Genomic DNA, 140,229 nt, shown 5'->3' on the forward strand with positions numbered 1-140,229 from the left:
AATGTTGAGGCTTACATTCAGGAGTTTAGGACTTACCCAACAGCACTAAGTTTGGACAAATTTGTCATTTAGTTTACTTTTTGAAAGTATCTGAACCCAATATGTCGCATTAGAAAAATTCTAATAGACAAGCACCACTGAGGATGGTGAGAAATGAGTCTGGAGAAAGGTTTTGAAAGTGGAAACATGCTGTCATTTGTGAAATAGTTGGGTAATAACTGAACTTAAAACACAAACATCGATGTTTATGTACCAGAAACGGAACTAAGGGTTTTCTCTTTAGATTTCTGCTAATCATTAGGCATCATTTAAAAACATAAATGAGTTCCCCTGAAGGAGGGATTCGGTGGGTGTGAATTTCTGATTCTCTGGGTGAAGCCACATGCAAGGTCGTCGGATTCATGAGTTCCCGTTATGCCAGCGTGCAGTTGTCGGACAACACTGTGCTGTGTTTTTGTCGAGCCATGTGGTGCTGCCACCACAACAACAGCCCCCCCTCTCTCACTCACACACCAGCGCTTTTTTTTTGTGTAGGTGGGGTGGGGGGTGGTGGACTAACCTACATTTGTTCCCAGACAAAAACCCAGAGGGATAAAGGAAAATAAATGCTCCCGTGTATGCTAAAAATAAGTCTGGTGGGTTTTTGTTTTGATTGTTTAATACAGCAATATAGTTAACCCGATGTCCTTCTCCAATACATTAAAAGCATCTGTCAAGAAAATAATCTGAATCTGAATTCATAATACATTCATATATATATATACTTAAATACAAAATGAAAATATATCATTAGAGGATTTAAAAAAGCAGCTTTTCTTTACAGTTAGCAATTTAACATACTTAATTCTAAATCAAAACACCAGAAAATGAGTCAATGTCCAAAGAAGCGTGAAGAAGAAAACAAAAACTGTAAAACTGGACTGGACAGAGCATGCTCACTGGACCACTTTTAATCCAACAGTTGTTGAGTATTTGTAGCATGGAGGGAAAAGATCCTTCAAGCACCTCAAAATTACAGTTATACAAGGTAAAGATCCATAAAAAGAAGATATAACAGCTGCTTTGTGCAAATACACAGTGGTCCACAGACTGGGACTTTTTCCAGTGTTGTTACAACAAAACATGGATAGTCGTGGGACAACAAGTTACACAAGAAATAAATAAGTTGTCTGCTTTACCATCTTCAAATATACTTTTTAAAATATATTTATGCATGTATACTGACAGTAAAGTACAAAAAGGCTTAGGTAAGGGATTACAATACCCTGTCAAACACAGCTGGGTTTCATCACAATCAGACATTAGGTTCACAAGGATTTCTGTAATAACATTGTGGTGTTATCATAACAGCGTGTTCGCGATTTGAAATTTGGAATTGTAATGTTTATGTAGGAGTGAATCAAATCTAGAGCTATGACTAATCAAGTAATGTCAACTGAAAAGAATTATTCAATTTGATACCGTTTTTAATTACATATTTCCACAAAACAGACAAAATGTAAATCAAATAAAAACATTTACATGTAAAAAACTAATTGATACTAAACAATACAGTGGACTCAGTAACTTAAGCTACAAGTTAGTTTAAAAAAATGCTTCCCATTTTCTCCTTTTTGACTCCTTCCCGTTATTGTCTAAAATAAAATTATTTTATTTCTCCTCACCAAAATATCCTGGAACAGCCAAATTAAGCCAGTTTAAGTAACATTGGTGGGTTTTTTACGCCAGCTTTTTCTTTAGCTGTTACCTAGCTAAAGCTAACATTTGCCATTAAAAAAAAAAAGTCTGTTTTTCTGGTAACAGCAGCAAAAAAAATTCAAACAAAGTTAACTGGTTAACTTTGTTTGAATGGTCACATCAAACCAACATTTCTCTTTGTAACATTAGTGTCTTATGGTCATGTTAATAGTGTTCACGTATTAGTTCCTACATTTGCAAAGATTTTAAAGATTTAAAGGTCCATAAACTTTAAGTCATAAACACAATGTTGTTATCACAACGACTTAGAAGTCTGAAGTTCCATCTGAAAGGAAAGAAATCTGAAATTTAATTTTACATTTACAATTACATTTTTTAACTTGTAAGCTAGTTGAAAAGTAAAGTAACATTAGCCAATTTTCTTGTGTGTTTTAGTTTTGGGGGGGGGGGGGGGGACTTTTGCTTAAAAAAAATGTTAGACTCATCTTATTAAATTCTTCTCTTTTTAAAAACAATATTCAAAAAAAATGTCAATCATTATAACTGCATGTTTTCTAGGAAAGCTTGTTTCTGACTTTTTTACTATCCATAAATTAAAATTTCAGGTTAGCTTCTAGAGAGGAGTCAACATTTGAAGTTGGGTATCTAATAATTTTAACTTAAAAGTAAATCAAAATTTTTAAATAATACAGAAATTTTAACTTACTTTTCATTGGCTATGTTTGTTTGGTGTTTGTTTGTTTGTTATTTGTTTAAAAAAAAAAAATCAAGCAATCAATAATGTTCCTTATAATATTCTTTTTCTCAAGCTAGCTAAAAAGTAGCATTAGCTTGCTAAATTTGATGATGTTAGCGACTATTATAAAGAAGTTTTTGTTTTGATTTTTTCATTTAAAATCAGTCCTGTTAAATTAAAAACGATAATTCTGATTCATTACCACTTGATTTGCTGTTTTAAGTGATACGTTATATTTCACGCTGTTACTGCATTAACCACAATGTTACCACAGGGGACTGGTAAACGGGATCCAGACTGCATTTAAAATGTGTACCATTAAAACTTTCAAGGGACCACAGATCATGCTTTTCCATTCAATGCTGTGACTTATGTTTTCTATATATATTTTACTTAATGTCATTTCTCAGCAAAATAGTCACCTTTTTAGACAAACTGTATAAATATGCAGCACAGAGTGAACACTGCAAACTCCAGAACAGCATCTCTAGTGTCTCACAGGAAAGCATCCAGCAATACAAACGGCAGCAGTGAGAAAGAGGCGGTCAGACATAATAATGCAACCTGCTGAATTTTCTGGCTTTGATCAAAAGCAGTGGCAGTCTCTGCCTCACAGTGGTTATGGACTGTACAGGTAACACAAAGGCAGTGTCTGCCTCCTTGTTTGGGATGCGCCCCGCAAATATGATGCTGGAAAAAAGTGCCAGAAACACCAACTTATGGCTGTATATTTCAGATGGCTCTCATTTGATTTTGAATAGAGATTTACTATCCTTCATGAAACTAGCGCTCACTCTGTCGGCCCCCAAGCTTCACAATCAGAGGATGACACAGAAACAGAGTCAATGAGGATTTCCGGGGGTGTCAGTTGTCACGGTTTGACTGCAGTGGCAGGTTCAGGACAGGCTGATGTGGATGCTGGTGCCGGCTGAGCCAATGTGGAGAACCAGGTGGACATGGCCGTCTTGGCGCTGGTCAATGCTCCTCCCACTGACTGACCTGAGAGTGGAAAATAGAGAATTTCACTTTACTTTTTTGTTTTTCCTACAGTGACACAGAACGATTTCTTACAGTAGACATTTGATTACTTAATAAGGGCAAAGTCATGGTTACAGCTAGGTCTGTAAGTGTTTCTACAGTCTTTTATAAAACTTCATTCAGTTTGGTATTTAAACACTTAAAAGCATGCTGTGTTTGACAGAGATCAGGTAACTAAGTCTCTGAAGAATACTCAATTTCTTTACCCTTTAGAAACTCTTGGGTTGCTTTTGCGGTTTGCTTTGGTTCATTATCACTTTGTACTTTACTGCTTGGTGTTTACCTTACAATATAAATTCCCTTGAGAGCTACTCTTGTGGTAATTTGGCAATACATAAATAAAAGCAAGCTGAAATTGAAGTGAAGGTTCCATTTCCTGGTTCCATGCCATAAGTCAGGGGTGGGGGAACTCCAGGCCTCAAGGGCCGCAGGTTTTAGATGTGTGTTTGATCCAACACAGCTGATTTAAATGGCTAAACTACCTCCTTAACATGTCGTGAAGTTCTCCAGAGGCCTGTTGATGAACTAATCATTTGATTCAGGTGTGTTGACCCAGGGTGATATCTAAAGGACACTGGCCCTTGAAAGCCTGGAGCTCCCCATTCCTGCCATAAGTCTTTCAAGTCTTATGTGGCGTTCCTGTTTTTGAGTGTAACTGGTGTTTTTTGCCCCTTGTTGTCAACTTTCTGTATTTATATTTGCCTTTGACAATGATATGCATACCTCCTCAAAAATGCTTCATTTGGTTGTATTTTGTAAAAGGTTTTTCTGAACCATGGAATTCTGTGATCATCCACTTCAGTGGTTTTCCAGGCCTTTTGGTGATGCTGAGCCAGCCCGTCTGCTTTTTAGGAATGTGCCACATTGTTGGATCTCTCTAATAGATTTATTTTTCAGCCTAATGATGGCCTACTTCACTTGTACTGTCATCTCTTTGGGGCTCAAACTGAAAGCTGAATTAAAGCTCAAAGTTTGCACTTTAATGACATGTTGACTGGTAACAGTTTGATCTGGGTTTAACTGAGCAGCTGCCTTACCGACTGCCTTCCCAGTCTGGACTACACTGCGACTGGTTGTCATCATGGCGTTTCCGATCTTCTTCCCTCGCTCGCTGTTCTGCACCGAGCTGCAAAGAGAAAACAAAAGGTTCACAAACGCCCAGAACAAGCAGTCTCTTTTCATCTCCCTGTCTACAATCTGACACTAAAGGAATTCTTCCTCCTTTCCAGGAAAGAAACCACATAAACGTGCTGTTGCTCAATGTTGCACAAACCTGTTATAGAGGATTATGTAACAGCAAAGAGGCTGAGCATCAGTCACAGGTGGTGAATGTGATGATCGGAGCTGACCCAACAGCGGAAACAAGACGACTAAGTTTCACAACAAATGTAGGGCTAAATGCGGCCGCGCCTAGCTTTATCTGAACAGCAGCTTGGCGCGAATCCAGCACACAACCTTTCACGTAGATCCCCGCTGACCTGACATTCAGCAGGAATCTCACTCCTGCATCATCTGGGCAAACAGCGGCGTAGTTAAAAAAGACGATGGGGATATATGTCAGCAGCTGCAGAGAGCAGACGTCTGTCACTCAAGCCTCTAATCAGCCGTTTCATCTGAACATAAACTCACTGTCAAGTTTACTACACGTGAAAATCAAACCAGAGGCCCGCAACGCCGAGGTTTGGGATGCACTTACAGGTGATGTGATTACGTCACTGGATTTCAACACACTCACATATGTTCTGTGAGCCAACAAGTCTCAATTTGTCTTATTTATGTTTATGTTATGTTAAATAAAATGCTTGAGGAAAACAAGAAAATCTTTAAGACAGAATTTAATGAATATGAAGGCAGGCTCTCGCTTTTATTCTCCATATTTATGGCCATATTTAACCTAAAAGACTGCGATTCAGACTACAAGTCTGCAGGGACTTATTAAAAAAGGTTTTTATAAAACTTTTCATCCTCATATAACTGATTTTTTCCCCCCTAAATGTGTGACTTCTTTCCCGTCACAAAATCGTGACTTTCTTCCTCAATAACTTGTTACTTTTTTATGCTTCACTTGACTTCTTTCTCTTCTAAAGTTTGACAATTTAAAAAAACTTAAAAAAACCCCTCAATTTATGTCTTAATAATGATAAATTTGCAGTCTGGGAATTTTTCTTGTCCATCTTTGGTTTATTTATTAACTCATTTTTAAAAAAGTTCAAATATGTGAGTTTCTTTTCCTCATAAATTTGTGACATTTCTGTAATATAACCCATCCTCTCCTGGGAGCTTCCTCCCTTTTTGGCCCTATTATGTCAAGTGTAATACACATCAAAAGGCAGAGAAAATAAACTAAATCAATGCAATAACTGTGAATATTAAAGCAAACATTCAAGATTTCCACTAAGAAAAACTGCTGCCAAGATTCAGAGTGGCTCTGAGAGGCCTGCAGGATGTAAAGTCTACATATGAAACCTAAAACCAAACAGAAAATGAGACGTGTGCGTAGTGCCATCATTCCTTCAAACCACACAGAGCCAGAGTAGCATCGACGTGACACCGCTCTCCGCAGAAGCAGAGCAGAGCGTCAACTTTGCGGCATCTTGGAGTCAGACGGCAGCGCCCTGCAGCGCCGTCGCCTGCAAGTGGATCTGCCAAACAAGCTGCGGTTGCTAAGCCCATGTTGCTAGGATCAATAATCCAGCTTTGTGGCTGCTCATTTCCTCGGCAGGAACCTCTCCTCGCTGTGCTTCTTTTTGGCTAAAGTAGAGGATCTGCTGACAGACAATCCCAGCAGGGCAGTTGGGTCACGCAAGTTAAAGCAACGGAATATAAGTGAGAGTAGAAGTTTCCTAAATGAACAAAATAAAATAAAATCTGTTTGTTTTATATTTTCAGCACCCCATTTGTTACCATCACCGACTCAACAGTGCCACCAGTAGTCAAATTAAAAAAATTTAAATAAAAAAAATCTGCAAAGCTTGCAAAATTAGCAGCTGTCTTTAATGTTTGGATGATTGTTGTTGTTTAATCATCTTTTGTATATGACTGTATTGCAGCACATTGTTCCCAGGGTTTCTTGGAGACCATATTTAGTATAAATCTAGAAAAATAAAATATATCAGTAAGAGTAAAATATATGAGTAAGGGACAAAAGCACCATTAATTTATTTATTTTGGTCTTGCAAACGTCCCTGTTAACAAAGCTTATCCTGATGCAAGTGTCTAACGTCCATTAGCACTGCTAACAATTCCTGTCATGTTGGATTTGAGACTATTTTAAACATTCTGACACTAAACAAAGCTTTTTTTAAACTTAATCCATATAATCTCCTTTATATGAATGTGGGTTAATTTACCATCACAGTCGTCTGTTGACATGTGCTGTTATGACAATTTCTTATGGTCAAAATGTGTCCGAACAATAATTTCACAACTTTTACATTCGTTTCATGTAGAGAAATTGTGGAAATATGCGGTTCCTTTGTTTTGATATTATCGGCTTTCATATTAACAAGAAAGTATTCCTGTAGAAAATATGATGTAAAATTTAAAAAAACTTTTTAAAGCCTTAACCATGAAATAATTGCCAAAAGAAACATTTTTTGAGAACTGAGTGTTTATTGAACCTTCCGATTGGTCTTTAAAATAAATGAAATATTAATTTGCATATATGAGTGTTCATTTGTATCATATTTGCTACAGTGGGCATTTTTTGTAAGTTAATAATTACAAAATATATTGTGGAATTTATTTTGGTTTTTCAGTGGGGAAAAAGAAAAGCCAGAACACGATTTGCTTTAAAGGGCTCGTTTTGAATTTGTCACTTTTTCCTTATAAAATTCGTTACTTCTTTCTCACAAATTTTAAAACAAAAGAAGAAACCTGTGATTTCTTTCCTCGTAAGTCTGTGGCTTTCACCTTGAGAATTTCTGGCATTTTCTTTTTTTTTTTTTTTTCCCCCCTTCCAGGAAAATGTTGCAATTTTTCAGTTAAAAAAAACAAAACAAACAAAACACTTTTTTTTTTCTTTTTTAATTTGAGAATTTGTTACTTTTTCCTTGCAAATTCGTCTTTTTTTGTTAATTTGTTCCTTGTTTGGTACATGAACAACTGAATTCCTGATAAGTCACAAGTGATCCCATCTGGATATTCTTAGCCTGGTTGCTTGAGGGTTAAGGATGGCTCTTGACACTGGTTTAGTGGTTTATGTTTATTCATTACACATGATTAAGGAAACCTACTTAAGATCTTAAAGCTCACATATGATCAGAAATACATCAAAATTAGAGTATTAGTTTAATACTAATGAATACTAATGAACGAGATCCAGAATCACGGTTTTAAATGTTTTGCTCAAGATGAACTGCAGCACTGGAAAAAAATCTTAACTTTGAATGTGTTCAGGGGAAATCTGGGTGAAATAATGGAAACTTTGTGGCTCACATGTAAACCTGCCACCCAGTTTCACACTGGTTTCCAGAAAGCCCAGAGCGTCTGTGTGCACTCTCCATCGAGCTGAGTGACCCAAAAAAACAGCTCCTTATATAGCAGAGCGCGGTACGCCAACAGTAAAGAATCAGTGTGTGTGTGCGTGTCTCTGCAGCCGTGCAGCTCATCACATGACTCTGTTTTCTGAGAGCATCTCTGCCACCGGCTGCTTTTTGTCCAATGCTGATGACAAGGGGACATGAAAAGAGTTGGCCTTTAGTAGCCCCCTCCTGGCGCTTCAATAATACACATGCAACACAGCACATTCACAAGGAAGTCAAGCGTGGCACTGAGTCTTTCTCTTTCTTTAATCCAGTGATGAGCTGAGTGGAGTGCACAGACTCAGCCTTCTTTTAAACTTTCCCAAGCAGTGGGATACATCAGGCTCGTCACCGTCTGCCCCACTAACCCCAGTCCCCCCCTCTTCCCCAGCCGTGATGTCTCAAGTTGCAGTAAAACAGCTCTGTGTTTACCGATGCAGGGAAACACAGGGGGAGAGCTTTCTGCTGATTCTCCAGCTGATGAGAAGCACCAAGGCAGCTCTTTGGGGTCAGGAGAATGTCCCGAGACTGACGGACACCAAATAAATAAATAAAAGGTCACCGATGACACATGTTACTAAAGAAAACACAACAAGCTTTCTTGGTATGATAGAACATTTTAATATGCTGTTTTATTGGCTGGTGTGACTCATAGCTGTCTTGGCCGATACAACGCAGCAGGTTGCAAAACACTTGTGACTTCTAATCTACTGATTCATGTTTCTCAATACAAATTGTCCTCCTGTTTTTTTGTTTGTTTTTTTTAAATCTTTTATGCCTGCACATGAATTTCCACTCCTTATTTTTCTGACTGAGCACAATTTTTCAGCTGCACAGTCTCATATGTACTGATATATCTACACAAAATGAATATTTTCTACAATTAAAAGGAGAAACAGGAAGTTGGGGGGATTGGGTGGTGAAGTGTTCACACGGTTCACACCAAAGACCAGAGTTTGCGTCATTTATGTCAGAGGTTTTTGCATTTCTACTTGAAGTTTCCAAGTTAAAATACTAAAACTTATTAAACATCATCATAATGCTACGTTTTCTGTGGAAAAAAGATGATTTTGAAGACTTGGTTATGTTTAGGAAAAAGTACAGCGCATACTACTCATTTTAAAGCTCTGTTTTCTTGGTTGCCATGGTGATACTAAAGCATCTGGACAACATGTGTCCTGCAGACACTAAATATACTTCCTATTGGAAGTTTTTATTTCACAATAAATAAATAAATAAATAACTGAATAAATAAAATGACACAATATGTTCTCACAAAAACAAATAATCATCCTGTTTTTTTGTGACTATTTTAATTTTTTGCTTTGGCTTCTTTATACTTAATATTTTATATTGCATGTGTAAAAATACTCGTTCAGTGTTTCTATTGTATTTGTTTTTATTTATTTTCTACTAAAAGACAACTCTCGCGCGTTCTTGATTCAATAACTGTAATACATCGGTGACCTTTCTCATCCTATTTAGTGCCACTTGATATTTGATTCTGATGTCTTTACGGAAATAAACAGTTGCAAAGATTTTGTTCATAGTAAACGGAGATGTTCACAAATCTAAATATAGCAGCCGTACTGGAAGCGCTCCAGAGGTTAACGGGGACGTGATCCTAATCGGGACACCTGCCAAATTTAAATCAAGTCATTTCTATGGGCCGATTACCAGAAAATCTTCCTGCGCAGTCTGCAGAGTCACTGCTCCGATTCTCAAAAAGTATTTTATATATTATTCAATAATTTATGATTTTTTTAAACTGCAAAATATGTTTTATTATATTTAATGAATTTTAATTTGAAATTTTGCTAATTTTACATTATTTTCAATTTATACGTTTTATAATTTTTCAAAGTAAATGTGCTAAAAGTGCGCAGGGGTGTCTGTTGATCTAGTAGAAGTCTCCTGATTGGACGCTGTGCAGTTACACTAATCTAACCCTGTGCTGTTTGTCTGTGTGTTTGTTTACTGAAGCATTACGACAAATTTCTCAGGGGCCATGTCACCGAACACCAGAGGGTAAAGCGAGAACTTTGGGTATGACAGCCAAGCAGATCCTACCATGAAGCTAAGTTAGGGACCTAGACACTCTCCACTGTGTGTGTGTGTTTGTGGTGGGAAGGCATTTATCTGAAGCGTAACACTAGACGCGGCACTCCAGCTGTGGACGGAGTCGCCTTTCATCCACACTTCCTGGAATGAAACTGGAGCTGAGGCTGAAGAAGTCTCTGGCTCCGTTTTTGAGAATGAAACTCACTCATAATTAATGACTCCGGCTGATATGAGACCCTCGCTGCCACTGCAACCCCCGACCCGAGACGACTCTGACCGCTGAGCTGCTATATCCATCCAAGCGACGCGCTGCCTGCTGCTCCTTGTCATATACTGTATTCATAAAGTATTCACAGCTGGGGTGTTTGGGTGCACTGAGCCTGACAGCCATTGGAAATTTAATCATCAGTGGGTCTAAAAACAGACGCTAAAATTTTAAAAACACATTCTTCAGAGCTGGGACTCTCAATCTCCCATATTTTGACTTATTTTTACTTCATTTGGCATTTTAAGCAAACACTGTTTTACCATTTCCAGCTCCATATTTTCATCCTTGGACTTTTTTTAGAGTAACAATTGCATGATTCAAAGTTCAAAATAAACTATTTATATTTTACTGGGCCTTGGTGCAGACTCTCATATTATTGCCCGTCTGAAAAAAAAACTGATAACCCCTCATTGTGACATTACAGAGCCAACAGTAGGAAAACACTGAAACTGCGTTTAGAGGAATCTGAAGCCTGAACCTTTGGCTCATAGGGTTTACCTACACAAACGCTGGCATCATTATTTGTAACTTTGGCCCTTTTTAAAAATAAACTGTCAAGATCTTTACGGTACAAATATATCAACTTTTGCATGTGTTAAAAATTAGACAGCTCCTTCAAAGTAAAAGCTAGAGGATTCAGCAAAAGTGGGAAGGATACCTAAAGTGTTACTTTAAGAAGAAAAAAAAAAAAAACGTCTGGCAGGGGGAACAAACAAGGAGAACTTATCTTAAAAATGCTCAGAATGTGCCTGGGGGGGTGATCTTGTATCACGTCGTTGAGAAGACAAGTGGAAGAAGACCTGAAGCAGGCACAGAAGAGAACCACTCCTAGGCAGACCCTGATACACCCGCCCAGTATCTCAGCACGTATGCATAATGTAACGGTCAACAGTATTGAATGCAGAGTTTAGTACTAACAAAACATGTCTGAAGGTTCTCAGTCATTAAGGTCATCGTAGTCTTAGTAGCTTGGAAAGAAAAGCGTCTGGACTTGTTCAAGTTTCTTTTCACCTCTCATCCAAGAAGCTTCTTCAGTTCAGAGAGGAACTGGTGGAGAGTCCCAGATTTGTAAGCCCTATTGGGAGTGTCCCTCAGAGGGTCATCAGAATCAGAATATTTTATTGATCCTTAGGGGAAATTATTTTGGTTACAGTGGGTTCAGTGGTGCTTTTTGGTACTCAGTCTCTCACTGAACGTGCTCCTGTGACTGACCAGCATGTCATGGAGTGGGTGGGAGGTCTATTACACCTTAAGGGAGTCCAGCTATGGACCCCCTATTGATCTTGTACCTAATAACACAAGCCAAGGTGTGAAAATGGGAGTGCGTCACAATCAGCCAAGGTTTCGTGGGACCACTTGACAACTAAGGTCAAGGCGGGGCAAGGTCTCACGATGAGTACTCCTGCATCCTGCAGGTGTCACTTTACAAACTCTGTATTTGGTTTAATAAAGAGGGAAAGTTCTGCAGATAGTCTTTAAGCAAGGCTTTAAAGACAGGAGCCCCATACTCTCTTGCTCCCTCTGCTGCTGCAGCTTTGACTTCTTCTAACCACCACTAGAGGGCAGCAACATACACGCTCTGAGCTGCAGAAAACAAGCGATGGGGTGAAGCTTCACCCTGCATCTTATCTGCTATTAAAACTAGATACAAATCCCTGATTTTTAGAAGAAAAAGAAAATAATAATAAGATAACATGAAATTGCACTCACTGTGAGAGTCGTAGCTTTACGTCGGCTACGCTGTACTGACCCTGGAACGGATGTCTACAACGGAGAAGATGGGATCATGAAAAACAAATAAGAAACATTCAAAAGCTGCAGGTAACAGAAGTCAGTCGCTCTCCTGTCCACCTACCCTGGGGTGACGGCGGTCATGCCGGGGTGCTTGTTGCTGTACCACACCCGGTAGTTGTGGGTGATCTTCCACGCTGTGACGAAAGGTGCCCCGTAATCTGCCAGCAGCCGCTCGCTATCTGAAAGGAAGAGATGGGAAACAAAGACATCAGTTACATGCAATATGGCAGCGCCAATCCTGACTAGTAAGGCATCTAAACAGGATGAGAGCTTTATGAGGTTTTTTTTAAGTTGTACTAGTTGGAAATAAAGTTAAAACCAACTATCAGATGTGGAAACAGCTAGAAATGCAGGATAGATTTATTTATCCCGCTCGTCTTGTCTGTTTTTCACACATTATTCTGTCTGTTGTGATTTAGTTGAAGACATTAAACCTAATATAAACGCCCCGTCCATTTCTAAATGCGTACAAGCTCCCACATGTGTTTTATGGAAGCATGTGATTGCTTGTAAGAGCCTTTCTATGTGTTTATTTTACACATTTATTGTGAACAGTTTTGATTGTCTTACCTTGCTGTAATGCAGAAGACAGTAAGGAGTGAAGGTAGAGGGTGAACTGGGCTCTGATCCACTCGTCTCCACCCTCCCAGCCCGTCCCGTCCAGGAAGACATCGTCGCGGTTCTCCGTCACGTGTTTGACCAAGTAGTCGGCGAAGCGCAGGTCTGCAGTGGTCAGACTCAACATCTTTCTGAGCTCGGGGTCTTGGATCTGGATACGAGCTTCTTCCACCTGAAGCAGTGAAGTATTAAAAAAAAAAAAAATTAAATACTTACATTTTAAAAAGTTAACACAACAGTTTCACACACACGGGACTTACTTCGACGATGGCGTCACTGAGGTGCCTCTGCTGACGGAAGAGGATGTTGGTTGCTCCGGCGACAAAGCCTCGCACCGTCACGTCTGACAGGAGGTGATGCTGCTGCAGCGCCATGTAGGGCAGGCACAGGTAACCCTGGAAACAAGAAAAGACAAAGGCCGCTGTGTTTATGACAGCCGTACACCTGCTTATCTCCACCCAGCTGTCTGAGCTGAGATTTTAATGGTTAATTATTAAACAATATTGATAAATTATAAAGTTGTGTCAAGAAGACATTTCTAATCAAAAAGGTGAAACAGGAACAGGTGCAATCAGGGTCACGCAGAAAACTTCAGAAAAGACTCACAAGAAGACGGCAATCGGCAAAAGTCCTCTCAGATTTAGGTCTGAGGGTTGCACCAATTCAAAGGAAACAGAATTTTTAACAGAAGTATTAATCGCTGCTGTTACCTTAGTGAAGATGGCGAGTGGCAGGCCGTACTGATCCTCCTCCAGACCTGACACCAGGCCCTGGGTGACCCCTCCCTGACCGGTGACTGCCTGCGGCTGCACTGTGATCGGCGTTCCGGGTTTGGAGTCAAATGTTTCCGGGAGCTCTGGCTCAGTCTCAGAAGGTGCCTCTTGCGGTCCACCTTCGTCCAGCACGCTGGGGTCCAGAGTCTCCCACTCGCTCTCGGAGGACTCAGGAGAGATGCGTGAGGGCGGCTTGAGGTGGTGATTGTCGCCCTCTGAGCTATTCCCAGAGGATTCTGTGGCAGGCTGGGCCGTCTCCACCCCGAGGTCAAGGGCGGAGCTATCGATGTCGGTGACAGACACAGAGACGAACTCTTCGGCACCCGAGACACTCTCCACTAAACTCTGGTCCTCTGACACGCTGCTCTTAGGTCTGTAGTGGGACGAGTCCACCAGGCCGTGTTCGATCATGCCTGCACGAATGTCACAGCAAACACGTTCTATCAGTCTACTACTACAATTGCACCACAGGCTGCAAAGCCTTTCACACTGGAAGAGCACAAAGATATTTGCAGGACAGGTTTGCATAACATGAATGTGTCATATGCCTAACAGTTAGCCAAAAACGAAAATAATCACTAGAATGAGCATAAAGTCAAAACTGGAACAAAATAATCAATAAAATGAAACAAGAATCCAAAACACAAAAACAACACAAACAGTTTTATTAGAGAACTCCTGTGCCGGGTGTCACAAAGCCCTGATTCAAAAGATCAGTGCCAGATCTGTCTTCCTCTTGGAGTTACTGACCTGGAAACAGCGATAACACTGTCATCAGAGCTCCTACTAGTCTGTTGACAGGAGACACATAGAACAGGACCTGCAAACATGAGCAAGAAGAAAGAAAGAAAAGAGGAACAAAATGGATGAGCAGACAGAATAAGAAGTGAGACATGAAGGCAAAACAGCAGAAAAACGTTTTTAAAAACACAACTAACACACACACACACGAGTAAATCGCATTCACAGATCAACAATTTAACAGGACTTAAATGGCAGTAATGGAATCAGCCTTAAAAATGTATTAAGTCAAATAATGGAGGGTGGACTTCACAGCAACTAAGATCATTAAATATTTAAAAATGGACGAGACACACAGAATTTAACAGGATCTATAAGTGTATAAAAGACTAATACAATTAATAAAGGAGCCAAAGGGTCATCCCATGCCAATTCACAGTGGCTAAAAGCTTCCAGTAGACATTTCTTAATAGAAACTGTGCAAAACTTCAGGTCCCTGCTGTCAAGGCAAACTGGAAAACTACCTGAGCTCGATCCTTTAAACGTTTTAGGATAAATATCCGGTGTGATGGGTCTATGAATATGGATGCCTAAAAAGATTTGTATGTCTGATCTTGGACATCAGGTTTGGAGACTTTTAGAAAGAAAAATGTTGCAAGTTTAAAGTAACTTGGGCAGATTTGCCTGCAAGGAAGAGGGAAGGCGTGGGTAAGACTAAGTTTAAAATATACAAATTTTTTTGGAAACATTTTTCAGTGTATAAAAAGGCACAGGAACTTTTTTCAAAAGTCTAAAAATAGAAATAACTACAAATCAGAGACATCAGAGATGCAGCAAGCTTTATCCAATGTGAATCTGTCTCTGTGGTTATCTGCCAATACTGAGCACCACTCAACTTAAAAAGCATACTGATCAATATCTGAATCCCAAGTATACATTAACATTATATGGTTATATTTAGAGCAAATATGGTGGAAATGTTTGTCTAGAAAAACTGGGTCAGGACTCTCTTATACCTGAAAGGGACTGAAAGGAGTCATCGGGAAGATGAGCTAAAAGAGCCACATCATAGAGGCCTCGTCTTCTCTTAGAGCCAGGACTGACAGAACCTCAAAATTACCAGATTATATGAAGAAAAGGGGAAGGATGCATCAAAGTTTGAATTCTCACCTTCTTTTCCAGCAAAATGAGCTTAAAGATGATGAGAGCCTGCAAAGATTTAAAAATAAAAAATGTAAATAAACAGGATATTTTGGGTGGATTTTAGTGCTTAAAGTAATCAGATTTTCCCCACCTTGTGTCTGAAGTGCAGGATTAGATCTCTCGGCGACATCCCTGATGGGAGAAAAACAAAATGTTTATGAAAAGGATAAATAAAAGCTGAGATTTGTTGTTAAACCCTCCTGTTATCCGACAGATCTGGCACGTACCTAGATAAACCTGTGATCCGTCCAGAGCTGAGCCCCTCAGAGAGCTGTTCATGTGGTCGTACAGTTCCTGCAGCGAAAACAGGAGGTGAGCAAGCAGCTGACCGGAAGGTACAAATACTACTACCTCACTCAAACAGGTTTAGTCTGACTGTTTTCTCACCTTCAAGATTGAGATCTGTGAGAAGTCTTTCTCCTCGAAGTAGGCGTGTGTGATGAGCTGAAGTTTGGCTTGGAGCAGACCGTAGAGAGGCTGCGAGGAAATTCAAACACACCGTACGTGAGTGAGTCATTTACAGTGTGACCCATAAAAATCCTGTCAGGCTAATTTCTGCTTTATATTTATTTAGCATGGGTGGCGACATCCTTTGTCTTGATGCTTTTCCTCCTACCTCTGTTTTTCTCCCCCACTCTACAGTTGGCACTGCTAAAACAGGGCCTGTGGTCCCCTCCCTAAAATTGTATTGTCATAGCAACATAACCATGTGTGGAAATCCCAACAGGGACAAGGGAATGCTGATATGATTTTTCTGGGAAAAACAGTGTTTTGCCCCCTCAATGAATCCCTGTAAATGATGTTCAATTATTTATTCCTATGTATGGGGGGAAAAAAGGAATACCCTGGTTTGCCTCTGAATATTACCTCATAAGAAACTGAAGTTTCTTATAAAGCCAAAAGATTTAAGGGTAAAACATAAAACATTATGAATTAATTCTCAATGGTGACACATATAGATCAGCAGACAGTGAGGAGGCCACAGTGCCGGGAAATAAAAACATCCTCTCTACACGATTTCCTTCCACTTCTCCATGTGAGCTCACTGCAACATTTTACGGCCCACTGACTTAATTTAATTTTTAGACTGAAATTAAAGCTTATTAAATTAAGTCATCCAGTGACTGACTCACCACTCGACTGAGGACACAGACGCTCTTCTGAACAGTCTCCCTGGTGACATCAGCCTGCCGGACCTTTAGGGCCTGAAAGACGAGCAAGAAAAAACAATCGTGAAATAAACTTCCCTCTGCAAGCTCTGCTTTAAATTGATGCTGCAGTTACAGCGCAAAAGGTTTGGGTCAGTTTCACTAGACTCAATGCAAACAACAGACACAGCTTTGGGTCTGAAAAGTGAAGCAAATGCAGAAACCTAATAATGCACATTTACATCCTATAATGACAATAATAGCCAACAGGCGGCTAGGGTTAAGGTACCATGGCTACCATTTTTAGGAAGTACGGCTTAGAGCAGAAAGGGAAATTGAGAAGAGAGTGTGACATGATCTGGGATGGTCCACAGCTCTACCATGTGAGATGCAAGGGTCCCAAATGTTTGAAGTTATTAAATGTGAAACTACAGACCTCACTTACAGTGGTGATCATCACACTTCACGTCACCCTTTTCCTGCAAACATAGCAGCTCTGTCTCTAGTTTTAGCCACTTGATCACAATGGCATCTTTTTCTCCTGGAACTAAAACACCTCTTTCTTTCAGGAACTACTCTTGCTTTTGGGACGAGGCAATTCAATTCTATTCAATTGTATTTGTATTGTGCCAAATCACAACAACAGTGGCCTCAAGGTGCTTTATACTGTAAGGTAAAACCCTTCAATAATACAAAGAAAACAGAAATAATCAACCTCGGTGGCTATTAAAGAAATGAGGAAGTTTAAGGCACATTTCAAACCTTTTAGCAGTAGCTGCAAATGACATCCTACCAGGCTCTTACAAAATCAGTAAAATTAAAAAATATATTTACATAAACTGCCTGGTTCCCCACCCATGTCATGGGCGTAGCTTTCTGTCACAGAGCTGCTGCACATAGGTGCCTGCTCATTAAAGTGTGCCTATTGCCGTTCATAAACTGACCTTTGCTTCTATTTGACGATAACAGGACACTCCATAGACACACTTTGTGTCTCCACTGAGAGGCGGCAGGTGAAAATACACCGTGTCTGCAAACCAACAAAAAGACACAATCACATTATTATACTACGTGCTAAAGGGCAGAAAGAAAAGAATAAACAGCATGAGAAAAATCACTTGTGTGCAGTTAGATGAGACTGATATGCATTTTCTGTGGTAAAACAGCAGATTCAGCAAAGACCATCAATACAATAAAAACCAGTAAGTTTAGATAAAGAGTGTTTGTGGAACTGCAGTGACTGACGGCAGGTTTTCAGACCAGTTGCCAAACTGGATAAACTTGAAGGCAGAAGCAAACATTTACAAGTTGCTTGATGATAGCTGGAAAAAAGAAAAGAAAAAAAAAAGCCGTTCTTCATGTTCAGATTAACTACAGCTCACAAGTCACGAGTAAGAGTTTGTGCAGTTTACACTCTGTTTAAAAATGTTTGCTTTAAGTTTTACTTTTAGTTCATCAGAAGCAACGTTTAAGAAATTCAGAACCGGCTTTACAAGACAGACACCTGCACATATCCCATCAGCCAATCACATGGAAGCATGAGGACACAGTTGAGACAACCAGCAGAAGTTCAAACTGAACATCGGAAAGAGGAAGAAAGAAAGGCGATTCGAGTGGCAATGAATGTGGTATTGTATGCAAAAGAGCATCTCTGATGATGTACACACAAAAAAACAGCAGCAGAAGCCCACAGTGGGTGTGACTCCTGTCAGCTAACAACAGGAAACTGAAGCTACGAAAGCTCACAAAAACTCGACCCTAAGAGACTGGAAAAACATGGCTGCATCTGATGAGTCTCAATTTCTGCTCCAAGATTCAGGGAGTCGTATCAGAGGGTACAACAGTCATTTTAATATTTCAATAATCAGTTAACGCCAGAAAAAAAAGCATATTAGACAGAAATGCTTATTCATTGTGCTGCGTTTTGTGTTGTTTTCTTCAAACACAATTTTTGTTGCAGTATTTTGCAGAGTACATTGTACATTGGATGGATTTCCTGCCATCTAATTGGACACCACAGAATGAAACAGATTAAGTGTTCCAGCTGATAGAGAGGCACGGCTCTAACACTGAATATTACATCTATTTTACATTGAGAGTTCTTTGATAATTGTTTTATTAAACAACAATCAATAAACATTTTAGGGCTACTGAGAGAGCTGAGTATCAACAGTTTTGGAATCAGCAATTTTTTAATGGCCAGAAACAATAAATGAAGGATGACTGCATTTGAGAGTCATGTTGAACTATTTCGGTGCATTCAGGGACACTCTGGACATTTGAACAAATAAAATCTTTGCTGCACTAGACGTCCAAATTCCCATCATCCTTTTAAGCATTTTAAAACTTGTTTACGGAGGCATCTCAAGCGTTTTGCTTCCCAAAAAACACATTTTAAAAAATGCTTTTCAAAATTAGCAGAAGAGAACTTCAAAAACACATAAATTCACCCAACAAAAACCCCCCAAGATAAATCATTATGATTATGGTTTATGTACAGTGAAGAATAAGGAATTCAAAAGGAGAAATTCTCATTACTGAGAGGTTTGGACTGGGAGTCCAAAAATCATGTGCTTTACAACCTGATTCCTCTTCTACACTCACTGGGAGATATTTACCAATATAGAAACAACGTCAGTCATCAATCAAAAGCACAAAGATTAGAAACTGCGGCGACACGACAGCTGTCCTCTGTCATTACTTCAGGGCTCAACCGTTCATTCAGTCTGAGGAGGGGGGCTGAGGAGGATTTCACAACGTGACTAGTATTTCCTCTGAACAAGACGACAGTGGGGTCACAAAGGTTAGACTGTGGACGTCACAGATTAAAGAAGAGGCAACGGCGGGGGCATCTGGGCAGAGGCCACACTCTCCGTACGTCAAACCCAACCAAGCAGCCCTGATATGCCAGGATCCAGCTCTCATGTCTCTGCTCAACACAGCACACAGATTCTGCTCCACTAGATCACCATCTTTCTTTTTTACTGACTGGATCACCTGTGCGAGGATGCGATAGCTTAAGAAAACTGCTTTGAAATAGTTTAATGAGACTGGTGATTTTCCAGTGCCAAACATGTGCAGGAGACTCCCTGTTTGCTTTTAGTGTTTCACAGAAGCAGCCGCTGTTGTTTCTTAATCAGTTCGCAACACGCTGGAGGCAACAAAGGAACCGATCCACAGAGATTTCTCTACAGTGAAAACTGTGCGAGTGGAGCTCAGGCTGATATGTATTCAAGGGAGACTTTTTAGACTCGGGGGGACAGCAGGGGGGCTCACAGGAAGTCAGCATAATTGATCAGACATAGCACCAGTGTAAACTCTCAAGGCTCATGCAGCAATGAGCCCTCCTGCATTATTTACTCATTTTGCAGCTCCATGTACATTATTACTGGATAATACTTATTGATTCATTAAAGCTGCAGCTGGAGATGATTGTAATTACTTTAGATACTGCTGGCCAGTTTAGGAAAGCCAAATTTAATCATACATTCATCCATTATTTATTACACGCCTTTGGACTGCAGGAGGACGTCAGAGTATCTGGAGAAAACATTCAGGGTTCCAGCCTCCTGGCTGTGATGCATCAGTGCTGACTACTGACCACTACACCACTGTGCCAAATTACAGTATTTGCTTCCAAAAATGTAGTAGAAAAAAGTAGAAGATGAAAGTATAATAAGAAAGAAAAACATCAAAAGTATATTAAAGCTGTACTTCAGTAAAGCAGAAAGCAACACCCGCATGTTTGATGAAGTACAAATGCCTTTCTGATACAACTCACCCATTTATTTGGGCTTGGGCCTGGCACCAACTTTTGAGCCCTGAGGTTGTGTTTATGTCTCCTCCCAGTCGCAAACTGGGGATTTTTCACATGTGAGTCACGTGTGTAATACGCTGCATGACAAATCTGAGTAAATACACCCAGTTATGTTGCAGCAATGGTCCTAGCCCAGTGACATTTGCTGGGGATAGGCCGGTGGCACTCTGCAGATATCTGCATACTACTTAAAATTTTATTTTATTAAATATATTTCAAAGAGGATGCACCTCCCCAGGCCCTGCTCTTCTGGACACAGCCCTCGACTTGGGAAAAAATAACAATTCTATTTTTATCCAGACCATATTTCAATAAACCTAACAAAGCAGTTTCTAATGATATTTAATATAAAGTAAAGCAAGTGACCCCAGAATCCAAATCTGGGTTTTTCAGCCCTTAAAAAGTGATGAAAACTGAAGTCCAGAAACATGACTCACTAAATTAAATGGTGTATTATTGCAAGCTGTTCCTTAATATCCTGGATACTTTTACTAATCAGTCTCTTGGTGTAACAGCAGTCTCTGTTACATGAAGCCCTCGTTTTTTCACTGCTGAATCACCGAGCTGACCAACAAACAGCTGACAGCTCTGAGCAGGAAGTGAGAACTGTCCTCTCCATGCTGATGAGTGTAGTTTTTGAAGTTGAAACTACAGATATGAACCTTGGCTCGGTTCCTGCTATTTGCCTTCACAGGTCAGCGTGAAGCACGGGCCCGTCACATGACCGCAGCCACAACAGGCGAGTCACTCACTATCGCTCACACCCACCTCTCTGTTTACAGAAGTGACACCAGCCTTTTAAAATCACCGGAGGACAATCATGATTTTATCACCTGTGTGAGAAGCACCTGCTGACTCATTCCCACACTTTGAAAACTCAATAAAAAAACTTCAATAACAGTGATTTAAACCCTGTTTTATCGGCATAATAACCAGCCAGGTATCTGAGGCCTCCAATTATCTTGTCAGTAATTTGATGCCTTTTGATGAATATTACGGCCTGCTTCGTGGTACAGCCCGTCCAACAAACAGAGGACTGACACAAAGAGATAAACAACTATTCGTGTTCACATTCACATAACCAGTGACTGTAACACACGTCTTTGGGCTGTGCTAGGAAGCTCGAGTACCTGGAGACAAGTGGAGAACATGAAAACTCTACACGGGCCCATAAGCAAAACTTCAAGCTTCAAAAGCACATTTGAAGTCTCAGCAGAAAAATGCTCCATTTGTAAACAATCTGTCAGCACTCTGCAAATGAAGTAACACTGGGATCTTTGTAAGACTTCATAAGACTTAATTACAAAGTGAGTTTGTGCCGTACCCTCCTGGTAGTTGTGAGCTCCGTCAGGAAGAGCCAGGAACGGGAGGTACTTCCACTCTTCTGGGAGCAGGTTGCTGTCATGACCCTCGTCTGGCATCAGCGGCGGGTAAGAAAATTCGACCTGAGGAAAGAACGGAGAAAGAATAACACCTCATTTAGGCTGTTTTAGCTCACACGGGTCATCTGCGAACAGACTGAATACAAATGAGGACGTTTGTCAGTTTGAAGTCATGGAAAATTTCCATCACTTGCACTGAATGACCTCACATGTGTTTTCCTAATCATTTTACCCTCACCTCAAATGAAAACTTAATGAGGTGCAGGAGGTGCAGTTTGCCACGTCTTCTTACTGTGATGTTTTGTGCCGGACGTTTAGCTTCACTGAGGTATTTTAGTGGATGTAATCATAATAAATTTATACAGGGATGCTTCTCTAACGGCTCTAATTGTGTTTATCATAGTTATACTGTTTCCTGTATCTGGGACACATATTCTAAAATCTAATATCACTAATTATGAGCCGTTTGTGTATTAAGTACCCGCTTTAAGGCCTCTAAAGTAATAAATCTTCCTACGCGACATCTGTTTGGAAGGGTAAAGGTAGACAATGTGGTAAAAAACATCACTTTACTACAGCAGTTGGAGTTAAAAAGAAAGACGTGGCTTGCAAAGTGCTTCACAAAATGAAAGTAATTTATAGAAACCAGATTTTATTGTCATAGTGTAACATCTGTAGTTTGTATGTGGGCTTAAAATGAAAATCTAAAGTTACAAATGCATCTGCCTATTAGAAAGTTATGGTATGCAGTGGAAGACACAGCAGCAGCAATTTACATCATGTTGATCATTAATTTTCCTGTTTAGTTGGACGGTGCATGCTATTACCGTCTTTCCGTTAATAAAAGACACTTCAGTGTCCCTTCTGCCATAGGAGTTATTAGTAATGTGAGAATTCAGCCAGCTCCTATAATGGCTCGATCATTTCACTCAGACAGGAAACCGTCCGAAGCAAAACTCAACCACAACTGTAGTGTCAAAGGCCGCCTAGAACATCATCCCAATGAAACTGATGGTGCAGAGGAATAGCCTAGAAACAGGCCTGCAAAGCAAATACCATGCACATCCTGGAAGCAGAGGATTTATGAGCAATCACTCTCCTCAAGCCAACTTGGTGTCACTGGAGTGGCAAAAAGAGATCCAACTAAATCAGAGAAGGCTTTGGATTAAGAGTAGACTCATGGGGGCAGTCAATAACAAAACAACAACAACATCTCAATGTGAAGAACACTGAAGACCCAATAAATGTAAAAAAAAAGTTCGAAACAGATGTTTCCCACACCTTTTCAAATATTTTTGTCCAAACTTTTTGTCCAATTATTCCAAAACCTGGCCAAATGTGTTATTCAGGATAATTGAGTTTATCCCAACAACACTTTCCAGGTGATTTACTGGTCGGCCAACATTCACACCCTCACCAGCAGCCACAAGCTGTGGGTAGAGACCGAAAGAGTGTAGAGCTGTTCCTCCACATCAGGAGGATATATGACATTCAGGCATTTGACCCAGATGCCTCCAAGGTGAGCTGTTTCAGGTATGTGAGGAGACCTCGGGGGAGGAGCTCAAAACCAGCTCCTAGCATCACTTCGCACTGCCGCACACAGAAACAGCAGTACTATCAGGTAATCAAACTTAATTCTAATGACAAGAGAAAGAGAACGGCATGTCTGCAGCTCGTTTAATCAGCTTTGCTCCTTTCTCTACTGCCATTGATCCTTTCTCTACTGAGTCGGGTCCTAATTGAGGTTCCCATATGTGAAAGCACTTGAAATAATTACTAACGCTCAGCAACAGTGACTTAAGTGTACCTTAGAAAGTTTAATATACACATCACATTTCCTTACTCATGAAGTAATGAGAGAGAAGTAAAGTAATTTAACTACAAAGAATGAGTTAATTCAAATGCAATTGAAAAACAAAAACAGCGGACCCGCACAAGTGGAAGAGACAACTGCTTAAAGATTAAAGTTAGATTACAGTTTTCACACAGCTGAATAAACGACACACAGAAAACTGATTGAACAGAAGTGTGAGATGGTCGAGAATTTACTCCAATGTCCTGTTATATCTTAGATAGCAAGGAGCAGACGGCTGAGTTTATTATTAAACTTCACTGAGACAATCTGCAAATTTCATTAACAGTTTAATAAACTATCATCTTGTCTTTATTTTTAGTTAGCACAGACCTTAAACACTTCAAGCTGTAAGCTAATGATAGTTATATAAGAGCAGACGCTGGTGCAATAAGATGCATGTTTTACGTCCAATGGATGATGATCTGATTAGTCGACTAATCGCAAAAATAATCAGTGACTAGTCGACTATCAAAATAATAGTTTGTGTCTATGGATGAAATGTCTAATTTGGACCGAGCTCCACATTTTGTGGCATTTTCATGCAAATCTGTCCATGAATTACTATGTAATCCTCCAAACAAACAAACTAAGCCAACTGCAAAACATGTTAGGGTGCAGATTTTTAATGTATGTGCCAATGTTTCTTAATGTACTGTTAAAAATAAACTTTGCAGATGCAAGGAATTAAAAAACTTTCAATGCCTTTATCAGGCTCATTTGTGCATTTTTATTTGTGTTTACATGCTTAAAAGTAAGTGGGAAAACATAAGTAAACATATTTCTGTGTGATGGATGTTCCTGCTGCATCACTGATTAAGGTTTCCAATAAAAAATACATGTAAAAGGCCTCGAAATCCTGCCAGGCAAGCAGATGGACAGCAGGTGAATAAGAGGAGGAGGGCGGTTGTGAAAGAGAGGCAGAGAAACGGATTAAAGAGCCAGGAACCCAATCTTGTGCCGCCCAGCAGGAGATCGCTGACCCTTATCCGATAACCTCCACCACCTCCATCCCCGAGTGCAGGCCCATTAAAGGCAACAAAGACTGCACACTGGGTGCTTTATCGGGGCTCTGGTCTCATCTTTACATCAGGAGAACTGCTGTTTTATCTTTGTGCTTGAGCAGCAGCTGTTTGCAAAACCGCAGAAAGAAAAACAGATGGAGAGCGGAGACAACAACACCACCACTGAGGAGGAGGAGGAGGAGGAAGTTCAGTGTGTAACTGCACATTTAATGAAATTTGAATCAGCAGCAGAAGAAGAAGAACAAAACAACAATGTGAGAGAAAATTAGAATGAGTAAAGCAGGGTGTTAAGCTCACTTTACATTAACGGCCACACAGAGTTTGGTCTTAGGTGATGATTTGTCAGACAAATTATTTTCACAATTAAACAACTGCTACAAATGTGAAATCTTGTAAACCTCCCCGTTGGAGGGCCAAAGTTTCATATGTAGTAAAAATCCTTAAAAAGATAAAAAAATAAAATAAAAAGGTAAACACTGAGTGCTACTGCCCCTCAGCAAGCTTCTAGAAGTTAGCCAATCAAGAAACAGCAGACTTAAACGGAAGGGGCTCTTTAAAGAGAGACTTTGTTTCAGACAGAGGATAAACTAACCAGTCCTGTAAAGGGCCAGTGCAAGATCGAGCAGGAGTTTTTAAAACTTTTTAGCATGCAAATCTGCTCAAGTGCTGTCCTAGAATAATGAGTCAGTAATGCCTTCTGTCTGTCTTGTCAGCTGGGCACAAAACATATTTTTCACTTTTAAACAACAACTCCTATAATAGTGACAGTTTCAAGTGTCTTCTTTTGACCAAAAGACCCTAAATATTAAGTAAACAATGACATGAGACCAAGAAAATGTTTCTAAACAGCTCAAAGAAAACCTGAACTGATTGATTAATCGGCTTGTTGCTCCATTTTTGTGCATACCCAGATACAAGCAGGGTCCAGGAGCAGTGATGATGAGTATGCTGCAGCCTGTGATGAAAACACTGAACTGTTGGCAGCAGGGCTGGTGTTATATAACCATGTGAGCCCACAGCAAACAGCTGATCTTAACCCCTCTTACCTGACAGGGAAGCCAGGCAGTGAGAAGTCTGTAGTTTTTACTGTTTTTATGTTTAGAAATGTCCGCATTACTGCAGGACTGTGCATGCGCTGTTTAAAAAAACAAGAGCATAATAGACACGTAAGCTGACACTCGTACTGTACAGAAGTTTAGTGAAAATGCACCTTTATGTCAACTCGATGTGAGGACTCGGTTAGCAGTTAGCCGATGTTAGCTGGAAGCAGGGGTTCACGTACCTGGCAGCCTTTTTTGTGGTGAAATCCAACCACCACGATGTGCAGCACCGGCCCCTTCCCTTCGTCTCTGCCCTGAGGCTCCATCCCCGCTCCTGTACCCGCAGTCTAGCGTTGTTTTAGCTCCGGAATGGGATGTAAACACAGCTAACCGAGGCCGACTGTTCTGTCTATATCTCCCTGAATATGTGACAGCAGCACAGCAGAGATGATTTTCTCTTCCGCTTAGTCCCCACTGGCCAAATGGGCAAGAGCATTCCCCGCAGCGCACTTCCGTTTTCGCTTAGCGAAATTTAAGTTTACAGTTAATGAGATAAATGTCAATCTAGACTTTAAAGCTAGCTTAACCAAAAATACATTAATTTTACTAAAATCGAGACTTGTAAAGTATAATTATTTAGCTAAGTTGTGCTTACTAGCTTTTAACTGATTAACTGTTTTGTTGCCTATCTTATTAAATTACTTTTTAGCTAAGGTTTCCAATTGTATAATGTTATTAATATAACGTAATAAAAACATTAAAATGACAGATTAAAGTTTTAATTCGCTGTTGACCAATATAACATAATATAATTAGATAACAGTTAACAATTATATTGAGTGTATTTTTTTTTCTTAAGCAGGACAGAATGAGTTTAAAGGCTTTAAATGCAATCAGGCTGAAGTTCTTGTGGAAAAAGTAATGAGTTGACTAACATTTCCTTCATATTTTCCTTCATTTCGATCTGGAATTTCATTGATATTATCAGACAGCTTGCCCTAGAATAAAGTCCGGATAATCTGCATCTAAAAAATAGATAGTTAGCTTAGCTCTTGTGTTTCCCGCTCAATAGACAACGTGCATGTCACCTTAAATTCCACCTGTCAAGGAGAGATGAAGCATAAATATCCGCGGTCAGATTTTACAGGGGTGAATTATCTTGATCTCTGTTCTGTTCTCTTTTTTAAACACAAAAATGATGTCATGTGTTCCTCGACACAACTTGCGCCATCGTGTGGAGACATACAGAATAATTTAATATCACCCTCAGGTGTGTGTGTGTGTGTGTGTGTGTGTGTGTGTGTGTGTGTGTGTGTGTGTGTGTGTGTTTTGTTTGAATTTTTAAAAAGTGTATTATATTTGGTTGCAACCATGAATGTTTGAATTTCTTAAAAAGGAGACTCTTTTGTTTCCCCAGAGACGAAATTCTTCTGGATTGATTGATCTTGTCTGGCTGGCCCACTACTGTTCGTCTGTCGATTACTTCTGGCTTTGTGGAGGGAAGTCTCTTGATTGAACATGTCGGCTACAAACCCGTCGCAGCTGCTCCCGCTCGGTTTGTAAAAGCTCTATGATGCTGTTTTTTGTTCCTGACGTCTGTGGGTTTAAATTGGGCTGTTCCGAGTCTGCGTGCGACGGCCGCAGTTTGAGCCGCGGCTCACTGAAAATCATTTTGTAGGCAGATGTTTGCTAGTTAGCATTAGCATCACGCCGGTAGGGAGCTAACGTTGCGGCTTTACTCTCTACAAGCACAAACAAAATGCTTCTTATTTGGTTTAGTTTATTAAAGTGGCAGAGAGGGCAGGTTTCTAGCTGAAAATTTACAGATTACTGGATTATCGTCTATTGCCCTATTGGCATGTTCAAAATAAATTTAAAAATTACATTGTCGTCTTTTTTATTCTATTTAGTTATTAAAAATTTATAGTATTTCAAAGGGTTAACTGTTGAGTCCTTAACAAAGATAGACACCAGTTAATAAAGTAGGTAGGTAAGTGAAGTGTAAAAAGTAGAAACACTCACCTCAATTACAGGATGTGTAATTTCTCTGTATGTTTCCTTTTGCAGAGCTTGTGGACAAATGTATCGGCTCCCGAATTCACATCGTCATGAAAACTGACAAAGAAATTGTCGGCACCTTGCTGGGCTTCGATGACTTCGTCAGTATCTTTTAATTAAAACGTGTCCAGATGAGCGAGTTAGTGCACGCCTCAACACCAACAATGTACAAAGTCTTACTGTATTGTGCTGCACACACCATCGACTGTTTGAAGTCATCCATGCTCACAGGTGGAGCCCATGCGATGAGAAGCAGTACGAGAACTATTGTGTTACTTTTTGTTTCTGTTTTATTTAGAAATGTGAGAGAGGACAGTTGCAGAATACCATTGGCACAAAAAGTGTGTAGATCTGTACAAACAAGGGACAAATAGACTGATCAAAAAATTTAAGGAAACAGTCAGTGATCACACTACAACAGTTCAACTTCAGGCATGTCAGGCGTGTCAATCTATCCAGATAGAAGTAATAAACCATGGTAATAAATGGTGTAGCAGATGGTGGCCACAGACCATTTCCCTCTGCTGTCAGATCTTATTCTGGTGCAGTGGGGCCTGGGTTCCTCCTGCTGTTGGGCTTCTTTCATTTTTACTCTTAAAAGTCTGATGGGGTATTATCATCACCTGAGTGGGCACCTCGGAAACCCAAGTTTGTGAATCCGATAACTTAAGAGGGAAGTCAGCTAGGATTTTTCAAATTGATAACATTGGTGCATCTTCTAAAAGGGCGCTGGTGCTGCTCTCGTGCACGTCTCCACATCCTCCTGCTCGTTTGTGTAAAGCTTTTAGCTGCACTTTGATGTCTCTTTACTGTTTATTGTTGCACAGTTTGTCTTTAACTGTGTGTGTCAGACATGGTCCTGGAGGATGTGACAGAATTGTAAGTACTCCTGTTGCATTTTTACTCTAACTACACCTTTTCTCGGGTTCACCGCTGACTATATTTATAAACAAATGTGTTGCAGTGAAATAACACCAGAGGGGAGGAGGATAACCAAGCTCGACCAGATCCTCCTCAATGGCAATAACATCACCATGGTAAACAAACAAACGCCTGATTGTGTCCCATAATCTCCCCCGGTGTTTTAAACCTTCACAGGATGATTTATGGCTGCATATTTTCTCTTCTGCAGCTCATCCCCGGTGGAGAAGGACCAGAAGTATAAATGCCCGGAGGCCGGTTAACCTTCCTGTGTTGCTGTTCTTGACTTTATTATGTAATTATTATTGTTGATGTCTTGTTTTTTCTTTGGGTTTTTCCTCCTGAATGAGAAAGATATTTTTGTAATAAGATTCCTCACTGATGAGAGGTGCACATGTCGAAAAGTTTTTCTTTGTTAAAAATAAATCTGAGGATGTCACACAGTCTGAAAAACACTTTTCTTTATTCATTCTTTACCACACAACTTAAAATTTAGTGCAAATCTTGGTATAAAACCAAAGTGTTACGATGAAACAGCAGAACTAAAAAAACCATCCAGTTGTTTATGTGTTTATTTTAAATGTTTATCAAACAAAGAGCCGGATACTTGATTGATATTGAGTTTAGCAGGTGATCAATGCAGCTGAAGGTTGTTTAAATTCATCCCAGTGGCTTTTCCCGTTCCCCGGGAGCCTCAGTACATCGAGGGCTTCTCCTCTCCTTTTGGGTTGGTCACCTTCTCCAGGTTTTTGCTGATGATGTCATAAAGCTCGGCCTGAGGGAAACGAGCAGAGATGCAGATTAATAATTGACTTACAGCAGCTAAAAATACATTGTTAGTGATTAAACTGTTTGAAAATCAGTTTTTTAATCTTAGAAAAACTCAAATATTTTATTTAAGATCCATTTTTTTTCCATGGTTTAAAGTATTTGGGGAGAAATATAAATGTAGGCTTCTTACGTAGAAGCCGCGGATGTCGAGGACGATCACTCTGATATCCGAGTAGATGGCCTGGTCCTTCTCGTGTACGAGTGAGCGGTAGTCCATCTGAGGGCAGAACAAAAAGAGTTAAAGGCATTTTTCATATTTCCTTTTTGTGTCATAAACTTCGAGGCTTGTTGGGATGTTCAGTGACGAAAAAGACTAAAACCAGCTAGTGTTCATCCATCTCTGAGATCTTTGTGTCTTCTCTCAGGCTTTAAGCTCATATTCAGTGTATTTACCTTTGCAGCTCTCATCCACACATGTATTCAGTCTTGCTTCTACTGACTTTAATCCATTTTGAATAGAGTTATCTGACTAATGTGACTTGCTGTGTGTAACAGACAAGAAGTCTGTGATCGGGTTTTGGTGCGTGAAATTCTGGCATCTAATTAGTTTGTTATGTCACAGTAATTAGCAGGCATGTCTGGACAAAAGGGTGGCCAAAAACTAACAGTGGTGGCCAAAATGCTAAAAGTGAGACTTCAAAGTGCCGCTATCATCCACCTTTTATACTGTTCAAATCTGATACTGGCATTAAATCCAGCTGTTCTTTCCACTTGAAAGAAAATTTCCCAAAACTCATCCAGCATCACTTCCTCTGCTCCATGTGGTGGTCAGGATGCACAATATTAGAAAACTATGGGAACCACTGCTCCAGCTATTATATGAGAAAGATTTTTAAGGGCGTTTTTTTACACCTATAGTTTGTTATAACTTTGGTCCGAATCATTTGATGAGTTTGCAAACTTGTAGCTTTTTTCCTGTGATTTGGCTTCTTTTCACCCAGAAAAGAATCCAAGTGAACTCCAAACAAACCAAAGTGCATGATTACAAAAACGTGAGCACATTCAGTCCCCGTATTGGCCAGATGTGCCTGGGGTGGGAGCGACAAAAGTACAAACAGGAACAAGGTGCTGTGTTCTGGAGGATTAGGTCCATTTCATAGCTAGTTGCTAACCTGTACAGACCTTTGTCTACCTTGTCCACATCCCAGAATGCAAACCACATGTAGGTACAGGGAGATGTTTAGCTTATCTAGCAACGTACACCTGGCAGTTTAGATTAAGGTCAGAGTGCATTCACAACATAAATGAACCGTACGGGAGGAACACTACCTCCTCCAAAGGGTCTTTATTACTGTGCTCACATGTGCACAAAAGAAACGCAACGGGGTGCAAATTAAACCAGAGTTCAATTTGAATGAACTAAACACAGCAGGTGTGAAAGCACCCTAAGTGTGTTTGAACTCTGTGGCGCGATGTTTGCAGTCTGCGTTCAAATGCAGAAAGGCAGAGATCATCACTCACCACATGAGTTTCCTTAGAAGCTTTGGCCACAGCATCCCCCCTCTCTGTGAAGTACCTGAGGATTTAAACAGTAGTGATGAAAGGCTCCACTCTCAGTAAAATGACACAAAGGCAGCTGCCGCGCTTTAAAGAAGGATTTACGTCCAACCTACTTGTTGATGTTGGTCTGAAAACCGTCGACTTTGGTTCTCACTGCAGCGATTCTCTCCAAGATTTTCTCCTGTGGTTTAAAAAAAAAACAAAAAACCTTAAAGGTCAACGTATTTCTTTATCACATTAATCCAAAAGTTAAAATCAGTGGCTTTATATTCAATTAAAATGAAAGAGCAGCCAATTAAACAGACGACGTATACCTGGATGGCAACTCCGAAGTCATTTCCATCCTCTATCTTTGGGATGAGGTGCTGAATCCAGCAGGTGACCTGCAGTTTGAACCCAGAGCATTAATCCTCATTTTAAAATCATTCTCATATTGTTCCTGTCTTAGAGCATCAATCAGCCCTCAGAGCGGCAGTGATTCACTCACAGTGATGATGGTCTCTCTAAAAGCGACTATCTCTGGTTTCACTCTCTCTAGCACCATCGTGATCTTCTCGTTCCCCTTGATGAAGCCACACTTCGGCGCTGAAGAGCAGAGAGAACAGATGAAGCTTTTGTTCCCCGTCCCCACAGACATCACATGCTACCTTTCAGTTTTCACATGTGTGACTACAAAAATGCCTTACGCTTCTTCTTCTTCTTCTCGTCGTCTTCATTCTTGTCGGTCTCCATCTCCTGAGAGAGACATTTTTTTACAGAGTGAGAAAAGATTGGCTTTACCGGGCGTCTTAAATCAATTAAAAATGTGAAAAATCAGATGTCACAGTAGCAGTCTGTGCACAGCCTTCCTCCTTCTTTTATAATCCTATCTGTGACCCCACAGCAACATGGCAGGGTGGGGTCATTTTTTGATAATCATAGCACATGTTTTGATGTCTCCATAGGTGCTATACCCCTTTTTCCTTCTGCAAGTGAGGAAGCTGAATATTTGCACTCACATTAATCCAGTTAAAATTCATTCAGAGCCAATAAAGACACATTCAAAGGTCAAAGCTGTCACAGTGAGATGTGAGTGTGTCGGTCGACTGTGTCAATTAATGCACTAGTGAAGAGCACGTCAGAAAAGTAACTTTCAGTATATTAAAAAATATAACTGAGATTTCTGGAAGGGCAAAGCTTCTGGTCTCTAATGTCAATAGTTTTCTCAGAAAATTTGAGCTTAATTTTTGTGAAACTGTTCCCTTGATTTCAAAAGCTTTAAGGAATATTATGTGCCTTGTATATGACAAGCTGCAACCAAATATCAGTCCTCTAAGTTACCGACCTTCACTTATCCCAACTTCTGACCATAACTGACCTTTTCTTATTCCTTCTGTATGATATTATAAAGATAAGTTGTTATAATAATGTAATTAGTAGCGTCGTCCTGAATCTTATCTGGATGTCCGGCTCATTATAATTCACGAGCCTCAATTAAAGTTGTCCAAACCAACCCAGATTTATTTTAACATGCGTTGGTACAGCCCAAGTTAAATAATATGTCTTATTACATGTGCATTTCAAATCACAGTGATTGTGTAAAGCTCCAGAAATATTAACTTCCACGCCTGTGTAGTAAAGTGAGGATATTAGAAAACTCCATGGCACTTTTCATAGCTGGGCTGATAGCAGTCTACTAATCAAAAGGTCGGTGGTTCGATCCCCGCCTCCTCAAGTCTACGTGTTGAAGCGTCCTTGCGTGAGAGGCAGGGAACAAGTTCTTGTGTCAGTGTATGGGTCAATTAATGTTGCTGAATGACCCAGTTTTTCAAAGTAAAAGCCTTCTCACCGTTTTAGTGGACTGAAGCACATTCATATGGAATGAGTGATCTCAAACACATTCATGTTGGCCATGTTTAGTGAAAGATGAAGCTAAAAGCGTGACAGGCTGCGGTGCTCTCACCTCGTCCTCGGGGGAAGGAGGGTCTGGTATGGGGATGTCCAGAGGAGCCCTAAGGGAAGCTGTTTCTGTGATGCTGAAGCCCTCATCCTGACAAAATAATCAAATAAAAGACAAACACAAGGACAAGAGTGAAGAGCAGTTTTCCCAGATCAAAGGTCACAGAGGCTGTCAGTTAAAATGCTTCACCTTGAGCAGAGAGTCCAGCTTTATGATCTTCAGAGGGATGAAGTCAGAGAAGAGAGTTTCTGCCTGGAAACACACACACACACACACACACACACACACAAAGAGGGGCCTCAAGTCATTATTAAGTCACAAAAGTTGGTTTATTTCAATATTTTACTAATTTAACGCAATCAATGTGTCAACTGACCTCCCGATACAGAGCCTGGCGGAAGTTGTCCACCTGTGGAGAAAAGGTGAGCAGACTAAATAAACCAAATAAAACACGGTTCAAGTGCTGACTCACGTTTGTGAAAAGCTTTACTTTCGTTTTCCTGCCCGCTGCGGGGGACTTTCCGCTGCTTTTCAACTATAACCGACTGCTTTCAAACACACCGGGGCTCAACACTCACACCAAGTCCGCTTTAAAGTCACTGCAGGCCGCCGGGAAGCCGTTTAGCTCCTTTACCTTGCAACCTGCCCTCCTCAGAGAGCGCTTACTCCCAAAAAGCAAAAGCTCACCGACTTACCTTCCCCGCAGTCGTGCTGCTTATTTTCAGAGTCGCTGCCTTTGACATGACTAAAGAAACTTTTTTCAGGAATATATTATCATAAATATATCCGCTGGAGCGGTTTAAATGAAGTCCGACGGCTGCAGCACAGGACAATATGTCTGTCTTGTGGATTTTTTTATTTCCTCATTCACTTTGCTTTCGATTTGATATCGGATGCGCCTCCTACTGACTCCCTCCTCCTCTCCTGGCACAGGCTCAGCTTTCAAACTTGAATATCCTGTACATGGCAACCCAGTACACGGTACAGACACCGAGAGGCGTTTACAGGATTATTTAAGATGAAGGCGGTTGTCTGCAGAGCAGAATAGTGATTTTAGAATAAATACATTTTCAAATCAATTTCTAAAGAGTTTAAGAATTTAAATATATACCGTCAATTTAAAAATGGCCTCTTTTAATCTCCTGTACAGTGTAAGTCTGTAGAATGAACAATAAATTGGATCAGGTTCACTGATACAGCCTCACGTCAGTTACAGTATAAAGCTGATTTCTTTCACACCCCTAAAGGACCTTTGACAAAAGAAACTGAAAAAGAAAATGAAACTGAGCCAATGAAAAAAAGTCATGTGGTTTAAACAAAATGTGATTACTTATTATGATCTTCATTGCCTCATCCTGAACGCGTCTTTTGTCTTGTATTTGTATGAAGGAGCTTAATCTGCTGATGGAGTTCAAGGAGTCAACAAGTCATCAGAGTAAGAGCAAAATTAATGAATGACGTTGGATGTAATATATATACTTCTAGAAGATTGTGCTAAAATGAACGTGACTTTGCACAGTAGCTTCTTTTTCGATTGGTCAAGAAACTTGAGAAACATTAAAGGTTTTTATGAGCTGACACATTTCTTTTAAGTCAAATAAAATAAAACTATACTTTAGAAAAAAGAAAAATAAATGGGAAATTACTTACTCACTTAAAATGAACCTAAATAAAAATGTGGCTGTACCTAATAAAGTGGCACTCACTGGTAGTACCAAGTTAGACCTTCTTTTGCCTTCAGATCTGTGGCATATCTGCTTCAAGGTTCGATGTGCTGTGCGTTCAGAGATGATCGTCTGCATGCCTTGATTTTAATGAGAAGTTATTTGATTTACTGTTGCCTTGTTAGCAACTTTAAGCAGTCTGGCCATTCTTCACTGACCTCTGGCATCAACATTTTCACCCAGAGAACTGCCTTTGACGGGATGTTTTCTGTTTTCCAGACCATTCTCTGTAAACCTTAGAGAGGATTTTGTAGGGGAATCCCAGTTGATCAGCAGTTTCTTAAACCAGCTTATCTGGCAACATCAACCATGACATAGTCACTGAAATCACCTTTTACACTATTCTCATGCTCAGTTCGAGTTACTGCCTTATGATTGGCTCATTTGATATTAGTATTAACAAGCAGCTGAGCTGGTGTCACTAATTAAGTGGCCAGCGAGAGTGGAGGGGATGTTTTTTTTGTTAGGTTTTCTTAATTTAGTAGTTTTAAATAATTTAGTAGTTTTAAACAACGAAAATTAATGCAATAACTAATGAAAAATACAAATTTGCATCACTGATGATTATTTTTCAAAGATAGTACAGATAATAAAATACCAGACTCAGGCACATTTTTTTGTCCAAAAAGCTGGTAAAATGTGTCACAACTAACAAAAATGTAAATATAATATGAAATATTTACAAAATTAATTAAATAATTATTTAATAATTTGGTCGCTGGTCATAATTAATTAAATATTTAAATTTTTTTTTAGGCATGATACAACTGGGAGCTTAATAAATAAATACATACATAGTAAAGTTAATCATTTTCATGACTACTGTTACTGGAATACCGCTTTTATTTTGAAAAGATCACAATCAGACCGGAAGTATGGAGGAGTTCCGCGTTTAAAGCATAAAGCTAGCTTCAGACAGACTGAAGGAGCTCACTGTAGAAGAGGGTCTAACCGCTGGCTTGAAATCTAAAACATGCTGACTTTACTGGCGGAAATGTAAAGACTTTATTCGGAGAAGAGGCGACAGAAATAACCGTTAAAAGAAGGCCAGAACAGCTGAGGCGGTAAGTTAACTGATCAGATATGAAGCTAAGTTATGGAGCTGTGTTAAAGTTTCTGTTTTTAGAGTTTCGTTTTCAGCTGCTGTGAATTGTTATTGTTGGGACTTCAAGACGGTCAAAGTGACAAAAAAATCCACCGTCGGGTCCAGTTAATTTGATGTTTTACTGTACAGAAAGTAGCAGGGAGCGGATTTAAAGTGGCGACTGTGATGTGATACTGAACTGTTTACCTCTGAAACTATGATTAGCCTGGACTTTCCCATCAGATCACATGATTTATTAAAAGTGAAATTATCAATTATAAAGGTCACCGATGACTGTTTGATTTACCTGAATGTTGATCCTTCCTGTTGTTATCCTTCCTCTGCCACTCGTGTCCTTTTTCAGTGTGGATTGGCCATTTTTGGATTGATTTTTAAAATAATAAACAAGGTTGCAAGTTTTGCACCTAGCTATTTTTTTATTTTTTTTATTTAAGGATAAGTATTTGTTAAAGTATATTAAGTATTTAATCTGTGAACACGTGGAAAAGTTGTGATCAGGCGTTAATACTATGTAGTTGAAGAACGTCTAAAAATCAGGTGGTAACTCAGGTAATCACTGTTATGAAACCATTGTGTTTGACTTCTGTGTATTGGGTCATTTCATCAAATTCCTTTTATTTGACCAGCTCACATAAAAAAAATAAAATAAAAAAGAAACTATGGAGTGATGCCCTTCATAATAGGAGTTATGGGAAAGGTCAGAAAGTTCAGGTCCCTGCTGTTATTAGACTTCTCAAAAGTCATTTTTCAAGTGAAGACGAGGGCTCAACTTTTTAGGTGTTTTTATAGCATCATTTTTTGAGAGTCAATTTAAAATTTGTTATGTAGAAAACTACTTGACCTCGTTCCTACAGATGTTTTAGAGTAAATACCTGTTTTTGTGGCTCTCAGGTATGGAGTCTTGTTTTGCCACCATAATAAAGATTAATACTTACTATCTCAAAATTTCAATATCTAACCCAAATTTTTGACTTACAAGTGTTTTTTTTTTTTGTTTTTGTTTTTTTTCACTGGCAGAAACAACTTTCCACTCTTATTCCTGATTTAGTTTTCTGTGGGGAACCTTTGTAGAGCTTTTGTATAATTTCAGTAATCTGCTGACATTTTTGGGTCCTTATATTGATGCTGTGGTAATGATTTATATATTATCTTTATTTATCCTGATTGTTATTGGTAAATACAAATCATCTATAAAAACTGCATGACTGAACTTTGACATAGTAGACACACCAATAAGCTGGACATCTTTAACCCTGCAGGAAAGCAGGGTAAGATAGACAGAAAACAGCCCGAGGCCTCAAACGGTCCCTGCATAACAACGTGGAATGAGGCGTGGCTGGAACCAGCAGGGGACCTGCTCTCCACCTGCAGACAGCCACACCTGCAAAGCTTTATTACAGTAGTTTACAGATCATATTTAATAATAAACTGAGTGTCTTGGTCATCTTAACAAAACGCTATCGGAATTTTGAGGTTTAATGTATTTTGAAATTTGGAGGTTACACTGTGAGTTTAGCTTTTTGATCTCCTCTGGCAGTCTTTGCTGAGTCTCGCCGCACATTAATGTGACTTTTATGTTTTCCTCTAATCAGTTATTTCTTTTACAAAAACCGTCTCACAGACCGAAAATAACAGCGAATTTGCAGTGATTTTCCAAACCAAATAAATCAGCTGATCCTCGATTTTGAAGCCCTGGAACGATCTCTAAAAAGTTCTCTTCTCTTTCTAACAGCAATGAGCAGCAGTCCTGCGTCCGTCCAGCTGGACGAGGCCAGGAGAAGAGCCCAGTCTCTCCTTTCGTCCTCGGGTTCAGCTCAGGAAGTGAAGGCCGACGTTCAGACGATGGCCACTATCGAGCTGCCTCTGTCGGAGAAGTACCGCCACGTCTCAGCTGAGGTTATGCTGAAGGAGAACTCGGCAGGTCGTAACAAACAGGAGGTAATCTTTTCTCTTAAACGATCGCTTTAGTGCAGTTTGATGTAACATTTCTGTGTCTGTTTGATCCCCAAAGGTCTACTCAGTTTTTTTTTTTTATTAAGGAAAAAAGATTTTGTGACACTTATCTTTGATTTTTTTGGATGAAAACAAAGATGAAGATATCCACAGGGGAGTGAAAAATTATCTTCAGCACTGTGGCTTCTGTTAGTAAATTTGTTCCAATCTTAAACTGCTACAGTAGCTTTGCATCATTCATTATTCAAAATAATCCTTATGCATTTTACACTGGGACTTGACAGTTCATCCTCTGTCTGAAACGAGCTGTTAGCCCCTCCCCATTTATGTCAGCTTGTTTCTGTTTGGTTACCCCTCTGTAAAAGATTTTGAGAAGGCCGAATAGGGATTTCCCTCTCTATTATGTCACACAGAACCAGGAGCTTAAAATAAAGTCAGTGTTTGGAGCATTTTTCTTTTCTGTAATCAAGTTTGAGTATCGATATCATGGGATATAGCATAGCTTCAGCAGCAAAACTGCATCACTTCAATGTCTATGACATAGAGAAACAGAAACAAGTATTAGTATCCTGGATGCTTGTATTGTATTGCATAGTAATTCACAGGAGATATGAATAGGATAGGATATGAAAGCTCTTTTTTTAACCTGCATTTGATACCAGCCTCATCTGCTAGCTGTGATTCATTGTAACATTGTTGTTAACTAAATCATCACAAATAATTCATTTGGATGGAATAATGGAGGCAAACTGATTAACATCAATACTCATTTTTCTTCTCACCAGGTCCTGGAGTCTTTGAATCGATTCATCAAAGCCTTGAGCATCCTGGAGAAGTATGGCTGTAACCTGACCTCTCCCACCAGACCCAGATACTGGAGGAGTGTCAAGCACAACAATCCTGTTTTCAGGACTACAGTGGATGCCATCAAAGTGAGGAAAAAACTCCATTGTGTCCAAAGATTGTGCAGAAACTTTGACTGAGAACCTTTAAGTTTTGTTTAAAAGATTAGGATTGAAATGTGGGTTTTGGTCCACAGGGAGGCCGCAGAGTCCTCTATCTCTACGGTTACACTAACCAGCAGGTCGACGGCCTCAGCTTTCCCGACGAAGTCGAGGATCCGGATACTGAAAAAGTCGCAGCGGTGACGCTGGAGGTCATGACGCTACGCACGGAAGTGGATATGATAGTAAAGGTTTGTATCGGCTCCTAAGCAGATCTGATCATCGGTAACATGTGCGTGCAGTTTTGATGTTCCATTTTCTTATGTTTGTTTGTTCAGGGCACTCATCCTCACCTAGAACACTTCAAAGAAATCATCCCATTCGTCATCCCAAAGGTGTGTACACGTTTCAAAAGGCTGTCGGCCGAAAAGTTCATTTAAGTTCATTAAAGATAAAAACAGGCTGAATTAAGATAATCTGTTTTTTAATATTTGTCCTTTTCAGACTTCATTCGTTTTGTTTGTCATGCTGATATTTATTTATTTTTGTTAAGGCTCAGATGGTGACTGACTCTGTGGCTAAGCTTCCCGTAGAGGAAAAGAAGCAGCAGCAGCAGGGGGACAAACCTCTGATCCTGCCTCTTCCTCCTAAACCTGCTCTGGTGCCAAAACCTTCAACAGGTCAGCTACTGCCACACCTGATGGCCTGGGAGTTTTTATTTTATTTATTTTTTCATTCCAGCAGTTTTTCTTCTTAACTCTTAACCAAATTAGTTTCTTCTTCATTTGATGCCACAAAGTTAAGAAGCTTTTTTAGAAACTTTGCTGTGCTCCGAAGCAATTTATAAACTTTGTATAGCATTTTTGAAGACGCACAGTTATGGTAAAATAAAAGTACACCCTCTTTCAGGTCTAAAGTTTCCATATCACGTATTACACTGCGTCATTATGTTAAGAACAAAAACAAGTATGGCTTATTTAGAAGGGTTGCCAGGAGAACGCCTCTTCTCTTTAAGAAGAACATGGCAAAGTTGAACACGTCTAAACAAACCACAGGACTCCTGGAACAATGTCCTTTGGACAGAGTGGGCCAAACTCAGCATATCAGCACAAACACCTCATGACACCTACCGGGCACAGTGGTGGAGAGGAGATAATTTTGGGATCTTGCAGACACTGAGTAAACCATGAACTCTTCAGTATACCAATGTATTTAAGAGTCAAATGTAAGGAATATTTTGTGGTGTTGTTTATCTGAGGATGTATTTAAATTTTGTGAAAAATGGCAACGACCTGATATGTTTTAAAAATGTGGTCTGTTTCGTGTTTGTCTCCAGGCTCTGCTGCAGTGAGCGGGTGCAGTTTGTGCGGCGGAGACGCGTCTCTGTTTTGCTCGTCATGTGACAATCCACATTTCTGCGACGCATGCGATGACCTCTTCCACCGACACCCCAACAGAGCCAGTCACAAGAGGGACAAATTACAGCAAACCAAACAAAGTAGGCCGAGTTACATCTGCAAAACAAAAGTCAAACCTCGGCTCTGCTTGTTTTTTGCTGCTTACTGTTTTAACTCTTCGTCTTTTTCTTGCAGACACCTGCACCATCTGTGGAATTTCTGCTGTCCATGCTCGTTGCGCCACATGCCTCCAGAGGTTGTGTCTGAAGTGCGACAAGCTGTACCACTCCCACCCTGATCGTAAAGGGCACAACAGGACCATTACTACACCTGCTAAAACATCCAGGTGAGAAGAAAAACCCACATTCAGCTCTTTATTTGGCAGCAGATCAAAGCCAGGAAGGACACAGGCTGGATTTGTTCACCATTTCCTTTGTTACAATAAAGGATCAACTTTGTTTGATCAAAACTCCAAAGGTTTTTGCTGAGAATCAAACACCAGGGTCTCTAGAGATCCCTGAAATGTCTTAACAATGTATTTTATCACATCTGGGGATCTGCAGCTGTGGAGGAAATGAAGATTAGCTGAAGACGTGTTCTTGTTAGGAGCTGAAAAAAAATGTTGTCCTTCTCCGCTGCTTTTCAGCCCGTCTCTGTCCCCGTGGGAGTGCTCTCACTGCACTACAGTGAACGAGATGCGAGCCGTTCTCTGCACGACCTGCGAACGGCCTCGACTCGCCACAGCTGTGTCCACTGTTCTGGAAAGCACCATGTCACTTCCTGCATCGCCGAATGCAGGTAAGAGCAAAGGTTTACACACGCAGCAGGTTACAGGGTGTCTGTGAATTAACACATTTGCTTATAAAAGGCCCTATAGAGTTTAAAGTTCACTTGCTTATCCACCCTCTTTGTTATTTTAGAAAAAGGGGAAGATCCAAGTGTAAGAAAAAATGGTTGGAAATTGTTATTTATTATTATTGTTCTCTGTGGTTGAAACCAATTCCTAGAAGTTCCCACTAAGGACAGGAATCCCTGTTTTGAGGATGAATGAAACTTAAGATATAGCTTAAGATAAACATAGTATTTTTTGACTTATTTGCCCACACACTCAGGCAATATTTTTTAAAGGTATTTATAGTAAATTTCTGTATTTTAAAAGAGCTGAAACCTTTCAAAATTAACTAAAGCTTTCAAGAGAATAACATCAAACACTATGCGTTTGTGGTTAAAGAATTCATGCACTGCACTGCATGTAATACCAGGTTGTATCACTAGGGGGGTGCCAAGGGTCAAGGTCACCTTTCTTTTAAACTAGGGAGGTCATCAAGGTCACATCAGAGGAAATCTCTTAAATATGAGTGGGCAGCTGAAAAGAGATACACGCTGGTAACTGGTGCCCCCTGGTGGTGAAAGGAATAGTTCAAGCCTCAGGAAGTTTTGTCTTAAATTTTATTTAAGGTGCCATTAAGGTTGACTTAAAGGCTTAAGTTTAATTTTCAGACGCCCTGTGCCCTCGAGTTAAAGTAGAAATGCTTTTAACTTATTAAAAGCACCGAACTTTAACTTATTATGGAGGAAACATTTGTTTTTACATAAATATTCTGCATAATATGTTAAAGTTTGAAAACTATTTGATTTGAACTGAACTGTGTTGGTGCTCGTTCTCTCAGAGTGGCAGTGTAAGAGCTGCACTGTGATGAATCAGGGCAGCAGCATCCTCTGCGAGGTGTGTGAGCGCCCCCGTCTGGCCACTCGCCCTCCGGTCTCCTCTGACATGTCCATCCTCAGATCTCTGTCTGACGCAAAGGTTTGTCTCCTGCTGCTGATAACGCTACTAACCTGTTTCTTATTTTCTCAGTCTTTACTGTGCTGAGCGTTGGCACAGACTGAGACTACAGATTCCTGCTGAATGAAAACCTTTTCTGTTAGTCTTAGCTCTGCGGGGAACACATTTATCTACAGTCACTTGTTGTTGGGTTTTCAGTGAAGTAGAGAATTCATAAGAAGACCGATTAATGAAAAACATTAATTTGCTGTTAAATTATTCTGCTGATTAGATGTTTCTGAGATGTTTTTGGCTAACTCATGTTGTTGTTTCATCGTATGTACAATATATTTAGGTTTGACCTTGTTTGTAAGACATTCTACATCAGCGATCCCCAACCCCGGCCCACAGACCGGTACCAGTTACATGAGTTGTTTGGGCCCGGGTGTGAAATTTGTGTTTCAGGGTTTTTATCGTTAACTCAGTTTCCCTGGGTCTTTTCCCGTGTTGTAGTTGTGCGTCTTGTTTTGAAAGAAATATTTACATATTACCATAGCGACCAGAGAGGAGGATGTAGTTGGCGCATTTTAGGAGGACGCTGCTAATAAAGTTACACAATTACACAGTGAATTCTCATTTATTATTATATTTACAAAATACCACAGTTTTTGTCTTGGGCGTAAATATTGTCTGACATTAAACCGGTCTGTGGCGCAGAAAACGTTGGGGACCGCTGTTTTACATGGTAGCCTCTGTCTTACACCTGCTGTTCTTTAAGCTTAACAGCTGTACCTATCTCTAGATATAGTCAGTTTTTCTTGTATTAGTCAATAGACCAGGATCCATATTGTCATCATCATCATGGTCAGGATCATTATGACGTCCTGAATCACCACCTACCAATCAGATATCTAGACCTTGTCCACAGATAGTAGGAGGACTTAATCCTTTTTTTATAGCATTAAAGTCAAGTTTAAGCTACACATGAAAATATTACCATAATGTCAGACATAACTTAAAGCACGAATGCCATTCTCACTTGGATTACACTCAGGTTAGTTTAAGTGAGGATGGAGGTGTCCCAGCAAAGCCTTTGAAGTCATCAGTTTTTGTTAGTGTTTGCTTTACATGCTTTTCTTTCTTCTTCTAGCAGTGGACCTGCCAATTCTGCACCTTCGCTAACACCAAGGCCTCCACAGTGTGTGAGATGTGCAACATGTCCCCTAAAGATTCTGGTGGACTTTCTCTGCCCCAGTCTCTCCAGCAGACGCCGTGCGGACCTAAGGACCGGCCACAGCCGAAGCCCCGAGTCAACCTGGAGCTGAAGAGGCAGAAGACGATGAAAGAAGACGGGCTCGCTCTTGTCCGTCACATCAGAGTATGGCAAACGTTTCACACAGACTCACCTCAAAACATTTAAATGACATTTTTCAAAATAAATTACAATATTATAGAATGGAAACGCTGGAAAAGAGAAGATGCATTACGTTTCTCATTCACAGGAAGCAGAACAGCGAGGCATTAGCCCAGAGGAGGTGTACGCCGCTCTGGGCGCGTGCGGTGGCAGCAACGTTAACCCCTGTGACTGGCTGACCTCAGAGCTGCCTCACCTGCTGGATGAAATCTGCGCCATGGCCGCCTCAGTCCAACTGAACTACAAAATGGGGCGTGTCGGGACGCAGCCCGTGCTGGAGAGAGACGGAGGCGAGTCCGAGAAGAGCGGTCCGACCTCCATAGGTGACAGCATGAAGCTGTCCAGAGCTGAGGCCAAGCTGGCGTGGCTAAAAACAGGAGGAGAAACCGACAAAGCCGTGAGAGAGCTGCTGAGAGACCGCAAAGAAAAGGTGGGACAATTAAAAGCACATTAAAGTTTTAAATACATATTTATTGTTAAAAGAAAGTATGAACTTTTCTTCCTTCTATCTCAAAAAGGACTCTTTTTATTTTTAACCTTCATACTGCAAATATTTTGTGAATTACGACAGAAAATTGTTTCTTTTGATTTAAGAAAATCATTTGACACACCTCAAAATCCAAAAATGTCTGTTTGCTTTTCTCCACAACATGTGGTTGGTTATAACTTAAACTTCACAGGGATTAAAATGAAAATGTAAAAAATCCAAGTTGTTGCTGGGAACTTCCCAGTTTTCACTACACTGCTGGGACCTCTCACCTGTTGTTTGGTGAGATTCAAACCTCTTTACTGGTGAAAGAGCAAATGCCTGTTTTTAATATTGTTTATCAGCAGTGTAAAGACTCTTGATGTGAGTCTTTTATGTTCACTGCAGCCATTTAAAGTGATTCCTTTGTTTCATTGTTTTGTTTTTGTTGTTCCTGCTGGGTGAAGATGAAGGAGCTTCACTCTCTGGGCTTCCAAGATGTGGCCCAATGCGAGGAGGCCCTGCGGCAGAGTGGAGGTGAGATGCAGGGGGCTTTGTCTCTGCTTCAGCGCCCCCTGCTGGAAGCTTTCCACCAGCGAATCTGGACAGCCCAGCCCGAGCCGCCGATTGATCCCGCACACCCAGACAAACAGGTTTGACTAGAAAGAGATTTTTGTTTTGACGTGTATCTTTTTCATTTTAACATAAACCTCTGTGCTGACCTGGCTTGCTCCCTTCAGAGGACGTGCAGGCGGCTGCTGGCATTGTATGACCTGCCCAGCTGGGGGCGCTGCGAGCTCGTCCTGTCACTGCTCCAAGAGCCGGGTGTCAGCTACTCCCTGGAGGATGTGGTGCAAGCCGTGAAGGAGTCACATGACAGAGATTTTATCAGGCGTCTCCTCAACAACGAGTGCCCCATCTGTCTGAGCATCTTCCCCCGCAGCAAGGTGGGTCATCGGGGAGAGCGATCTGTTTCCGCAGCAACCAGTTATGTTTAATGCACAGCTCTTAAAGTCTCTTTCTTTTCCCCTTGGTACTCCAGATGCAGTCTCTAACGTCCTGTCAGTGCTCGGTGTGCCTCGAATGCTTCAAGGCCCACTTTACCATCGCCGTGAGAGACAAACACATCCGAGACATGGTGTGTCCCAGCTGCTGCGAACCCGACATCAACGACCCAGAGAAGCTGGACAGCTACTTCTCCACGCTGGATATACAGGTGAACTCAGAGGAAATGTGCCGGAAACGTTAACGTGAAAAGTCCTAAATAGGATTTTTAACAAGAGACACCAGATGCATCTTTAAACAGGTCATTTATTTTTGTTACAAATACATGACACAGAGCATATTTAAAGTAATAAAAGGCATTTCTGAGCAACACTTTAGCTCAGTGGATGAGCAAGAGACCACGTGCCACATGGCACTAGTGCAGCAGTCCGGATTCAAATTCCCTCCCCACGCCTGTGAAAAGCTGTTTTCACACGTTCACTGAGCCCTGAACTCTTCTAGATATTTCCTGTTGGAGGCGCATGTGCATCATATCACATAATAAACACTTTGACCTGCACTCTCTCTGCTACAAAGTCTGTGCCGTGTCCTTTTGTGTTGATGTGAGAGAAGCACAGGGGATAATGGCCGCTTGAATTAGTAGTAAAGTGGGTGTCCTGCCTCTCTCAGCTCCAGCTGCCTTTGCCTAAACCTCAGAGTATTTCCACAGACGACAACATGCCTGATGTGAATTGTCTCCTGCTACATGTGAGAAATAACTACAGACAAAGTCTCAATCATATTTCCCAAAGCCTAAACAGATGTGCAATATAAACAGCTGTATAAACAGATTAAGCGTACTATAATTATTTACTCACGAACTGCAGCTTGAACATCTTTTCCTGACTGTATGCAAGGCTGTGGGGAACACTTCAGGGGCTTTTAGTGTCGTCTGCAGATACAAGGGCCAAGATTTCAGTTTGCATCTGATTCTCCATGTGATCATAAGTACTTATGAAGAAATTATGAAACTGGGGTTATTTGTGGGTTGATGGGAGAATGGAGCTTTGTTTCAGCTATTAAGACAGAATTTGATCTGTAAACAGATTTTTAGCTCTTTAAGCTATTCTTAGAAGATGCTGTGGATTGTAATCATGCATGATAATTGCATTTATCTCAACATAGTCATTTTTAAACAGGGTGAAGTGCTCAGAGGGGGAAGATGTTTTGTTTAAAGTGCACAAAATGACATTAAACTAGTATCAAAACCTGCAGCTGTTTTTCGTCTTATAATAACGACGCGGCGACGCCTCGTGTCGTGTTTTGTTTTCCAGCTGAGGGACTGCCTGGAGCCCGAGGTGTACGATTTGTTCCACAAAAAGCTGACCGAGCACGCTCTCATGAAAGACCCCAAGTTCATGTGGTGCTGTCATGTGAGTTCACCGTAACGCAGTCTGCTTGTTCGCCCCTGTCGTTTAATCTTCTTAACAATCAGATTTCCACCCTGTAATTTGCATTCCATAGTTTTCATACAACACATAATTTGGGTTATTTTAAGCTCCGTCTTTGAAGCCTGGATTTTATTGACAGTGTAACCAGACAAGGACAGACAATCCTTGAACGCACCTCAGAGTCAAAATAATCTAGTTTTATCCTGTAGTTGTAGCAGTTGTTTGAAATTTATATATGGAGTTAGATTAAGTAAAGAAACAAACTAATTTTCTTGAAAACATTAAAAGAATAAGGAATTAGGAACTTTGGATGTTAGTGCTGTAGATTACAGTTGTTTTTTTTGTTGTTGTTTTAGAAAATAATCATTGGCCTGTTAACTTACATGAAGTGTGGAGGAAAAGTTGAACATCCACAAACGCTTTGTGTTATTTCAGCCTTTGTAGGTACTTTAGTTTAGTTTTATGATACAAGTTTAAAAAAAAAAACGCAGCCAGTCCTGGTACAGCTGTATTCTCTGTTTTCTGGATGAGCACATTATTGAAATGGATAAAACACCACATATGATTTCATTTAGAAAGTCAAAGAGCCTCCTGAGTCCACTCAAATCAGCGGCCTAGTAATGGACTGACATCAGGTGTATTGGGGGGGAAAAAAAATCGAAATCTTATCCTGTTAAGAGTAAATCAATAAAAAAAAAATCACATCAGCTCAGATTTCTGCAAATTATGGGAGAGAAAATCACAGAGCCACTGCCAGACCGGGCACGCTGGACGATTTTTTATTTACTTATTTTTTTTCAGGCAGGTTTGTTACACTGTCTCTTTGACGCCTGTCACATGTGCTCAGTGTGAACCTGCTGTCATCAGTGAGAAGAACGGGCTGCTAATGGCCGTTTTCCCTTCATTTTCTGCAGCCGTGTATTTACTGATTATTTAAAACCAAGCAGAGATCTTTTAGCCTTTTCTAATAGGGATTTTTAGCTTTATTGCATTTCTCTTTCCTGTCTTTCTCAGTGCACGTCTGGGTTTATCAACGAGGGAGACCAACTGAAGGTCACATGCCTGTCTTGCCACAAGAGTTTTTGTGCTCAGTGCAAGAAACCTGTGAGTATAATCTGAAATATTTTCCGTTGTGCATGGGAGCTGTCTATCTTATCTTACATTTGATTAAAAATAAGGAAGAGGTCTCAGAAGTTTCCACATGCAACCTTGAAACTTTGCCACTTCAGTACAGGAAGCACTCAAATCATTAACCCCTTCTCTGGTCACAGTGGGAACCTCAGCACCAGGATGTGTCCTGCGAGCAGTTCCAACTGTGGAAGAGGGAGAATGACCCGGAATACCAGAGACAGGGACTGGCTGGCTATCTGAGAGACAACGGAATTAGTAAGGCTTGCCAGAGACTCGACCTAAAACCACAACCACAAGTTTCATTTCCATGTTTGGCTCCTCTGTTTGTACATCAGTCAGCTTCCCTCACCACACACAGACACACAGTTTGAATGTGTGCTTTCATCTGTTCCAATTGTTCCTGTTTTCGCTCTTATCTCATCTTCCTGCAGCATGTCCTCACTGCAGGTTCCAGTACGCTCTGACGAAGGGCGGCTGCATGCACTTCAGCTGCTCGCAGTGCAGGTACCAGTTCTGCAGTGGCTGCAACAACCCCTACCACAAGGTGAGGGTGAATTATAGGATGAATGTTTGTATGGTAGACAGCCCCCTTTTTCTTTGTCATATCAGTGGCATGTAGGCTTGAGCTCCAATTCTCCATAATATCACAGCTCTAGAAAGAGGGCTGAGCCTGTTGGGAGGATGTGCTTTGTATGAGACAAGCTGCAGGTTGCAGTCTCATTTGTTTCAGGACACATCCTCTGGTTCATTCTTCATCTTCTAATGTCTGGAAAATTCATACAATTTGGTTTAAGACTGATATATTTAGACAAATATTACACATCTTAAAGTGTTGCAATTTTTAGTTAAAAGTGTAACATTTTCTTTAACCTGACTAAAACCTGCTGCTCCTTTTTTTGCAGACTAAATGTAAGCCTGACTGCTCTCTCAATTGCTTGCACGCTCATCACCCTCGAGACTGCCTCTTCTATCTTAGAGACTGGGAGCCTCCCAGACTACAGGCGTTTCTACAGGTGAGACGCTCACGTATGTATGTTTCTTTGCATTGTTTGCATTATTTGCATTGCTGATTGTTGTACAGGAAGCTGCAGCCGACCTACGTGGATTACATATCAGCTGACAGCTGTGCCGCTGAATCCACCTGGCTCCACTCTCTAAAATATCCTGCTCCACCTGTCCTCTCACAGCTGAGCTAAAAACCACAAACCACACATGTATTTTCTTCTGCTGTTCACCCAGTAAATTGTTTTTATTTTAAACTGTTGCTTTCCATGAGAGATGGTTCAGTTCCTGTGTTACCTGAAGCAGATGGCAGTCGGCCATGAGCTGAAGCAGACAGCGGGCGAGAAATGTTTGTTCATACTGACAGGAATCACAGAGCGCTTTACAGGAAATAATCTGAGACAATGCAGAGTTTAAAGAATTGAAATGCATTGCAGAAACTTATAGTAAGGGAAACAGAATCAAAATGCAGAGTATGAACTGCAGAAAAGCAGAAACTGCCACAAAACATGTGACTTAGCTGACCTTTGGGAGGCCTCTGGGTCAGCTGACCTCAGGTGAATATTTTAAAAGAGCTCAAATTCACTTTCTTAAAGCTGCACTGGAACAGGAAGCCGGCGAGTGGTGGATCTGGTGTGAGACCCAGTAGTGAGCCTAGCAGCAGCATATTAAATGACCTGCAGGTGATCCAGGGCAGATTAACCAGAAAAAACGTTGATATTCGAAATGGAATATAAAAGCCACTGAGGTGGTCGTTGGCAGGGGTGACACGACGCCACTGTTATGAATGAAACTTGTCACAGTCTAATAACTCCAGCCGTACTCATCCTGTCTGTTTAACATATTATTGCACTGCCATCACTTGTATTTGTTGTTCCACAGTCTCTTTATCAACGTCATTCATCACAACAGCGCAGCGGTCACAATCTGTTTGCTTCTTCCGACCAATAACACCGGGCGCTAATTACATGTGTCTACCTTAAATACAGTCCCATAAACACACCATACTATAAAGTGACCCTTAGTAGCACACATAAGGCAACAACACAAAAAATGTCTCCCACAACAATATTTAAACATTTCTCGTTTTTTTTTTTTTTACCCTGACTCCAGCTCATATCTCACTACCAGTGGGATTTAAGTAAAGTCGAGCAGCGTCTTTCATACAGATGCTGAAAGTAAAGCTGTTAATAGATGATAAATGTTATCAAAGAAATCATGAGGAGAAGAAGTGAATAAACAAAAGGACCGGTGAGGAAATGCTTCGTCTTGGGCTCTCGCGATGATCAGGAGAAAGAGGTTTTGGAATAGTTAAGTTTGTGTTATTGTGACTTTGTCCCACAGAACCACAGATAGTTTTCTGGCTTCAAAGAGGTCCATTTTCTTTTTAGTGTGCTCTCCCCGCAAACCAGCTTACACCTTTACAGCTTAATTATTATTAATTGTTTGAGCAGCTCTGTGTACTCTGTCAATGTAAACCACATTATCCAATTTTCTAAATGTATTTCTAATATAATGCACTTTGACAAAATAATGTAATATCAGCTGTGTTGGAATGAAGATATTTAAGGTCATCTGGAGGATAAACTGACTGGCAGTGAAAAAAAGGGAAAATGATTTGATTGTAAAGGATAAAACAAAATGTCCTTGTGTTCATACAGTCCACTGTGCCAGATATAGTAAATAGAGCCTATGTCCTGTTGTAAATAGAACTTTGTTTGTGCTTGGTGTGTCCCCTCCCCTTTGAGTCACCAGGGATTTGGCCTTTTGACAAATAACAACACAAGTTTTATTTTGTGATTTATCCTCACTAATAACTCGTCTCTTTGCGGCTCTATTATATTTATAAGTAAGAGGTGGATGGTATGTGAGGGTTTGTTTAAACCTGATGAGCTCGTCCCCGATCTAAATGTAAACAGCGTGTTTATTGATCTGTTTTTCTGCCCTTAGAGGAGCGGTGTGGAGTTCAACACGGATCCCTCTAATGGAGCTCAGACCGGTAAAACAGTTTTTTGTGTTAATGGGAATCCTGGCATGACTGAACAATTTCTGAAAATTAAGTGGTCGGATTTGCTTTTCAGGATGTTTAGAGAAGCGAAGTCGGATGCTGAGCATTTCATTTCTCATTTGTGCAAAACAAAAACAAACTTTGGCAATAAAAGCATTAAAAGAAAAATAAATGCATTCACCTTTATTCATGCATATCCAGTTCACAACAATAGTTGTGAGGGAGTGTTTTATATTTTACCATAGACTTTACGATATTAGAGAGTCAATCAGAACAATCGGAAGATCCTCTTTGAGCAGCATTTAGTGACAGCGGGGAGGAAGAATATTCTTTAAACAGGAAGACACAGTGCAGGGCAGCCATCTGCTGCAACCATAGAGAAACAACGGAGAAAAGAAACTGAGTGACATGCTGCAATAGCATCAGGCTGTTTATAGGCTCAGGGTGCGAGGGACTTCCCACAATGCACTAAGGGACGGTTCAGGGTCACCTGATTCAGCCCTTATTATAAGCTTTATCATAAAGAAAAGAGTCTAGTCTTAAAAGTAGAGAGGGTGTCTGTTTCTTAGATCTTTGAAAATCGATAGCAGTGTATTTGTTTATGATAATATCTGAAAATTGAGCTCTGTAAATAAATACTGCGCTACATGGATAAAAGTACTGGGCCTGCTATACACCAAACAGGAGCTGTTATGAAGCTGCTGGTGCACAGCGTTTGTGCTGCTGTTAATGGCGGGGGAGGTTTGCAGCTCGGCAGCTATGCCTCAGCACTTGGTGTAATCCGCTCTTTAACGGTCAGGCCCGACACCAGGCCGAGTCGCTGAGGTGCCTAAATGCTTCCTCTTCAATCGGATTGTGTAATATTTCAGAGGGAAGACATTTCACAAACAGACTTGCTGCTGTGGTGGCATCCTGTTGCATTACCACACTCAAGCTCCTCAGAGCGAGCCATTCCTTCCTAAGCGTTTGTAAAGGCAGACTACATGGTGAAGTGTTCGATTTTACACACCTGTGGCTCAATACTTTGGTCCATATGGTGTTTCATCACCCTCATAGTAATGATGATAATGTTGCTCATATTCAGTAAATAAGGAGTTTAGACATAAGAAATATTTAAATGGATACAAGATTACAGCTGATGTTTAGGAATGATGTAATATGACAGTGATGTTGTTAAGGGGCTGTTAGTTCTAGTGTCCATGCGTAGGAATGCAGGTGGTATTTAATAAATGAGCTCTAGCATGAATTCACTGACTGTTTGTTGTTGTTGTTGTTTTGTGGTTTTTATATACATTTTAATTGACTTTGTGTTTTTGGTGCAGATGAATGTGGTGTGATGGAGCAGAAGGATGAAGGCGGTCAGCAGGTGGATTCACCGTGTGGCATCAAAACACAGCCGGGACAAGCTGGACTCTGCGAGTGAGTGAATCTGTGTTGCCACGTCCGCTTCCTTTTACAGTTTTTCATGCATCTTAATTGCTTCGATGGAAGTTTCAAATTAGAACGCCACTCACAGCGCTCTTAGGCTAATTCCTGTTTCAACATATTCGATTTTCTCAATATGTTTGTACGCACTGCTGTTGTTTCTACACATGAAGATGTTTTGTCATTGTTGTGGTTGCGGTTCTCATGTGATTTCCACAGCTCATCAAAACCTGTATACTGTCCTGCATTGACCTGTTGTGTTCAAAGAGTCAAAGCCTGTCAGTGGTGACAGTGAAGCTTCCCATCAAATAGAAGCATGTGCTCTCAGTCTTGTGTCACATGTGCATGTTATAGCACTGCTGATTACACATAATTGTATACTGTACATATATGGAGTATGGTTTTATTCTACTAGGCAGTTGTTGGTGTGTATTTTTTCTTTGTCCGTACCCTGAAGCTTGTAGCATCACAGGTGATTTGTGACACAGGGGGAAGTGATCGAGATACTTAAATGGGAGTTTTGATGACTGAGGGCCAGCATAAACATAAAGGTTCAATCAGCACTAAAGATTTATATATATTTTTTGTCATGTGTAGAGATAAGCATTACATTGAATCGGGTGTATTTTTTCTAACTCCAGCACAAAGGCAGCGGCTCTTATTTCCCTTCATGCCCAGTTTGCTGTTTGTAAGGATGAATGTTTATGCTGTGATTTGCACTTCTGTGCTGGTTTATAGTTTTTCATTTAGCACTGCAGTATGTTAGCATGAATGGAACCGAGGCTGAATAAGATGTCGTTTCTTTGTTTGTAGCCAGCAGGGACACACATTGAGAGTTTAATAAAACTTGAAGACTCCCTCATCGTGTAACCTCTGACACTCTTCAAGTCCCAGTTTGTCCAAATTGGGGTTTTTTTCTGGTTGCTAGTTTTTTTTCCACTCCTGTTGAATCTTCTTTTTAAACCAGCAATTTGCACGTGGGAGAAACGCTAGTAATGTTTGCTTTTGCTCCCACTGTGATCTGTCTGACCTCATGATAGAAATATGTGACTCTTCAGTGGCTCCATTATGTTCAGCTGTGCCTCTGTCTGGTGGTGTGTTGTGACATCTTAAAGAATTTCCGCTCAAAACAGCTGCCTGCTGCAGCAGAAACATCCCTCCAAGAGTGATGACATAGAGCTAAACAATGAAGTCCCTAAAAAGCTTCCAATTCAACTTCTAGTTCAAGTTGAGGTTCAACCGTAAAAGAAGTTTTAATGTTGTTTTATGGAAACAGTCTGCGACATTTGAGACGGCGATAAATCATACACACAGGTGCAGAAACGTCTTAACTTCTGTCAGAGAGATTATCAGGGTTCACATTCAAGAAATCCAGCAGATCCGGAAAGACAGGATGATGCTGGAATTTCTTTTCTTGCATTGTTCAGTCACTTCAGCCTCTTCAGATGAACCACTACGTACGCAGGTCCTCCCCAACACTGAAACATTTTACAAATTCCAATACATACCAAAGTTTAAAGAGAAACAAAATGAGATTTAAAGCCTGGAGCGACTGATTTACTGTAATCTCATTAGAAGACGGTAAACTGAGACGAGTTCAGGAACAAAGACGCCGTAAAAGAATTCATCACCACACCAGGTATCTGCTCAGAGCTGCCAGGAACTGGCTAACATCAGCTTTTTCCTTTTAAAACCCAAAGTATGATTCAGAGAGTAAATCAGGTCAGGCAAGAAGACACACCAGTTTGAACTGTTTAGGTTCACTGTCACGGCAACATTTGTGGCAGCAGTTTCCAAAGAAAAGGGCCACTCTGCACTGCCTGCTCAAGCAGACTCAGCTGAACGGCAGCTTGTGAGTAAAGTGGTGGTCAGATAGTTTCCTCACATGTTGGTCGAGACCCAACACAGAGTCAATACTGGGATTGTTCAGGTTGTAGCTGAGTGAAGTCGTTTCCAACACACCGCCTAAAAATCAAAATCAAATATTGCAGGTGAATCTGTGCCTCCTTTGATGAAGATAACTTCTAAGATTCATGTGTGTTCCCACAGTAAGCACTACAGGGAGTACCTGGTGAGCCTGATAAACGCTCACTCTCTGGACCCGGCTCTGATCTACGACCTCAACGAGGTGATTCGGGCCTGTGAGAGGTACCAGGTGGACGTACAGCGAGGAGAGGGCGAGGAGGACAACGCTTACCAAGCTCGACTGCTCAAGGTGGGACGCCGATGAATGTATTCATGCACACAGACAAAGAGAGTTCAGTAGGACTGGGCACTTTGGATAATTCAGGGGAAAATAAAGAAACGATGACCAAACCAAACCAAAAAATGTCCTATAATTACTCTGAGAATGTCAATAAAAGCAATAACAACTAAAAGAAAAGAGAAAAAGGGGATTTAAAAAAATAATTAAAATAAAAATTTCTACCCTAACCTACGGTCATTATCTCTGGGTAGTGACTGAAAGAATGAGGGCTCTCCATAGAGACAGAATGAGGAGCTCGGTTTGAGCATGCCCTACCAGGAGGACGCCCCAGGGCCAGACCCAGGACCAGCTGCACAGATCATCTCTGTTGGCTAGCTTGGGAACGACTCGGTGTCCGCCAAGTCTGGTTGGATGGAAAGTAAAGATAGTATAAATACAGTATGAGAAAATATAATTAAATATAAAGTATATATGTAATGCAATGCTAGATAAACATAGCTGATTTGAAAATAGCTTATAAGAGAACCAGAAAAAATCCATCAAACTTAACTTATAATTCATATAAAAAAAATACATCAAATAAATAAATGAATGAATATGAGTGAATGAGGCTAAAATCAAGTTTATTTATAAAATGTTCACAGTAAAATAAAATTACAGATGACCAAGAAAAATTAAAATCAGCTACAATAATAAAACATCCAGCATTACTTTATGTATTTAAAACATTGATTAACCAATTAAAATTACTACAATCATCTTTAAGTACACTAACAATGTGAAAAACATTAGGAGCCACTAAAAATATAAAAAATAAATCTTGGAAAAAGTATATTTAAAAAACCAAAACATGATAAAATAGAATTCAAAGGTACAATACGCTTTACCAAGTAAAAACAAAACACCGGAATAAAAATATGACTCATAAAAATTCAAAACAAACTCCAACATGGACACAAAGTTACTAAAAATATGTGATCATGGGGAGTCACACGGCATCTGTCCTTAAAAAGAAAGCAGAAATGAATTTAAGGAAACTGCCTGTCAAAGCAAGTCATATGTTTCTTCTGCTGTTCGAAGGCCACTCTCCACAGAAACCTTTACAAATAATTACTCTTTCTTAATTGGTTGAGATCATGTAGCTGATTTCTGTTCTCCCCACAGAAACTGATGGAGGTTCCTCTTGGAGAAAAAGTTCCTCGAAACAAATGAAGACTTCCAGACTTTTTTCCACCCAGATCCACATCAGAGGAGTGTACTATGAAGCACGCTCAACAAAGCTGGGCTTTCTCCGCTTTAGCTGGCTTGACAAAACCTAAAATCCCAGTCAGAGATAACTGCTGCTTCTCAACTTTCTCTGTTAATGGAAGCTTTCTGGTCTGGGCTCACATTAAAGGTGGTGTTTGACGCATTATTTCACAAGATGATTGAATGCCATTTACGTCAATCAGAGGTCACTGAGAGAGATGAATGATATATTTTAAAAGAAAATGAAGCCAAAGATGAGTGCCACAGAAAGCTTTTAGCCTTGCCTAGAAAACCTCAATTTTAACGTGACAGTAGCAGATGAGAGCTTCTTCTCGAATGATCAAACCAGACAGTTTGTAGCATGTGACCGATCGCGGACTGAAAACTGGCAGCACAGCAGCTGATCATATGAAGGAAACTAAAGCTGTAATCTTAGAGAAATATGAACAGGTTAAACACAGAAAACAGACTCAGTAATGCTCCATCATCGGGATACAATAAATATAAATGAAATATAAATATTCCATTAATTCAACAGGCTTTGTCGTTTAATTCAGACTGAATACAGAATAATAAAACTGCTGTAAAACTCCAGGAAACGAAGAAAAAAAGCTACAAATAAAGTTTCTCCTAAAAATCTGCATTTAATGATTGATGCTTATTATTTATACTGTCACTAAAAACACTGAGCTCCACGGGGAATGGATGCACTGTTTCAGGTGATTTCATATGTGCTTTGGTGTAGCTGCAGCATAAATTACCATGGCGATGTAGCCCTGTAAGAAGAACAGCAAGGTTTAAAGCTGACGTTAACTCCATAAGCAGAGTCCTGCTTTCCATAGAACAGGACCAGGTTGCCTTAAGCATTAGTTACCATGGTGATCTAGCAGGTTAAACTGAGCCTGTGGTCACTGAGGTAGAGCAGGTGTGTGTGTGTGTGTGTGTGTGTGTGTGTGTTAGAATAAAAGCGCTGTATGAATGTGTGTGCTTGAAGTGAATGAGGCTTGTAGTAAAAAGCACTTTGAGGGTTCATGTTCATTTAAGAGATCCACCTTCATCACAGTGAAAACTCTGACTTAAAGCTCGCCATGCCCAACTAACCAGTTTATCTCTTTGTAGTACACCTCTCTATATTCAGACTGTTTTTAATTAGCATGTTTATTTTATTTTAAATGTATTGGAAATTTGTTGTTTTATTTTGAAGGAGATAAACCTTTGGAATGGGTTTTTAAAAAAATCATTTATTTGTGATTTTCTTTTGCTCTCACGTCTGGTGCCTTTTAGGTAGCAGTGATGCACAAATTTTAAGATTTGAAAGGAAATAATTTGTGGTGTGGAGCTGGCTCTTGATGTAATAAACTCTCAGTTTGATTTATCCAGTTAAAAAAATGGAAACGTCTGTTTCAGAATAAATGTACGTTTATTAACCAAAATGGTTTTTTGGGGTTTTTTTTGTTTTTTCAATCTTTAACATTTTGTCTGAGAGTTTCTAGTTTTTTCTGCTTTATAACCGATGGGTGGAGATGAGGTTGAAAATCATCTCAATAAATAGAATGATTATTTTAACAAAAGTGGAGTTACTGATGTCCTTTGTTTTGACAGATTTTGTGGTGTTTTCATTAATACAGTTAATTTAGCCAAATGTGACTTTTAAAGTGTTGTTTTTAATGATAATTTAAATGTTACATTTGTGAACAATAAGATTACAGGTTAGTGTAAAGAAATGATACAAACTTGTGTAAGGAGAGGAGATTTCCTCTTTTTCCTGAATGCATCAGCACCGCTACTTAGAAACCCTGTAGGCGAAAGCAAAACTGTTATCAAATAAAACATTTAATTAATTCTGTATCAAAGAAAAAAGTCCAAGCTAAAACTTTAAGTTCACACAAAAAAGAACTTTTTAAATTTAAAATGTAAAGTACATCTTATGTTAGTTATTATTCTGTGATTGTATTTCAGTGAGATTCATTTGTTTTACTTTAAGGATAAGGAAAATCATTCAGAGGGTTTAAAGAACATTTACTTGAATTTAAACACACTACAGTGAATTGATGGTTTGGAGATTTAGTATTTTCTTATTAAAAGGACCTGAAGGTAAGGAAAAAAGGCACAAGAATAAAGAATAAATTAATCATTCAGTCAAAAAAACATCATTGAACATTTATAGAATCTCTGCTGTTAGTATATATATATTTATATTGATCCGGTGTAACATTATGATCACCTGCTTAATATTGTGTTGGTCCCCATGTTGCTACCAACTGTTCAGTCCATGGATCGGACTTGTTTGTCCAGCACGTCCCACACGTACCTGATTGGATCGAGATCTGGGAAATTTGGAAGTCGAGTCAACACCTCAAACTTGTTGCTGTGCTTCTCGAACCATTCCTGAACCATTTTTTGCTTTGTAGCAGTTACAATGCTGAAAGAGACCACAGCAGAGGTAGGATCAAGTCATTGTTTTGCAAGTCTCAAGTAAGTCTCAAGTCTTTATCCTCAAGTCTCAAGTCAAGTCTCAAGTAATGTCAGGCAAGTCAGAGTCGAGTCTCAAGTCACTGGTGTAAAAGTCCAAGTTAAGTCACAAGTCTTAGAACATTTTTTCAAGTCAAGTCTAAAGTCATAAAATTAATGACTCGAGTCTGACTCGAGTCCAAGTCATGTGACTCGAGTCCACACCTCTGGACCACAGCCATCGGGGAATACTGTTTCCATGATGATTGTGGATGAACATGACCCTAAACACTGCTTAGGTAGGTGGAAAGTGTCAAAATAACATTCACTTTGTTGGCAGGACTCAAATTCCCAGCAGAACATTTCCTGAGGCATCGCACTGCCTCTGCCAAAAAATGACTCGTTGGCCTGCAATCTGCCAAAAACATGTCAAACATATGCCTTATGAATACTATCACATCATTTTGACCCAGAAAGAATATTCCTATTACAAGGTAGAAACTTACGCTTATGGTGACAAGTTAAAACAAGATCTAAGGACCTTTAACTACACTCTTGTATAACTGTTTGACTGTCTGGACAAGTTACACAAACATCAATCTAAATATACACTCACTGGACATTTTATTAAGTACAACTTGCCAGTAATTTGCTAATACTTGCTTTTTCATGGTTTAGATTCAACAACTTGCTGGAAACATGCTTCAGAGACTTTAGCCCTTATTGACAAGATAGCATCACAGCAGCTGCAGCTTTCTAGGCTGCTGTGATGTGAATCTCCTGTTCCACCACATACCAGAGTTGCTCTAATGGACTGAGGTCTGGTGCATGTGGAGGTCACTGGGTAGAGTGAACTCATTGTCATGTTCAAGAAACCAGCTTGAGATGATCTGACATTTGTGACATGGTGTGTTACGTCTGTCATAAACATAACATTTTCATCCAGATAACTGCTGCCCACTGGATATTTTCCCTTCTTTGGATCATTTTCTGTAAGCACTAGAGATGGTTATGTGATAAAATCCCATCACATGAGCAGTTTCTGAAATACTCACGCTAACTATCATGCCACATTCAAAGTCACTTAAATCACCTTTCTTTATTGATCTGATGCTTGGTTTGAACTTCAGCAGGTTGTCTTGGCTGTGTCCACATGCCCAAATGCACCGAGCTGCTGCCACGTGATTGGCTGATTGGATATTTGCGTGTTCCTGGCTGGTTAGTTCATTTCCAGCTCATATATCTGCTTTATTTGTCATGCAGCAATGAGGAACCAGGCCTTACCTGGCCATGAATCTGCTTCTTACTTATCGTCCAATTATTTTAGAGCCTTTGAATGTCATTCCTAAACAGGTAATGGAATATTTATTACAATCCCCTTGAATGAAAGGTGAAAGTCTGCACTTCAGTCATTCAGTCACATCTCCACTGTGCACATACTCAGGGACCTGACTGTCTCTGTGTGTGCTCACTTTCGCCCCCTGGTGTCAGGCTAGCAGAGCCTTTCTCTAAAACCACGTGACTTCGGGGAAAAGGAGCGCCTTCATAGACTGAGCCGCAGAACTAAAGAGGAGAAGACAGTCAGTCCGCAGGCACCGCGGAGGAAACACGACCGAGGTAAACGAAACTTAAATCAACTTCCTTAATTTAACACCTTAGCGTCTATATTTGATTTTTTATAAATATAACATGCGGCGGTGGGAGGATGTTTGCAGCTGCTTTGTTGTTTCCAGACCAGACTCCATTTAAAAAAGACCTAAATTTAGAAAGTTTTTGTCTGTCTTTCTTTTCTTTTCTTTTTTAATGTGTGTCGACTCTGTTTAAAGACCCGGCTTGAACACGAGGCTTGAACTTGGCTTTTTACGCGAAAGCAAATCGACGTTTATTCATATTTTTACACATTTCTTATGTCTAATATTGGATGTTTTTGATGTGCCCAGAGTGAAGCTGTGCTATTATTAAAAAATGTGAGGCGGGGTGGGTGTAAGAGGGCATGTCGGGGCAGTTGATCGTAGTTGTTTGTGTTGATGTTTTGCCGCTGACCCTGAAACTTTGCGGTGTTTTCAGCATTTTTAAAGAAGCAGCGATGGCAGCTGGGAGAATGCGCTCCACTCGCAGACTGCGCTCCTGGATCGTCGAGCAGGTGTGTGTGGCTGTGTATGTGTGTGTGTGCATGAGTGTGAGAGGGAGGCAGGGAGAGGGTAAGGACAAATGAAAGAGTGGGGTGGGGGGGAAGGGAAACGGGAAGAGAAAAAGGGTGATTGAGAGGTCACTAACAAACATATATTCATAACTATGGGGCTGAAAATGACACCAGCAAAAGTTTAACTTTTCTCTTGTTAGAAAAGCAGCTGCAATTGCATAATCTGCTTAAGCAAATTGTAGGTCAGCTGTGGAAAAATGCACTTTTCTGTTTCTACTATCATATAAATGTGTTATAGGTGCTTATTGCTACTTTTTATTTTTACAAAACAGTTTAAACCCTTGAAAATGAACTAAAGTCATAAACTGAATATCAGGAAATAGCTGATTTTGACTTTAGGCCACAAAATTCTGTGTATAGTGTAGAAGTGATATCAGCTGAAGTTGAGCTCAGCTGCACTTTCATCAAGTTTATATTTTTTTAGATTAGTTGGTTAAGAAATAAACAGATATTGCTCCAATTATGTGAATGTGTTCTGCTTTTTCTTGCTTTCTGACATATATAAGTGAAATCAGTGCAAGTGCAAACTTCACTGTTTTTTCTACAAAGACATGCAGAAGAGGTGGCTGGTTAGCAGCCCTGATTTATGTCTGCAGTTATTCAGCTTTAGGTGAAATTCAGGAAAACTATAAGCTTCTCTAACGTCGCTGTGTTTTTTGGTTTGTTTCAGGTCAGCAGTGGGAAATATCCGGGGCTGGTGTGGGATGACGAGGCCAAAACCATGTTCCGCATCCCCTGGAAGCACGCGGGGAAACAGGACTTCCGCAAAGACGAAGACGCCGCGATCTTCAAGGTAGCTCTTGAAATTCTCAAGATTTGCTTTAAATGCCACAAATCTTGTGTGCTTTAAATCTCTGAGATCGCCATCGCTGTCCTCCCCAGGCGTGGGCAGAGTTCAAGGGGAAGCTGACAGACGGGGGCCAGGACAACCCGGCCGCTTGGAAGACCCGTCTGCGCTGCGCCCTCAACAAGAGTCCTGAGTTTAAGGAGGTGATGGACCGAGCCCAGCTGGACATCTCAGAACCGTACAAGGTGTACCGCCTGGTCCCCATCAGCGAGCAAGGTGAGGCTTGACGTACCTACTCAGCATGCTCTGGCTAGGTCGTAGTACGACTTAGTTATACCTCAGCAGCAAAGCATTTGACTTACCTCAGACCTGATAACCTCGATGACAAAATCAGTCTCGTGGTCACACGAAGGTGGTTAAGTCAACCCAAAACTTCCCAGTGGGTCACATGAGGGCACAGGAGGCAGGACAGACATGTGACAGCAATTACAAAAACATACATGTGAAGACCAGGCGAGGCCCGAATGTGCAGTGTAAAGATGCTGAATTCAATAATGTAACCATGATATCTTCTGCCAGGGTAGAAATGGGACGTTTTTCTGTAAGAGCTCTGATAGTTGGTGTTCCCACTTCACTGGCTCAGATGTCTTCCATCTCAAGACATCTGTATTTCATTCAAAATAACTGCTGTTTAAGATTTATTAGCTCACAGTCTAACACGAGCAGCCCGGTTTCACTCCTGATGGCAGAACAATGCAGGCACACCAGCGCACAAGGACCCTTTGTGGCGGGAATTCAAAGCAGCACCATAAATTATACCCCTGCCTTGTTTTACGAAACCAAGGACAAAGTACAATATTTAAAAACTCTCAGTAGGTTTAAGACAATACAGCCCGAAAGCAATGAAGCAGGCTGGGAGTGTGCGTGAGAGAAAGAGTGTAGTGTTAAAAAGTCTTGTATATGTGCTTTAAAAGGTCAGTAAGACTGGAAAAGCTGGCAAAAATGTTGAATGTCAAAGTTCTTGGTATCCCTGCTTGATGATGAAGAATAGATCTAAACTACTCCTAAATCAATGTGAAGGTTTGGTGAAGGTATTTCTGTAGAGCATGTAAGATAGTTTTATAGTTTTTTCAGAATTGTTGAAAATTTTATACAAGATCAGCTAGCATGCAGCTTAGGCTCCTTGATTTAGTATAAACCTTGTGTATTTGATATAATCTCTGAGCCATCAGAGTCTTAAGAGTCTTAAGACTACAGACTCTCTACCTACACACAGGAAGTGGTGACCCTTTTTCAGAGAATTGTTAGGTCACTAAGTGGTGGGCGCCGGTATGCGTTGTTCTCTTATCTGGAGCATATGTTAGCATGGCACTGTGGCCCGGTAATGTTGGAGTCCCACAAATAAGAAGGTTGCAGTGAGATTGCAGATATGCAGATATGCAATCTCACTGCTTTGAAGTATCTGCAACCACTTGAGTCAGTGGGTGATGAAGTCAGTCTGCAATCAGTTTACAACTGAATGGGGTCAAGTTGGCATTTACACACAATATCTGTGTTATTGTGTGCAATTATTTCCTCTCTTGCAAAGAGTCATGTAACAAATAATTTGCCCTCATTGGTCCAGACTGACTCGGTCTGATTGCAGCACGTCTGTCTGTGTTTATACATTAAGACGGTGATCGCATGGAAAACCAGCTGTTCCACAGTGATTGCAGTCAGTTGGACTGTTTGTTTGGAGACAGGTTGCCTCCCACCAGGTGATCTGTGTAATCGCCTTGTTATCACAGTTATTAAAATCCCAGAAGTTAAGGTTATTGGAACCTCTGGTGAGCAGATGCCAGATGCAAAAAAATTCAGTGCAATCGCCTGGCAACCACCGATTTTTCCCAGCCACGATGTTCCTGTCCTATTTTCATTTAATGTAACTGAGCCAAAAAGACGTGACCCACCCTTATAAGAATGCACATCCAGGGTTAAACACAAAGTTAGCACGATGAGCCTCAACTCCTGCTACATAGTACCAGCCTGTGATGATCGTGGCAGGTAAACTGATATTTCAGTTGTAATGTAGGGCAGACCTGCACTCACTCACACAGTCACATGGTCAGCTTCCATCTGCCAGGTTGGATTTTTATCTCAAGATAATGAGCAACAGTCTTTGCGTCACTTTAACAGCCAAAAAATAAACTGACTTAATCCTGACCTCTCTGAGTCAGACTGGTGAACTCATTTAAAGCAGGTAGTTTGGGAATACTTGTAGCTCCTCGGGGTTCGTATTTAGTCATGATGGGGGTTAACCTACAAACCCATTCTGTTTGCAATACACTTTCACAACAGTCTGTTGCATTTAACGCAACAGTGGATGTTTGCCTGGCTGCCACTTAAAACTGTTCCAGTTATTGATTCAGAAGCAAAAACAGTTCACGTGCTTTGCCACGCCTGTGCATGCTCATTAAAGTGTAGGGTGAGATGAGCAACTGCAGGCCGGCGATGTCTCAAAATGCAGCAGCTCTTTTTCTGAGAAACAGAAACCTCAGGAAGCACATGACGACTGCGTCTGTCTCTTCAGGCTGCAGGCGCACAGATCCAGCGCGTTGATTGGTTGGTTACATCTCAGAGATCGTGTGAAGATTAAGGAAAGATGAACTAAAACTAGTTTCCTCTCACTTTTAGTAAATGCAGTTAGTCAGTTTCTTCTGCTCTTAATGTGGAGGAGCTTTGTAGCTTGTATTCTGAAAGCTACAGTTACTAACAGCTCTGCCATCAATTCTGCTTTTACAAAGACTTATTCTTTTCAGCTTTTCTTTATCATCATATCACCTCATAAATACTGGATTAAACTATTACTATTATACATGAACCGGTCAGAATATTAGGAACACCCAGAAGCCCACCATCACTAACTACAAACTCCATAATTAACGTGAACGAACTGAAAAATTGGATCTAAAAGTTTCCCACGGCTGATGGTAACGTGTTTACAGTTTTGCCCGACTGTTAGCAGGGCTGGCATCGCCGCTGCTGAAAGCTGATGCCGGGTTTATAGCTTAATAGCTCCTCTGTTTGAGAGAGTTGAATATTTAATCTGTCAGCAGGACGTCACAGACCATCAGAAATACTCTGATAAGTTTATCAGCGGAAGCCAGCGAACTTAATGTTAAATGTGCTGCAAAAACAGCCTTTCGTTTTCAGCTGGTTTTAGTTGCTCGTCCCTGCAAGACTTTTTTAAACTAGCAGAAAAAAATTAATATAATATAATTTTAAATGTCAGAATGAGTGACACCGAAGCAAACCTAAGCAAGAACTGAAGGAAGGGTAATCAAATGTATGTATATAGGTTTTCTTTGTTGTTGTGGTCGACATTGTTCTCCATTTTTAAAGGTTTGATTCACTAAAATAATTAGAATAACCTTTATTTACATCAGAGAAATGATTGTACACATATGACATATAAACGTGGTTTTAATCGGAGTGTTTATCTGCTGTGGGTGCTGGCCACAGTAGATGAACAGTAGATGAGAAAATGGAGGTTTAGCTGCGTTAGGTGTTGCAGAGTAAATGTTGCACAATGTACCTGCAGAAACGGGTGAACTTTCTTCTCTATTAGCGCACGGTTAGTCTGATCACCACTTCCACCTTTTCTGCAGCGTTAAGCCCTCTCGCTGTTTATTTCTCTCACACCTTTTTTTTTAAGTGGCTTTTGGACCCGCTGACTCTTGACCTATTTTCTGCTGCTTTGCCTGTTTAATGTCATAAAAGTGCCAAACAAATATGTTAAATGTAGGCCGAAGGGTATTTAAAGCTCTGCCGTGCCCTCTGCTCTCGTTGTGTTGCAGATGTTTGTCTGTTTCCAGGGAGAAATACCTGGATTCTAGTCTGGATTTATGACCATCTTTTCTTCTGATAATCTCCTGCACTTTGGTCTTTGCGTGAACTTTATCTGTTTTTAAGTTACTTTTTTTCAACTTTTCTTTACTTTAGATTTTATTTTAATCACTGGAAAGTCTTAAAAAGTAAACAAGACATGCAACACAATCAGTCACATGTTAAAACAGAGAAACAGACATTATTAAACACATTTTAATAAAAGCCTATAAATCAGAGACATGACAGTCTGTGCATCACCATTCAGAGGTCAAAGTACAAACATGACGGAGCCTGACGGAGTTTATCTTTGGCTATTATTTTGGTAATTACATGGAAAATAGAATAAACATCTGCAGAGCTGTTTGTGTGCTAGTTCTAGTGAGGACATTTAATCAAAGACTTTTTATTTTGCCAAATGAGTCAAATTCTCGTGGAAGCAATGGGGCCGAAGAGCACTAAAACGACTCAAAAGTAAAAACAGCCGGTTGTTTTCAGCTGCTTCACGAGTGTTTCCTCTGTGTGTGTTTAGGTGTGGTGGTGCCTGAAAAGAAGAGCAGAGAAAAAGCCTCCAGGAGGTCGAAAAGGAGGAGAAGCGATTCAGACAGCGACGCCGCCAGTGATGACAAACAGATAAAGAGGGAAGAAGCCACGTCTCAGCTGGTGGGTTTATAGGATGTGGGGCGTATGCCGAGTCATTTTAGCCTCAATGTTTGCTCCGAGATAGGAGAGCATCTGATAGCATCTCGAAGCCCTGCAGTATCAAACGCTGTTTGCCATTTCTGTGTAGTTTGAATTATAGATGTTGGTGTAATGACTCCTTCCTGCCTGCTGGAGCTCAGCTAATCTGAGCATCTGAGAGGCAAATTAACAGTGACTTAAAAGCTGCGCAGCATAAACAACATAATTGAAGTGAACCGAACTGAAGTTCATAAATACTGATTACATTTTTTTTTTGTCTGATTCTCAGTATGTCGAGGAAAGCCCGGTCCAGACGGAGGAGCCCACTCAGTGCCCCACCTTCATTCAGACGGACTGTGAGTTTAACTGTCTTTGTAATCTGATTACTTCTGATTACTTCTAATTACTTCTTCGTAATCGGGATTTTTTCATATGTATAGAGTTAGCGATGCGAGGAGTATCCTATGATTTCCCCTCACATTTGTTCTCTTTTCCATCTAAAAAGATCTAAAAGATCCATTTGAATCGTGATCTCTGGCTTCCTCAAATGTAAACAATGAGTTAATTCTCCATTTCACACAGTTGAAGGCTTCGCCTGTAGCCCACACAAATAGTATCTCAGAAACTTGTTTACACCACTGGAAAAAAGGTATTTTTTTGTCATTCGTAAATCAAAATTTTAGGTTATTGAGTCCACTCAATAACCTAAAATTTAGATTTTCGAATTTCAAGTTCTTTCCTCAGTTTCAAGTAATTTCATCAGTAGTTTGAGAGACATAACAACATGAAACTTTGACTTACGAACGACAGAAATTGGTTTAAAGTTTTTTTTCACTGGTGGAAATAAGTTTCCATATTTCACACGTTAAGAAAACTTTGCTTTGAGTTTGACGGAGGATCTAAAAGTTAAGCCAAAGGGACAAATTTCCTTTCTGTCTGAGTCCGTGTTTTCCTGTGATCCTGTGAGGCTGCAGTCACAGTCTTTGCTTTGTAAAAATCATATTTGCACTTCGAGGACGAGCAGGTCTGTCGCTGCCTCTGAAATCAGGTCATGTCCGAGGAGAAATCTAATCGCTGACCTTGGGTCGGGCGATTTTATTTATACGCCACATGTAGCACGTATACAGGTGTCAGTGTGCTTAAAACTAAAAACATAAAATCCTGTGTAGGTCTGCTGTTCCTTAACCCTCTCAGGCTCAGATGAACTCTTTTGTTGCTAATGCACAACCAAGTCCTGCAGTGGTACTTCTGAGTAAAAAAAACTCATAAAATATGTGCGTGGGGTAATCAGGTTGTTAGTTTGTAACTGTTGCAAATCGGCAACGCCTGCCTCGAGAGGGTTAAGGCAGTAAAAACTAAACAAACTTTACAAAGAAGTAACATACAAGCCTACACACGCACATTGTGAAGCAAATGGATTACTGCAGTGTAACCTTGTGTTCTTATTTCATCATGTGTTTACATTTCAACTAACAAATCAAACTCACAGGCGACCAAAAGAAGCCGCTGATGTAACTGTTTTATGTCCCTTCAGCGGTCGATGAGATCAGGTTGGACGTGCGGATTGAGGAGAGTGTGACCGCTCCCGTAGGAGGTAATAAAGCATTTACAGCTGAGCAGGCTGTGATATGCTGGGTTCAGAGTCATGAACCCAGTCACGACCTGCTGTGAAAGCACTGAGTGTTGTTGGCTCGAGAAGATAACGACTCCTCTGTCTCCATCTCTACAGCCCAGGACTCCTTCAGTGTGGCAGTTTACTATTTAGGACAGCAGGTGCTCAAACGTCAGATTCAGGGCACCGATGTGCGGATAATGTACCTGCCCTCCTCGCCTATTCCCCCCACGCCACTCGTCCTGAAAGCCAGGTTCCCACGCATCCCGCTACCCGAGCCGCCCTCCACGTTGCCGGCCGGTCCGGAGCTGCAGGCCCTCTTCACCCTGCTCCCCTTCATGGAGAAAGGGGTGGTGCTGACCTCCACTCCGCAGGGAGTTTACGGCAAGAGGTTCTGCCAGGGGCGGGTCTTCTGGACGGGGCCGCACACGACCATGCCGGACCTGCACAAGATGGAGAGGAACACAGAGCCGGTGCTCCTTTTCAATAAAGAAATCTTCAAGCAACGTAAGTCAGAAATGAGCGTGTTGATATTTGTTAACAGCCCTGCCAGATGCTGCAGAACAAATTATCACACAGATGTTATCACAGCAAGAGCTTGAATGTCTGCGCAGTGAAGCTAATATGTACTCTGCAGGAAAAAAAGGACTCACCAGGACTTTAATCAAAATCTGTCTTTAGAATTAGTGTTTATTAACTGAAGTATCACAGACTCATTGCCATCACTGTTTTATGAACTAAGTGTGTTTTTGCCACCAAAACATGGTTTGGCGCCAGTCTGCAGCTGTGATTGGATAATTGACGGGACATCCAGGATCATTTTGCTCTAATGCACTGCTGACATGGTTAGCTCACGATCGATAATAACACTGCTATCAAATTGCCTTATTTCGTGTTATTGGATAAAACCGTTGCCTGGTGCTTGTCTGGGCAGCAGTCTAACCAGAGATGCCCGCGTCCAGCTCTCCTCTGAGGAAATGCAGAAGCCTTTCAAACACAGCAGATGCACATAATCTCTGCAGCATGTCATCCTCCCAATTGGACACATGCCATACCCAGCAGCAGCTTTAGTCTGACTCCAGGAGAACACCGTTTACGTGTCTCCAACACACTTTGTTCTTAAACTAAGGGTGTTCAGGATCTTTTATTTTGAAAAGCTGCTAATTCAGTTCTGTGTTTGACTTGTCGCGTTCCTTACCTGCTCTGTGCAGCTTGACCTGACTACAGGAAAAAAATAAAAACATTTAAAAATAGTGCAGTTTTCAGCAACGTGAAGTGGAGAGCTGCTCCTGAACGGTGTTACAGGCTGGTACGTCACTGGGAATACGCGTCTCCCAAATAACTCAGATGAAGCCAGCTCGTAGCGATAGGTGCGGGTAGGAATGCAGGTCGAGCAGTAAATAAGCTGCTTTCCCTTCATTCTCAGCTCTTTCTTTACCGTAGCAGGCAATCAATCCTCCCACACTTGGAAACACAATACGCATGTTCATTATACATCTGGCAGCGCTGTTTAAGACTGAAAAATCAATGTTAAGTGCATGTTATTTTTTAATTTTAGAGAGTTTTCATGATAATAAGGTCCAATCTTCAAAAAACTTTAGTCTTTGGTTGAAATTGTCCAACTGGAATTTTGATTTTAAATGTCATGAGCAAAGATTCAGTGTAGGGCTGTTTTTTGCCCTGAGCTGATAACTTACATGAAGCGCTAATAAACGCCCGCCCCTTCCCTCCTCAATCATCAGAGTTGGACTACTTCCGTACAAATGGCGGCGAGCCTCCCCAGTGTGGCTTCACCCTGTGTTTTGGAGAAGAGCTGAGTGACTCAGAGGACCCTTTCCAAAAGCTGATCATTGTTCAGGTAAACCACACACACTCAGCAGTATGTTTTTTCTGTGGTGGGGATTTTCCAGGGAATTTCAGGTAAACCACACACTGGATTATTGAAAACTGTAACTAGAGAAAAGTTTCCTTTCTTTGTCCTTTAATTGTCACCAGTATTCATTTTTCTACATGAGATTCTTTTAAATCACCCTTCAGGTGCTGGGATTGTTACTCACATGTGATTTTAGTGACACCTAACTTATTTATTCTTCTGTAACAACTTGTGCTTAACTGGTGCCCTCTTCCCTGCTCTCCTTTTTGTGATTCGTTAAAGTGGACTTGCACACTCCTCATCCAAAAGCTCAGGGTTCACACTGCTCTGAATGCCCCATTTTTGGCTCTTTGTGATGTCAGACAGGGGCTAGCCCTCATAACTGGTTATATCAGGCATAGAAACCCCCCCCCCACATGCTGTTCAAACCTTCTGCTTGTGAGGGGAAGCCAATCAGCTGAAATGGAAGCGTTAAAAACAGTTTTAAAATTAATTTTTAGGGACCTTTAAAGGTCCCTAAAAAATGTGGAGAAATCCGCAGCTCCAATACAGGAGATCTGAGTAACTAACAAAAACTACCTTCACTACTCTCTCCTCTACAGATTACTTTACGATGGGAACAACGGCAGGTCCAGAACGCTCAGTCCGTCTGATTTCAGTAAATGGTAAAAACTGCCTTTACTGCTCTTTCCTCTGCAGATCACTCTACCGTGGGAAGAACAGCAGGTACAGAACGCTCAGTCCATCTTTGAATCCATCACCATCCTCCAGTCTCTGGCCAGCCAGTCCCCGCTGGGAGAAATAACCCTGAACCTCGTCACGGTGCCTTCGCCAACCAACTAGAGCATCGGCTGCGGGACTTTCTAAGCACTTTGATGGGTGGCATTTGAAAAATAAGACACATTTCCCCCTTATTATAAATCCGACAGCTAGAAGGATTTTTTTCTTTTATTATTCTAATTAAGACAGATTATAATAAGATAACAAAACAGGAACCTGCAGTTATTTTCTGTGGTAATTGTTTGTTTTTTTTCATATTGCCCAAACACGTTGCACAGAAACGGATGCATAGCATTTAAGAGAAATAGGAAATCAAATGGTGAACTAATATAAAGGGGACCTATTCTGCTTTTCCTTATTTTTTGCCACAGTGGTCAAAACCCATATGAAAAAAGTTTGACAAACTCAGTTTCAAACAAGAGTAGATTTACCCAATACTGTCATATTACACACATAGTTTTGACCGTTAGCACAGAAACAGCCCTCACTGCAAACAGGAACCTGCAGCTCCTGTTTCCAGTGAGGGCTGTTTAAGAGGGGCAGCCAATCAGAAAAAAAGCTGGCTTGAAGAGGGAGGAGCATTTGGATAAGAGGGTGGAGTGACTAAAACCATAGCACAGACTTGTGCCTCACAACAAGCTGTATTCTTTATCAGACAATAGCATCAACAATGCTAAAAATGCTAAGAGAACAAAAGATTGCGTTTACAGGAGAAACTTTCCATTCAGACTAAAATACTTTTTGTCTCAGGCTGTTTTTATGCTTTCAGGTGGCGTAAAGCTGAGAATTTTAACACGGGGATTGACTCCCTTTTGTAACCAGCAGCCTCAAGTGGCCATTAAAGGAACTGCACCTTTTGACGCTGCTGCAAGACGTCCTGTAAAACAAATAGGACTTATTTTGAACTGTGAATCATGCAAAGCTCCCGGAGTAAAAACAGAGTTGGAAATAAGCATTAATAGGTCCCCTTTAATATCAGTTTTGGGGTGCACCTTCTTTTTCATTTTAGATATTAGTTAGTGTACTGGTAACACTACATGTAAGCCAACACTTGGAAGCTTTTTATATTCATCGTGCATCTCAGAATGTGATGTAAGCAGCATGCCGATCAGAGCTGAGCAATCATCTTCCTGTAAATTCCTCTCATTATCTATTGGGTCATTTTAGATATTATAAGTCTATTGTTTTGGTTAGGGATTGGGGGTGGAGCCATTTAGTACTGTAGACGCTGCTTAAGTTGTGTTGATGAAAATTGTTTATACCACAGGACTAGATAGAAGTTTCACTGTACAATCAAAGGGGAAAAAAGCATCATAATAGCCTGCAGTAGTTCAGTAGACTATTTTGTAAAGCACCTTTATCTTTACTATATTGCCGTCAAGTCTTTTCAGATCCAGTGCAGATGTGTCCTTTATACCATTAGGGTTTTGTAGTTAAAAACATTTTTTACAAATGTGTCTTATATGGTCATCTTTTAATAGACAAAAACTGAAACTGGAGATGAGAAAGGAGGAGCGTGTCACCCTGGAGCAGGTCAGTCAGGAATATCACATTCAGCGCATTTACAGTGAGAAACTTTCCCGATTTACAGGACTGTGCGCTGTTAGACAGCTGCACCGTTGTATTCATTTTAAATGCCTGTTAACAGTTAAACTTTCAGCTTTTCTTTGGCGGTTTGTGAAGGACGAACAAAACACACATTTCAATACAAAAGTTCTGCAGTGAACACAGGGAGGAGAAGCTCTGAATATTTGGCTTATTGAGAGTGTAAGGCAGCCTCAGTTTGACACATTGTAAGGCAGGTTTCCCAAACTTGCAACACATTGTTCCTCTTTCCTGAAGTTAAAATGATTTAGAAGAAATTTCCTCTAGACTCATGTTATTTTTGTAGCACCTGCTGCAGAAGCTTGGCAGGTATTTGCTGAACAGCAAATAACAAGAACAGCTGCAAAAACACGCTTTAATTGAGGATTTAAGGTAACAACACAGAATAAAGACACTAAACAGTATAAACTTTGACAGGGAGTTTATTTGAATGGTCAACTGTTATATTTGTAATGTCACAACTCTATTTAACCAGTTCTTGTGCCCACACGAGGCATTGAAGTCATAACAAACACATCTGCACGGTGTTAAAGGGTGGATGTACCCCCCTCCCCCCCATTTTATTTTTAATATATTACTTTAAGTCTTCCCAAAGTCAAAACCACAAACTTGAGAGTTCCTTTTAAATCAAACCTAATGAAAAACAAATATTTTGAGCTTCATCTAGCTTGGTATTTACTGCAGGATTTTAGTATTGTAAGGCATTTTTGTCCTTTTGTCCATCCTGTTTCATGTATAGTTTGCTGGAATCATACTAATGCATAAACTAAGGGAAAGAGGGGGAACATATCTATATGTTGTAGTAGTGTTAGAGGAGGACTTCAAGGTGGAAGTGTCCTTTAAATGAGCAGGGTATTGGGATGGACCACAAGGCACACTCTGGGGTGGGCGGGAAACTAGTGAGATGTAAATATTGTTATTTATGCATATATGTTCTTGTTCACTCGGAAAAAAATAAACGTCTCCTTAAACTCGGTGTCGAGTGTGCGTTGTTCTGTAAAAATCACATTTGTGCAGAAAAAGTGATGCTACTCTTCAGTCTAGATGTTTCCGTTGGCCGGCGAGGCGAGCTCCTCTATCTTGGTGTTAAGTTTCTGATTGGTCCAGTCTTTTGTGATGTCGTCCAGGTGGCTGTCAAAATCCACCAATAGCGTGTGATCACCTGACTCCATCATCTGGCTCGCTATGGCCCGAGTCTCCTCCCACTGTCTCAGCATTATCCTGAACAGGACAGAGGAAAAAAGGAACAGGTGAGTGTAGTTTTCAGACAGAATTCAGGCGCAAAAATAAAAAACAGACGTGCTGCTCAGCTTTCACAGCGTGTCCCACATAAACGTGCAGTTTGCTGGGATATGGTCATTCATGCTCTTACGTGTGTTTGTCTTTGAGTATCCATCTTGAGTCTTTGCGCTCGTACAACACGATGGGAGGAACCCGATAGTCTGGAGACATCTTACTGCCATCGAGCTGTAAGAAAAAAAAAAAAAAATCATCCTGAACTACTTTATTAAACAGACAGCACAGCTAAGCTTAACTTATTTCTGAAAGCCTGCTTACCAGCAATAGAAATATGTCCAGGTTAAACCAGCAGGTAAGAGACAGCCGATAAAACAATTTTACTTCTGTTTTTCTTACCATTAATAAAACTGGATTGTCAAACTGCTCTGCAATCTTATCGGCGACCTTCAGCGCACACGGTGTCGGGCTGTCGAGCAGAAAACATAAAAACATGTTAAACAGAAACTCCTGAGACCACACGCCTCCGCCAAAGCCGCAAAGTTACAGAAGGATGGCATATTTTTCTTGAGAATATCATTTTGATATGTGTGAAGATCCAGTTTATTCATTCCAAAGCTAACTTTACTGCTTGAAAACTGACAAAAGGTAACCCTTTAATCTCTTTTCTGAACAGAGAGGTTTCTGTATGATTTCAGATTTTTTTAAATTTTAACTAAAATGTCTTTTTACATCTTGTTTTAGTTTTTATTTAATAACCTTTTCATGCTGGTTTTCCCATCTAGACAGATGTGCTGAGCTGTAAAGTGTTACTGCATGAGGTACGAAAGGCTAAATGTGCAGCTTTGCCGCATCTCAAAACAAAAAACAGGGTTCAAATGAAAACCTCTTTAGTGACACGAAGCTCTGGAAACCCACTTGTTATCAGACACGCAGGCGTTGGCTTGGTAATATCCCACTATCCTCTGCTGAGTCTGTGAACACCAAACATCCACCTGGAAGGAGGAGAGCACCCACCGCCACTTTTAAACTTCATTTAATGCTGATGCAAGTTATAAATTCTTAATAACTTGGTAGCTTGGTCCAGAATATCTGACTGCAGGGTTTTATGCCTTCACAATAAACAATCACGAGGAGTCTTTAAGGTCTTCTCCGGGATCAGAGCTCCAGACTGTGGTGCTATTAAACAAAATTGTGAGGGCAGAAAAACACCTGTGAGCACCTGTGTAAGGGCCAGCTGGGTGATAGGAGCCAGGGGCAGGTGGGAGTGGAGCAGCGGGACACAGTCAGTCACGCAAACAGCGCCACCTGTCGGGCTGGACGACAACAGCAGGCCATTGATGCTACAGCGCGGAAAGAGGCAGGTGTGCAGGTACATCTTCACGTAAGCGCGACAGGACAGCTCCACCTCACCCATGGTGTCCGCTGCGGGGAGATAAGAGCACAGAAGCACTGAAAACTTGCCTCAGAGGACCGAGGCTAGCGGGAGAAGCACTGATGAGACACATAACAAAGGGCTGCCATTAATAATGTCGCTGAATTTATCGAAAATCAGAAGGAAAAACGTCCGCAAGTGGCTTGTTGCTCAATGAGCTGCCAACCGGCCACACTGTGAATGAGCATTAGCATCCAAGCTAACCAAGTAGAGAATTTAATTCCGCCTTACCTGAATGGGAATATCAGTAAACACCAAAATCTACAGCTTCAAACTGGAAATATCAAATTAAGCTTTGCACGCAACTGTTGACACGAGCTTTTAAAAAAACAGACCCAATTCACTTGACAGATACATGAAGAGCGTCTGAACGGCAGCTTTTGGTCCCGCCTACACGTCTTAAATGTAATTACCTGATTGGCTAAGAGATAAAGGCTTTGTAATGCGGTTCGAGATAAAAGATGCCAATCATTTCGTCAGGAGTTCAACGTAAACACGACTATGTGTACGCTTTACGGTAGTGCGCCCTCTACTGAAGAGGATGACCGAGGGGATAAAAAAAAATAGGGTGTGTGTGTAAAGAAAAGTAAAGCTATATCAAGTATAAAATATACATGACTTAATTTGTGTGACTGACTTCTTTTGCACTGACAGAACTGCACCCCTATTTAGTCTAATAAAACTACTTTGTTATTGTAGTTTCATTGCTACAATGACAAAGATTCTGGTTCTGAGAAAACAACAAAACATAAAACAAACCCACTCTGAAAACTCAAATTTGAATTAAATATTTTAAATAAATGTTACATTCATAACCCAGCCTTTCCCTGTCAACGATGGCTTCTTGACAGATGCTCTTCCACTGAGACTATTTGTGATAAGGTTTTATTGAACAGTGGATCAAGTCAAAGGCCAGATGCTGGCTAGTAGCTCTTTAGGAATCACCTTCACTTGTCAAACTGTTTTGAACAAAAATATGAACAAGTTGTGTTTTGCAAATTATGCTGGTAAAGTATCTAAAGATGAATGTAAAATGGGTTCTTTGCCAAACTACCAGTGTCCAAAAAAGAAAAAAAGAAAACATTGCTCAGCATGTGTGTATATTTTCAAGTAACTTTCAAGTGGCTTCAGATTTTCTTATGATTGTATGGCTAGATAAAATGCAAGACAGAACTAGAGAAGTTCTTAGATACAAATTTCAGCATATCTCCCAGAAGTGCAGAGTGTACAAATGTTTGAGTGAGAATCCATTTTCTTCAGTCTCTTATCCAACTAATAGAGTAAGTAAGTAAAACTTTATTTATATAGCACCTTTCAAGATAAAAATCACAAAGTGCTTCACAGAAGCTAAAACCTAAAAATAAAAATCAACCAAAAGCAAGTTTAAAAAGATGGGTTTTTAGCAGTTTTTTTTTTTTTTTTTTTTTTTTAAAGCGACCACTGAGTCCACAGATCTCAGGCTCAAAGGGAGAGAGTTCCACAATCTGGGGGCCACAGTTCCAAAAGCTTTGTCGCCTTTTGCTTTCAGCCTCGTGTGTTGGACAGCAAGCAAGCCCTGGTCACATGACCTCAGGGACCTGCTGGGAATGTATGGATGTAAAAGTTCACTTATATATATATGTTGGTGCTTGTCCATGCAGAGCCCTGAAAGTCAAGGTCAAAACCTTAAACTGGATTCTGAATTCAACGGGGAGCCAGTGCAGCTGAATCAGCAGGGGTGTGACATGGGAAAACTTGGAGGACTTGGTCAGAAGCTTTGCAGCGGCGTTCTGAACAACTTGTAGACGCTCCAAAGAGGCTTTACATAAACAAGTAAACAAAGAATTACAATAATCCAGACGAGATGAAACAAATGCATGAATGACAATTTCTAATTCGGAGCGCGATACAATGGGACTCAGCTTAGCAATGTTTCTCAAATGATAAAAACAGGAGCGAACCAAAGATTTTACATGGGCATCCAAAGTCAGAGCTGAGTCAATACTAACACCAAGGCTCCTGATAGACTGTTTTGCAAATGTAGCAAGTGGACCCAAGTTTTCCATAACACTAGGTACAAAATTTTTAGGAGCACAAACAAGAACTTCAGTCTTCTCCTCATTTAGTTGAAGAAAGTTTCCAGCCATCCAACATCTAATGGAGTCTATGCACTTGTGCAAAATCTGTAGCTTGGAAACATCATGGGGCTTAAAGGAGATATATAACTGAATATCATCTGCATAGCAGTGATACGAAATGTCCTTAAAAGTGCTCAATAAGTGTTGAAGAGGAAGTAAATACAGTAAGAACAATAAAGGCCCCAAAACTGAACCTTGTGGCACACCATAGGCAAGAAAAGTAGAAGAGGAACTGTACTTCGAGGTAGCCACAGAAAAGGATCGTTCATGCAAATAGGATTCAAACCAGTCCAAAGCAGCCCCTGATATACCCACCAAACCTCTCAGCCTATCTAGCAGAATATGATGGTCCACAGTATCAAAGGCGGAGGTCAGGTCCAACATCAACAGAACGGAGCATTCTCCTGCATCACATCTCATCAAAATGTCGTTGGAGACTCTAAGAAGTGTAGTTTCAGTAGAGTGAGCTCTACGAAAGCCAGATTGGAATTTATCCAGAATGCTGTATTCATCTAGAACAGCTATAAGCTGCTTAGCCACAACCTTTTCTAAAATCTTAGAAATGAACGGTAATTTTGAAATCGGTCTGTAGCTACTGAGAAGAGAAGCATCAAGCTTAGGTTTTTTAACAGTGGGTGAATAACAGCATTCTTACAATAAACAGGGACCTGACCTGTTTATTGTAAGAAACCCTAACTTTATCAGTAAAGAGGTATCGGTACAAGATGTAACTTATGTTTGTCCTTTCTAAAGTACTTAACTCAATAGGAATTCAAGTTATGTTTAAACAGCCTGTGTGTCAATACATTTAGGTAGAAACCTCACAGCAAGTTCACTGCAGTGCAGCTAGCATGTGTTTTATTTCTAAAAACAGATTAAGTGGCAGGAAGGCAGAAAGTACTTTTTATATTAATTTAATGTGACAAGTTCAGATGACAGTGGTTCAAATGCAAAAAACTAAGCATCTTCGGTGTTGCAGTGAGAATACAGGGATTAAAAATAATCTGCAAATTTTAATCACACACCCATCTTTGTCCAGTGCTCTTTCAGATTTGGTTAGTATTTAGGCTGTACCTGGAAAGCAGACACCAGCAGCTTTGCAGCTTGAGCAAAAATTGGGAGATTGCAGTAGCTTCTTGGGCGCGTGCTGCCTCCCTATAGTTACATTTTAAATGTTTGGCTGCTTTATGGGGAAATTGGGCACCTGGTCCTACTTACCCCACCAAGCTTATACTAAACAGGTGCACTAATTTAAGACCTTTATACATTTAAATAAGTTCTACGAACCATTAACCACAATCATAAAATAGAGAAAATCTTAAAGAGACTGGATGTGGGTACCATGAATCCCCATGTGTCACAACAGTTATGATGCAACATTCATTTCTCAAAGAATGCAGAGACTTGTTTGGTATCAGCTTTTCACCATTTACCAAAGAATTTCTACAAGTCTGGGAAAAGCACTGGTGTGTTGGTTGATGTGGATTATTTTTTGCACAGGCTTAACAAAAAAACAAACAAAAAACCAAAAACAAAACGCATGAGCTAAATCAGACCTCAAGACTCCCGTTTAAAACATTCAAAGGTGCTCAGAAACTTGGCATCAAACGGATCAGCACATACAAAACATTTAGTAGTCAAGAGTATAAAGCACAAACTAAATGTTCATTTGAAAGGTCAGTCCAGTAGTCCAGCAGGTTCCACACTGCAGTTCCTAAAATAAAAGGCATAGATTTAATGTAGTGTTTGAAACTTGCCCTGCTCCCCTCAACAAGGATGATGTGCCTGAAAGAAACCCACAATAAATTCATTGATTTTGCGCATTTTGTTTTCTGATGTGCCAGTGTGGGTGGCTTACCGACATGAAGCTATGAAATGTTGGTATCTGATCTGCAGGGGGTGCTGAAGCTTCTTGGCCTGGTACAGTGGCACCTTGGGACTGTAGCTTGGCAATCGGGATTGGTAGTGTGACATGAAAGGCTGGTAGCGTGGCTGCTTGGCCTGGAGCTGGTAGAGTGGCCGTTTGGGCCATTGGGCTTCCAGAAGCTGCTTGAATTGGTAATATGTCTGCTGAGGCATGGGCTGAGGCTGAGGGTACAGGGGCAGAACGGCAGCCTGCTGGGGCACCTGCAGATGGAGGTACAGGGGTGGGAAGACTGCCTGCTGGTGCACCTGTGAATGGGGGTGCAGGGATGGAAAGACAGCTTGCTGGGGAACCTGTGGATGGGGGTGCTGGGACAGAAAGGCAGTCTGCTGGGAAACCTGTGGATGGGGGTGCTGGGACAGAAAGGCAGTCTTCTGGGGAACCTGTGGATGGGGGTGCTGGGGCAGAAAGGCAGGGCCCTGTGGTGGCTGAAGATGCAGGGGTGGGAAAGCCTTCTGCTGCGTTGCCAGAGGCAGAGAGTGTGAATGCAAACCAGTCTGCTGGAGAACCTGTGGATGGGGGTGCTGGTGCAGAAAGGCAGTCTTCTGGGGAACCTGTGGATGGGGGTGCTGGGGCAGAAAGGCAGGGCCCTGTGGTGGCTGAAGATGCAGGGGTGGGAAAGCCTTCTGCTGCGTTGCCAGAAGCAGAGAGTGTGAATGCAAACCAGTCTGCTGGGGAACCTGATGTGGATGATGTGGACGTAAACCAGTCTGCTGCTTCAACTTAGGGAGACTTGGTGGATGGTGTGGATGCAAATGAGACTGCTGGGTCACCTGAGAGAGACTGGGTGGATGCAAACCAGTGTGCATTGTCACCTGAGATAGACTGGGTGGATGCAAACCAGTGTGCATTGTCACCTGAGATAGACTGGGTGGATGCAAACCAGTGTGCATTGTCACCTGAGATAGACTGGGTGGATGCAAACCAGTGTGCATTGTCACCTGAGATGGAGTGGGTAGATGGTGTGGATGTAAACCAGTCTGCTGGCTCTGCTGAGGCACACTGGGTGGATGCAAAACAGCCTGCTGGCTCACCTGAGGCACACTGGGTGGATGCAAAACTGTCTGCTTGCTCTCCTTAGCCACACTGGGTGGATGCAAAACTGTCTGCTGGCTCACCTGAGGCACACTGGGTGGATGCAAAACTGTCTGCTTGCTCTCCTTAGGCAAACTGGGTGGATGCAAAACAGCCTGCTGGCTCTCCTGAGGCACACTGGGTGGATGCAAAACAGCCTGCTGGCTCACCTGAGGCACACTGGGTGGATGCAAAACTGTCTGCTGGCTCTCCTGAGGCACACTGGGTGGATGCAAAACTGTCTGCTTGCTCTCCTTAGGCACACTGGGTGGATGCAAAACTGTCTGCTGGCTCACCTGAGGCACACTAGGTGGATGCAAAACAGCCTGCTGGCTCACCTGAGGCACACTGGGTGGATGCAAAACTGTCTGCTTGCTCTCCTTAGGCACACTGGGTGGATGCAAAACTGTCTGCTGGCTCACCTGAGGCACACTGGGTGGATGCAAAACTGTCTGCTGGCTCACCTGAGGCACACTGGGTGGATGCAAAACTGTCTGCTGGCTCACCTGAGGCACACTGGGTGGATGCAAAACGGTCTGCTTGCTCTCCTGAGGCACACTGGGTGGATGCAAAACTGTCTGCTTGCTCTCCTGAGGCACACTGGGTGGATGCAAAACTGTCTGCTGGCTCACCTGAGGCACACTGGGTGGATGCAAAACGGTCTGCTTGCTCTCCTGAGGCACACTGGGTGGATGCAAAACGGTCTGCTTGCTCTCCTGAGGCACACTGGGTGGATGCAAAACTGTCTGCTTGCTCTCCTGAGGCACACTGGGTGGATGCAAAACGGTCTGCTTGCTCTCCTGAGGCACACTGGGTGGATGCAAAACTGTCTGCTTGCTCTCCTTAGGCACACTGGGTGGATGCAAAACGGTCTGCTTGCTCTCCTGAGGCACACTGGGTGGATGCAAAACGGTCTGCTTGCTCTCCTGAGGCACACTGGGTGGATGCAAAACTGTCTGCTTGCTCTCCTGAGGCACACTGGGTGGATGCAAAACGGTCTGCTTGCTCTCCTGAGGCACACTGGGTGGATGCAAAACTGTCTGCTTGCTCTCCTGAGGCACACTGGGTGGATGCAAAACTGTCTGCTTGCTCTCCTTAGGCACACTGGGTGGATGCACCTGAGGCTGATGCAGTGCTGGCTTACCAACATGCTCTGACAACTCTGGCTTTTGGGGCTGCTTTACCTGGCAGCTCAGGGTTGGGCAAGGCCGGCAGGCAGACTGCTCCTTGTGCGGGCAGGGCCGGCAGCTAGGCCCCTGGGGTGGACAGGGTCGGCATGAAGGCTGCTTATTGGGTAGGCAGGAAGTTTTTAGTTGTTGTTGGGGCACCTGTGACTGCTTGGGTTTGCGCTGACGTGGTTGAGATGCCCGTAGATTTGGTAGGGGCTGAACATCAGGCTTTGGTTCTTTGGACACAGAGCCATTCTGTTTTAGGGTTTCAGATTCAGGGTGATACTGGTTAGTGGAGGACATAGTTGTGTTGTGGCTTTTTGCATTCAAGGGTGAGGTATGATTTCCAAATGTCTCACTACCATGCAAAGTGTCATTCCCAGAGTTAAGACTACTTAAATCCAATCGATCATCTGCAACAGGCACCTTCTGATCTGCATGATTTTCAAAAGGGACAGTGTTATAGGCTTTTAAGCAAAAATTTAAGTCTACAAAATGCAATGGTGTGTTTGCTTACCATTTGCTTGAGGTCCTCCCACAACTAACAAAAACAGCATCCACCATCTAGACAAAATACCAAAATGACTCTAAGCTTTAATAACACAACTTAAGAGATGGTTTGATACAGATATTAGTAAAAACTAGTGATGGGTCCAGAAACACTCACGCACCGACGCATGTATCAAGCTCCACTAGCGATGCCTTGCCGTGCGTCGCTTTAAGAAAAAGTCACGTGATCGATACAGCTGCTGTATCGCTCATTGCCAACGCGCCAAACTGTGTTTAAAAGGTACCGCATCCGCATCTGCCAACGGAATGAGTCCCCACCAAAAAAACAAAACAAAACACAAAATTACTCTCGCAAAGATTAAAAAAAAAAAAAATAATAATACACATCTCTCCATAACACAATGGAGCCCGAAAGAAAAAGAAATGTTTCTGCTGTGTGGAATCATTTTGATCTTTTAACTGCAAATAAGGTAATAGTTTGTCTGTCTTTGTTTCAGTGTAATCTATCAGAATAGAGAAAAAAAAAAACAGCCATGTGACTTGAAGTGTAAATTATTCATTTCATTTTATGCAGGTTAAATGTCGCATCTGTTCTGCGGAGGATAAACCTATTTTTCTGAATAGAAATTTATAATAAACTGAGTCAAATGGGTAATATTACATTCACAATACTTTCATTTTAATTTTCACTTAATGTCATTCATAATATCAGAATCAGAATCAGAATACTTTATTGATCCCTGGGGGAAATTATTTATATATTAATATATTTTAAAGATGTCTACAATATTTGCAATATAGAAGATATAAAATGATTCCATGGAAAGTACAATACCTTACAGTGTATACAGTGCATATAAGTATGACTAGGTCATTGAATCAGTGTCTGTTGTGAGGCTCAAGTAAGTTGCCTGCAATGATATTTAAGGTCCAGCAGGTGTCAGTATGGAGCAAAACAGTCGACACAGTGTCGATACAGTTTGGGGAATGTGCTGAAACGCTTCACGAGGCCTCATCTACCCATCACTAGTAAAAACAGTTTTAAAAGCTTACCTTAATAAAAAACTCATGGTCTCAGCTGCAGGAAGCAGCAAACTCTGCCACTTCTCTCAGCTGCTACCAAATCAAGAAGCTGAAAAACACAGCAAGGCCAGTGCAGCCCTTTTAAAAAATTTTCCTCTCTGTCATGGGTGGTTAATTGGACTCAGGTGTGATTGTTTGTATGCAGGTGTAGCTAATTAGGAAACACTGTGGCCAACAGTAATGTTTTAATCTTCTTCATTATTCAACATTTGCACATAAATAAGTGACATATTATTCAGTACTTTTAAAAGTTTTCGGCAAAATTATCCACGCCCACTGCTGCACTATGAAGTCTGGGATATTTTGGGCCACGAAGTCTACGCCGTCACATCCTTAAAATTCAGGGAAATCAAGGACGCATTTGTGGCTGCATTTCGAGCAGCCTTTGAATTGGGACAGCCTCGCTGTCGCTGTGACGTAATCGGCCTTAAAATGCGGCCTTTTAGGCTGCAGACCCTGAATTAGGATACAGCCATATTCTACTGTTTTACATGGTGCTGTATGCAATACATTTGTTTTTTTTGTAAAGCATAATAGGTCAGGCTGGGCCAGTTCCTATGTATTTAACAGTTCTATCACTGATACTTTATTCTGTTTATTTATAGTCAATTACTAGTTTTTGGTCACTATTATTCTGGTATTTATTGTTATAAACTGTGTTTTAACTAGTTCTTGTTGTTTGGGGGCCCTTAAAAATGAATTATTTCTTGACCTATCTGAATCAGCTGTCTTAGGAACAGTTCTGTTTACGTTATATGTGCTTGCTTTAGGCAGTATTATTAGGATGCATAGTATACATTTTCACTGCTCTGCAGATGACACCCAATTTTATCTAGAAGCCAGATAACGCAAACCATTTAGATAAGCTGTAGGTATGTCTTAAAGACAAAGACGTCAATCACGTCTAACTTTCTGCTTCTTAATTCAGATAAAACTGAGGTTATTGTATTCTGTCCTGAAAATCTTAGAAATATGGTATCTAACCAGATTCTTACTCTGGATGGCATTACCTTGGCCTCCAGTAACACTGTGAGGAACCTTGGAGTGAAGTTTGACCAGGACATGTCCTTCAATGCACATATTAAACAATTATGACTGCTTTCTTCCATTTGCACAACATCTCTAAAGTTAAAACTGTCCCATCTCAGAGTGACACTGAAAAACTAGTTCGTGCATTTATTACTTCTGGGGTGGACTACTGAAATTTATTATTATAAGGATGTAAGAAAAAACAAAAATCTCCCTTAAAAGCCTTCAGTTTATCCAAAACCCACAGCAAGAGCACTGATACGGTCTAGAAAGATCAAATTTCTCTTCCTTGCCTCGCTGTTAATCGAATTTAAAATCCTGCTCCTCTCATACAAGGTCTTGAATAATCAGCCCCCCCATCTTATCTTAAAGACCTTATAGTACTGCATCACCCCAATAGAGCACGTGTGTGATTCCCACTATCAGTGAGCTTCTATCCTCAGGCCAAGTCCTACGACCTTATGTCCCATTCCAGAACTTTCACTGTCATATTTGATTTGTTATATCAAACGCTGCTACACCGTTTGTTTATATTACCCTGCTCGCTGTTGTACATTACACTGGTCACTCTACTTGCATTGCTCTGTCAATAAATTGCCATGCTAATAAGGCAGAAAGCACTTTAACATTCCATTTGCACAATGTACATTTCCAGAGTTTAACCTTACTTATTGTTTAAGTCTCGATCAAAGGAGCAGTTCAGAACATTTCATTGTGTGTTGTACTTGTATGACAATGTGACAAAGACTCTTGTGGTTCCTGGAGTATTCAAAAGTAGGACAGGAGGCAGAGTCTTCAGCTGTCAGGCGCATCTTCTGTGGAACCACCTTCAAATTTGGATTTAGGAGACAGACACCATCTCTACTTTCAAAAATAGGCTTAAAACGTCTATTAAAGCATATAGTTGGGGCTGGATCAGGTGAACCAAAAACCTCCCTCTGTTACGCTGTAATAGTTTCTGGGGGATTCCCATGATGCACCAAGTATTTTTAGTCACCTTTCACACTGCGTTTATAAACCACTCCGTATTTAATCCTTAGTAATTATCTTTGGGGAGAGCTCTTCCACAGCATCTCTTATCTGCAGTGTAAAATTTCAATCTGCTTTGTATACAAGTTTCTACAAATTGTAACTCTTAACAGAAGGAAAGCATTGTGTTGGCATCATACACACATCTTGTCAAACTTTATTACCAAATCATTCAGTAAATGCTTAGAGAGTCAAGATGAAAGTTATTTTAATTGGGAAGGTCCGTACAACGATTCAGAAGGCTCAACATTGCTGTGCCTAAGAGAAAACATTCATGAATAAAGGCCATTGAAAACCAGTTATCTCATTAATCGTTTTCCATGACCATTGGTCCCTTTGTGTGGCTATTACATTAGCACCACGTTCTGTGCCTGAAAGAAATAAATCCCACTTAAAATTCACTCCTGTTACTCAGCCAGTAAGAAGAGCTCACCCAGATGAAGGTTGAGCAGAAATTGGACTGTTTAAAAAGTTTAACTTTCTAGAAGTAACTCACCTGGTGGGGATACTGGAGTTGCTTGCCTGGATAGACCAATAACTTTCCCCCTGTAGATGGGCAAGACAGTCATGTAGTGTGGACGCTTGGACTGGTAGTAAGGCTGGTAGTGTGGCAATTTTGCATGGTACTGAGGCATCTGGAGTGAGTATAGTGGCCACTTGGCCTGATAGTGAGGTCTCTGAAGCTGGTAAAGTGGACGGTCAGGCCACTGGGGCAGGAAACCAGGCAGCCTGAGTGGAGAACCAGGCCGGTGGGACACCCGAGGCTCCTTGGATTGGCAGAAGTGCTTGGGCGGGCAGGAAGGCTTCCACTTTGGCTGGGTTGCCCAAGATAGGGAGTCAACCTGCTGTCTGGGAAGCTGTGGTGCACTGGTGAACTGCTGGGCCTTCTGGGGAAAGCACAAAGCCTTTGAGCTGTGCCAGCATACACGCTGAATGGGTGCCTGAGGTTTATGCTGCTGCCGGGGGACCCGTGACTGCAAACCAGACTTCACTACCTGTGACATTTGATGATGTGCATAAAACTAGTGATCAGGCAGAGACTTGCACGGTTAGATTCACTGTTGTGCCAGGATCACTTGCCTTTGCATTCAGGGTTAAAGTATGAGCAGCATTTGACTCGCTGCGCCATGAAGCATTCACTCTGGGGTAACGACTACCTGAATCTGGTTGGTATCCAGCAAAAAGCAGTTTGTTAACCTTTAAGAATATTTAATCTATGCAATTAAACAGTGATGCAATTTAACTTGCTTACCGTTTGCTTGATGACTTCCAACAGTGAGAAGTAACAACAACAACAGCCAACTAAAGAAAACAAGTGTCTGTAAGCTCTAACTGAAAACTTTTAGCTTCATAGAAACCTATTTAGTACTTGCCTTAATGAAAACCTCATTGCTTCAGCAGCAAGAACCCACAAACCCAGCAGCTACTGCTGTCAGCTGCTACCAAACCAGGAGACCAGCAAAAGAACCTGAGCTCTCGAAAATCTTTAAAAGGTTTTCCCTTTATCTTGTTGATTAGGTGACCACAGGTGTTTCTACTTCAGAGCAGATTAAGCTCACTATGACACCAGGAAAGGACCTTGAGGTATTTTGCAACTCTTTGCAAATCATTTTCAGCAGCTTCCATTGTGCAGATGCTGTTCAGATGACTTAAATGTGAAAAACCTGCAGCTGAATTTGTTGGAGCTGCTGATTGGTTTAGATGTTTGTTCTTAAAGAAGCCTAAATATTTTCACTGGATTTCCAAATAGTATGATTTTAAATTATGAAGGTTAATTCTGCTAAAATAATACATGTGCAGCTGACAGAAGTATTCCGCCATTGGCTTTATGTCTATATCAACATGATTTCTATCAATAAAATCATTGCAAAGTTTGGAAATTCCTTTGCTACAAACATTAAAAAGTAGGTTTGGCTTAACAAACATAAACAACACATTAAATAAGTGTACTAGTCTAAAAATCTCCTTTATTTCATTTATTGCAAAAGTTTAAGAATACCATATAGCTTAGAAAAGACAGCCTGCTCACTTTACAGGTTACCACAGCTGATCGTGGGGCGACCGTGGCTCAGGGGGTTGGGAAGCGCATCTGTAACCGGAAGGTTACAGATACGGAGTAGTGCTCCCTCTAGTGGAGGGGATTGTAAAAGCTGCATTATTAGAGTTACAATAAAGTTTACTGAAGCAGAAAGCACCAACGTCTAAGAAAAAAAAAAACCCTGTGAACTTTGCACACTCCTAGAAAACACATTGAAACACAAAGGTTTGCCAGGTGAACATTATCTACTTTGATCCAATGTTTTAAAGAAAACAAGTTAGAAGCAGTTCTTAGCCTTCTGAGTGTAATGGAGTAGATGTGCTGTGGAATGGATATGGATACGTTCAATGGAAATGTTGCAAAAACCCTTTTGGGGCACACATTATGCTGGCAGCCTTTGTCAAAGATGGTGTAACAATATAGGGGATAATATAGGGATTTAGTTTAGCTTAACGCTAAACTAGATATTGAGCTTTTCAACAAATAAATAGACACGTATAGCAAAAATAATTATAGCAGTAGCTGTATTTTACTTTGAAAGGTCAGAACAGTGTTTCAATGTTGCAGTGCCTAAAACAGAAATCGTGAGTTCAGGAAAGTAACATCTGAACTCTTGGATGATCTGAGAGGTTTCATTAGATAACCTTCCCCATTGTTTCTCTTAGTGTTGCTGCCTCATGCTTATTAGCTGCTGCGCCGGAAAGAAATTCATGTTAAACACAAAAGTCCCCCGATGTTGCCCTGCCTACTTTTATAACGTCCTAGCGGAGACAGTTTGATTACAAAATTTGAGGGGAGAAAAAAAAAAAGAAAAAGATTTGGATCATAATTTTAATGAGTCTGCTTGAAAAACTTATTTCCAACGTGCATATCTGATCTGCTGGGGGTGTCGAAGATGCTTGATTCGAAAGAGCGGAGTCTTGGGTCGGTGTCCTAGCAGCCTTTCCCGGTAACGGGATATCATGGGCCGGTAATGTGAGTACTTGGCCTGGTAGCGAGGGATCAGGAGCTGGTAGGGTGGCCGTTGTGGCCACTGGGCCATTTGCGGCTGCTGGAGCCGGATACTTGGCCGGGGTACCTGCTGCCACTTTAGGGCCGAACCAGGCTGCTGGGGTGCCTGAGCCACCTGTGCCCATTTGAGTTCAGCTCTAGGCTGCTGGTGCACCTCTGCAAATTGTAGCTGTTGGAGAGGGGATTGATGCATTTGGATTAAATCCAGCCGCTGGTGTGATGAACCAGGCTCCTCTGGCACCCACAGCTGCTGAGATGGAGAGTAGAACTCTGGGGATACCTGGGACACCTTAGGCACCCCCAGCCGGTTGAGTGGAGAACGGGGCTGCTGTGGTACCTCCAGCTGCCAAAGTGGAGGACTACGCGGCATTGGCACCTGCAAGAGCACCTGTGATGGGCATGTAGTCTCACTGGGTGGGGAGGTAGGTGGCGGCACCTGGGGCTCCTGTGACTGCCTGGATGAGAAGGTACGCTGCTGTTGGAGCACCTGTACCTGAAAACCAGACTCCACTTCTTTTAGTGGAGGTTCAGTATTACTTAATGAATACTGGAGATCTGGCAAAGACCCATTTTGTGCCAGTGTTTCGGCTTCAGGCTGATAATCCACTGTTACTGTTGTGCTGTAGTTACTCTCATTCAAGGTTGAATTATAGTTATCAAGTATCCCACTGGTCCCCAATGTCTCATTTTTAAAGTAAATGCTTAAATCCAGTTGATCATCCGTATGGGCTAATTCTTGATCTGTGAGAGAACATTGGAATATGTTAGACAAAAATGTTGGTGCATAAAATTATCAAATTTTATTTGCTTACCATTTTCTTGATGACTTTTGACAGCTAGCAAGAACAACAGCAACCATCTAGACAAAAGAGACTATAAGCTTTAATAGTGACATTAAAAATATGTTTGATTTAACTTTAAAAAAAAACTTCTTTAAGGCTTGCCTTAATATAAACATCATAGCTTCAGCTACAGGAAGCAGCAAAGACAGACACTTCTGTCAGCTGCTACCAAACTATGGACCTAGAAACTAATGAACAGACAGTAAGGCAGCGAAACTCTTTGCAGAACTTTATTTTCTTACCTTCTGGCTTAATTGGCCAGCTGTGTGACTACTTGAAGCCAGGTGAAGCTAATTAAGAAACCAGCGAAGCACAATGAGGCACTGCAGGCAGATTTGAGCAACACTCTGCCAACCTTCAGTTCAGCTTTCTTCAAATGTTTTATCAGGGTTGTTTGAAATGAAGCAGACCTGCGTAGTGTTCAGATTTCTTAATATTTATATTTAATATATTTTTATATCTAAAATCTGTTTGTTTTTAAAATCAGTATTTTAATAAATTAAAATTTAATTTTAATGCATATTTATTTTTAATTTTAATTTGATATTTTAAATATTTTATTTACCATTGTGAACAAATAAAAACACATCATCAACAACATTTAAATTTCAGTATTTAGATTCATCACTTAATTATTAAAACAAACTTTTAATGTTTACAGTAATATTTTTATATTTGCATTATTTTTAATACAAACATGTTAAATTTAAAATATGCATTTAATATTTACATTTAACTATAAAAAAATTATATTTGTAAAATGCATAGAATACTTTCAAATTGTGATTTAAAATGTATACTTTATATTTAAGAATTCAAATTGTTTATTTATATTAAGTATATATCACTTTTATTTACACGTCACAATTTTTGTTATTTCTTTTTTAAATTTCCTACATATTTTAAATAAATATTTATAATGTCATATTTGGATTTACCATTTTAATTTATATTCATACTTAATAAATTGACATTTCTATTTAACGTTTAGATTAAAATGTTTGCAAATATAGCTATAAATCTGATCAAAACTTCAAAAATTTGTCAAAATGTCGCAGTTTTATTTCAGCATTTTATTTCAGTTTACCATCGGAGCTCAAACGGACTACATTTCCCAAATGCAACAATGTTACGAAATTCTTAAGCTACTTCCTTAGGAAACATTTCAAAATAAGATGTATGTTTCCAGCGTAACGTCCTATCTTTGTGAAAAGATCCCTGCTCTCTGCATAGAGCTTTAATTTTGAAGCCGGGGTCATTCCTCCCATTCTCGTCGATCTCTGGCGGAGGCAGCGACCGCTCAGGACCGTGTGGGAGGGTTAATCTCGTTTCAACCGTGGACGCGATGAGGCTCCGTTTGGCCGGAGCCGTGCTGCTGTCAGCGGCCGCCTACTACGTCTACCTGCCGCTACCGAGCGGAGTTAGCGAGCCGTGGAAACTGATGTTGCTGGACGCGCTTTTCCGGAGCTTCATGAAGGCGGTGAGAGCTGACTGATGACTGACAGGAGGGCAGAAAAGGGCAGGTTGATGTGAGGAAAGACAGGGCTGTTAGGATCACAACACCTGAAGCACGAAACCGTGCAGGTGAACGGGTGATATGAGAATCAGGGTTTATTTTATAGCAGATCCGAGGTCGTGCAGAGAGAAGGAAGTTACTGGTTAAAATGAAAGCCTGGTATGGCGAATGAGCCAAAATAAAAATGTCTGTAAAAGCCAAATCTAAACAAGAATAAAAATATGGTTTTAGTCTCAGCCAGTATCTATTCTCACCTTCTAAAATCTCGCCTTTGACGAATGTCTACTATAATCTAATGATTAAAAAGATCTAACTCTACACTGAAATTGATAACGTCAAGACAAAATCACAACAACCACAAGAAACAAAACAAATACAGAAATAGGACGAGAAATAAAAGGTAACTAGAAAATATACAACTAACTTAAGTCTGTTCATAGGTTCAACAGGTTAATTGAGAGGATAAACCCAGAAGTTTTAGGAAGTCTTGGGGTTATTTTAAAGCTTGCTTTCATCACTAAGATGGCCTTTCTGTCTTCTTGTTTATGCATTCATTCATTGTTCTTTCATTACTGGCTCCTACAGAATCCTTGTATATGACACTTAAAATAGATTTGCTCTCTCTGTCCTGATTGCAGTTTTAAATCTGAACGGGATCCAGAGAGAAAAACTCTTAATGCAAATTTTGCAATTTATGTTCCCAGAAAATCCCACCAGGTGGCTGGACTTGACTGCAGCCATTATTAAAACAAAACATTGATTTTTGTGCTGCATTTTTTTCAAACTATCCTCGTTTTGCCTTTCAGCGCATCCCTTTCACTCATATTTAAATACACTCCTTATGTATTTGTTTAGGCATTACTAATTTTGTTCACTATTTGTTTACTATATTGGCCAGAATGATTATAATGAGCATTAGTGCAATAATGCACAGCAACAACTTCGTTTTTTTTTGTTTTGTTTTTTTGTTCTTTACACAGAACAAGGAGTTTGTTGGTTTAATTTTTGATTAAACGGTGTGAAAATTTTGAAAATTCATATTTGTTGTTGTTGTTATTATTATTATTATTATTATTATTATTATTATTATTATTATTATTATTTAATTATAAGTGGTTTGTAGGGGGGAATTTTTGGAATTTGAGATTCCAACTAACCACAGCATTTTTTCAGGGCTGGTGACTCACTGACACGGAGCAATAACACCTCCTCAGGCTGGTTGTCATCACCATTTCAACACATTGGCAAAGACTAAATCTGAAGACTTTCACCTCACCTTATCTGGGAAACTTTGTCCTACACTTGAGTAAACCAGAACTTTCACAGGAGAATCAGAACTACTGCATGAAGCTTCTTTCACAAAGGGTTGTTGATAAATCTGCATATTCGATTTGGCAGATTTTAACCTGATCCTGACAGTTTTTCCAGGGAAATTAATTATAAACTATATTATATATATTAGAGTTTTTCCTCCATACAGAAAATATTGGCACTGACCAAACAGGTTTTGGCTTTCCATCAATGGAAAAGTACAAATCAGCCACAGTCCTTCAATCTGTATTCAGGGAATAACATAAAAAGGACCTTTAACTAGGCAGGCCACATGCCACAGAGCTGTAGCTCACCTGCAATGCTTCACATTTAATTAAACACCACACAGTTTACACGCCCACAGCTTGAGTGACGAGTTTCCATGCGTGTTCCCCACATTGAACAGGTTTTCACGCCCTGCTGGTTTCTTACCTTCAGGTCCCGTCACTTTGAGCACAAAGAGACAAATGGTTCTCTTTGTGTTTTGGAGACTGCAACCCCAAACCTGTGGCGTTCCAGTTCAAACTAAATCAGTTCCCTTAGAAAACTGTGAATATTATTACAAAAATGCGTTATTAAATCTCTTTGCAACCGCACAAAAAGTCCAGATTAAAATTTTCTGGATGTGTAATTTGAGGACAATCGCTGTGCCTGATGGTGGGAATGATTATCGGGTTACACTGTAAACTGATTTCAGGGAATAGGCGAATGGTGCCACACAAGCTTAACTAATGATCTGCTCTGCTTCAGAGCAGAGCTCTAGCTAAACCTAAAAAATCTTTTAAGACTGGTGAAAGTGTCAGATGAGGTCGTGTAGGCAAACCCTGTGCTAACTCTCTGCATGCTCAGTCCAAGTGTGACGATCTAAAGCCAAAATCGTGGTTCTGTAACCAGCTTTGAGCATCAGTATTATGGGATTTATCATAGTTTCAACTGCAAACCTGCAATATTTCAATGTTTGTGATGGAGACCAACAGAATCCACAGAAGAGAACTGCAAAAAGTACTTGAAAAAATTTCCTTGAGCACAAAATATAAAAGTTATTTCTTTTTTAAAATTTCCAGAGTGATGTAGCTCATGCGATGGGCGTGTGCCACCGCGTCCACGTGTTGAACCGGGTGGTGTCCTGGGTGGAGGTGATTGAGGCTCGCTCCAGCCCCGCCGTGAACGTCACGGACTCCGCGCTGGGAGGCGTGCCCACCCGGGTGTTTCATCCCATCGGAGGGGAGAAGCTGAAAAGAGGAGTTATTTATTTCCACGGTGGCGGCTGGGCCCTCGGCAGCGGACGTGAGTGCGGTGCATAAGAGGCTTTAGACAACCGTAAAGCTGCTGACGGTTAAACAAATCCAATCAACTTAAGTCTGTTTTTAAGCCTATTTTTCTGCTGGTTTCAGTGTTTAGATCTCACTGTGACAACGTGAGCTTGTTAAACACAGTCTTACAGTGGGGCAAAAAAGTATTTAGTCAGCCACCGATTGTGCAAGTTCCCCCACTTAAAATGATGACAGAGGTCAGTAATTTGCACCAGAGGTACACTTCAACTGTGAGAGACAGAATGTGAAAAAAAATCCATGAATCCACATGGTAGGATTTGTAAAGAATTTATTCGTAAATTAGGGTGGAAAATAAGTATTTGGTCACCTCAAACAAGGAAAATCTCTGGCTCTCACAGACCTGTAACGTCTTCTGTAAGAAGCTTTTCTGTCCCCCACTCGTTACCTGTATGAATGGCACCTGTTTGAACTCATCATCTGTATAAAAGACACCTGTCCACAGCCTCAAACAGTCAGACTCCAAACTCCGCCATGGCCAAGACCAAAGAGCTTTCGAAGGACACCAGGAAAAGTATTGTAGACCTGCACCAGACTGGGAAGAGTGAATCTACAATAGGCAAGCAGCTTGGTGTGAAGAAATCAACTGTGGGAGCAATCATCAGAAAATGGAAGACATACAAGACCACTGATAATCTCCCTCGATCTGGGGCTCCACGCAAGATCTCATCCCGTGGGGTCAAAATGATCATGAGAACGGTGAGCAAAGATCCCAGAACCACACGGGGGGACCTGGTGAATGACCTGCAGAGAGCTGGGACCAAAGTAACAAAGGTCACCATCAGTAACACACTACAACGGCAGGGAATCAAATCCCGCAGTGCCAGACGTGTTCCGCTGCTGAAGCCAGTGCATGTCCAGGCCCGTCTGAAGTTTGCCAGAGAGCACATGGATGATACAGCAGAGGATTGGGAGAATGTCATGTGGTCAGATGAAACCAAAGTAGAACTTTTTGATATAAACTCAACTCGTCGTGTTTGGAGGAAGACGAATACTGAGTTGCATCCCAAGAACACCATACCTACTGTGAAGCATGGGGGTGGAAACATCATGCTATGGGGCTGTTTTTCTGCCAAGGGGACAGGACGACTGATCCGTGTTAAGGACAGAATGAATGGGGCCATGTATCGTGAGATTTTGAGCCAAAACCTCCTTCCATCAGTGAGAACTTTGAAGATGAAACGAGGCTGGGTCTTCCAACATGACAATGATCCAAAACACACCGCCCGGGCAACAAAGGAGTAAGAAGCATTTGAAAGTCCTGGAGTGGCCTAGCCAGTCTCCAGACCTCAACCCCATAGAAAATCTGTGGCGGGAGTTGAAAGTCCGTGTTGCTCGGCGACAGCCCCAAAACATCACTGCTCTCGAGAAGATCTGCATGGAGGAATGGGCCAAAATACCATCTACTGTGTGTGCAAACCTGGTAAAGACCTATAGTAAACGTTTGACCTCTGTTATTGCCAACAAAGGTTATGTTACAAAGTACTGAGTTGTATTTTTGTTATTGACCAAATACTTATTTTCCACCCTGATTTACGAATAAATTCTTTACAAATCCTACCATGTGGATTCATGGATTTTTTTTTTTCACATTCTGTCTCTCACAGTTGAAGTGTACCTCTGGTGCAAATTACTGACCTCTGTCATCATTTTAGGTGGGGGAACTTGCACAATCGGTGGCTGACTAAATACTTTTTTGTATATGAAGGGTGAACTTTTTTTCTCACATTAGGAGCAAACACTGCTTTTCTTTTTGGGCTAAAGTTCATTTTTGTATGAAGATGCTATCATCTTCATACCCGTGTCATCATCACTGAGCCTCATTTATTCGGTGTGTGGTGCTTTCATTGCCTAAAGACTTGCTGTATTTAGCTTGTGAGCATATTGTAGCTTCTACCTCCAGTATTTTACGGAAATAACTTAACTTTTTATTCGTTATGAGTCAAAACAAACGACTGAATCAATAAAGTCATAAAGTCACAGGTCAAATGATCTGAAAGTCATATTCCCAAAGACTTTACTACTACAGGAAGTTATATGAGCAGCCATATGAGTCATCCTCTGCTGCCCAGGAATGCTGAGACTTCTAAATCTCGTGGTATCGAGTATAATGTATTATCAACTAAACCTAAAATGAATTTGCAATATATTACTGTAGCCTTACTGTAACTTCAGCATCGGTCACTGTTTATGTGCTTCACAGGAATGCGCTCCTATGACCATCTTTGCCGGAAGATGGCAGAGGACCTGGATGCCGTCATTATGTCAGTTGAGTAAGTTTTGGGCGTCGATCACGTGAATCTAGAAGGAACAAACCTCACATTGAAGCTGCAGGTGGTGGATTTTTATGTAAAAGGTTTGAAGACAACAAGTTATGCTTTTCTCTTGTTGTTTAGCCAATCGTAGCAATGACAGCTGATTGTTTCATTTTGATCTGAAAGTCAATTATTTCAGACAGCATGTTTCAAACTCTTCCCAAAGGAGGAAAACTGGGTGAAAGTTTTCAAGAGTTTTTTTTTTTTTCCATGTTTAGCATCAAGGCCCGTTTGTGACCTTGGAAACAGTCTGCAGCACAGACTCGGGTCTGTTCATTTATCATGGACGTGGTTTAGCTGAAGGCCATGTGATGTGGCTGAATGTGCTCAAAACATCAGTGAAACTTGTGATGAGATTATGGTCAAAGATTGTGCCATTCTAGGCTGATGTCAGTATTTGAAAGACCCATTTACTCACAGATATTTAAGGGGTGTGTGTAAATTTACTTTTCTGTTATTTTAGTTTACCCTTTTGGTAAAAATCCGCCTGAAGTTTCTGTCCTGTCTTGACATGAGAAAGATTACACAGGAAAAGATTACTCTTTCAAATCAGTTTGCCCCCGCTGGTGACTCTCTCCTCTTAATGGAGAGTTTCTGGACTTGGATTCTTCCTTTTGTTTTTCTTCTTTATCCAAATCCATCTTCATATGCTCTCCTCTTCAGCACTGCCAGAAAGGCTGCTTACTGCAGAGCCCCTGGTCTAGCCCAGCTCTGCCTTTAAACCCATCTACATCCCTGCCACAGCCTTTAACCAGGCCCAGCTCAGCCTGTTTGACTCTGCAGTAAGCACCTACTGAAATCACTGTTCACCCCAGCAGCTAGCTCAGGAGTATCATCACAGATGAAGGATTTAAAACTTTAATATTCTGTGAAATACAAAGAAAGTCAACATTTAATATAACAGATGTTCATTTTTACCTCCAGTTTTAGCTTTTTCTGTCTATTTTTTAATTATCGTCATTATAACACCTGAGTATAATATTGCTGTCATGTTAAATTGTCCGTTTGCTGTAGCTACCGTCTTGCTCCAGAGGCCGTGTTCCCAGATCAGTACCATGATGCAATAGCGGCGTCGCGGGCCTTCCTGTCCACTGAGGTTTTAGAGCACTACAGCATCGATCCCGAGAGGGTGTGTGTGTCGGGAGACAGCGCTGGAGGAAACCTGGCTGCCGCTGTGGCGCAAAAGGTAGAAAAACAAATGCATACATAGAAGGAGAAGCAGTTTTGGGGTAGTTTGCTACTGTTTCTACTTTCTGTTTACGCAGAATACACACGTTTCTGTTTGTTTATCTCTTGAAATGATTACCTGGTGTAAGCGACCCTGTATGTAAAGGGCAGCAATGGGCACATCTTAGTGTTCTTCTATTTTTGGCTGCTCCCTTGAGTGGGTGCCACAGTGGGTCGTCCGCCTCTATCACATCCAGTTCTGTCCCACCAACCCTCTGCATGTCCTCCTTCACTCCTTGACATCATTATAGCCTGGTTTAACCAGCCTATCACAGCTGAGACGGTGGAAACTGTCAGAAGACACCAGCTGTGTTCAGAAACTAACCTCATCAGCTTGAGTTATTACACAGGTGACACAAGGCAGCATGTGGACAGTGTGAATCAGGTTTGTCCTAAAGTGCCCTTCCCCTGCTAAAAGAAGAGCATTTACAGTGTGCAGGGTCGGGAAGAGCGCAAGCGAGTAAGCTGCGACTGTGACTGTAGAACAACTTCATTTTAAACATGCGTTATCACATTATCTTAGAATCCATAGAAATCAATGTTAATGTTTCCTATTTCTGAAAGGAGAAAAAACATTGGCCTATATTGATATTGGTGTCAGTCAAAAAAAAGAAAATTGGTCGGGCTTTAAATATCAGGCAAAAAGCTGCCACCGAATATTTTATGTAAGGACTGAAATCTGGTGTTTCTGAGTGTTTTTCCTCTGAACTAAAATCTAAAGCTTGCGTGTGTCCACAGCTCAGCTCAGATGACACCCTGAAGGTGAAGTTCAAGGTCCAGGCGCTGATCTACCCCGTGCTGCAGGCGCTCGACTTCCACACCCCATCCTACCAGCAGAACCAGGCCGTGCCCATCCTCTACAGGCCCGTCATGGCTCGCTTCTGGCTGCAGTACCTGGGCGGCAACACCTCCCTGGAGCCTCTCCTGCTCGCCAACAACCACAGCTCTCTGGACGAGTCGAGCATCAGCGCCGAGACTCGCTCGAAGCTGAACTGGACCGCTTTGCTGCCGACTGAGCGCAGGAAGCACTTCCGGCCGGTGCTTAAAGAAACCGGGTCACCTGGCGTGGTGGGCGAGGTGCCGGGGCTCACGGACGTGAGGGCGTCGCCGCTGCTGGCGGAGCAGGGCGTTCTGGGTAGGACGCCTAAGGCGTACGTGATGACTTGTGAGTTTGACGTGCTCAGGGATGACGGCTTAATGTACGCCAGACGTTTGCAGGACGCTGGCGTCACGGTGACCAGTGACCACTATGAGGACGGCTTTCACGGCTGCATGGTGTTTGCGTATCTGCCGATGATGTCGAGCGTGGGACGGAGGAGCATGAACAACTACATCCGCTGGCTGGACCAAAATCTGTAGGAAAAAAATCGTAGTTTCCACTTTGTGGTATGAAAGATGAACTGGGGCAGAAATCTGGGATGACTCGGAAAAAAACATGATCATAGCTGTTAAAACATCCCAGCTTGAGCCAAGAAGGTCAAAGGTTGGATCCACTGTGTCGATGCGGAGGCGTCTGTTTAGCACATTAAAGTTTAAAACCACTGGACCTATAAATCTACAATCAAACACGCCACCGCACATCCTCGGTGTGTCCTGACACCAAAACGTCTTCAAGCAACTGTGACCAAAGAAAGTTTTTATATAGAAACATCTATATAATTAATGGCAAACTTATAAAGACAGGTTTTATACTTATTACCTTTATTTATTAGTTTTAAAATGGAAACGAGTAGAAAACTACACATATAAACATATAAGAAACTTCTTTATACAATAATACTCGCCGAAAACCCCTAAAGCTTAAAACATTGTGCCATAGCAGCATACAACTGTGATTCGCTGGCAGGTGATTCATTAAAACAAACGGCTAACGCTGCAGCAGTTTTGGCCCACAGTATAATTACTGCTGTCAGTTAGTGGGTCAGTGCAACAACAGGAAAACTAAGAGCGGCTCTTGTTTTACTCAGCAGTAAAGCAAATTATCATAATTCGGCATCATCACTGCCAGATGCACAGCTACACGGCGGTATTTTTGCTCCACAGCTCCGCCCATAAAAGTCAAAAGTCAAACCTGGTTTAAATTGGGCCGATCTAACCCTTCAAGGTCGCCTCCTCAGGCAGCGATCAGTTAGATTGCTCCCCAGGAGTCCAATTCTGACCATTTGGACTTTTCTGCAATGCTCTCTGGATCTACTCCACTGTGTGAAAATGGGGACCTTAGAACTTGAATGGTGGTGAGTAGAGTAGCTGATGATTAAAAACCACCAAACCATGTGGCTACTAAAAAAAACGCTTTTAAATGCTTTGAGTCAGCACAGTTGTAACCCTCGGGAGATTATCGTAGAGTTTGCATGATTACAGTCTGCCACGGGGGAGAGATTCATGGTGTATAACCCCGTGAGTGTCGTAAAAAATGACAAGCTTGCTCCTGTGTGTGGTTTCAACTTCCACTAAAACCGTTTAATTTCTGAGTCGTAACTTAAAACCTTGTCGTACGCCACTTTGTAGCTGATGGTCAGTGATTAGGGGATATTTCAGGCTTAATTTATCCCTCTAATGTCAGCCGCAGTCAGCTGTATCATTAGTAGCCACTTTAGTCACTCAAACTAAAGATACATTTAAATCTGGACCTGCTAATGTGCAAACTTGTGAATTTCACTGACATTTTCTCATGTCTGGTCACTGCATCCCTGCTAGTTCTCATCTTAATATCTGATCTCAGTGATGCTAAGAAGTACAAATCAGTTAAATGTGAATCAAAGGTTTGATATTTATCATAGTCAGGTATGCTTTTTGATTTTTATTAGCAAAGTTCCTCTGAAAACGATATAAAATATACATATTAACACTCAGACTTGAGAAAACACTGGATACTAAATATTGAATTATTATTATTTTGTTTTGTTTTTTTAAACACAGCCGAGGTGGTGAAAAAACATTTTATTTAGTTTAAGAAGAAGTGCAAGAAGAAACGACACAGCCACAGCTTAACCGTGCTGAAGGATAATCTGTGGCTTATTTCCAACATTTCCTGCCATCAGTTGCATTTTCTCTGGGTCGTTTTAACCCTCAGAGGCCTAAATATTCCAGCTGCCCTGCTCCCAATCTAAAGCCTGTAATTTACAGGATAAACAAACAGACTTCTATGACAAGAAATGAAACAGTTCTTCTTTAACGTTAGACCGTTTAGTGCGTTTTTTTTACTTGATTGCTGTGAGTTAGGCTTTTTTAAAAGCAGAAAATCACACATTCTGATGGCTGATAACTTAAACCTCGCAAGTTTGATAACAACGTGACGTCATTTGCTGCAAATTGGGGGTTTTTTGCAGCAGGAAGTTTGACTTTTGGGTGACATTCAGGACTGAAATGACTGAAAACATTCGATTTCATTTTCAGCATAATTATGAAGAGAAACGACAACAGGCCCAGCTGGCCTGTAGTACGGCTCAAAATTCCTCAGATATGATGTTTTATGATGTAACGAGACACTGAAGACACACACACACAAAGCCAGACAGTCGGGCTTAGTGTGTGTGTGTGTTGTAAAAGTATGTCAGAGTTCACAGCTGTGTATACTCACTGGGTTGTGCAATAATGTATGTCTCAAACTGTCTCTCAATCTCTGTAACTTCACTCTCAGATGACCACTGGACCACGGGGCCAATGCAATGATGAACGCTGTGAATTATTACTTTTTAAACAAGAGTAAAATTGCTCTATCGCCACGAGAGAATCGGTCCCAAGCGGAATATCACGTTTCCCGCTCGCCCGGTGCTGCTGGCTCAAAACAAATATAATGAACTGACGGCGGTGAATGACTCGCTGTTGGCGTTCAGCCCGACTGGAGCAGGAACGCCGAGCTGAGGGTGGTCATTACACCCCTCGAATTATTCCACAAAAATGTAATTTTCTTTCTCTCCTTTAAAGGAAATGATTCCAGACGTCTTATTTCTAACATGTGGCTTTTATTCACGTACAAACTCATCTATAAATTAGACACGCGGGCTTGCGGTAAAGTAAGTCTGAGTGCTGTCATTTTAATTCTGTATGTGAAATTATGCGTTTAATGGGTTCACATTGTATAAATAAGGTTTTAATGCGAGTCGGGTTATGCAACAGGTTGTTTCAGGCGAGCCGATATGGAAAACCGGGCCCAGATGTGCTCCTGCAGTGCTGGTAAATCTCGTAAAGGAGCTGTTTTATTGGCTGCTGTCACAACTGTGCAGGGAGGATGAAGAGGTTTCCTTTTATGTTATCTATGTTTTTATTTCCACTCTGTGCTGTATGTTTGTTGTAATCTGGGTTTTAATTTTCTGTCCGTGCACGTGTCAGTGCGGGAGACCCGTGACACTCCTGGATAAGTTTTTAAGCTGTGATTAAAAGGACAAAGGAACTGCAGGCGGTGCTCAGCAGCACCGGGTAGAAGAGCAACATAATGGTTTGTTATCTACATCTGCTGTTATTCAAAAAAGCCAAGATCCAAACCCATAAATCATTTATAACTTTACTGATGTTGATATGACTGCAGCTGAAATGAGGTTCAGGTTTTGGTAACACTGTGCTTTAATTAACCGTCCTGCTGAGCATGTAAAAGCAGCATAGAAATGATATCAGACACAGTGAAGTACTACTGTCAGAGTGCTTTTTAAACTGTTTTTTCTGGCATATCCCTCTTCAAGTCACAACCCATATGTTTTTGACCATTAAAGGTACTGTACTGGGCAAAAGTCTCAAGCCATTTCTTTGTAAAAAGTGGAAAAATGTGCAGTGATTTATTGAAAAATGTGACGTTACAGTATATCAGGCAAAAACCGAGTTTATACAATTCGATATCTTGGTGTGACCACCTTTATTCTTCAACACAGCCTGAACTTTCTGAGCAGCCTGACCGCCTCCGCACACGCTGACGATGATTTCAATCAAAATGTAAAATTTGGATTCCTTCCATTTGACCTGTTGCCCTGATTTCCAGTCCAGTTCTTGTGTAATTTGACTTACCACAGCCTTTTCTCCTGTTTCCCCTCCTTAAGAATGGCTTCTTGACAGCCACCCTTCCACTGAGACCATTTCTGATGAAGCTTGTGTGATTGAAGGGCCAGATGCCGATCTCAGGTCCTGTGTCAGGTCTCTGCAGGAGTGGTTTTTCCTTCTCCTTAAGGACACGACTTCCACACACTGTTCATCTGCTGTAGATAATTTATTAAGCCTGCAAGTGCTTCTTTTGTTCTGTCACTAAGTTTTCAGCTAATAGCTCTTTGGGATCTCTGCATCACCATGTTAATGTAAAATGGCATTTCTTTTGCCTGCCAAACTGTTTTATCTGTGACATTTTTGTAGACTCAGCTGAAAAATTTGGAAATTTGTGACCCTAAAGATACAGTTCAAAATTGATTCTTTGCCAAGTTATCTGCTGTGTGCAGACACCACTGATTCATCCCTTGAGTTGGGTATCTTTGTTTTGCTTAAGTGATAAGGAGCGGAACAAACAAGTACAGGCACTGGACTGAAGGTGTGGGAAAAAGCAGTCAGTGTCCAGAGAAAAAATTTGAAAGACTACCAGAAAGTGTGGAGAACTACAACCCAAGACCACTTTAAAAATTTCAAGAATGTCTGACACCTTGGAAGGAAATATAAAGAAACAAGGGGTAGCTTGACACATTAGCACAGCACTTCAGTCATAGAATTCTTTTGTTTTAAATCTCCTGCAACATTCACCTAAACTATTATCAGAATGTGAAACGATAACTGCTGTGACTTTGTCAAAAAATCTATCGATCTGGAGAAATGTCAAGTCACGCTGAACTTGGGCTCCAGTTTACTTTTGTGTAATACCAGTTTTTACCACAAGATGGAGCAGTGAGGCAGTGTAACCTTTTTTTAACCAAGTAATTAAAAACATGTTCTTATTTACCATGGAAGGAAAAGAAGAAACATCAAGACCTTTACACTTCAGAAAACATGTCACGCACCTGCTGGTTAAATACTGCCACCTGGTGGTCACAGTTACAGTTAAAAGTTCTGTAGACGGTGTTGGCAAAAACACAAACGCAACACTTCAATTCCTCGGTGCTGGTGCCGCTCCTACCTTTCGCCGCTCCTGCTTTTCATTACCATCGACTGGTTGAGGTGTCAAACAACATGTGACCGTCCACGATGCGTCCAACGGAGGATGTTTGCACAAATGGAAGATCTTAACGGCACAGATGATCTGGCAGTAATTTCAATAACAATATACTCGTCTCCAAGAAGATTGACAGACTCTTCGACTACGCTAAGAAAACAGAAGAATGAAGTGATGTTAATTTTCTTTTTCAAACTGCTTTATTTTCATTACTACACTTACAACTGAGTCAGACAAAATAAGACAAGACAAGCAGAAAAATGGAAAACTAAAACAATTTGAGACCATCATCATTATCCTATTCTAATTCTCATCATCATCATTTCAACAGCAAGTCATCATCACATTGTCTTTATTATTATACACACAGGTAATTATATAACGAAGTCATAATATATGCGGTTATAGTATATAATATATATAATCGTAAACTACAGTTTAGAGGGATAATAGTAATAAGGAAAAAAGAACAAATAGTCCAGTCAAAGGTCAGATTTCCTCAGTTTTAAAGTCACTATTACTTTGCTGTTACTCATCTCACAGTTGCACAGCTCTGAGTCACCTCTAGACCTGGTCGGAGGGGCCAGCACAGCGCCCACATACACCAAAAACAAAAACAGAGCCCACACCGCTTCATGGAGGGAGCCTGTTACTGAGTAGTCACCAGTGTTGGGAATGACACTGAGGAAGGCTTTGGACCTGCAGCTTTAACTATGGGGTACAGATACACAGACACAACACAAACGCATGCAGTAAGAGAGGGGGGTGGGCAACGAACTGCTCCCAAGGTGTGAAATGATGATGAATTATGATTAAAAAAACAACTACCCAACTGTTTTTTAATAAACAACAACAAAAAATATATTTTTAAATGTGTGCTCCCGACACAGGGAAACCCAATTCTGCAGGGGAGACCTACCTCGGCACTTGTGCAGGTGAAACCAAAGGGAAGATATGCTTCACCATATTTTCTACTCTTTGGCTTAGAATGAAGTTGCTTGTAATGGCTGTAATGGCTCTGCGCCCCCCCTAGGGGGCGGGCCCCACACTTTGGGAAGGTCTGTGCTAATGCTCATCTGCCTCACAGTTCAATGCGTTGTCTGTTTAGAGATGCTCTTTTGCGTAACTTCATGTAACAAAGGGTTACTTGAGTTGCTGTTGTGTTCCCGTCAGCTCAAAGCTGTCTGGGTATTCTCCTCCAACCTCTGGCATCAACAGAGAACTGCCCCTCATTGCATATGTTATCCTCATTAAATAAGCTCTGTTATGTGATTCTAAAGACAAGGTTCAAGTTGCATTGATGGGGTAGACTTCAGACAGTGTGGAAATGACCTCATAGCCCTTCCCAGTTTGATGGGCAGCTTTTCTAAGATCATTGCTGATGTATTTTCTCTGTGTCATACCTGAATGGTCCTCACCAGCAAAACTGCCCAAACTGCTGCTTTTATAGATGTTTTCACATTTGCTGGTGATCAGATAATCAGGTGGAATTAATTAGCAGGACCCAGCTTCTACTTACCTTACTACTTTTTATGCAAACAGTGAGGGTGTACTTCATTTTTCACATCTGTATGTGTGTTGCTTTTACCCTTAAATGTCCATCATGAGCCAACAGTAAGTCTGATATTCACATTTAATTATTGTTATTAGGAGCGTAGATTACACTCATTAGTGATATTAAAAATGAAATAGGGGTTTATTTATTATGATTGGAATATTTGAAATAACAAAACAAATATTCCGGAGTGATTTAATTAGACTTTACATAATTATTTATTCAGTTAATTCGCTATGGATCACACATTCATAAATTATAGTCACTAAATTAGCATTTATTATAATTGCCTATAATGTACTTATTTTATTCTTCATCCCACTGCTGTCATTTCTAAGTAAGTAAGCGTGTATGTCTATTACACGTATTCTAAGTCTTTCAAATATACAGCACGCACGTGCTAGCACTTATTTTTTAGCAGCGTTTAATGAACTGGTATTGAATTTCACAATAAAAGTCTACCACAGGAGATGGCGCCAAATCCTCCAATGCACGCAAACCTTCAGCCAGTAAATCCACCGTTACGCATATGGGTTGATGTTATTTATCACTACCATATTTCTATAAACGATGTAAAACCAAATTGTTCTGTAGTGAATGTGATAGATTTGCACTTCAATATTTTTTAATTCCTCGACTTAGTTTTTAAGACCGATTTTAATCAGTGTCTCTTATTTGACATTTTGGAGAGTAAAAACATGTGCAGAGCGAGAAACTTGTGCCAGACTTTCTCCATCTGTCATCCGGGTGAAAAACTGGCTTCAGTCTGAGCCGATCTCACACTGGATATCAAAGAAATAGGTTGGCTTCCCATCCCAAGGTTTCCTTGTTCGTTTGTTTTTTCTTCTTCAAGTCAAAGCTTGCAAGGAACCGGAAATTCATCAGGTGTTTGTGTGACAGTAAACAACATGCCTGCCTGGTCATGTGATCAAGAAATGGCAAAAATATGCTTCTCCCTGACAAACAGGTCTTTCTGTCGTTGCATGCTATGAACAACCAAACCTGCATCATCAAGCCTGCAATGAGCACAGCTGAGGAGGTATTCAGGAGATCCCTGCTGATGAAAAGCATGAAGGAATCAGAGGGGAAAAGATTGTATAACATTACACTGCAAGGCAGCAATGTCTCTAACACGGGTGGGTCTTTTTTCTTTGAAGATTTATCATATTTCACTGCCAAAATGTGAATTATGACTCTTTCCTGTTGTCTTTTCTAAACACATGTTTTAATTTCAGTTAGCTGCTATTCAATTCAATTCAGTTTTATTTATCTAGCGCCAAATCAGAACAACTATCATCCCAAAGGTGCTTTACATTGTAAAGTACAGACCCTCCTGCTGCACAGGATCTTGTGTAAAACAATGAACACGTGTATGTTCACAACTACGGAGAGCTAGAAAGGAGAAAAGTTTAAAAAGCTGCTCTTTCTTAAGTTTAGATGTGGTCGGTTTCCTTCAAGTGACCCAGCGGTGTAATTTATGATACCAGCTATATTTTTATATGTATCATTGTGATATTCCCACACAGTCTCACAGCAGGTAGTTACGACCTTTAATTTATAGATTTGAATTTTACAGTTTTGCCTGTCACTGAATATGATTTTTGTTCTGCCAACTGACATTAGACATTAACATAAAAGAAATAATTTCATTGCTCACACCAGGGACCCGAGATTGAGCCACACATCATTTTTTATTATTTTTAATAAATAATCCATTGAATCCATTACTTGGTTTGGTTTGGATATCAAAAGTGCCTCGGTTAGGCTTAAAAAAGATCTTTGCTTGTGTTAAAATGCAATGCTTGCCGCTTCTTCTAAACTTCGGTTTTCTTGGTGGCGCGTCCCCGCTTTGTCTGGACCACATATGTGCTGCAGACATGAAATATACTTCCTTTTGAAAATACGTGAGATTCAAAATCTTGCTGATTGTCACACAACAGTTCATGACAGTTCGTGCTCATGAATACAAATGGATAAATTACGTTTCATTTCACATTTTGCCATCTGACTAGGATGGGTATTTTATTTCAATAATAAATACATTTCCCATCATTAATTTGCCTCTACTGCGTTTCAGGGTTCACAGGAATTGGCACATTGGTGCGAGAATAATAACTTGATGAGAACCTCAACTCTAACCACATGCCTTGGAAAAATGTAAATATATTTGATACATGTCAGGGTAGTTGTTTCTTTTTGTCTCCGAGTTGCCAAAAAATGTAAAAACAGTAATACATGTTCTGATAGTGTAGAGTTAATGTCATCATATGATGACTTAGCTCTCACAAGGTTAAGATTATATGCTTTGATTTGATTGCAATCTTTCACTTCTAATAACTACATTTTAATAGGAAACATACTGAACATGGAGACACGAGGACTCAAACTAAACCTGAAGAGGAAGAAGAGGGAAAAGTGGAGAAGGAGGAATGAACTTAAACTTCCACGACACAAACCAAAAACTATTGATGCGACACTGAAACTCATCAATGACCAACATGAATCAAATATTCAAAGATGTCACAGGAAATACAGCTGTTAAAATAAAAGATCTAAGAAAACAGTAATTGTAACAGGCACCCAACTCAAACTTGATTTGGTTCACTCACACTAGAATAAAAACAGGACTGAAGCCTCTTTAAGACTAAGAAAAATTGGTTTTTGCAACCTGCTTGTTTGTTTTTTTCACCTTTAGTGATTCACTGGAAATAGTAGCAGTGACCAACTACGTGTTCAGAGGTTTAGCACATAACAGCCTCAACCTCTGGGTGAGCACTTTCAACTTAAAGGTGACTGCACAGCAGGGGTGGAGCTAGAGAAATCTTTTTAGGGTGGCACTGGAATCAAACAGGGTGGCAAAATCAAAGCCATTTCTTTACATTTGTACAGGTTTTACATTCTGTCATATGTATTATATATGGTTAAAATACATCAAATGCAGTAAGTATACACCTTTCATATAAACATAGTCTGTAACTTTCTTATTGGCTTTAGCCCAAATAACTAGTTACATTTTTGATTTTATGTACTGTATAGCCTATATAATAAACCAGCATGTAGCCCAAAAATATAAAACCCAGAAGGCTACAGAACATGAGGTGGATCAGTTAGAAATACAACTCTAATTTTGTTTCACACTCTTTTTATTAGTAATAATCAAACTGTGCTTAAATTTACAAAACATTTAAAAAATCTGGAGAATTTTTGTTCATGATTTATCGGTTTAAGAACTCTCACCGTCTTTCCATTTCCAAAGTTTAGGAATCAAACACCTTTGTTGAAATTCGAAATGCCCATGGTGTTGATTCAAAATGTGCTCTGGTGAAATCATAGGCTTTGGTTGCTACTGGCAACAAGAAATAAAGCTGTTTCGATGCTATTGGCTGAACGATTTTTAGGGTGGCACACGCCACCCGATGCCACCACAGTAGATCCGCCCCTGTTGCACAGATCATCTAGTGAGGGCGACCTGTCCCCAAACAGTCAGTCTGACTTGGACTGACTGCAGTCACTTAGCTTCCAGAAGATTTGCAAGCTATTATTCATTATTGTAGGCAGACAACTCACAGTTGTTCACAGTATTTTGGCCATGTTTGTATATAAAAGCAATGTCATGGAGAAACTATGTCACTTATACACAGTTTAAACTGCTGTCCTGCAGCATCACTCGCTGTGCCTCAGGCTGGACTCTGAATGTGGTCATTAATGTGAATTCCTGTGTATGTAGACAGCAACAGCATTGCAGTATTTGCTGATGTATCACTGTTAATTGCTGTAGTACCCCAAACTGACTTCATATACTATAAGCAAAACAAAAAAGGCCAACAAAATGACGCTTTTCCATATTATATTTTTCTGAGTGTGTTTTTTCCAGCATTTTTTTTTTATCACACATTGAATTTCACCATTTGCCATTTATGTAAACTTGTGTAAAAACAGGCATTTCATTACAGTGTTACACAGCCTGTTTTCAAAGGCAATGAGACGGCAAGTTCAGTTGTAGTAATTTTGCTTGTGCTGTGGTCCCCAACCACTATTTCCTGTAGTGTAGCATGAAATAGCATGGTTACTTGAGTGCTCAGATGATCTTGCCTATCCTCTTTGCATTGAGTCAGTCTCAGCATACCTGTGATTACTAAAAATCTTCCTCGTCAAAAACACAGGCGTGCAAGAGAAGAGTAACTTACGCCTACATCTGTGCTGACTCAGAAGAGTAAATGTTAAATGGGAAAATATGAGAATAATATTTGCAATTAGCAGCACCTGGTTTTTCTTATGTTTTCCTTCACATAAAATAAAGACACATGCTGTGTTGATGCAGAAGTAAAAATAGAGTAAAAAAAAAAAAATCATCAGAATGCACAAACTGAAGAGTCTGATCCTGAATATTTCCCAGGGGATTACTTCTTAATGCACACTCCCCCACATGTTGAAAGGAAACCTATTCTCTTGGCCACGGGGCATGCTCAGTGTTTGATTGCACACTTGATTAGCGTGTAATTGCCCATAAGGACTTCATTACCACACACTCTTTTTCTGAGCGAGTGGGTGGTGGGTCAGTGACACAGCTGCAGCCTGACGCTAAACAAGCCACACGAGTGAGTGCAAGTACTGCATGAATATTCTCTCAGCTATTGTTTTTCCACAACCACTTAATCCCATTTAGAGCCACTGCAGAGCCAAGAGCTTATCCCAGCATGCATTCTGTCTGCAGATCAGAGGCTGGATCCTTCAAAGTCTGCAATTCAACAGGGAATAAATCACAGGCTCACGAGAACTGCCACATGTCAAAGACTCTGGGAAATGTAGAAAAAATCTATAGACTAATCCCCAAATGTAACCCTGTGAAGTCTAAGTAATCAGCGATGATGACAAGTACATTAACCTTTAACCTTTAGCTGTGCACTATCAGATATGTGAATTCTTTGGCTTTTGTAAACTGGCCTCCTAACTTTATGTGGTGTTGTGATCTATTTATATTGCCACAACCCTTGCTATTTAAAAATTACATATCTATATTATGTTTATAATACCCAAGTGGTAATCCCAAAATAACTGTGCAGTTGTTCTTCTTGTATAATTATGCACAAGCGACACAGTAAACTAAGATAAGATGAGATTCAGAGTAAAATTATTATATTTCTACAGATATTCTGATAGTTTTGTTATTGTCACGTACTGGGTTATAAAAATTAGGGAGTGAAAAATCAATATATCTGCCTTAATTTTAAGAAACACACCATTCATCTATTTTCTCATCTAGCTTATGGTTGCAGCTGTTGCAGAATGCTGACTCGACAGACATAAGGCTGCAGATTCCATGGGCTCAACAAATTTAACAACAGGACTTTAGTCTGATGATTCATGATTTCTGCTGCAACATTCAGTTGGTCGGAAACTGGAGCAAACAGCATGAAAACACAGATCCATCCTGCACTGACGATTCAGTGTAGTGCCAGCTGAGCATCGTTTAAACACCACAGCCTTTGTCCGTCCCTTTATGACCACAGTGTATCCATCGTCTGAGGATCATGTCACTATCTCAGTGCAGGAGGACTGCATCATCGATGCAATGTGGCAATGTGGACCAAGTCTCCAAGTTTCCAGCATCTTGTTGAAGCTATTCTATGAAGAATTAAGGCAGCTCTAGAAAGAAAAGGGGTCCAGTACCTGCAAGGTGTACCTGATGAAGTGGTAAGTGTAAATTTTCAGTTAATAATTTGAATACAGGGCAAATGTAATTCTATTTAATGTCTTTTTACGCTAAAGTTACTCAGAACATACAAAATGGACATTGCGTTACATTAAACCAGACTTGAAACTATCGTTTAATAACATAAACTCATCAAATGAGTGTTTACAGAGGTCACAGATAAAGGCAGCAGTGTCTCCCCAAGATTTTTAAATGTTTTCTTTTAGAGCCGCCCTCGCTGTTCATTAGAAAGAATCCAATCCTGATTGATTTTTCACTTTAACCTCAAGACTTTAAAAATTAAGAATATTGTGATCATTTACAGGAAGAAGGTGTAGAATCATATAAGTTTACACTTCTTAATTCCTTTCAAACATACATTTTGAATTATTTGTACAATTAATATGTTGTGATGTTATTTCTTTGAATGTCCATATGTGTCAATTACTTAATTCTTGTAAATGTTCAAAATAAACTTGTTTATCTTAAGCAGGGTTATATCTTTAGGAACGTCCTGTGTTATTACCACATTTTCCAAAGAAGCTCCAAGTCGAAATCATAAACATTACTCCGTACAGGTGTCCTGACTGACGTAAGAGACGCTCCAGACAAAACATAATAATGTAGCCGTGTGTAGTCAGCTGTATCTACTGTAGTTAGCTTTTACTTAAAAGTGACAGGATAGGTTGAACTGGGGTTTTAATGGGGGGTTCCCAGCAGCTCAAATTGTGCTCCAGGGACGCAGTTTGGCTTAAGTCATCCCTGCCTCTGGGTCTCATTTGCAAACATTTCCATTCGCCCCACATGGAGATTTAAAAACATGCAGCTCTCACCGTTCACACCACTTTGAAAACCTCCCACTGCATTTATGAGTGGGACATATGAGAGAAGATAAGAATACAGATGAGACATTCTATAGCATGGAAGTATAGTTAGCGCCTGTGCGGTTTGCCTATGTGTGACCCTGCAGAGGCCCGACTTGCTCCCTGCCCCCTCGTGCTGCTCGTTAATCACCGGGTGCCTGGATGATCATTTCTTGGGAAAACAGAGCTGCCAGGAGCGAAAACAAACTGGTGAGAATGTGAAATGAAAGCCGGAGCAGTTGGGAATTCATGAGGGAGAATGTTATCGCTGCGACTAAAGGTCATATTGTTCACTTCTTCCTGACCGGCAAAGAGAGAAAAGGGAGTGTAAGGCAATTTGAAAAGAGGTGGAGGGAGGGTGAAACTGCAGAAACAGAGGGAGAGAAAGGCAGAGGGAGGACAGAGAAAGATTGGTAGGGAGGAACAGAAAACCACAATGTGGGCCTCAGACTGCACAAGGACACGTTCGACATGCAAACACGCATACAAATCTAGCCAAAAGTATGCGGACACCATAAAATCTCAACCTTGAGCCTGAGCTGGAGAAAAGGTTTGCGGAATTATTTCTGCACTGATTACTCATGAATACATAAATCTTAGTTACAGACAAAAACAATTTGACCAAACTAATCACACACACACACACAAATAAATGCAGTTTTCATGCCTGAAAACAAGCTGAGTAATAACTTACAGTTAAGACTGGAAAAACTAAGTGGACCTCTGTGCTCATGACTTTTCCAAAAACTACACAGAGTCAAGTATTTAATTACAAGGGGTGAGATTGAAAACTTGGGTTGCATAGGTGCCCATCCCTGCAAATAAAGACGTACGAAGGCTATCTGAAGAAAGATTGGCTGGTTTAATGTCATGACATTTATAAGAAGCATAAAACATCACCAAACCCTGGAAAGGCCATAAAAGCTTATCAAATGTCTTGGGAGTCCATTAATCCACAACGGGGCAAACTATTTTCAAATGGAGGAAATTTAGTACCAACCATTCCTGAAAGAGGTAAAGAACAAACAAAAGGGGGAACAACAAAACACCTGCAGACCCAAACATGTCTACAATGTGCTGTAATCTGTTTCCATCTGTCCGCTATAAAAACACGAGCAAACAGAGACAGCAGACCTCCAGTTAGCCTGAACATTTCCTCTGCACCATGCATGCATTGAGGCCCAGGGTATGATCAAGACAATGTCTCCCATTTTAATCTGAAATATCCAGTTTTAAACGTTCTCAAAACTGGTAGAGAAACAAATTCTGGATCCAGCTCTGGATGTCATAAATGGAATGATTTCTAAGTTGACCCACATAAAATGCGAATCCCCCTTAACTTTTTCAATAATCCTACTTACAAACAGATGAGCTCCCTTGGTGATTGTAAATACAGTATAATGGATAAGAACAGTTTATATGGAAGCACATGGCTTTTCCACAGTACTTCTAGAGCAGGGGTGTCGAACTCCAGGCCTCGAGGGCCGGTGTCCTGCAGGTTTTAGATGTCACCCTGGGTCAACACACCTGAATCAAGTGATCAGTTCATTACTAGGCCTCTGGAGAACTTCAGGACATGTTGAGGAGGTAATTTAGCCATTTAAATCAGCTGTGTTGGATCAAGGAAACATCTAAAACCTGCAGGACACCGGCCCTTGAGGCCTGGAGTTCGACACCTGTGTTCTAGAGCAATGTTGTGTGTACACACGAGACAAAAAAGATCTGCCTTTCTGGTAAAACACACAATGCTACATTTAGTGGAAAGAATAATACTGCAAACCAGCATCAAATCCTGGATGGCTTAGCACTGTCAGCACTGTGGTTTGACACTGACAGGATCCTTTTCTGTGGAGTTGGAATTTTCTCTGATGTTTGTGTGGGTTTTCTTTTGTAACTATTGTTTCCCTCTTCAAAAACATGCAAATAATTCTGTTTATCAAGGCCAAGGAAAAATCTTGCAAAAGAGATTTAAAATCTGAAGAGTTTTACTCCTTAATTAAAGACGTGTTTAAAAGAAATACCTCATTTCTGCTGTAAAGCATGGTGGCGGTATCATGACTGGCTGCTACGCTATCCCAGTGACAGAAGGGTTTGCAACCACTGAAGTAACAATCAATTCAAAGTTCCTTTAAAGAAATGTTGCAGGGTGGCTCTGCATGACCTGAAACTTGAAACCCGACAGGTTTAGCTAATCAAACAAACAATAATGCAAAGCAAAAAGAACGCTAACACAGGAGGAGACGAATATTCACGTTTTGTAAAAGTCACCCTGAAATCCTGACATTAAGCACAGTGAGATGCAGTGGCATGAACATAACACAACTGTGCAGTCAAGACATGCTGGAAATCCTGAACTGTCTGGTAAGGAGTTCATCCGAGAAGTGGTAATCATGTGCTTTCCATGCGGGACTAGTGATGTGAACGGATAAGAATTTAGCAATTCCGATTCCATTACTGATATCACTTATTAATTCAATTCCTTATTGATCCTCTTAAAATAAAATAAATCACTTTTATTGTCACATCACTTGTGCTGGTACACTGGTGCAGCACATGCGAGTGAAATTCTTGTGTGCAAGCTTCACAAGCAACAGAGCAAAATGCAACTAACTTCTGGATTGTCATTGGGTTCTCATTGGCTCCGTTTTGAGAGTCACCACAGCTAAGGAGCAATAAAGAAATTCCATTCATGCAAATTAGTTGCATGCTGTGGATTAAATGTTCGTGCATGTTTGTTGAGGTATTTCCCCTCTTTGTTGTGATCAGTGTCAGAGTCGTTATGGGATTGATAGGCAGAATAATAATTTCAAGGAGTTGGACTACTGGGAACCAGGTTATTCCCTCTATCCGACTATAATCACAGTACTTGCTATCCACACTCTGTGCCAAAAGTATGCAGACATTATGGAAGGACAACATACTGACATCTACAACTGATAAAGCCAAAACACACATACACTGAGAGAGACAAGGATGTCTTTACAGTAACCTTAACCATAACCTGCTCCTGCTTAGCCCTGTTAAAATCTAATAATTAGCATTTATGGAACCTGCTTTTTGCACCTGCCATGAAATCATATTACTATAATGTGTCTTATGACACGCATGAAACCATGCTCTGTAACCTGTGTAGTAACCGCATGTCACACCAGAGCATCTAGTAAGGATGGTGACTGCCCCATTTGGTATTGTTGATTCGTCCTACTTCTTCTTCTTTATTTCTCTGGAGGAGAATAACATAGAAAGAGAGATCAACTCCACCATCAACTAGCGTTTCCCCAATTAAAACGGACCAGTACTTTTTTCTATACCTAAGCACCTTGTCTAACATTTGCAGATGCGCGTGCTGAATGGTGTGGCTCAGTACGTCCCGAGCCACAGCCGCCCTGTGCTTGCATTACTGTATAACAGTGTTGGCCACTCAACTAGGCTACAAATAACAACCTTTAGGTCTCCACAATGAGTTTCATCACACGCACGTTTAACTCAACTCTAACCTGCATCTAATTCTAACCTTAATCTTAGAACTTAGAGTCTTAATTCTCAGTGACTCTGCGATTGTACCATAATGTGCCCACTTTTCCAAAATGTCCTAAATCTGATTGTGAAGAAGTCAGACGGATCCTCACACTGATAGTTGTACAAGTGCACACAAACACACTCAAACCTCGAGAAAAACGGCACAGGTTTAAAAACTACTTACAGGCGCAGGCATGTTTCCATCAGGACACTGACTGAAATTCATTCAGAGACTCGCTTTAACTATAACTATGACTTCCCTAAACCTTACCTTGAACTGAGACTGCAAACTAAAATGTAAACATTTACATTGCACTATAAATGTCCCCACAGCATCAGTAAGTACACACATTGTTGTTAATTGTGTGTGTGTGTGTGTGTGTGTGTGTGTGTGTGTGTGTGTGTGTGTGTGTGTGTGTGTGTGTGTGTGTGTGTGTGTGTGCGTGTGGGTAAGGAGTGGGGTCTCTCTCTCTTTCTCTGGGGAGTAGTGGACTCCTCGATTGCCCGTTCTGAACTCCTGATTCCTGAAATGAAACGAAGCACGGAGCCAGCAGCAGTGACGTTAGAGCCTTTACACACATGGCGAAGTGGAGCCTACACACACACACATGCGCACACGCGTACAAACACGTACATACAAGTAAGGGAGTAGGAGTTAGGGCCTGTTACATGCAGAACAGTCCACACAGCAACATAAAAATATCTGACAAATACAAGTGGAGACAGAAACTTTGGAAAGTCCCCAAAAGTTTCCTGTTTGCTCATTGGTCAGCTATTGGCAGCCTCGATTGTCCCACCTCTCTTTTTCCGAGGGGTGCATGTGCATGTGGCAGATATCAGTGATATTGTTCAGCTATGGGTCCATGGATAAAACGAATACAGTGTGTGAGTGTTTGTGGTAGGAGGGTGTTTTCTTTGGCAAGAACTCAGTACAAGAAAGAGAGAAAAGGGGAGAGAGGGAGTGATTGTTTTCCTTTTCTAATAACGTGTATGTTTATAATAACAGGCTTTAGGCTTTAATAGGCTTCCAAAAGCTTTAGAATTAGGTTCACACTCGCTTGCTTTAATTACACTAATTTCCCACAGACATAAACTTGTCAATGCAAATCAAAACTTTAATTTTAAATCCTCAAATTAATGGTTGTTGTGTGAACAGCTCTTTGCTCCCCTAATGTGATTATCTGAATGGATTTCTACTCTTGAAAATATATCGATCTGAACTGACTGCCTGGGGTAAGCACAGCTGATCTGAATCACGGGAAGAATTCTGAATTGAGAAAATACTGCCAGCACGTCATTAAACATTACAGTTACAAACAGCAGAGAGCACCAGCATCTGGCATGGAAACTTAGTCAGTTCAAAACAATCAAAGTCCATCCTGATGCACGCTGTGAGTTGCCCACACAACACCGTTTTCTTGTTCTGTGCCTCCAAGATTGGATGGTTTTATCTTTACACTGTGTTCCAGACAAGCTCTTGCTTTGTGCTTATAGTCTTGTTTATTTCATGCAGACAGTCACACCTGGACATTTAAACAAGGCCATTTTGAAACAATGAGGTCAGTGCATGTGAAGGAAATGCGAGGGAGAAGTTGGTATTCTTTGACTGGTTTGCAGATGATTCCTGGAGGTGAAATTGGCTGCAAAAAGGGCGCTGCACCAAAACCTCCTTTTGACTGATTTGTTCCCTCTTGCACTGCAGCGGTCACCTGTAGTTTGCAGTGAAGATGCTAACTTGTCTGCAAAAACTTGCTGACCAATATCTGTGCTGGAGTAAAATTAAAGTACAAAGTGCAAAACAAAGTGGAAAGGGAGAATGTTCACCTTCAAAGTAAAGGTTGTGCAAGGTGCAGCTTTTATTTTGAAGGCAAACTTCTCTGTTTCCAGTGGGTTACTTACTTGCCTGTAGGCCTGTTTGACTGGGGCTTTATAATCAGTTTCACAGTGACTGCCATCACCCTCCAATAACCGCTTACTAATCGGTCAGGGAATACTCATTTTCCCATTTGGACCAGTGGCTGTCAGATGATTGCCAACCAGTCTTTAGGCCATTGTGACTGGGGCCTTATCGTTTTGACACTACAGTGTCATGTGTTAGCACTGGCATGGCAAGTTAACATCATGTGATTAGCAATTACATGACTACAAAACTTTAATACAGCCTTTTCAGGCTCTGAAGATCTTCTATTTATGAGGGGTATTCAATCAGAATCAATCAGAATCTGAATCGTCATCAATCAGGAGAAAGTTGGCTCAAAGTCAGAGGAGATAAAAACAATCATCTCTGACACACAATGAACTGAGGGGCCACAACAACCAAGGTCATTATAGTACACTAAAAACTAAAACTATGTGTGCTTACAGAACTAAGTGAACTAGAAAAAGGAAACAAAACATCTTTGCTTTTAATCTTTGCCAGTTTGGTTGGATTTCTCAGCACAACCAGCCTGAGGAGATCTGGGATGTCTGCAGGACTGTTGCTCAACCAGCTTCACAGACTGCTGTGGTTATATTGAAATCTCACTTGCCGTTTAACATAGTTCCAATACGGAGCTGAGAATGACACTGATGTGCTGCACATAGAGTTTATAGCTGTTGCTCATGTCCAACCCTTGTCCCTTGTGGGGTTTTTACATTCACTATACACAAATAAAATTTACAACATTCAATCACACAAGACCATAATACAATATGAATGGAAAACTACAAGAAATACACTGTATAATATATAATAAAATAGGCTCTCCAGTAGAGTCCAAGTATAAAAAATACATTCAGAGCTGTAAATGAGCAAAACAGATCAAACTCCAATATTATCAAAAACATAATTTTGTTCTGGCCTATTTAAACCTCAAAACCCAATTTCAGAACTCACTAGTTACTAGACAGTAACCAGTTTAAACTGGACTGGTCTTCTTTTAAGAGCTTCAGGGCAGTATCAGAAGTACTTACTCTAACATGGAGAAAATTAGACTAATACAGAGAAGCCTCATGAGCTGTGTGAGGCCCATTGTCATTATTTAGCTGGTTATGCATCAGACTAATGCGGTTTAGTTTTCTCATCTCTCACTGCTTCTGGATCTAACTGTTGAAGGCGCGGGGGCAGGAGCAACCAATCAGAAGAAAGTTAAGAGTAGGGGAGCTAAAACATGTTGTTTGAGAAGATGAACCGAAGGGCTGCACTGAGGCCCAGCAACAGATAGATAAGGATCATTTTAAACTGTGAATCATGCAAAGCTACTCTAGTCTACTCAAGTCCATGGATAGAAATAAGGAGCAGTAAATGAGCTGAATAGAGCCACTTTAGAAACCACTTCATGCTGGCAGTAATACAGAAAACATTATTTTCTTTTCTTTTTTACAAGGTGTCTCACTCTTGGTTGGCATTTTCTGTTCTTCCTTTGGTTTTGGTGTGCCAAATATCCAGTTGTACGCAAAGCCCCTTTTGTTTAGCCCTTACATTCAGATTTATTACATGTAAATTGTAAACCTTGTACAGCCAAGTGATTAAAGTGAAAGGTTTGCAGTTCTGGCTGCTGGTTTTATTGGTAAGTCCAGGATGTCCAACAAAGTAATTTCTAAAATCTCAGACAATAAAGCAACAGAATAACTATATAGCAGTAGTTTATAATAAGCTTCAATGGGCCATTTTTTTTTACAGGAGGACAGTCTCTTCCTGTAATAGTAATAACAATAAGAATATATTTTTAAACTAAATCAGAACTTTGGACTGAGGGACAATGGGAGAAAGAAACAGAGGCAAAGAGACAAAGAGAGTGAGGAAAACGAGGCCAGAAGGGAGTGAAAGACGAAGTTTGGAAGGCGACTGAGGCAGGAGGGAGTAACTTTGTGGGGGAGTCGGTCAGCTCTCCCCTTCGTATCCCTATCAAAACTTGGCTGCCATTCAGAACTACACTCAGACCGTGAGCTTGGGTCTGTATTAATCATAAAGTGGGGATTAAATCCTCTATATCACGCTATGGGGCCTTGAAGGTTGTTCTTTAAAGGTAAAGATTTATTTTAGGGTTGAGACGTATTTTTTTGCTTAAGGTTCGCAATAAGGTCAGGGTCAGACATGCCGTCCCTCTGATGAAATCTTTAGAGGCTGAATATGAGTCAATCTAACCTCCTCTTTAATGACTAAGTTGTGTCTCTGTGTCAACATGCATGTCTTTGTCTCGCCTACAGCCTTGATGCACCTTTTCTCTGCACTCTCTATCACGCCACACGGCTTACAGACGCCGTTACCCCCAGCAGACCCTGCAGACTTAGCCACGGAGCTGAGTGAAACCTAACCGGGGAGCACGTCTCCCAAGGGGGCGGTGGAGCGTGAAGTCAGATTGAGGCCAGATGTTGCAGATGCAGAAACGAGGCAGCAGGACCAGGATCCATTTATAGGCTCAGCCCGCCTTATTGCACAACAATGTATTGACAATTACATCACCAGAGCTGCTCTCTGACTGCGACATTAGAGCGAGAACAACCCCAGTGATTCCACTGTATAAGCTTTCTAACGCAGGTATTTTCATTCTCTATCTTTATAAATACTTTAGCAAATCCTCTCCTTGAGCTCGAAAATGCCAGGACGGTCAGTCTAAAAATACGTTGACATTTTTTCAGTCACAAGGGACAAGCAACAAAAAATTGTGAACATTTATAGCTCCAGAAAATGTTGAAATGTCCAAATACTGGAAATACTTGGAGATGTAAGTTTTGGGGGATTTTTATTCCCTAAAGTTTAAAGTCTATTGAATGGTGAAGATATTTTTGGTCTACTTTAGAAGTTGTAACTCTGATGGTTTCAAATATTTAGTGTAAAAGTGTTTTTTGCTTGTTTGTTTGTTTTTTAAGTTAGTTGCAGAGATGATGAAATGTTTCCATAAAAAACTGAGTGCAAAACATTAAAAACCGTAGTCAATATATCACCTTTAAAGCTGGCAGAAAGGGAAGAGTTGATTTTTTTTAATAGAAGCAGATAAAGTGGAAACAGTGCTTTGTACACATCTAATCATAATGTACTTAAAGCATTTGACCAACTCATTCTTCCACATATCCACAAGGAGTCTGTAACCTTCCTCAAACTGAAGCTTGGGGCGAGGATAAATGTTATATTTACATAATGTTTTCCAAATGGTTCCCATTGTTTGAGGTTTAACTGGCATTGTATCAATTTTGAGTCCTTGTTTCAACTTGTTCAACTTCTTCCTCTGCAGTGATTTAAGAGCCAAAGTCATTATCCCAAAGAACCAACGGCTAATATTTGATGAAAAGAAACCACATTAGTGTTTTAGTTTGTCATATTTTCAGAAAATATTTTTACCACTTGTGTCACATTTGAGAGAAACATGACTACTGATGTTGGGCAAAGGCCTGTATGGGTCAAATGTGTGAGATGCATTTCTGCTGCAGCTGTCATGCTCGGGGGTCTAACTAGGGGGTTTCTGAAAATGTCAAAATTTAAAAAAATGGAATAAGGCTTCATAGGTGATAAAATCTTTTATTATACTGTTTTACTATTCTGATTATTTTTAATTTGACATATTAGAATTGACAGCGATGTGACATCTATGCACAGATGTGGGGTAAAACCCTCGCGATGCCTGGAGTGATGTGAAGGTTATGAGCTGCTGGGTTACTGTTATGCTGTCGCGTGATGACACAAATCATCACACTACAGTATAACAGTCATTCTTTAAAAACAAAGTTTTGTGATTTTAGAAAAAACTTAAAAATAGGTTTTCACATTATTACATTAAAACTGTTGTCAATTCAAGAACGCCAAGACGTTTACTGATATTAGATTCTCACTTACCTCTGGCAAAGGGTCAGACACTGTTTCATGTTATGCTGCGATATCAAAGTATGATTTCCTTACACAACCAGAAAATTAAACAACCGACAACTCATGAACATGAATCAAACTAATTCAAAAATATCATATGCATTATAATAATAAAGTTTATTTGTATGCTTGTGTACACTTTTAAAAACCAGTGCCACAAAGCGCTTCATAGAAATAATTAATAAAAGAACAAACTCAGAGGAAATTATAAAGAAAATTCTGAATCAATTAAACTAGGCTGAGTAGACGTGAAGTGTAACGTCACAATCAGAGTCAAGTTCAATGTGATTGCAAAACCTTATTGAAAAACTTAGAAGTGACATAAAATGTAATCACTAAAACAATAAGATGGAGGTAAAGTTCAGTTTTATAAGTAATAACCTCAAAGATAAGCTGATGAGTTATAAGTTTATTTTGTTGTGTGTGGAAGTTATTTTGACCCAGAAGAAATTGAATAGAAAGTGGAATCAACATTGAAAATAAAACCTCTCATATGCCATAACGTCTTTTGATCCTCCGTGGTGATATTCCCCTTAACAGTCGACCCAAAATGTTGTTGAAGTTTGTCAACAACATTTTGTCCCAATGCTTCTTTCTTTTGTACCATTTTTCTTGCTTTCTATAGAAACTAGTATATCTGCTGTGATTCTGGTGCTTGAAGCTGGTGATAGGAAAAAGATCCCCTGACAAAAAACAGATTTTGGCTTAGATTGTGACACTTGGAGTTGATGTACAACCGATTTGGTTTCAGTTTTTAACAGACCTCAGTGTTTTTTGCAGTCTTGAAAAATTCATGTGGATATCTCCTGTAGTTAGGAAGTTATGAAGGGGGAAATTTATTCCAGATTTGGTTCGATACATACGTGTGAACGGCCTTATATACGCAACACATTATAATGTACTGGGTTATACAAGTTTTAATGTCTTTTATTCATAGCCAACACATGCTATAAGTGTGGTGTATTGCCCACAGATGAGAAACACATTAAAAATCAACCTTCACATTGATTTTCCAAGACTCTGAAACTCCGTTGAAGGGTTTGGAACGCCATTCCTCCAAAAGATATTCCCTCACTTGGTGTTTTGATGTTGGTGTTGATCCAAGATCTCCCATAGGTGTTAAATTTGGTTGAGATCTATTAACTGTGAAAGCCGTAGCAGATGATTCACATCATTTTTCATAATAATCAAATCATCCACTGACCCCGTGTGCCCTATAAAAACGAACACTGTCATGCTGGAAGAGACCACTCCCAGCGGGATCGAAATGTGTCATCATAGGATAAAAATGATCATCCCGATCGAGTTTGTAATTGCAGAAAAACCTTTCCTCTGAGGGGACAACTAGACCGAGTGAGCAAAATGACCATTACAAAAACACCAGATCCCCTCTCTGCATTTTCAAGGGTGAACATTAAACCTTTTCCTTTAATTCGTCTCTGCATCACAGCATCGCAGCACATCCCACAGCTATTTACAATTTAAACTCAAGCCAGGAAGAGAAAAATGAACTCTATCACTGAGACGCCCAAAACTTGGCTTTTAGCCACCATTGTTTAAAGGTTAAATGTCAGTGCAGCTATTTTTTTTCTGTAAAGTTGGGCAGCAACTGTCTTTCTTTCATACCGACTTCATCATTTAACCTCAAATTCCTTCCATCCGACTTTATCCTTCAACGCAGAGGCATGTTCAACGCATGAACATCAAAACCCTGTACACTTCCAAGAAAGTGCAATCATTCAAAGTGTTCTCATCAATTATTTCCTCCCAAGGAGAAAATATGTCCAAAAATAGGCAACAAGGTTCAACACCTTCAGTGAAAAATATAAGGTACCAGGCAATTATCCTTTCAGATCATTTTTCACCTGGTGTAGTTCTAAAAAGCCCTTTTTTCAATCGTCAACTCCAACAGAAATGAGATGGATTTATGGTCCATGACAATATGTAGAGACATTTTGAACTAAAACAGAGAACGCTGGGAAAGTCTGCTAATTTATATAATCTGACACATACACTCAACAAAAATATAAACGCAACACTTTTGTTTTTGCTCCCATTCCCCATGGGATGGACGTAGAGACCTAAAATTCATTCCAGATACACAATATAACCATCCCTCCCAAACAGTGGTCACAAATCAGTCCAAATGTGTGGTAGTGGGCACATCTGCTATATTGAGATAATCCATCCCACCTCACAGGTGTGCCACATCAGGATGCTGATCTGACATCATGAGTAGTGCACAGGTGTACCTCAGACTGCCCACAACAAAAGGCCACCCTGGAATGTGCAGTTTTTTGCGCTATTGGGGGTCTGGGGACCCAGAACCGGTCAGTATCTGGTGTGACCACCATTTGCCTCATGCAGTGCAACACATCGTCACATGGAGTCTATCAGATTGTCAATTGTGGCCTGTGGAATGTTGGTCCACTCCACTTCAATGGCTGTGCGAGGTTGTTGGATATTCGTGGGAACTGGTACACGCTGTCGTATACGCCGGTCAAGCACATCCCGAACATGCTCAATGGGTGAGATGTCCGGTGAGTATGCTGGCCATGCAAGAACTGGGACATTCTCAGCTGCCATCTGCCCTGAACAATGTGAACCATGATTCATCCGTGAAGCGCACACCTCTCCAACGTGCCAGACGCCATCGAATGTGAGCATTTGCCCACACAAGTCTGTTACGGCGACGAGCTGGAGTCAGGTCAAGACCCCGATGAGGACGACGGGCATGCAGTTGAGCGTCCCTGAGACGGTTTCTGACAGTTTGTGCAGAAATTGTTTGGTTGTGCAAACCAATTGTTCCAGCAGCTGTCTGGGTGGCTGGTCTCAGACGATCTTGGAGGTGAACCTGCTGGATGTGGAGGTCCTGGGCTGGTGTGGTTACACGAGGTCTGCGGTTGTGAGGCCGGTTGGATGTGCTGCCATATTCTCTGAAACGCCTGTGGAGACGGCTTATGGTTGAGAAATGAACATTCAATGCACGGGCGACAGATCTGGTTGACATTCCTGCTGTCAGCATGCCAATTGCACGCTCCCTCATTGCTTGTGGCATCTGTGGCATTTTGCTGTGAGACAAAACTGCACATTCCAGGGTGGCCTTTTGTTGTGGGCAGTCTGAGGTACACCTGTGCACTACTCATGATGTCAGATCAGCATCCTGATGTGGCACACCTGTGAGGTGGGATGGATTATCTCAATATAGCAGATGTGCCCACTACCACACATTTGGACTGATTTGTGATCACTGTCTGGGAGGGATGGTTATATTGTGTATCTGGAATGAATTTTAGGTCTCTACGTCCATCCCATGGGGAATGGGAGCAGTAACAAAGGTGTTGCGTTTATATTTTTGTTGAGTGTATCTTCAGGTGGTCAGAGTCTTTGAAGTAAACTCTAAGTTATGATTTTCTTCTGAGCATACCCTTTTTTTAACTCAAATCAGAATGCTGTTGTTCATTGATGCAAAACATATCTGTTGCTCAGGCTGCAAGCAGCAATCATGGTCCCTTGCACCTTGTTGCATGTCGGGGCACGCTGCAGTCGATGGGCTTTATTTCAGGCATGTATTCAGGTCTGGACTCTTACAGGATGTTACAAAAGAGCTATACAAATCTCTTAGAAAACACCTAGTTAAAATTGCGCTTCACGTTACTGCATATCATGTGTAAAACACAAGAATTAATTTTGTCCTGTCCACCAAAGGCTGTCTTTCTTGTTGCCAGAATACTCACGCTGCCAGAACTTTCATCAAACATGAGAATATTGGGATAGACTGAGTGATACTTCCAATTTCAAGGAAAATTCCCCCACAGACCAAACACGGCGTTCAAAAAGTCGAAAGGTTTGCAATTTCGATTATGGTGAGACTGAACATATTTGATGTTGACGCGGTTGATTCTCCGGGATTTCTCCAGGAATCTGTTGGAACACAAAGTCTATAAACAGCTGGGATGTTGCTACAGTTGCACAACAAAATCAGAATAGCAGTTTTTGCAGAATTTTGCATGTTGAGCTCATGCAGGGCAGAATTCTTTTAAAACACAAGATGTTTTTGAAGTTTTTGAGAAAGTCTCTTCTTCTTCTTTCACATTGGCTCTGGTTTCAGTCTTACATTACTGGCAGTACGCAATATGTCACCTAAAAATGCTTATGTTCCTCTGTTTCAGTCAACCAAGGAGTTCTTCAAGGATCTATTGGGATCTCTTCCTTTCATCACGTTCAGTTTCCACTGCTATGCTAATGACATACAGTTGCCAGTACTCCCATTTGTTCCTTACCAGCTGCTTGGGAGAAATCAGAAACAGGATCTCAAACAGTTTTCTAAAACTGATCAACAGTAAAACTGAACTCCTGGTTTATGGCTCTCAAATCTCTGCTTCGAAAAGCTGCCCATCTGTACATTGATGGATGATATATTTCACCATCTCCAGAGGTCTGCAACCTGGGTGTCATATCCTGGATTCCACCCAATTATTCTCATCCCATATTAAATCCATCTGTAACTCTGCCTTCTACCAACTAAAGAACATCTCCAGACTCCAGCCAAAGTGCTCAGACTCTGCAGCTGAAACCTTTGTTCCTGCTTGTTTGGTCTCCCTATCAAACCCTGCATATAAAACATGTTTCTCATATAAAATCCTTCTCCTCACCTATAAATCCCTACATGCGTGTGCTCCACAGTATTTATCTGACCTTCTCCTCCCTTACTCCCCATTTTAAATTCTGTATTTCACAGATAAAGGCTTACTCTCCATCTCTCACACCAGACTGCAGTCCTTTGTGGACAGAGCCTTTACTGCTGCTGCTTCCATTCTCTGAACACAGCCTAGTCTGTGAGATCTGCAATGACCCATTGTGGATCTTGGAGACTAGGCTGTGTTCAGAGTGTGGACATTTCTCTGGACATTTTTAAAAACAATTAAAATGGCACGTATTTACTGAGGCCTTTGAGTATGTGCTATGTACATATGAGTTATTAGGCTTTTAGGGTGGTTGATGTTTCATGGTAGAAACATATAAAATCACAAATTACATGCCCTTCAATAAAAACTCAAAGGTTTGAAACAAAAGCGTCACAAACATCCTATAAGAATAAACTGACCAAATATGGTAATGTGATAAATTTTCTGTGAGGAGTTTGCTAAAAGTAAAAAGCCTGCAAATAGTAAAAATGGCACCATAATCACACAGTAAATTTAAAATGACTGACATCATGTTAGGTTTATGTTGTGGTCCCTGAACCTCCTTGGCTTCTGCTCCAGCTTCTATCTACGTGTGTTTTTGCTCTGCTCCTGGCTTTGTGGATTTTGACCCTCTGTTCCCTGTGCACAGGTTCCTGGATTTCCTCCACCATTGTGGTGGGTGTGACCTTGAGCATGAGAGTGAGAAAACTGCACATAGTGGATATTTAGACCCCTTTCCATTGGACCCCCCTCCCTGGAGCACCATTCCCTGTTTGCACATTTGCAATAGCGTCTTCACTGTAAATAAATGCACTGACTGAGCTCTCCCGAGTGTGCACCTGACTCTACCAGTCCATTAGTCTTGACAGTTCAAGGTGATGATACAAGAGTTTTTCATATGTGTGGCTACAGAATTTCATACATGCAACTTATCAGGAATAATAAACACAGTAGAATGGACAGTGCCGGCATTAAAACCTGCACCGTGGAGCCTTTGGTCAATAAAAAATCAAAAGCTTCCCAACCTGCTTTAAACTTTTCCTACATGATGACCTGATCAACCTTCTGCACCGGGTTTTTCTTTGTTTGTTTTTACGTATAAAGCCTGTAAATGTCAGTAATTACACAGTCAATTCAGTTTTCTGTTGGATTTTGGGTATGTCTGCAAGAAGTTGTTTTGTTCATCTTGGGATATTATATGCAGCCAAAGAATTTCATGCACGCTGATCCCTTCAGATGGAACTCCTAAGCATGCGCTTTGAAGTTAAAACTTCGGTATTGTTTTCATGAAACTCTGAAATTTGCTACAGCACCCTGGATACCGTAGCAAAAGTTTAAACTTTTAGAATATTAAAGATAAGAATGACAAAATATTATCTAAATCTGACCATTTTCCAAGAAGGAGTTCATTGAAGGACAAAGCTTAAAGTGCCAAAAATGATGCAAAAATGTGACACTTGGATCAGGTATCGATCCAAAACTTACTCAAAGACCTGAATCTCAAAAAAATCTCAAAATGTCCTAAAATCTTAACAAATGACAAAATGACAAATGGACAATTTATTCATTTTACTCCGGTGTTGTTCGGTGTTGACAGCATTAACATAGCACGGAGGAAGCTAACTACAAAGGACCAGCAGTTTGGAGGCTGTAAAGAGTTTTGACCTCAACACAAACTGTGGTCAAACACACTGAAATGACTGAAAACCTCCTACAATTTTTCCCCTGTTGGCTTCTTTGTCTCTCTTGCTCTCACTTGTTCAGTGTAATACTTGTTGGAAGAGATATTACATTACATTGTTGTTGTCAACTCAATTAATATGATTTCACCGCACCTCTTGCCAAGTGTGATGCTTGTGCGTGTCTGAGCAGTAAAAGGAGGTGCCACAGAGAAACCAGTTCAAGTGTAAAATGACAGCAGCAAGTAGTAAAGACTCACAATGAGTTGAAATGACACAACAGGTGAATAACAAATATGCTTATTTTAGTTTCTATTTGTTATTGTACGAATTAATACACTTTATTCATTCATACAGTTAGATACCATTTGTTATGTAAGGCATGACTGCTGAATTAATGCTCTTCCTCTTCCTTATGGAAAGGAACACAGCTTATTAACAGCTTATTAACTTGACACCAGGCAGCAGGAAAAACTTGAAACTAGAAAAAGTGAATCCCCAAATGTCTGTGAAGGTTCTCAGTCATCCAGGTCATCGTAGTCAAAGGAGCTTGCAAAGAAAAGCGTCTGGACTTCTTTAAGTTGCTTGAAGACGTTTCACCTCTCTGAATCCCCAAATCAAAACAGTTAAGTGGGCGATACACACATATGACCCCTTACATCTGAACTGAAGATACAATTAATTTAGGATACTAATGATAAACACAGCTGTTCCATTGTTGCCCTGGACCACAAATTCATAAAGATTTAATACAAGTGGTGAAATCATTCGTTTAGATTAGCCTCCACAAACTCTCTGTCCTGTGCATTCCAAAATCCAACTGCTGAGCTATTCTGAGCATGTTTCAGAACATGATCTCCGGTCATGTCAAAGGCATTTTTCTCACAGTAAAACTTGGAGCAGAGATCTATAGCAACGATATGAGACTTCATAATAAACTAGAAGGCTATCTGTGTTTTTTCAGCGCAGAAATGAAACAATAATCCCTGCAGCACAAATCTCAAAGAGGGAAAAGCTCTTGTTCTTCAGGCCCGGCCCCGCCTCCTCCTCCTCCTCCTGCTTGCAGGGGACAGAGAGGGTAGAAGTTAAGCAGTCAGCTCTCTGCCATTGTTCTTGTTCTGGACGTCTGCGAACGGGACGGGTGGCGCTGGTCGGGTACAGGACGGCAGTCTGTCGTTATGACGGGCTCCGGTCCGAAGCTCGGGGTCCTGCTGCTGGTGGCGGTTCTGCTGCAGACTGTGGTCGTCACCATCACCGTGCTGCACTTCACAACGGCTCTCAACTCGGTAAGGAAGAATTTAAAGTTCGGACAGAGGAGTAAGGGACGCGCGGAGGCTTTTACGCATGGCCGTGCTTTGCGCACAGCGAGGCGGGGGCAAAGTTGATGCAGCCGCGTTTTACTTCATTTTGCTGCTGACTTAATTAGAGTTTTAATGCGCAGTTCAGCGGTGACAAGTTCTGGAGCAAACCACTTTAATTAGTTTTGCGCTCTGGTGTTGCTGCTGCGCTCCAAAGAACATATAGCCCACTTTTAATTTATTTTTCTTTTTTTCTTTTCTTTTACACATTGTAATGCAGGTCACTTATGCTGCTCTGGAGTAAGGTTTGCACAATGCAATGTCACGCAAACATACACACCTTGTTTTTCTCTGCAGCTGCAAACGTAGAACAGAGAACAAGGAAGTTAAAAAGAAAAGCAGCAGGAGAGGTGGCCTGCAGATCATTTTACGATCATCTGTGACTGTCAGGAAGAGTTTGTACAGACCTATGCGCCTGAATTTTTGTGAGTGTGATTATGCTGCCCTGACTGTACTTTTGTTGAAGTACATCTGAGAGTCCTCTGCTCAGATGGATTCAGTCCAGTACAACTCTCAGCCTTTGTTTACAGTAATCAATCATTAACCCAGAGATGAGATGCAGCAGCGATATGTGGAAAATGAAACTTAAACACATGACAAGGAAGGAAAGGGATGCATGCCAGGAAATTATGATGACTCAGGTTCTAAAGCCAACTCTTTAGACAGTAATTGTTTTAGTGTGGACAATGGGCATTTTTCTACAAAAAAAGAGCAAGAAAAATTGGTGCAATTAAGTTAACATCAGCATGTAAAATTATGTTTTTAAAGCGAACAGACCTTGAAAACAACTTTTGGTTTTGCAAAATGAAACCACAGAGACCGTCAGGTGTGTCAGGAATGTTTGATGGGAAAATAAAGAGACATTGCTCCACTTGTTCCATGCTATACTTCATACCGTCACTATTCGCAGATAAAGGAGACTTTTGCCAGGAGCAGTGTCTCCTGTCTGACGGGCACTGACCTGCAGAGCATCACGGATGTGCGAGGGGATCTATGCTGGCAGGTCACTCAGCAGGTTCACCTCCTCATCGAGAAGGTACAGTATCACGAGGAATTATTGCTTACTTTTACCCCCCAGAACTTTACTGACCTATAAAATCCACAAACTGTATGTAAACAATGAATGCAGCCACTGTGGCATTACTTTGAAATTAAATTAAAACTGTGAAAGAAATCAGGGTGCTTACTTTAAAGCTACAGTCTAAATTAATAGGGAGAAAGCGTCTTAACTTTAAGCTGTCAGTGGGATGTAAAAACATGTAGAGAATAAGCAGCAAATCTGATAAAACCCTCTTATAATGTTTGGCTACCTTGCCCCGAAATGAGGTTTAACACTGAAACCTCTTAGGGGATCATTTTGACCTCATCCTGCAGGAATACCAGTGATGGCAAATAAGCATTTCTTAAGTTCATTTTCATTGAAATGTTCAAATGTTGTTACACATTGGACAAAACAGTATTTAAGATGAAGTATTGAGGGTTTTGCTTGTTATACAAATAACTAACTTCACTAATAAACAAGCAACACAACAGCTAACACATCTAAATAATTTCATTATTGTAGAAGAAGAACGTCACTGAAACGTCTAAGAGAAATGGCGTTAGTTATGCTAAAATAAACAGGGTATAAACACAGTGCGCTCATTGTAAAAACATTTTAAATCTAAACCTCAAAGTGGGTTTCAAAGTAATATAAACATTTTAACAGATTCATTATTGTAGACGTTTGACACACACTCCAGAGCCCCACACTGACTACACGATGAGTAAACCAGTATTAGTCATGAAATGTTATCATTCGTTCATTAGAGTGCCGACACAAACAGCAACTCAACATATGCTGAATATGCGCCATGTTTATGCACACTATGGATACAGGAAGCCAAGAAAAAGTTAGAATACACTTAAATACATCTTTATATTTAACCAATAGAGAGCTGTGTCTGCTACCACACAGCAGAAACCGCCTCTCCTATTCACATGCACAGCAACTTGATTGGCTTTTAACTTGCTGCTCTGAATATAATGCCTCTGACGTCACCTGATTCTTTCTAAAACCCTCTTCTGAAGCCTCAGTGATAGCATTTTGGCTGATGCCATGCTGTTCTTGTTGTTGCTGCATCCATAGGCTGTTTAGTTGTAACCTACAGACACATATATCAGATAATTAGTACTTAGAAACAGTGATAAAATACCAAAGAAGAGACAAAGACTTCCTGGAAAAGCTGCTGGTATCCAGAATCCACATATTAGCAGAGAGCTACAGGCTACCTGACACTCATCAGACGCACAGCCCTAACTTTAAGCCTGGATAAACTTAAAATAATTCAGGTCTCATAAAGCTACTATGAAGGGTTCAATAAGTCACTAGAATAAAAACAGTTTTCAGTAAACCTGTTTAAATCTGAAGGTGTACATGTTAAACCTGGGAGTTACTGGGGGGACTGACTCACTTTAGGAGCCTCAAGTGGTCATTAGAGCAGCGGTCCCCAACCCCCGGGCCTCGGACCGGTACCGGTCCATGAGTCGTTTGGTACCGGGCTGCGAGAGTTGAGGCTCAGGTGTGAAATGTATAGTTTTCAGGGTTTTTATCGGTTTTCAGCGTTATTTTGTTATCGTTTTTATCGTTTACTCGGTTTTCCTTGGTCTTTTCATCTGTGTTATGAATAAATTTTCTTTTTTTCGGTACCGGTACTAGTTTTATTTTGTTGTATTTATCCGCGACACCTTAAAGGCCGGTCCATGAAAATATTGTCGGGCATAAACCGGTCCGTGGCGTAAAAAAGGTTGGGGACCGCTGCATTAGAGGCTCTGCAGCTTCTGGCAGCTCAGAGTTGCTTTCATGTCTCAGCTGCAGAGTTTTTCCGCTTGGTAAAATCTGAAAATGAGCTGTGCATATCGGTTTCAGCCGATCTCTATTAATGACTCGAATGATTTGGCCAGCTGCTGAGATTTCAAAACTTAATTTCTTCTCCTTCACTGCACTGCATCAAAAACTCCCCACCCACAGGGCTTTGGAGACATTGCTAACCTCCTACACTCCTCCCAGCTGCAAAGTCTGAAAAATGCTTACAAAGCAAATGCTGAAGAAGGTTTATTGTTATTTTTTATTCCGCGGTCCCTTATTTAATTGAACTCCGCACAGCTGGAGTTCAATTAAATTTCAAGCAAAGAAAATTTCAAGCAAAGTTTTACTCTTGATGATAAACACAAGAGGGGCGCCACGGGAGAGCAGGAGTACGACTAAAAAAACAAGGCTTCTGTTTAACAGGGCTCCATTGTTATCCTAAAACGATTAATTTATTGTTTTCCATGGGATTCATTGGCAGAAAGAAAAATGTAGAATAAAGGCAGCTTTATCTCTTAAACTCAAAGAGGGGTCATTATTATTATCATTATTAGGGGCTTCCTGTGGATATTCGCTGAAGAAAGAAAAACTGAAATGATCCAAATCACTGCCTGCGGATGCACAATGAACTCCTTCATAGCTGGAGATGTGATGTGATCCTGTGTGGTTTAATCAGCACAGGAATGCATTCACCTGCCCTGCACTGACACACACACACACACACACACACACACACACACACACACACACACACACACACACACACACACACACACACACACACACACACACACAGCAAACATATTCATTTTCTTTTGCTTGCTATTTGTGCACATTGTTTGTTTTCGTTCCCTTCTCTCCTCCTCTGACTTTGCTGCTCTGCTAAATACTTCGAGTTGGATTTTTTCCGATTCTGCTGGTTGATTAAATTTAGTTCAGAACATAAACAACACAGAGACGGTCTGATCCAGGACGTTGGTTCGGGTTTTTAAACTCGGAAGGAATCTGAATCTACAGTAGCATTTCCTCTAAAAACACACTCAACAGGCAGGTGAATGGTAGAAACCTAAAAAACACCCATAGCTGCAGATGTGTTGGTGTAAAGATTTACAGCGTCAATTAAACCTAATTTAATCATTTTATTGTACTCACTGGCCACTTTGTTAGGTACACCTGTTGAGCTGCTTTTTAACAAAGCTATCTAGTCAGCCAATCACATAGCAGCAACTCAGTGCATTTAGACATGCAGACAAAGTTCAACCTGATCATCAGAATGGGGAAAAAGGTGATTTAAGTGACTTTGAAAGGTTGTTGGTGCCAGACAAGCTGATCTGAGTGTCTCAGAAACTGCTGACCTGCTGGGATTTTCCCACACAGTCATCTTTTTGGTTTACAGACACTTGTCTGAAAAAGACGAAATATCCAGTGACCGTGAGTTCTCTGGATGAAAATGCGTCATTGATGCCAGATTGAACTGATAGGAAGGCGATAGTAACAAACCACTCGTTACAACCAAGGTATGAAGAAGAGCTTCTCTGAACACGGAACATGTCAAAACTTGAAGCAGATGAGCAGCAGACGACTCTCCTGTCCGCCTGGTGTGATGAGTCTTAGTTCCTACAAATGTGCTAGCACCAATATCAGCAGGATTTTGCCACTAAGAAGCATTATTTGCATAAAAAAAGACACCTTAAGACAATTGATCCTGTAGGAGAAAATATTTCTGTTTGAACCAAAGCAATGAACCGGCTGACCAGCCGTTTGTCAGACTGACAACCCGGTATTAGTATTCCCGTACTGAAACTATCCAGTGACATCTTGTTTTTAAAGTATGCATGAATCTCTAATCTCCGATGATTAACTCATCTTTTTTGGGAATATTTGAATACGTTACCTGTTGTTATGTTCTGATCATCTCTTTGACAGCTAAATAATCATTAAATGATGTCTTATCTCTTTTCTCAGATTCTTTCAGAAAGCCTCTTCTTTTTTTTCTTTTAAAACACATTTCTGCAGCTGAGCTAAACTGTCCAGAACCATTATTTAGAAAATGGTTTTAGTTGGTTTGGCAGTAGTTTCCAATTAATTGGCAAAAGAAATGAAAAACACGAGGAAATTGGAGACGGGTCGTTTCCAGGAAAGAATCCGTTGCCAACGTTAACACGAAGACTTCTTTTTTTATTCAAAGGAGCAAGTCTCCTGATCTGATGTCAGCACATTTACAGGGTCAAAGTTAGATAAGACGCTGCTTGGCAGGTCTGCGGTATGAGCTGATGGCCCCGCTCGGCAGATAAAGTGGCAAAAGGTTATTACTATGTTTAATGTTACAGACATATTACTCAAAAATCTTACTTCACCACTGTTTTTCCTACAGTCATTGTCTCAGCAGAGGCAGAGGCAGAGGCTGAGGCAGAATTCGTCGGAAGTGAAAGGTGAGAAAGCAAAACCGAAACATGCAAACATCTGACCTATGACCTACTAAATACTGATCTATCCTCTGATCGGACTTTTCTGGGTGCATTTTCCATCCTTTCCTTCACGTTAGATGAAGTCTCCCAGGTGCTGCTCTCTCTCTCTCGCCCCAAAGTTGCCGCTCATGTCACGGGCAGCTATGTCCCCAAACTGGAGCGAGCAGGAGGAGGTGAGTGCTGCTGAAAGTGGCCGTTAGGCGGATTGCGTTAGAGCAAAATTTAAACAGCATGCACAGAGTGACCTTTCAATTTAAAGGCAACGTCTGTATTTTATTCTTGGACTCTACTAGCGTAGCTTTGCATGAGTTACACTTCAAAATAAGCCAGATCCCCTGTCTTAAACAAGCTGTTTGCCCTTTAAGCCAACTTTCTTCTTATTGAATGCCCCTCATTAACAAAATTTGGACAGCAGTTGGGTGCGGCTTCTGGGCCTAAGATGACCACATTAGGGATATCCCCTCTCACCGACATCATAGAGATTTATGAGTAGAACAAACTCCCAAAACTGAGAGTTTTTGGCTCAGAATGATTACTTTCACATATCCTGACCTCGTTATTAGGAGTCTTTAAAACAAACTGTTGAACTCCACCACCCTTAAAATGAAGTTTTAGCTGTCATCACATGTGATTGCATAACAAAATCTGATGTTGTCCACTTGCCTTACTTCCTCAGCTCCAGTCTTTGCTGGGCGGCGCGTTTATGGCCAGAAGATCTCATGGTGGGAGGGCCGTAAGGGGCTGGCCTTCCTCCAGGACGTCCAGCTGGTGGATGGGGAGCTGGTGGTGTCGCAGCCGGGCCTCTACTACGTCTACGCCCAGACTTACTTCAGACACAGCCACCTGGGGGAGGATGGAGAGGACAGCGAGGAGGTGGAGGATAGGGGGAAACCTCTGCTGCAGTACATCTATAAGAAGGTGAGAGACACATTCATAAACTAACTTATCACTTTTTGTTCTTTCACTCGTCTAGTGTTGTAAAAATTTGGTTTGACCTGTACTCATGCATCAGTCTAATTATTCATTTTGGCGATAAAACAAAACTCCTTCTGCATGAATTAAATCCAGCTTGTCTTGACCTATCTGCACATTTATTTGTAATCTTTTAGTGTTTGTTGCACAGAACATCGCAGACTGTTGAGTCACTGGGGCGGGCAGGGGTGTGTTAGGATGGTGTCTGACTAGTAAAATATGATGACTAATAAGCATTCAGACAGAATTGCTGTAAATATCGAGTAACCTTTGGCTTCTGCTTTGTCAGCTAAAACTTCAATTAAAGGGGACATATTTTACCCGTAAAAATGAAAAAGAGCCATTTTCTAGCATTATGCTTGTGTATTAATGGGCATTCAAATCCATTGTGCTTTTTATTTTTGGATCAAAAATGAATTAAAATAAAAATGTCAAAAATGGAGCCCACTGGGGCATCCAGTCTGGTTGATCAGGATGTAATAGTTGGGATTGTGTCGCAAGTTTTAAAGCTGATGAGTTCATGAGAGTGTTTGTTCAAACTCTTAATTTCTGCCAATTCAGACGCCTGAATCATTGTTCGGAGTCTTTGGAGTCCTTCTGAAGAAGACATTACAGATGGCCTAGGACTGTGCGATATGACCAAAATCTCATATCCCGATATAAGAATTCTATCGTCCGATAACGATATAAATCACAAAAATTTAACATTTTTGTAAATTCTGTGAATCTCGGGCAGCTCGACTTGCGTGAAGTGTTTCCAGCTGCGCATCATGTAGCTGGAGTCGAGTGTTTTAACCGATGCATGAAACGATACATTTTTAGACGTAAGTTGTAACGGCCGCCGTTTTCTTTGTGAGTATTTATTTATTACACGGTGTGCTGCGGGGAACTGCCTGTTCTAACGTTTGAGTCTAAGGTTTATTTTTTAGCACCTGCGGCTCTTTTTTACTTCTCATCTGTAAATGATCTGCTCTTTCACGTGATTCAGTTTATTTTGAAAAGTCTCAACAGGATCTTGAGCTTTATTGTGAAAGGTTTATGTGGAACATAAACAAGCAGACACGCGATGGTTTTACCGTCATTGTTGCTAACGACAACGCATAAAAACAGGCACTTGTCCATCTGTAGTGTGGTTATATAAAATATAAGAGAAAGATAGAACTTTAAGAAATTAATATAGCCACTACAGTGACCATCAAAACCATGAACAAATATTGCCGTAAAGAGTTTATTTTGCGACACCACGAAACAAACGATAGCGTAAAATGAAACGATAGACGTTTTTATATCGTCATCCGATATATATCGTTATATCGAACAGCCCTAAGATGGCCTGTCATAACAAACCAAATTAAGGAGGTTGAGCCGAGGATCTGCACCGATGCTTCTCCGTTATTGTGGACTGTGGAGACTGTGCAAGTGGAAAAACATGCTGAACTTATTGTCACAATCTTTTAAGGCATCCCGGGCCGTGTGCCATCTGTTTGTAAATGGATGTTTTATTAAATGTGACTGTTGGACTTCACTAGTTTAACAGTGGTCATGCTTGATGTTTGCAGGTATGTGACAGTAACCAGTCACTCACCAGGCAAGCTGCAGCTGATTAGCATTAGCCAAATTAGCTGCCTCAACTATCACCTGACCAACTTCCACTTGATTTTTTTGCTGAACGACCAAGCGAAAACCTCTGGTGCTGAAATGATACTGTGTAGTACAGGCCATCAAAGAAGTCTGTGTTAAAGCTTTTCTGAGTAATAGTCTTGTTTTTTATTAGTGAGCATTTAGAAACCAGCCACCGAAGGGCCATATGCCAGTGTACTCATGGAGCACATGGATTGGATTCTTCTTTGTCTTTTGCTTTGTTTTTCTGAGCCCAGATTATAATTGAAATTAATTTGTTTTGTCCTGCAAAAGACAGATTCTTGGACCAGAGTATGATTGAGAAACTTGTAAACAACTCCCAAGAAAGCTTTTGTTTAAGACAAAATTTAGGAGGTTTTTGATCATAAGCAGTGACAGCTCGCTGACAGCTGATTGGTTGCTTCTCTTCTCTGTGGTTGAGACTCAAACATGAAATCAAAATTTGTAATTCCTGCCTTCACGCCACCTTTGAAGCACTCATTCTTTAGCGCTTCTAACATATCGCATTTCTCTCACCTGCTCTTCTCCCAACAGATGAGCTCATACCCGGCTCCCATCCTGCTGATGAAAACAAGCCGCACTTCCTGCTGGTCCCGAGGTTCCCAGTACTCTCTGCACTCCGCCCACCAGGGGGGGCTGTTCCCGCTCACTACCGGCGACCGCCTGTTCGTCACGGTGACAAATGCATCTGCTGTGGACATGGACGAGGAGACCAGCTTCTTCGGTGCATTTCTGATCAGCTAGAGTAGCAGGTCTTGGACTGGGCATCTCGGGTTTTACCTGGTGAAATAGCTTAATGATGCTACCGTGCTGTAATGATGAGTGTGGTAGCATCTAGACTTCTCCTAGAGTTCAAAACTATAAAAGTCAAGGAGAAGTCAAACAACTTTTACGACACTGGTTCTCTTGGGGGAGAAGACACTGATGTGGCTGTGCATGAGTGCTTATCAAACCAAACAGACTTTTGTATTCGAGTGTCTTAAAGTAAGTGTGGACTGGACTTTCCAGGGGTGTAGTTTTTTTTACAAACATCTCTTTAAGGCGGAAGTACAGTTTTTAAGGATATTTAGGCCCAAAAGCAATTTTAACTCATTCACTGCCATTGACGTCTATAGCCGTCAATGGCAGTGAATGAGTCAATGGGTTTAACTCATTCACTGCCAATGGCTGGCAGTGAATGAGTTAATATCCAACTAGGCATCTAATGCCTAATTCATAGCTCTGGACCCAATATCCAACCTAGATCTTCAGCAAAATATAGACTACTTGTTGCACAAACTGTTTAATTTCTTGTTGTGTCATCTATAATCTGTGTGGAGAGCAAAAGGAGGATTCAATTTGCTAAAATGCAATCTAGAAAGGAGTTCCTAAACTAATCCACGGGCTACACCGGAATACCCCCCAAATTACGCGTCTCCAGAGGCTTAAACAACAGACTAGCTGAAGTCTTGGATAGGTAGGTCTCAATGTCACACTGAGATGCAAACCTGCAGATCAACTCTTACAGCCTACTACACACCCTGAGGCAAATGTAATGTAGGGCATGCGTTTTAAACTGCTTCAGCCTAGCTACAGTTGCTCCACACCTGCAAGCCACTTTGTAGCCCACCTTCACCTATCGCCTCTTTTTCTTTTCTTCTCTGCAGGGTCTTGCTGCTGCTGCAGGGGTCCCAGAGCAGAGTCATGTAGCCAAAAGTAAATTAGTGCAGATGGAAGTAATGTTTTGCCATAGTGGTCTTGCCTGGGGTAGACAATTTGGCTGTGAAGTGGCTGTGCAACACAAATATCCACAGGAAAGTTTGCCAAAGACCGAGAGTTTGTCAAACTTTTATTCTTTGTTCTTATTCTTCTTTAACCCCTGAAGCAGTCGTGCCTAAAACCACCAAAAGTTGGAACCATTGAAACTGCCTGTGTTGCCTGAACAGGCTTCCACTTCCAGGGGGCTAGCACAAAGAATCAGAGCTTTAACGCTTATATCCAAGCCTATGACTAATTTAGAAACACTAAGAAAATTGTACGTCTTTGGACTGAGGGAGCAAACTGGACCACCTGGAGAAAAGCCCATGGAGGCACAGGAAGAACACAAAAGCTCCACATAAAAGGCCCACCTGGCCACAAAGTTTAAACCAAGGAACCATCTTGCTTTGAGGGGACAGTGCTCCCCACCAGGCCTGGATACACCAATCACAAATAAACAAAAGCAATACCAGCTGCAGTTGTTCTCAGTTCTGCCATTAAGAAATGTTTGTATAAAAGTCATTTGAGTCCACACAGAAATTTTAGGTGTATTCCTGTTTAGAGATGTAAATGCTGTGCTATATTTTTTTATTTTTATAATAATCATTTAAGTATTGAGTTCGTGAACCCTTTGTTCTTGATATTCCCCCAGTCAGAGTACAAACATGTGGGTAAAAGTATAAACCTTAGAGACAATTTACTGCCTTTCAGATATACTTAATATACCGACCCATCATGTTGACAACCATATTGGAACTATGAAATAGGGCTGCTTACAGTCTCGCTTTTTTCTGTCAGACTTCAGCATTTTGGCTCGTCAACTCCAACCTTTCTCCAAGAGGTGCATTAAATGCTCCCTTGCAGTTGGTATTCATGCTATGTTGGATTAACTGCAGATGTGACTTTCAGACTCGGGAAAATGGTCTGCATCTAAACAGCAGAAATATGTTGTTTTCATGTCTGTGTAGCTCTGCTGCTTTCCACATTGTTGTAGTGAACAACACAGCAGATGCCTTCCAAGGTAATTCAAATTAAAAAGCTGTTTTCACACATGCTCTGCAGCCCCGAACCTTAGTAGACATGACCAGACAGAGGTGCATGATGGAAAACAAATGTTTGAGGCAATCAAATAGGACCGTAGCCTGATTTAACCTTCCAGATCTCTCGTATTAGGTCCCAGTGATTTGTGAGAGCAGAGCAGCTATTGTTTGGTACAGCACTAATGATTCAGAAAAGAAGAAATTCAACTGTTGACAAATGTCTTCACTCAGTCTTTCAAAATAATAAAGCGTGAGAACAGAATATATAAAAAATAAGGTGACCAGGTTTTTCCTGTCTGCTAGCTGTCAGTAAAAACTGGCGGCCAAGTGATTTCAAAATTTATGCGATGGGAATCAAACCAGTGCACGTCCCAACAAGTTCCAGGTCACGTCTACAGTCCTGCCAAGGAAATGTTTGTTTTCATGCGCAACTAGAGCATCAAACAAACCACACAAACAGCTTTTTTCCTCCAGTTTTTGCTTGTTTAAAGCAGCTGGCCTCAAATTTCATTCTGAGTGGAATAAAATATAAAATCTTAATTCTAATTTAAGGTGCAGAAAACCTGGAGAAGTTGCTATAGTTAACATCATCATCATCTGCTAATGGCATGAATGTAAACCCCCTCCAAATATTTACCATTACCACAAAAATGATCAGCTCGATGCTGCTGAACACGAGACTACACCTGGTAATGTAACTTTAAGCAACGAATACTTTTAATCTGGTTATGAATTCAATCTCAAGTATCCCCATTAAAGGTATTTTGTTGTATTCACTGATGGATGCAGCAAGATTTAGTTGAGTTTAACGTGACATAAAAAGACATGAATGCAACATTCACTGTATTACTTATGTAAATAAATACAAAGCACAATCATTTCTCGTACGTTGTGTTTAAGAACGCGTGTTTGAACTTTTGTAACGGTGGTTGTTTAAGTTTTGTTAAGTCATGTTATGCTCCGGACCAGCTTTGGTGTAAAAATGTGGTTTCACATTTGTGTTTTGGGGTTAATTATTTATGAAGTGGATCTACTACAAAACAGTCCATGCTATTTTTCCCTTTCACTCCCGATCAGACTGGGAAGTTGATGTGAATTAAGCCAGTACCTTAAATTCAGCCCTCTTTGTCCACTTCAGTTTATTTGCCAGACATCAAAAACGGACACTCATCAGGTTATTAAGAATTTAATTCTTTGCCAGATAATTAAATGTGAATGTAAATAATCCAATTTTTGTGGGTGTAAATATGTGAAATAAAGATTCAATAAAAAAGCTCTTTGGATTTTTGTCCATTGTCTTATGTGAGAGACAGTTGCACTGGAGACGAGGGTGAAGTCCAAGCTCTAATCAAAAGCTGAGGTTGGCAAACTCTGTGAGTCCAGAAAGTCAGCTCTTAAGGATATAATAAGAAATTCTAGGAAACATCTGCTGAATGGACCAGTATTTATATTGTGCCTTTCTTCTCTGAGCAGTCAAAGTGTAAATCATAAATTAATACCACCACGTTTTTGGAAAACTACAAAAGCACACTCAGTAACGTGATGCCAGGCTGCAGCAGCACAGCATGTTCTCTGGTAGCACGAGGAAGCAAGCGGGTCGCAGAAATCATGGAGGAAGAAGCCTGGGATTAGGAGATTTTTCTTTCTCTAAAGGCCTGCAAACCAAATAAGCTGAGTCACTTTAATCCTCCTCAAAGTTTGAAGGGTTGCTGTTTGTTTGTGGTTATAAATTAGGGGCATGAAATGCTGAAGAGAACGGAAAATTATGCAGTTTAACAAAGAAATGTGAATGCGTTAAAGCAGACATCGTAAAAAGAAAAAGAAGACAAAAAAAAGAAAATACCGTTAGCATTTAACAATTATACAAGAAAAGAAAAATATATGTAATAATACACTATGTGTAATTAAGGAATTAATTTTTAGGGAAAAAACAAATAAGCAGCTGAATAAATAAGAAAAAGGTGTGAACGTGTGTTATTTGTGATCTACGGGGGGTTAAAATCCTTAAAATCACAGATCTATGTGATTTATATGATTTAAATTTGCAAAACTTTTTTAAACGTGGGCACAAATTATACCTCATGTGAAATACCTGGGGTTATAAATTACATTTTAAATTTAAATAGATGACAAGTGCCAGGTTTTTTTCTCCAAATAAGAAACACGAAAGCAACACCGAAGAGCCCGATATCAGACAGTCATCAAATCATGCCTCGGGTCTAAAAGCAGGCAAACATAAGAGAATAGAACAAGGAATCAGGGCTTCTGAATAGAATAGAATAGAATAGAATAGAATAGCCTTTATTGTGATTGTACATGTACAACAAAATTATGGGTGCTTAACACCAACTGTGCAGGAGTAAATTATCAATAGTAAGATAGCAGGAATAAATATCAAACAGGGGAAATATGTACAATCAAGAGAAATATATACAACACAAGAGAGGGGGGGGGGGGGGGTCAGACTGATGGTGCAGTTTGATGGTGAGGATGTCTGCAATGGTGGTGTTGAACATTAAGCCGTAGTTCACGAAGACCATTCTCACGTAGCTCTTTCTGTTCTCCAGATGGATCTGCAGGGCGATGTGATGACATCCTCTGTGGACTGATCTGTAAGCAAACTGGTGGGGGTCGAGGGAGGCGGTAGACAGGCTCTGATGTGCTGAGACACTTTGTGCTAGAAAGGCTTCATGACTACAGACACGAGGGCTATGGTGCTATAGAAAATGAGGCCGTCTATGCCATTTTTTGGGGGGGTGGGAATAGTGGTGGAAACCTTCCGAAAGGTGGGAATGGTGGCATAAGTCAGAGAGAGGTTGAACAGCCTGGTGAGCATCCCTGCCAGTTGGTCTGGGCAAGCTTTTACCACAGCCTCGGGGATGCCATCAGAGCTGGCTCGTGGGGTTTACCGTTCTCAGTCTGCTCCTGACTGAGGGGGGGTAAAGCACTTCATTTATATTCAGC

General features: G+C 40.8%; 11 protein-coding genes and 1 long non-coding RNA gene across 15 annotated transcripts; 5 read left to right on the forward strand and 7 right to left on the reverse strand.

Moving 5' to 3' along the window:
* Positions 1-2,803: 2,803 nt before the first annotated feature.
* Positions 2,804-26,266, reverse strand: avl9 (AVL9 homolog (S. cerevisiase)). The gene is made up of 16 exons (XM_026180252.1): positions 25,960-26,266; positions 21,743-21,863; positions 17,546-17,631; positions 16,587-16,658; positions 15,841-15,930; positions 15,681-15,747; positions 15,545-15,585; positions 15,421-15,459; positions 14,260-14,329; positions 13,447-13,922; positions 12,997-13,131; positions 12,689-12,908; positions 12,180-12,297; positions 12,035-12,088; positions 4,510-4,598; positions 2,804-3,433 (listed from the first exon to the last, which is right to left on the reverse strand). Exons 1-16 carry the CDS (start codon positions 26,041-26,043, stop codon positions 3,306-3,308), a joined length of 1,890 nt encoding a protein of 629 aa, XP_026036037.1. The 5' UTR covers positions 26,044-26,266; the 3' UTR covers positions 2,804-3,305.
* Positions 26,267-26,902: 636 nt separating this feature from the next.
* On the forward strand, positions 26,903-29,135 carry lsm5 (LSM5 homolog, U6 small nuclear RNA and mRNA degradation associated). Of its 2 annotated transcripts, XM_026180254.1 has the most exons (6): positions 26,903-26,987; positions 27,135-27,272; positions 27,785-27,880; positions 28,627-28,654; positions 28,740-28,812; positions 28,908-29,135. In XM_026180254.1, exons 2-6 carry the CDS (start codon positions 27,236-27,238, stop codon positions 28,938-28,940), a joined length of 267 nt encoding a protein of 88 aa, XP_026036039.1. In that variant the 5' UTR covers positions 26,903-26,987; positions 27,135-27,235; the 3' UTR covers positions 28,941-29,135. The 2 variants fall into 2 exon arrangements, with proteins under 2 accessions (XP_026036039.1, XP_026036040.1); XM_026180255.1 differs by lacking the exons at positions 26,903-26,987; positions 27,135-27,272 and adding an exon at positions 27,316-27,703.
* A 115-nt stretch (positions 29,136-29,250) lies between these two features.
* psme2 (proteasome activator subunit 2) lies at positions 29,251-33,850 on the reverse strand. Its single transcript, XM_026180253.1, has 11 exons — positions 33,662-33,850; positions 33,343-33,375; positions 33,156-33,218; positions 32,970-33,056; positions 31,714-31,762; positions 31,515-31,612; positions 31,342-31,410; positions 31,141-31,208; positions 30,989-31,043; positions 29,658-29,744; positions 29,251-29,471 (listed from the first exon to the last, which is right to left on the reverse strand). The coding sequence occupies exons 1-11, from the start codon at positions 33,707-33,709 to the stop codon at positions 29,391-29,393; spliced, it is 738 nt and encodes a 245-aa protein (XP_026036038.1). The 5' UTR covers positions 33,710-33,850; the 3' UTR covers positions 29,251-29,390.
* Positions 33,851-35,533: 1,683 nt separating this feature from the next.
* On the forward strand, positions 35,534-56,159 carry LOC113029401 (E3 ubiquitin-protein ligase RNF31). 2 transcript variants are annotated; one of them, XM_026180258.1, is made up of 24 exons: positions 35,534-35,754; positions 37,528-37,733; positions 38,534-38,680; positions 38,788-38,943; positions 39,031-39,087; positions 39,246-39,372; positions 40,029-40,190; positions 40,285-40,435; positions 40,736-40,887; positions 41,760-41,896; positions 43,005-43,232; positions 43,357-43,698; positions 44,202-44,387; positions 44,475-44,681; positions 44,777-44,950; positions 46,053-46,151; positions 47,184-47,273; positions 47,441-47,555; positions 47,732-47,844; positions 48,203-48,313; positions 50,253-50,301; positions 51,633-51,729; positions 53,785-53,950; positions 55,106-56,159. In XM_026180258.1, the coding sequence occupies exons 2-24, from the start codon at positions 37,530-37,532 to the stop codon at positions 55,151-55,153; spliced, it is 3,318 nt and encodes a 1,105-aa protein (XP_026036043.1). In that variant the 5' UTR covers positions 35,534-35,754; positions 37,528-37,529; the 3' UTR covers positions 55,154-56,159. The 2 variants fall into 2 exon arrangements, with proteins under 2 accessions (XP_026036043.1, XP_026036044.1); XM_026180259.1 differs by having other exon boundaries at positions 43,008-43,232.
* Positions 56,160-59,172: 3,013 nt separating this feature from the next.
* Positions 59,173-72,021, forward strand: irf9 (interferon regulatory factor 9). Its single transcript, XM_026180264.1, has 10 exons — positions 59,173-59,257; positions 59,708-59,783; positions 60,514-60,636; positions 60,726-60,906; positions 65,027-65,157; positions 65,465-65,531; positions 66,710-66,769; positions 66,905-67,294; positions 68,530-68,645; positions 69,360-72,021. Exons 2-10 carry the CDS (start codon positions 59,727-59,729, stop codon positions 69,501-69,503), a joined length of 1,269 nt encoding a protein of 422 aa, XP_026036049.1. The 5' UTR covers positions 59,173-59,257; positions 59,708-59,726; the 3' UTR covers positions 69,504-72,021.
* emc9 (ER membrane protein complex subunit 9) lies at positions 71,450-74,128 on the reverse strand. Its single transcript, XM_026180270.1, has 6 exons — positions 73,948-74,128; positions 73,504-73,706; positions 73,200-73,276; positions 72,681-72,750; positions 72,418-72,512; positions 71,450-72,266 (listed from the first exon to the last, which is right to left on the reverse strand). The coding sequence occupies exons 2-6, from the start codon at positions 73,696-73,698 to the stop codon at positions 72,086-72,088; spliced, it is 618 nt and encodes a 205-aa protein (XP_026036055.1). The 5' UTR covers positions 73,699-73,706; positions 73,948-74,128; the 3' UTR covers positions 71,450-72,085.
* Positions 72,275-99,964, forward strand: LOC113029405 (neutral cholesterol ester hydrolase 1-like). Of its 2 annotated transcripts, none has more exons than XM_026180266.1 (5): positions 72,275-72,295; positions 91,434-91,656; positions 93,904-93,973; positions 95,030-95,201; positions 95,981-99,964. In XM_026180266.1, the coding sequence occupies exons 2-5, from the start codon at positions 91,452-91,454 to the stop codon at positions 96,599-96,601; spliced, it is 1,068 nt and encodes a 355-aa protein (XP_026036051.1). In that variant the 5' UTR covers positions 72,275-72,295; positions 91,434-91,451; the 3' UTR covers positions 96,602-99,964. The 2 variants fall into 2 exon arrangements, with proteins under 2 accessions (XP_026036051.1, XP_026036050.1); XM_026180265.1 differs by lacking the exon at positions 72,275-72,295 and adding an exon at positions 88,608-89,022.
* LOC113029403 (bromodomain-containing protein 4-like) lies at positions 76,732-81,706 on the reverse strand. The gene is made up of 4 exons (XM_026180263.1): positions 81,564-81,706; positions 80,518-80,564; positions 77,692-80,434; positions 76,732-77,547 (listed from the first exon to the last, which is right to left on the reverse strand). Exons 1-4 carry the CDS (start codon positions 81,578-81,580, stop codon positions 77,511-77,513), a joined length of 2,844 nt encoding a protein of 947 aa, XP_026036048.1. The 5' UTR covers positions 81,581-81,706; the 3' UTR covers positions 76,732-77,510.
* On the reverse strand, positions 83,780-85,136 carry LOC113029408 (uncharacterized). Its single transcript, XM_026180268.1, has 5 exons — positions 85,025-85,136; positions 84,904-84,953; positions 84,732-84,814; positions 84,148-84,646; positions 83,780-84,022 (listed from the first exon to the last, which is right to left on the reverse strand). The coding sequence occupies exons 1-5, from the start codon at positions 85,039-85,041 to the stop codon at positions 83,910-83,912; spliced, it is 762 nt and encodes a 253-aa protein (XP_026036053.1). The 5' UTR covers positions 85,042-85,136; the 3' UTR covers positions 83,780-83,909.
* On the reverse strand, positions 85,884-87,775 carry LOC113029407 (putative uncharacterized protein DDB_G0294196). The gene is made up of 3 exons (XM_026180267.1): positions 87,645-87,775; positions 87,513-87,559; positions 85,884-87,441 (listed from the first exon to the last, which is right to left on the reverse strand). The coding sequence occupies exons 1-3, from the start codon at positions 87,659-87,661 to the stop codon at positions 86,543-86,545; spliced, it is 963 nt and encodes a 320-aa protein (XP_026036052.1). The 5' UTR covers positions 87,662-87,775; the 3' UTR covers positions 85,884-86,542.
* Positions 95,123-100,263, reverse strand: LOC113029410 (uncharacterized). The gene is made up of 3 exons (XR_003273403.1): positions 100,241-100,263; positions 95,322-95,532; positions 95,123-95,187 (listed from the first exon to the last, which is right to left on the reverse strand). It is a non-coding gene; the product is annotated as an uncharacterized LOC113029410 (long non-coding RNA).
* A 25,518-nt stretch (positions 100,264-125,781) lies between these two features.
* LOC113029411 (tumor necrosis factor ligand superfamily member 10-like) lies at positions 125,782-135,621 on the forward strand. Its single transcript, XM_026180271.1, has 6 exons — positions 125,782-126,487; positions 127,470-127,595; positions 131,782-131,839; positions 131,953-132,048; positions 132,552-132,793; positions 135,023-135,621. Exons 1-6 carry the CDS (start codon positions 126,380-126,382, stop codon positions 135,230-135,232), a joined length of 840 nt encoding a protein of 279 aa, XP_026036056.1. The 5' UTR covers positions 125,782-126,379; the 3' UTR covers positions 135,233-135,621.
* The last annotated feature ends 4,608 nt before the right edge of the window (positions 135,622-140,229 follow it).

Source organism: Astatotilapia calliptera, chromosome 9 (assembly GCF_900246225.1).
Source record: "Astatotilapia calliptera chromosome 9, fAstCal1.2, whole genome shotgun sequence".
Classification (NCBI taxonomy): Eukaryota; Metazoa; Chordata; class Actinopteri; order Cichliformes; family Cichlidae; genus Astatotilapia; species Astatotilapia calliptera.

Coding starts and splice junctions, on each gene's coding strand:
- avl9 (XM_026180252.1), bottom strand. CDS start 26,043: ATGGAGCCTCAGGGCAGAGACGAAGGGAAGGGGCCGGTGCTGCACATC. Junction 14,330..15,420: donor TCATTTTGCTGGAAAAGAAG/GTGAGAATTCAA, acceptor TCATGTTTGCAG/GTCCTGTTCTATGTGTCTCC. Junction 12,909..12,996: donor TCAGTGACGCCATCGTCGAA/GTAAGTCCCGTG, acceptor TCACTGCTTCAG/GTGGAAGAAGCTCGTATCCA.
- lsm5 (XM_026180254.1), top strand. CDS start 27,236: ATGTCGGCTACAAACCCGTCGCAGCTGCTCCCGCTCG. Junction 27,881..28,626: donor GGGCTTCGATGACTTCGTCA/GTATCTTTTAAT, acceptor TGTGTGTGTCAG/ACATGGTCCTGGAGGATGTG. Junction 28,655..28,739: donor CTGGAGGATGTGACAGAATT/GTAAGTACTCCT, acceptor AATGTGTTGCAG/TGAAATAACACCAGAGGGGA.
- psme2 (XM_026180253.1), bottom strand. CDS start 33,709: ATGTCAAAGGCAGCGACTCTGAAAATAAGCAGCACGACTGCGGGGAAG. Junction 31,763..32,969: donor CTCCTTCCCCCGAGGACGAG/GTGAGAGCACCG, acceptor TGTCTCTCTCAG/GAGATGGAGACCGACAAGAA. Junction 31,411..31,514: donor TTAGAGAGACCATCATCACT/GTGAGTGAATCA, acceptor TTCAAACTGCAG/GTCACCTGCTGGATTCAGCA.
- LOC113029401 (XM_026180258.1), top strand. CDS start 37,530: ATGAGCAGCAGTCCTGCGTCCGTCCAGCTGGACGAGGCCAGGAGAAGA. Junction 40,436..40,735: donor ACACCTGCTAAAACATCCAG/GTGAGAAGAAAA, acceptor GCTGCTTTTCAG/CCCGTCTCTGTCCCCGTGGG. Junction 44,682..44,776: donor GCATCTTCCCCCGCAGCAAG/GTGGGTCATCGG, acceptor TTGGTACTCCAG/ATGCAGTCTCTAACGTCCTG.
- irf9 (XM_026180264.1), top strand. CDS start 59,727: ATGGCAGCTGGGAGAATGCGCTCCACTCGCAGACTGCGCTCCTGGATC. Junction 65,158..65,464: donor AAGAAGCCACGTCTCAGCTG/GTGGGTTTATAG, acceptor TCTGATTCTCAG/TATGTCGAGGAAAGCCCGGT. Junction 67,295..68,529: donor TAAAGAAATCTTCAAGCAAC/GTAAGTCAGAAA, acceptor CTCAATCATCAG/AGTTGGACTACTTCCGTACA.
- emc9 (XM_026180270.1), bottom strand. CDS start 73,698: ATGGGTGAGGTGGAGCTGTCCTGTCGCGCTTACGTGAAGATGTACCTG. Junction 72,751..73,199: donor GCCTGCGTGTCTGATAACAA/GTGGGTTTCCAG, acceptor TCTGCTCGACAG/CCCGACACCGTGTGCGCTGA. Junction 72,513..72,680: donor ACAATCCAGTTTTATTAATG/GTAAGAAAAACA, acceptor TTTTTCTTACAG/CTCGATGGCAGTAAGATGTC.
- LOC113029403 (XM_026180263.1), bottom strand. Junction 80,435..80,517: donor GGGAGGACCTCAAGCAAATG/GTAAGCAAACAC, acceptor AAAATCATGCAG/ATCAGAAGGTGCCTGTTGCA. Junction 77,548..77,691: donor CATTTCATAGCTTCATGTCG/GTAAGCCACCCA, acceptor CTTTTATTTTAG/GAACTGCAGTGTGGAACCTG.
- LOC113029408 (XM_026180268.1), bottom strand. Junction 84,647..84,731: donor CTTTAACCCTGAATGCAAAG/GCAAGTGATCCT, acceptor CAAATGTCACAG/GTAGTGAAGTCTGGTTTGCA. Junction 84,023..84,147: donor AACTCCAGTATCCCCACCAG/GTGAGTTACTTC, acceptor TATTTCTTTCAG/GCACAGAACGTGGTGCTAAT.
- LOC113029407 (XM_026180267.1), bottom strand. Junction 87,442..87,512: donor CAAAAGTCATCAAGAAAATG/GTAAGCAAATAA, acceptor GTTCTCTCACAG/ATCAAGAATTAGCCCATACG.
- LOC113029405 (XM_026180265.1), top strand. CDS start 88,888: ATGAGGCTCCGTTTGGCCGGAGCCGTGCTGCTGTCAGCGGCCGCCTAC. Junction 89,023..91,433: donor TCCGGAGCTTCATGAAGGCG/GTGAGAGCTGAC, acceptor TAAAATTTCCAG/AGTGATGTAGCTCATGCGAT. Junction 93,974..95,029: donor GCCGTCATTATGTCAGTTGA/GTAAGTTTTGGG, acceptor CGTTTGCTGTAG/CTACCGTCTTGCTCCAGAGG.
- LOC113029411 (XM_026180271.1), top strand. CDS start 126,380: ATGACGGGCTCCGGTCCGAAGCTCGGGGTCCTGCTGCTGGTGGCGGTT. Junction 126,488..127,469: donor TCACAACGGCTCTCAACTCG/GTAAGGAAGAAT, acceptor CACTATTCGCAG/ATAAAGGAGACTTTTGCCAG. Junction 132,794..135,022: donor TGCAGTACATCTATAAGAAG/GTGAGAGACACA, acceptor TTCTCCCAACAG/ATGAGCTCATACCCGGCTCC.